The sequence below is a fragment of the Uloborus diversus genome, chromosome 1, assembly GCF_026930045.1.
Source record: "Uloborus diversus isolate 005 chromosome 1, Udiv.v.3.1, whole genome shotgun sequence".
Lineage (NCBI taxonomy): Eukaryota > Metazoa > Arthropoda > Arachnida > Araneae > Uloboridae > Uloborus > Uloborus diversus.
In genome coordinates this window covers 38408516-38513666 of record NC_072731.1, presented here as the reverse complement: position 1 = coordinate 38513666, position 105151 = coordinate 38408516, and the positions used below count along the sequence as shown (strand labels likewise).

The 105151-nt window shown below is 31.9% G+C and overlaps 1 protein-coding gene across 1 annotated transcript; it reads right to left on the bottom strand.

The window, feature by feature from the left end:
* Positions 1–13405: 13405 nt before the first annotated feature.
* LOC129234372 (uncharacterized) lies at positions 13406–100962 on the bottom strand. The gene is made up of 3 exons (XM_054868366.1): positions 100842–100962; positions 18154–18258; positions 13406–14224 (listed from the first exon to the last, which is right to left on the bottom strand). The coding sequence occupies exons 1-3, from the start codon at positions 100878–100880 to the stop codon at positions 13406–13408; spliced, it is 963 nt and encodes a 320-aa protein (XP_054724341.1). The 5' UTR covers positions 100881–100962.
* Between the last annotated feature and the right edge of the window lie 4189 nt (positions 100963–105151).

Sequence of the window (105151 nt, the reverse complement as noted above, 5' to 3'; positions counted from 1 at the left end):
ATTTCAGGCATCTGATGAATAATTTTAATGACCTTTTTCTGAACTACTTTCTAATTGATGGAACGTTTATTTTGTGTCCAATATTTATTAATAGATAGCTTCACGAATTGTAGAATCGCATTTAGAACAATTAACTGAAGGGTTGGTTGAGCTGCATTATTGTTTCAAAAAAAAAAGACTTTAAAACCATTTCCTGTTAGTTGTTGTTTTAATCCAATTAAAATAAAATGATTCGAATTAGAGCTCTAAAAACTTTAATTGTATTCGGAAAATTTATCTTAAGTTTGTTGCAGAAAAGAATATATTGCATTGGAGTTGAATATCGGCAGCAACAAAAATCCATCTGGAATTTAGAACAATCTGATTTTCAGATTGCTCAGTTTTAAAAATCTGATAACCTAATAGCATTTTTGACAGATTTTGAGAATTATAACTTTTTGAAGAGACTTAAAAACCCAAAACATTGCCACTTTTTCAAGTTTATAATGAAGTTTCACGTCATTAGAGATCCAATAGAGGGAAATGCATTTCTGATTTAAGTTCAATTCTTGATATAAAAAATTTAAATTCTGTCTAGGGAGCTTCAAATATTGTGAAAAGTTTGTGACATAGAAAATTTCGTCAATCTTCAAAATTGTGACATAGAAAATTTCGTCATATCTACGACTCTTTTTGGTTCTAACAAAAGTAAACTTTCACCTGGAACATCCTTTTAACGTTGTCCATTTACAAACATATAATAGCTCAAAAACTAACAATTTTGAACCGAAATGAAACCCAATTTAACTGAAATTTGTTTTGGAGTTATTGAAATAATAAAGATTTAATGATTTTTACTTAAAGGGACTTTCCTGCTTGAAAAATCTAGATTTTCATCCTTCATTAGCAACTATATAATTAGTTAACTAACTGGAAGGAAGTAAAGCAGTATAAACGAAAATTATTTCAGTTGTTTAAAAACTAAAATTTGCTGAAACCTTCAATAAAAAAAATGTAATTTTCAAAAATGTCCCAAAAAACTATTTCAAATGGCTTGAAATACGATCAAATGATGTACAAAATGGTAGATAGTTTAATTTTTGTAGAAAAAATATTTGGAAGAATCGCAAACAGAACTAGATCTTTCAGTCTTGGTACACTCTAAGAGTGTACACAATTCGCCTGTAACAAATTTGTCTCATGGTTCTGCATAAGTGCCTACAAATAACTTTTTGTCACAAACGATGGAAAACTTTCCAACCGAGTCTGGATTACATACTCATCATGTCCAGGTTGATATCCTCTGCGATGTCCATAAAGAGAATGTCACAATAGTCTGTTGAGTCTGATATTGAATCGTAACGATTCGTGAATCAGACTATTTGCAAGGATATTTAAATGCTCGGAGAAAGTTACCCCGTGAAAATTCAGAGTACTTTTATCCAGCACTTGGTCAACTGATCCTTGTATTTAAGGCTGATGAGATTGAGACTTGCTGCTTTGGATAATGGAATTTTAAATTTCTCTTACTTCAAAGCATTTATCAGGCCAAAAAATACGTTAGGTCAGTGATCTTCAACCTTATTTTAATAAAGAGCAAAACTTTTGTTATGGAATGCTTTGAATGCCGCATAGATCATATTGTATATATAATTCGATTTTGATGAAGACACAATGTATAAGTTTTATAGTAAGTTTTCATTCAGTTTAAAAACTACTGTTAAAATGTGAAAATAGATATAGAAGACATTGGGAAACAAAAATAACATAATTTAGAAAAAAACCAAAAAAACCAAAAAAAAAAAACACATAAGAATATGAGAAGCTTAACGATGTTTGACGGCAAACATCTTCGAATCTCCGCAAAACATCAGCGAGAACATGGCGCAGAATTCGGCTGTGTTTCGATATGGATAGTTCTCTACCGATGTTTAGGACTCTTAAGACTTCAAGGTATTTGTGTATGACAAACGCTCACCCATGACTAACATTCGGTTGGAAATGAAAGGGGAGGATGCTCACTTTTGGATCAAACAGAGGGCAATCAAAAAATCTTTTCATGACATACATAAGAAAATAAATAAATTAGTTGAAAAAAATTTATAAATTAACTTTAATAAATAAAACAAAATAAAATAAATGTAACACACTAAAAACTGAGCTCTGCCTGTACATAAAGGAAAGTAAAATGAAGCCGTTCTCCTCAGTTTTGCTATACTCCCCCCTCCCCCCCCCAACAAATCGTGCTTTCCAGATCGTGACGGGATATTTCACACTGCTCAGTGGAAAGCGAAATCGTGAATCGACTTTCTTCATTTCAAATCCATTTTCACCGCATCCGTCTATCTATAAGCAGGTCTCCCTGATTAATGATAGATCTATTACAAAATTGGCTATTTGGAGTTTTGTTTGTTTGTTTTTTCGGAGTTTTTTTCCTCATTTTGGATAGCTTAGTGCTCGTAGATTTACTTAGGTGGTAATGTGATCTAAGTTTAATTGCCAGATTTTTCAATGATAGGCATTATCATACTTGTTAATCTTCTGGGGATAAAATAGCGTTAGGTGAGAAATTAAAGTATCGTTATCATTGGCCTTAAGTCAAGAGATTTTATGATCTTGTATATATTTGACGGACATTAGTAAACTGTTTTCATTTATAAACATTTCGTGCGCTTTGGCATTAAAGTTGAAAAACTAGATCAAAGAATAATTGTTTAATTAGACATTTTTCTTATGCGGTACAGTTTCTTTCTTCTTCAATTGTCGAGTTTATTTTCCTGTAAGTGTTTTAGAAGGAAATTATAGTTTGTGCTTTAACACCATTTTTTTTTTATATCTATTCCAATGTTCGTGTGTTCAGTTCAAATAGGATATTGTTCTGATCAATGATTATTTATATGCAGCAATATGAAAGTAGTAGGTGAATTTAGGGCAAAGTGAAATGGTGAAATATTTACTTTGTTTTTAGGGCTACTTATCTGGTAACATTTTAATCATAGAGTAACACATATAGTCTATTCCAGGCAGAAAAAAATTTGCTCTGATGATCAAAGAATTTTATAATGCAAGCAATTTTCAAAAATTGCTAATCATATTGTAATATTTTGTTGTAAATCAAAAGTACATTTTGCTATTATAAAGTGATAAAATTTTTCTTTTTAACAATTTAAATATTAAATGATACCAACCAATATTTGGTGCAGTGTTTATTTATTTAATGTTAAACATCTTTATATTTTAGCTTTTTTACCCAATTAGTCAAGTGCATGCGGGGTGAAGTGAAGTAATTAATTTCATTTACTTAGTGGATACTTTATTGCATCACTTACGCAGAAAACGTGTTTTTATTTTGTTTATAAAACATTAATCTAAATATGTACCGAAATGGGCTAAAATAAACGAACAGATTAGTTATATATTATAGCTGTTAAATTTGAGGGAAATAGGTGATGTGAGAAAAATTATCATGCTCGAGTTTCACGTTAGTTGATTTGACGCGAGTTCTGGAGGGTTAAGATCTGTTATTACCAACTTCTCGTCAGAGCAAACCCAGGTTTGTGATCAAACTTCCCTCGTAAGGAGAAAAATCTCTGCTCTAGTGCATGGAGCTAAAATGCTCATTGCTAATTTTTCGGATTGACATTTTATCTGCAATGTTGTAGATAAAAGTGCGTTTTCAGAGCTTTAAGTCTTCTACACACGAGACGGTTAGGGGAATCGAATTTTCGAAAAAATTGCCTGTCAACTATTTGACTGGCGTTTTTCGTTGTCTTCACACGAGGCAACTTTGTTATTATTGCTGTCGCTGTTGTCTTGTGCCAGCTAGGCTAGCGTATGGGGGGTTCGTTGCTTCACTTTTTCAGCTCTACCGCAATTTGATGTGAAGTTTGACTTCCACAGTACAAAGATCCGTTTTTAGGGTAAGCAACCATTCACAGCACAACACATTCACACAAAGAAGGGACAACGACAGAAGAGAGAAAGTACATCCATCCGGGAATCGAACCCGGGACCTCCGCATCGCAGGCGACTTAGTTGAATCAACTTTTCTTCTAACAAGCCGAACGTATCCGAGCAGCTGCTCCACAGCGCTGTTAAAAATGAACCGAGTTGACTCAACTAGTTTACTCGTATGTAGAGCGAGCGCTTGCAATGTCCCGATGAGTGTAATCATCTAAAAAGTTGATTACACTCATCGGGATGAGAATGGCAGTGGCCAGTGTCGCACACAGAAATTTTGCAAGGGGAGGGTTCATAGTTAAAAGTCCCATTTTCATATCATACCCCAATGTGCCGTCAAACATATTGACTTGATTTTATTGATTCTTGAGAACAAAAACAGTAAAAAATAAATTATTGAATAAATAATTAGCACTAATTAATAACAGATACTTAAATTACGAGAAAGCTAACGAATTTATGCAATGTATTTACTTTTATCATTGTTCATAAATGAAAACAGATGCCCAAATTCAAGTATAAGAAGCATCAAGTCTGAAGAACAAGAAAAATCTCATTTTAACCTGTAATTACAAAACTAAAAACATTATTATTATTATGTTTTCATTTACAGTCACCCATAGTCCGCCTCTATAGGTTTACAAAACATTGTAGCATAAAATTTAGTTTTCTAGTTCATTTTTTCGATTTTATTTATAACTTCCTCAGTGTGTGATGGTGACATTGCTTGAATTCAGCAGTACAAGAACACATTAAACGTTCATTATACATAGTACTATTTAAGTATGTTTTTAGCCTTCTAAAAGTCGACAAAGATCTCTCGCTTGTGCAATTCGTTACAAGAAATGTACACATTTTCTAAAAAATCTTTTAACAAGAGGATTTTTTTCCCTATTATTAGAACTGAAATTCTTGTTTTCTTTGTTTGGAAATATTTTGTGTATAAAGTACATAGAATCATAATCGGTTGAAATAAGAAAAATGCAAGAGCTATGGGAGGGGTCCGGACCCCCTGGACCCCTGCCTTGTGTGCGCCACTGGCAGTGGCACATGTAATGTCCACTGCCATGGCTGTCCTGTGAAGGATGACGGGCGATTCCTTCACTTTTTTACCTAGTTACAAATGCTAATAATTGCTCATTCTAAAGTTGATTCAACTAAGTTGCCTCGAGTGAAGGAGGCCTATGTCTGCAATATTTCAAGTTTATAAGCACTGATTAATAAGCACAGAAATTATTTTCCTTTGACTCTGGCTACAAAAGCTTTCATTCCTACATTCACTGCATTTTAAAGTATAGAGCGGAGGCTGGTGTACACCCCCCCTCCCCCCCGTGGGAATTTTCGACACATACATTTTTGTGTTTGTATTGACATATACTTTAAGGTTTTAGGTGTTTGCCACTTGAAAATTACAGCATATTCCTGAAAAACACAAAAAAGTCATGAAAACTACTAAATATGATTTAAAAAAAAAAAAAAAAATCTGTTCGAAAACGGTTCGATTTTAAAAAGGGGTGAGAGCTTGATCAAGAAAAAGAACCACAGCAGTATTTTTGTTTAGTCCGATATTATTTTTTTTCTAGATCCGATAAGGAAAGGGAGTAAAAAAAAACATAAACACAAACCAACACGAACAATAAACGAATCCAACGAAAAACGAAACAAAGCTAAATAAATATCCCCTCACATTCGTTATCGTGGCGTCACAGTCAAAGGATCACGTGCCTTTCTGACGTCATATGAATTTATCCAATCGCATTTAGGGGTTTTATGAGTTGAGTTTAGGGGGAAATATTTTTAGGAATTGGCAACACTGGGTTTGAAAGCACGTGGCACGAAAATTTTCTTCTCACCGTTTGACATGGAGACAATAATAAACAAGGTTTATCGCTTCTGCTTCTACCGAAGTAAAATTATTTTGTAATTTAATTTTTGATTTTTAACAAAAAATTAGAAAAATGGAATAAGAAATCTTAAGTCTCTAGATTTTCTCCAACATAGGCTTAAGAATTGGGTCAAATATTTTAGGATTTTCTCAACTTTTTTGTTTGAGAAATTTTTGAAATCCTTTCTAGTCGGGAGCTCACGGGTTAAAATTTCGAACAGTATTTGTATCTTTTGCCCCTAATATTGTTTTGGATGAACCTCAACAATGTCTGACGAGAAGCCTTTAAGTTTAAACAGAGGTGGAGCATTGACCTTACAAGGTAAAAGATGTATTATTCATTTTAAAGAAAACAAATCAGACACTATACTAAGGCCATTTTCGGTCCAATCGTTTCAAAAAGTTCGTGACTGTGTTGAAGTAAGACTTAAGGAAAGCACTGATAGTAATAGATTTGAAACAGTATGTAAACAAGTTCCATTGGTTCTCAATGCAAATTATGACTTTTATCATCGCTGGAGTTATCAAAAATTTACAAACGTTTCAAAAATTACAAAACGAGTGCGGGAAGTTGACAGTGACACTTCCAAGCGTCCACATCCAAGCGTCCACACCGATCTGGTTCAACGGGAAATACATTTCCAAGCGATAGCTGTATTTTTTGCAACAAAAATCGAAAGTGGATTCCTTCACAAAAAAATACGAGCTACCTACAAAATGTGTAACTGAAATTGCAGGGACATCCATTATAGAAACCGCAGAAGCAAAGGCAGACGAACACTTGTTGTGTAAACTGAGAGATGTTGATTTCATAGCTCGGGAAGTGCACTATCATAATCAGTGTCGCAAGGAATATACAAGAAATCCTGATAGGCGTCCCCATGCTGATAAAGACAGTGTATCACTTGCACAGCAAAATGTCCACAAAAAAACACTTGAATATTTAAAAAAATATGTTGAAGAAAGTATAATTGTTGATGGTAACGTTGAACGCATGTCGATGCTTCATGAGCGGTATTTGTCATTCATGATTGAACATTCACCACAATTTTATAATAAGAGTTATAAAATTGACAAATTGAAAGGCAAATTAAAGAACCATTTTGGCAATAAGTTATCATTTTGGCAACCAAACTGCAGGAGCGAGCTTGTTTACTCATCATTTATACAACCCGGAGAAACTGTAGAAGCTGCATTAGAAACTGCTTCTTCTGATATGCGAAGAATACAAGAGGCTGCAATGATTTTAAGACGACATGTCCAGCAGACATATGACAGTTTACCTCCAATGCCTTGGCCTCCTTCAGCCGAATTCTTGTCATCAGATTAAACTAAAGCTCCTGATATACTAAGTGAATTTCTTTCTAATGTAACTTGCGGAAAACCACTGAAAACAGCAAATGACAAAATTAAACGTACAGTGAATTCCATCGCACAAGATTTGTGCTATAGCATTACTAATAGTAAATGGAAAATGTCCAAGCATTACAGTTTAGGAATGACGGTAAGGCACCTTACAGGATGTTCAGCTCTTGTAACTTTGCTAAATAGATTTGGTCATTGTGTGTCATACTCGCACTTATTAGAGTTAGAGACAGCTATGTGCAACAAAATTAAATGCAACAACGAAATTCTAACTTCAAATATATCTAAAACAGGTAACATTGCGTCACACTTGTGTTGGGATAACTTTGACTTGAACGAAGAAACACCATCAGGTAGTAGGACAACTCACTCAACACACGAGATTATCATTCAAGAGAGAAGTACTGACTTGCAGACATTTACTAGTGGCCCTGATGTACCAAGAACTAAACAGTGTTCTGTAAAATTTATTGAGGGACCCTTACGACCTTGTTTCATTTCAAGGCATCCTGAGCCCAACACTGATGCAACAATAACATCTTTTGTAAACAGAGTTGCTGTTAACAATGCAGCACAGTCAGATTTCTTCTGGTCCTTTTGTAGATTACATTTTAACCAAAACAACCAAATACCTGGCTGGGCGGGGTGGTTTTCAAAGACTTCAAATTCAGAATGTGAACATAAACCATCAACAGTGGGATACATGGCTCCAATAACTTCACCAATCACAGAATATTCTACTATTGAAGAAATTCTAACGCGATTTCAGGAAGTGACAGAAAAAGTTGGGCAAATCTATACATTTGTAACTTTTGATCTAGCGGCTGCCACAAAGCATATTCTGTACAATGGCACATCACCAAATTTCAAGATGTTGTAATAAACATTGGCGGTTTTCACACAATCTGTTCTTTTTTTGGGTGCTTAGGTAAATTGATGGCTGGTTCTGGCTTTGAAGAGGTTTTAATTGAATCTGGAATATGTGCAAGTGGCTCAATTGCGAAAGTTATGTCAGGAAAACATTACAACAGAGCTCTGAGAGTTCATAAACTTATGATGGAGGCTCTACAAAGACTACTACTTATGATATTCATGACATTGAATCCTGAAAACAATCCAGATGCAGAAGGAATGAAACTGTTTGAAAACTTGGCAGAAAATCCGTCATATTGTCAGTTGACATCTGTCAATGAAAATGTGACGTCAAACGTTCTACAGTAATTACCAAGCGTTCTTGATGGAAGTTAGAGACGGAAAACTAGGTAAGACAGCCCAATTTTGAATTGGTTACGTGGACAAAGTGGCATTGGTTGTAAGGTTCCAGCGAGCAACCAAAGAAAATAACTTCGACTTACATTTGGCATGTTTAGAAGATATGATTCCCCTTTACTTTGCGTGTGACCATCACAATTATGCCCGATGTCTAGTTGTTCACCTTATCAATCTTTTGAACTTGAAAAGTACACACCCTGGAGCTGAAGAACTACTTCGCAATAACGGGTTTAGTGTCAGCAGATCACAAGTTCCAAGTTCAAGGAATTATGTGGACATTACAATAGAACAGACAATTAATAGACATGCCAAATGTACTGGCGGAATAATAGGATTTAGCCGAAATCTCTGGGCATATGCACGATGGTACATTACAAGACATGAACGTGCTAAGTATGTAGAGTTAGCACTTGAAAATGCAAGTATGACTCAGTCATCAGATTACTCTCACCGTGACATGCAATTAAATGAAATCAAACGAGGTGACAAAAGTATTTCGAAAATACTTGACGCTTTTGAACAATACGTTAATCCATTTGAAGTTGAAAACCACGATAAGCTGTCCTGTTTATCATCTGGAAGACCTGTACCCGATTCGGCAGAAGAAAATTTGCTCAACGTAGATATTCTAGGGAAAGCTTCCTACAAAAGTTTTATACATGACAGATTTATTGAAAAGAATAAAAAATTTCATGTACCACTTAAGAGACAAAAGCTTCAAACTTTTAAAAGTATTCAAGAAACGATCACTGTTACTACTGCACAAAACAGATTAGAATTATTGCATCTTTTTATAGTTTAAAATAGTTAAAGGAACAAAAAATTAAACTTTTTTAACTTTCCTTTTTTTTTCTTTTTTTTCTTCAATTTTCTTTATTTTCCGGAATATGCTGTAATTTAAAAAGGGCAAACAACTGAATTCTTAATCTGGTAGGTAATACCAACAAAAAAAAGTATAAGTCATAAATCCCCACGGGGGGGGGGGGGAGGGTTTCATATTGGTGGCTCATGGTCTAGTAAAACTGTCCCCAAAAATGGTATGGAGTGCACATTTTGCAAAGGCCCTTCAAACACAATTTTTGAATGAACAGTAAATTTAAACGAACTTTTGTTGGTGAGTTTTAATAAAATAAGCCAAAAGAAAAATTTGTTCAATTTTTTTTGTTGCGATTTAACGATTTCCTCAATTTAATAATACAATTTACTGGTCCGGATTTAACTGCATTGAATAAAATGCTCCTCGATTTAACGATATTCTTGATTTAACGATAACTTTTTCCAGTCCATTGACAACCGTTAAATCGGGGTAATACTATATTAATATTCAATATTGAAGCCAACTAATATTATTATGGATGTGATAGTTAATGATAAACTAAGCTGTACTAAGAAGCTGCTTATAAAATTTCCCTTGCAGCAATATTAAACCATTAAAATGCCGGTTCAAGTTGGTTTCAGTAAAATAAGAGTAATTTCATGAGTAATTGCCACAAAGAAACTGTTTCTAAAAATCTGTTCAATATTCACACAAAAGTTTTGTTTTAGTTTGCTTTTGTAAAGGCAGAGAATTCAATGATTGGAATTCTGCATTCATTGATTCTCTTCAATCTCCTTTTATTCCACTAATTTTATATAAAATATTTTCTTAATAAAGGCAAATTTGGAATTACGAGCCAAACCGTGGAATTTCAAAGATTGGCTTCATTACAGATTTAATAAGACGATTTACTTTATTTAAAACAGTAGTGGGAGCTGTTACAGCGGGTGTAGAGACCGGATGACCCACAAACTTCTCAAAGCTCTTATTCGCCGGTGGCAAGGTTAGGCCAGAGTTCCTCCAGAGGATGGGCCCAAGTGATGGGTGCTGACCTATCAGCACATAGCTCCAGGCCATCTATATGTGATGCATGATGAGACCCTAATTGGCTGCGTCAGCGCTCAGAACATATTTCATAAAATAGACGTTGTTATGTGTTTCTGAACATGTGGGTTAGGATAACAAAGCATAACGATTGAAGATAATGATGAATGGCAGATTTTGCGTTCGCTTTCATTGAATGTCAAGTTTTGATTATAATTTTCTTTAAGTCACACTGTAAAAGCGATCTATTTGCAAGGTACCTGGAGCCCATACTTGGAATATGGATGCGTTTTTGACTCACGTGAGCACTTTTCTAAAGATGATTAAAAAAATAAATTAAAAATTACTTACTTTTGAAGTAACCCACAATCAAAACAAATACATACAACACTGTAACGTGTAAATGTAGTTGTGCAACAGAGTTATACTACCGTGGGATGTTAAAGGGTAGTATCTTTAGTCTTCAGAAATGATTTTTCGATTTATTTGAAGAAACACGTTTTGGATTTCATACTAATAAAAGGAAAAGGTTGGAATTTGACGTTTTTTTCGTGCTTTATTTTCAGTGGAAACCAAATAAGTAAGCAGTGTACAGTAAAACTAAAGTACAATAGGCAACGAAAATTAAAAAGAAAAAAGAAGAAAACAAGTAGTTACTGCTTTTTACCTTCCCGCGGCAGTGAAGGAAACATTTCTTCAGAGCTGGGTCAAGTAGAGCTTGTTCAAAAAAAAAAAAAAAAAAAAAAAAAAAAAAAAAAAAAAAAAAGTGCTTTACTTACGTTCTCCCGGGGCAGAAGTCGTTGGTTTAGTATGTTGAAAAATTACATTTCTTTTCAATATTAAATGGTTCAAGAGGTTATGTTATAACAAAGGATTTAATTCCATTATTTGCAAATAATAATTTACAAATTTCAATAAAATAATTTTATTTTAGACATTTTGGCATATTTACAAATAGTGCAATTTATACAACGAATATACTTATATTATAAAACATTCACTCCATGTTTCAGTTCAAATGATTTTCCAATGAATAACTAAAAGTTCGTGCATTTTTTTTAAATGTTCTTTTTATTTTAAATTATTAGTATTGAGTAGAAGAAAATGGCTTTAACTTTATTGAAGTAAGTAAGATTGGTTTTTTTCCGGTTTTGTAGAAGTGAACTCATTTTATTATCTATTTATCTAGAACATTGCTAATGTATTCAAGTTTTTTTTCATCCACAGAACATTTCAGTGAATTTAATATTTTTATCAATCAAATGTAGCATTATTTCTGTAGCGTATAAACAATTTCCTTCTGTTAATGGTGACCATCCGTTGATATGCGGTAGAAACACTCTACCAGTAGACAAATCTCTGTGTAATCCTTTTCTTTTCTTAGATGTCTTAATGATTTGTTCAATGATAAAGTCGTTTCTACCATACCATCACGTGGCACTTGAATATCATGATTTTGTGAGGGACAAAACGAAATCGGTAGATTTGAAGTCAAGGTTCCTGTGTAGTGAATACTCTAATTAGAACTAGTTAATTGAAAAGAAATGTTTTATTGATAAATTTTAAAACGTATCGTTGAAATAGTTTTCGCATGCAGACAGCACTGTGAAAAATATAATTGATTGCAGTCCTAAACTAGGATTTATTCTGTCATTCATAAAGCTTTGATATATTTAGAGACAAAATTTGTATCGTTAAATTTTAAGACTTGCATTATTGCTAATTTAAAAGTGAATTTTCGTAATTTTTCATGAAAATTAATGACCGTGCATAGTCATAATCATTATCTCGAAAGACGTGATCGTCAATTCTAAATACAAGAAACCGTATTAACCGCAGTAGTCCAAATAATCGCTTTCATAACTTTCTTAAATAAGACAAAACTTCACACAGTAAATAAATCACACAGTGAATTTGCACAGATAATAAGATCCACTATCATGCCACTTAGAAGACAACCAAGATCGGATTCATTGATCATAATTGCTACAATCTTGAAAGTAGTTTTGATGATAAATCTCGGAAGTGACTATAATCGAGTGACTACTGCCCGTACATATAATTTTCCAAGCAACAATCCGGAGTGTTGCTTGGTTAGTGGTTAATAAGCACTAACTAAAAGGGATCCAAGAATTGACTGTTTGCGGCCATTGGAGCAATCTTAAGTGTTCATGTTTATTGTAGTTTTTTCTTAAATCTTTTCTAAATGCTATCATGTATAGGAATTATTACTTTGAAGTGAGCAACCAATATCAGTTTCAACAGAAGTATTCTTAAACGTAGTATCATGTCTTCTCTTATTCTTTCCTTAAGTTATATACTTTAATTCATTACTTGTAGAATTTCAGAGTGTGATGTTACAAATCATATTTTGAGGTATTCGAAGATTCTACATAAAGCGTGATAACGTGTGCACGAAAAGATTTTAACGTTTTATGACCCGATGGGACTCAAAAGTCCATAAAAGAAGCCTAAATTTCCATTAATTAGGACTTTTTCATTTCTTAATAATCTCATCTTAAATTTATTTCTCAACTCCCACTTTTATATTAGAAAATAATGAAGCGTTTCAAATGCATAAAGGTATGTAGAAAAAAAGTTTCAAAATCTTTTTTCAAAATATAAAGGAATTTGAGCCATAAGGGGTTAAGACATCAAATGAAAAAAAGTTCACAGCAACAACAGAATGATAAAATGCTTTTACAAGATTAGTCAACACATCTACTCGTCAAATAGTATCTTAAAACGATTGTAATTTTTTTAAAACTAAATTGTAGTGGGTAGCTTTTAAAAATTCCAGTAAATGATATTTTTTTTGGTAGCCAGTTCCAAGTAATTTTTTAGTAAGCTAGAATTTACATTAGTTTAACGTAGCTTAGAAAACTTCTTAGGTTAAAGGAAGGACCAATAGAACTTGGCCTTCACTTCAAGCTCTGAAAACACAAAGAAATGTAGTAGGAATACTTCAATTCTTTCTCTTCAGATTGACATTTGGCTTACCGAAAAGAAGACTTTCATGCTCATACATGGCGTCAGTTTCCTGTTAAAAGTAGTTACCCTTTTTCAAAACAATAACAATCAATTTATTTGTCTCTATATAGAGGCAAATCTGGAAAACTTTCGTATCCATGAGGAATATGTACTTTTAAAATTGGCCTCTTTCGTTTTAACCTTGCGCGTGAGTCGCGATGTATTCTGGGGTATCTCGTAGGGGGTGATACTTGAAATTCAACTTTAGGCAAATTATCATCAAAAATATATTTTGGGTTTAACACAGGTTCATCGAAATATTTGTCCGTATTTTGTCCCTGTGATTTCGAATATGTGGATGGATTAGGTACGTCGAGTTGCTGAAGAAGTATAGGTGTTGTTGCTGGAACAGAAGGAAAAGGGCTGCCTTTGTATGTATTGGTGTGATGTTGAAATTTTACATCTGGATCTGTAACAATCCTTTCAGATTCGAAGATAGGACTCGTACCAAAAATAGAGTTTTGTCTGCTAAAATCCAAACTTGGTAACGAAGTCATTGAATTGCTGTTGATGCGTGGAAAACCATTGCTCAAATTTTGCCTGGAGTAGATATTGCTACTGTAGTCTTGCTGAGGCGAATTTCCCAATGATTGCCTGTAAGATACTTTATTCTCATTGTCATTCCTAATTCGAACGTGGGCTGGATCAGCTGACATAGTTCCAGGTTCGTTGGTCATCACTGTTGCCCGGAATCCGTGGTGGTCAGCGATGTATTCAACCCTCCTGTAGATCCCCTTTGGATCGACGAAACTGTACGATCCTGTTTTCGATCCATTTGGATCTGTCTTTTCTTCTCGGGTCTGAAAGGTTCCATAGTCGTCTGTGAAACGGTATCCGAATGTGTAAGGTAACTTTGCTGCTACACCATGCACCTGCCAAGAAATGAAAATATAATTATTTACGAGTGCAATATGACTGATTTGATATAATTTTTGCTCTTCTGTAGTTAATGGATTTTGTGAATTCAATTTTTAAAGTCAGAAAACAAAATCGAATAGCTCAGTTCCAGCTTTCAAAGGCTGTAGTTTCATCCGTATTTTGGAGTCATCAACCTTAAGTAGCCATAACTGAGCTGTAAATAATATGAGTCAAATAACCTCATATAAGTGCTGATGTTGTATTTTAGCGCTCATATATATGGTTAGCTGCTTTCAATTCTGTTATGGCTATCAGACTGATAAGCCCAAAATATAGACGAAACTGCAGTCACTGGATACTGTAACTGAGCTGATAAGTATCGCATACAATTTGTATGATTATTTTGGTGCATCTTTATTTGAGAATACAATAGCAATTTAGTAACTGTGCGAAAATTTACTTATTTTGGTCAAAATCAAATTAATTGCTCCATAGACGAAATAGAATGTGGTGAAAATAAACTTGTCAACTAAGACTGACTAGATCAACAACTAATAAGAGACGAGGTCATTAAATTTTTCGAATGAAAGTTTCACTTGTTCTGCAACCAATACGCTCTTCCACCTACTCCGCTCTCCATTAGAAGAACCCATTTTTTTAAAGCTATTTACAAGTATTGATTATTTAATAGGTGTATACAAGGAACTCATGTGATATCGATTTACATCAGATTTTTTTTCTGAGATTATCTGTGGGGAAGAAGTACATAAGATAAAGTTGGAGACAAATGGAGACCAATGATTATATCTCACTCTTCTAAATCGCTGTATATCCTAAGGACATTCTTTTCATAAAATGATTTTAAGATGTATGTCATAATGGGAGACTAAATAATCATCTTCTAAATTTCTTTCTTTTCTGAGTTGTAGAGTAATGATCTAAATTATATATAAGAATTCAAACAACAAAATTATTTTACACAATGCATAATGCTAACAACGAAGAGGGCCGAAAGCAACATCATGCGAAACATGTTATTTAGTGAAAAACAGATAGGCATGTAAGTTTATATCCCTATTTGCCTACATCTAGAAAACTAAAATGGAAGGAAAATAAAAGAAAGTTCTACAATGGTGAAGGAGGCAAGTGATTTGATTGGTTGCGCCTCACTGCAGAAGTTGCTTCTGGAGTATCTACACTGTAACAAAGAGGATAAAAAAATGCAATACTAGTAGAAGATCTCGAGGAAACTGGATTCCATAAAATTTTCTTGTAACCGATACAGCTTCTTAACTAACGTTTCTGCATTACTTAAGACGAAACTATAACGGTCAAAAGAAAATTATATGGGATCACAGTATGTCCTGTTATGTTCAATGTTACGAATTGAAAACCTCTTTCTAGAGTCTTACAAAACAAACGCGAGACAGTCCAACATTGTAAAAAATGAAGACCTAGAGTGCAACATGAAAATATTTAAGAAACTGTGATCCCATAAAATTTTCTACTGACCGATACATCTTCTTCTTAAGTAATGCGGTAACGTTAATTTAAATTACTGTAATTTACAATTAAGTAACGTTACTGTATTATTTAAGAAGAAGATGTATCGGTTACTAAAAAAATTTATGGGATCAAAGTTTCTTAAATATTTTCATGCTGCACTCTAGGTCTTCATTTTTTACAATGTTGGACTGTCCCGCGTTTGTTTTGTAAGATTCTAGAAAGAGGTTTTCAATTCGTGACGTTGAACATAACGGACCATACCAGTCAGCTCCGAAGGCCGCACGTGGTTTGAGGGCCGTAGATTGAGCACCGCTCTACCTAAACGCTCTTACGCTGTTTCTTGAAAACATAACTCTCTTGTAACATCGATTCTATACAATATTACTTCTTAAAAAACGACGCATTTAAAAAGAATCAGGACCCAACCCTCACCCCTTCGTTATTGTTTTATGTGAAAAACGCCTCTATAATTTGCTAATCAGTTAAATGAGATGCCCAATATTGTAGGTTGGTTTACACCTAATTCTTTTTTAGTTCGAAGTTTGCGTTTTGAAGAAAAACTGAACGGTTGACAAAATGAGAAAATAATTCGAGTAAGATACGCGTGGTTTTAATTATGATAGATTTATGAAGGTTAAAGGTTAAGTTAAAGCGAGCCAATCTTTAAAATGAAGTCTTTAAGAAGAGAAGGGTGCGGCATTTAGCACGTGGGTGGTGTAAGTGGGAGCAATTGTTCTACGTGGGTTTGTTTGGTATGAATGGAGAGGTTCATAATTTATTCATGTAATAAACCTAATTTTATTTCCAAAGTAAAAGTAAAAAAGCGCATAAGCTAATGTAAGATTATTGCTTGTTGTAGAAGTATTAGATTTTTAAACTTTATAAATTTAATAGCTCACAGAAATTTATGTATTTAAGCAATTTTCAGTTTGTGATTTCTGAAGTATGTAAATACGGGGCGCATACGAGAATTCTTCATCAAAACTTCTTTCATTAAGTGTTAAGACATTGTTAGGGCCATGTGTTACTCTGCAAATGCGATTTACAAGAGATTTGTCCGATTTTTTTCCCACAAACAGCATTTTAATGAGTTGAAAAAAGAAAGAAAGTAAAAAGAAAAGAAATGAAACGAATTTTTTTCGCGGCAAAGAGTTTAATTTTTAAAAAAAAAATATTGGTTGACTCCCTATCATGAACAGTAAAATTTCCGTAATGTTTTCTTGAACCACGTTCAAAAATCGGAACATTATCCAGATTTTCATTCAAGCATATAAATAAACACTAAATAATTACTGAAGCATTCCGAGTACAAGGGAAAACAAAGTTGTCTAAGGTAGAATCATTTTCGTGATAAAAATTGTTATTTTGTTTTAATTAAAAAATAATTAATAATACTAGTGCTAAAAATTCGGAACCTGCAGAGTTTTGAAGGATCGAAGTAAGGGTCTTACTACACTATTAGTAACTTTCTCTTAGAATTTGATGTCAGAAAACTGAATAAGTGTTTTTCCAAAATTAAATTAGTTTTCCGCAAAAATAAATAAAAGTTACTTTTGCAAAAAAAAAAAAAAAAACCTTTAATAACTTGTAAAACTTCATTACAATATGACGAAAATTCCGAGATTTTCTAAAATAAGCTAGTAATGACGTCATACCGCTATGAATAACTGCTCGGACAAAAATGATGCTGTGATAATTGGTTAGAAGTATAAAAGGAATTTGCTTCATTAAATTTGAATCCAGTAACATTGAAATTGCGCGCACATTAAATGTTAATTGAAATAATATTCTCAACTTTCGTAATCAGTTCGTAGAAAAATCGTAAATTATGGGATTTTATGTTTGTTTAATTAATATGAAGCTTAGTTTTATTTTAAATATTTTGTGCAATCAGTCAAGTGCATGCGGGGCAAAGTGAAATAGTTCATTTCGCTTACTTAATCGATTATTTATTAAATCACACTAATTCATTTGCATTCGTTCATTTAAAAATTCGCTTATTCATTCATTCATTGACCTTTTTTCATGTTCATTCGCAATTTCGTTAATTCATTCTCATACATTGATCAATTAATTTACTTATTTATTCGTTGACTGTTTTACTTTTTATTCATTCATTATTTTAGCTACTCATTTATCTCATCAAAAATACTTTTAATAATCAGAGAAAAAAAGGTCAATACAAAAATATTTTATTTCTTACTGTGCCTCATGAAAAAAAAGGGGAAAAAATCCACCCTTTTTTTACTGCACACATTTACTGTCAAAATTAAAAAAAAATATTTTGATGCTATTTTTATTATAAAATACATTGTTCTTTTGTGCTGTAATTTTCTCAACAAATTTCCAATTTGTTAATTTCTAAAAAAGTAAGTTATGTTAACTATTTCACTTTACCTCACATTCCTCTATATGAAAGTAGAAATGGTAACCTTACGTTCGTTGGCAAGGCATATCTGCTGACTAAAGATTCAACTTTTTTCAAGTCCGTACTGTATTGGTTTGAGCGATGAATACCTTCGCAGAAGATAATATTCAAACTCTAGAAAAAAGGAAAAAAAATATTAAAATACAAACCAAGATTAGCACTACAGAACCCAGAACTATAAAAATACAAAAGAAATAACAGCTTCAATCATTTCTCTAAGAACACATGAAAGCATAGTTGATCCTTCTGTAAAACGACAATCGCAATCAAAGTCCGTCGCCATGTTGCGACGGAATTTGATTGCGGTAGTCGGATTTATTTGATTTGCATTAACGGTAACCAAGTCTCGACGATTGTCGTGAATCCCAGACTGAAAACGCGATTGGTTTGGGTCTTTGCTGTTTGACGAGGAACAAATCGCAGTTTTCGTTGCCCAAACTACGAGTCTCACGTATAAGAAAATTGTGGACGATCATATTTAATAATCGTCAGAAAGTTATATAGAGGCAGTATTTTTCAAGAAAATAATTGATGATTTTTGCATTACATTAAATTATGCCTTTTTTGATTATTTCCACACAATATTTAATTATCTCGATCTTTCGAGTTAAAGACACATTTGAGCATCGCCTTAACTTTTGATTTAACTATCTACGTGAAACCATCTAATGCACAGACTACGCGTTTTGTATGATTTTACTACAGGGCGGCGACAGGAACAGGAAAAAAAAGTTCCCTGACTTTTCCCTGATTTCCCTGATTAAGTTCACCAAATTTCCCTGATTTACGATACCAATGATAATGGTTTCCTTTCTTTGCCCTACTGTAAGGCATTGCATATTAAATAAAATGCAGCGTTTAAAACGGTTTAAGCTGTTAATTAAAATAATTTTTTGAAAAGATGCTCCTTTTTTTTGGTAAAAATAGTTATTAAATTATCGACCGAGTAATATTATAGGAAATCTAAAACAAATACTTCACTTCCAGGAACCAGTTAACATAAGAATTCTAAGAGAACTTATTAAAACCACTCTTAAAGACATATCTAATCATGATAAAACTAAAAAATTTAAATGGAAATAATCTTGAACTGAACTTTCAAGTAGTATAATTGTTACTGCAAGAGTAGCAAGTGATAGTTAAAGTATAGAAGTAATGTAGTTTTACTAACGTAAAAAATACTGCACCGTGGTAAACGGCAGTATCTGCAGAAATTAGTTTTCGAGATATTTGATAATCTGAAGTAACAGGAAATAATAACATGGCAAAACAAAAAAAAAAAAAAAAAAAAGTCAAAATTAATTTTAGCAATTAAATTAAAAATGCCAAGTGATAACTTTAAAGATTTTTTCAGCATTAATTTAAAAAATAAAAATCCTTTCTTGAAATCGTGATATAATAGTATGCTAATTACTTCAAGACAATAATAAGCAAAAGCAAGGGAGCAAAGTCATTAATGACGGCTTTCTCTTTGCCTGTTGGGTTGTTTATTTTACATAGCATGGAATGCGTGAAGGAAAATTCAAGCTAAGTAAAATAAACAACTTTACAGACACAGAATCAATCTTAAAAAGCTCATCCTAAGATTGAATACTTTGAACTTGAGGAAAAAAGATGCACAAATATTCAGCACTGTATAATCGTACCTCATTAATTTTACTTTCTTAAAACAAATAATTGGCGAAAAATTCGTAGGGAACCAAAGTACTTCATTTTGCAAGGGAAAAAAAATTTTTTTTCTTCATTTGATCAATTTTCCCTGATTTTTTGTTATTTTTTCAAAATTCCCTGATATTTCCCTGATTTTTCCCTGAGTGATAAAGTTCCCTGACTTTTCCCTGATTTCCCTGATCTGTCGCCACCCTGTACTATCTACGTGAAACCATCTAATGCACAGACTACGCGTTGTGTATGAAATGCGTTTTATATGAAATGTGTTGTACTATTTCAAAGGAGCATTCATGCAGTAATTTTGATTACAGAAGAATAATCAACAAAGATAACGCTTGATCTGAAGCTCAGTTAACTATAGCTACAGCATATGAAAGAAAAGTTGATTAAAGCATATTAAAATATCGCATAAAATATAATAGACGTAAAAAAGTCAATTGCGGATCCAAAATAATAGAAATCTTGTCGTTTTAAGAAAAATGTTTTTACAAACTATTGATTTAAAGTTAACATTTTGATGGAGACTATTTATTAGGGATGTGTCCTTTACGTACTAATGGGTCCAAAAGACCGCCTCCTTAAAATGGCGACGATTTCCTAAAAAGTGAACGATCGTTGAGAGATAATACTTTTTTAAGTGTTCTCTCTCACTTATTATTTTTTTTAATTGCAGTGTTAAATGTCTTTTGATATGTAACTTCCATTTTTTACTCATTCAAAATATTTTTTTTTCCTTTTCATTCGTGGCAAATACTTGGAGATAAGATATTTCTATTTAGTAATAATGCATTATTTCATGCAAGTTCATTTTTTTTTTCTTGAACACTGAAAATGTTTTATAGTATAGTATTCAGAGATTTTTTTTAAAGAAATTTTCTGACGTTACGCCAACTTAACTATTTTTTAAAATGAAATAAAGTTTCATTATCTAATTTTATACATTGTTGGAATCAAACGTGGGACCTTTGGAGTGGAAAACAGATGTAAAGTTTTCCCTAGCCGTCCTCGTTCACCGAAAAATATCTTACAAAATGAACTATAATTGATTTCTATATTTTAACGTAAATAAACTATTTTTCGATTTAGTTTTTGTTGGCACATTTTTTTTTTTACTTTTCAAGAATTTTACTTGCTTTTCCTTAAAAGAATGTTACTAATACACTGGAAATATTTTTAATGTACGTAAGTAACTAGCGCAAAAAGATCACCTGCGCCTTTTTTTAAATGAACGAAGTCGTTCGAATGAACGAGTTCAATGAACGGGTTAAAAAATTGAACTCGCCTCTGATGAACGTATCATTAAAAAGAACGACATTGCTCATCTTTACTGTTTATTGATGATTCTCCGAGATCAAAATATTAACTGCTGAGCATACGAGCCTTTCTTACATTTATAAAAATAAGACAAGATCAACTTTTATAATTCTGTATAAGCTTTAATCTTATTTAACATAACAACCGATTTATTGCATAGCTAGTAAATAGCTTCTTTGACAAGTAAATATTAGTATAGCTTTATGTATAAGAGGAGTAAAATATTCTAAGTGGAGTATAAACTCAATATTTTAGAAGCATCACTGAATACCAGCTTATCCCCCGTTATTTTACTATCTTTTCTTTACTTAGAGCTTACTAAGTCAGAAATCAGAAATTCATAGTTTTTTTTTCAAGTTCAATCTGTAATACGATTTTGTACAAGTATGTAGTGTCTTATACATATGACGTACTGTTTATGTATACCTTATTACATCAAAATTTTGGATCGTCAAAAAGATATATTATTTTATCTTAGTTTCCTTAGGTTTTTGACTGAAGAAGTTAAATGAGATGCTGTGTGAAACATCTGTATAAGAGGACAGAAATCGAGTGAGACAGAATATGTTTGATTAATAGATAAATGGATAAAATACTAAATTTTACAGAGCCTAGATGTGCCATGTCTGTATTGCAAAATGTCAGATGTTTATCTGAAAAACTCTTATAAAAGCATTTGGGTCGGTTGTAGCAACGGAGAACATCTGTTAAATGTAAACTAATTACTTACCACACTTGTAGAGATTTTAGAAACTAAACTATTGATGAGTAAAGTTTAGGCAGCATAAGTATGACATTCTGAGGGTTCCCTTTTTTCACACCCAGCTATTCTCCAAATGGGTGGGAAGGGGGGGGGGGGGCATTTTATACAATGTACAGAAATTTATCTTTAAATTTATCCAAAAGAAAGGTGAAACATTGAAATTTTATTTTCATCTACAGCAACTGATGCTGCTCTTTTTCGCAAACATTAGGGATACCAATAGCAAACGGCAAGTTTTCAAATAACTAAATTGAAAAATCATTGAATTATGAATTAGGGAAAAGACTTGAATGTCATCCACAAAATAATTAACATTTTAACAATGCATTACTCACTTTAAAGTTTATAATACAAAAACGATAAAAAACATCAAGAATCACGTAGAGTAAAAGATGTTTCAGAAAACAATTATTCTAAAAATATTAAATTGAAGTATTGTAATTGTTTTGGACATTTATTAAATAAAACCAAATAAAAATAACAAAGGAACCTAGCATTATCTCAAATGCTGAGGTACTTCGGAACATTGTTAACGTGTTTCATCTTGGAAACAATAGAATAAGGCATGTTTTTCGCACGAATAAAGTGTCGCGTAATGGCGCCGTTTTTCACTTACTGCAATTTCTTCTGGAATCGTGACTCCAAAAAAGTCGTTTGCTGTTTTCTTTCTCATCGTTCAAGTTAGGCGGCAAGAATCACGCGATGGATATGAAAAGAGAGTTTTCCACCTGCATTTATATCACTAGCTGTTGACCACTTCATATTACATCATTGCGAAAGTTTTCATTCTTGTATAAAATTTTTTCTCTCTCGTGCATTTCTCCTCTCTTTTGTTTTCATAAAATGCTTAGGAAAATATATCTCTGTTTGTGACAGCTAATAACAGCATATTTCATAAAAGTCATTTTTAGTAAAGGAGAATGAGCTTAATCTGGCCAAAATAACGTAACGCATTATGTAAATGTTTCGGCGACAAATTTATTGTTTGCGGATTTATCTGGTGATTTTGAAAATTATATATATTTACGAGAGATTTGGTGTCAGAACTCACCGGAACGCCGCTACATGACTGATTTTCTGGAAAAATAAATTTCCCTTTCACATTAAATTTACCACTACTCAGTATTTAATCACCGTTTCGGAAGTTATTGAATACTGAGTAATTAATAACTGAACGTTATTCATACATTTTCCAACGAATGGAAAATTTACGAATACATGCTATGAAAACTTGAACCTTTACTTTAAACAACAAGGAATCAAACTATGAAAATATGACAAAATAGCAATATTTTCAGCTAATTCCTAATTTTAACGCATTATTTCTGTTCAATAAAACTGATTTTTTTTTGTATATCGTCGCAGTCGACTTGGCCCAATGAAAATATTCAAAAGTACAAAGTTTTGGTAACAGGTGGTTTGTGCCAGGTACTGATGCAGCATGAAATAAATGTATAACGAATTATAAGCATTTTTAGGGAACCGAAACTTAATTTTAAAAATAAATTAGAGCATTTTTTTCATTGTCTGCATGAATCATAAACATTGAAAAAGTAACGAACGGAAAAATTAATTATTCGAGGGACAGGGCTAGAAAATAATGTTGATTTTTTTAAACAAATAAATTTTTGTTTCGTTTTTATTTTTTATTAATGATATAATTTTCCACCCTTAAGATTACTTTTTCTTGTGTAATATACTAAGTTTCAGTTTTGGTTTCAGAATCGCTATCATTTTACTCGAAACCTAACTTTTAAAACCACTTAATATGCTTTCCACCCAAAAAGATATTCTCATTCAAAACCAGTTTTTTGGGCGTTGAAAAAAAAAAGGGTTTTGGTTTCGAAGAGCATGTCGTTATTGAAGCATTCATGTAATATTCATTACAATTTTTTAAATATGATTTAATTTCAGAATCGTTCGTAGTTTTTTTGTGTGATAACTGGTAGATCAGAACTGCTTTTTACTGAAATTATTCTTGCAGTAACTTTTCAGCACCGATTGCAATCATGATCAGGAGCGTCCTGATAGGTCGCTTGAGATGCTTTGGAGGTCACTGTGACCTTCCAAAATATTTGCTTTTTTAGCAAACTTGGAGACGGCACATCCTTCTCATAGGATTCAGGTATACGATGTTGGCATGTTCATATTTTATCACTCGAAAACATTCGGAGTCTTATTTGATAAATGGAGAACTACTCCCTCCCAAACGTTCAAACTCGGGATGCCGTTGATCATAATGATATTAGAAGCAGAAACGCATTTTAAGCCCTTCAGTTGGAACTACGAAATACTTGACGAAAAATGCTTTTATTTGGTAGACAGTGTACTATGATAAAGAGTACCTTATAGCCAAAATTTCAAGTTTGTAGGCGAAAAAATGAAAGTTATGATACGTCCAATATTCCGGATGTATATTTTTGAAAAAAAAAAAAATTCAGATTTAAAAGAGATGAAACATCAAACAAACTTTATTGTAAAATAGTTCTCCAAACAATAATATAAGCATTTGAAATGATAAGTGAAAGCATATATATATTTTTAAGAGTCAGAAACAAACCTCGCCTATGCGGCGAGAATCCATGGTTGGAAAAATGAGCCAGTCTCAATTTCGCCAATCCCAATTTGTTAGTGTTATCAATGCATAATAAGCAGAATGTCAAGAGTCAACTTCAAAAAAAAAAGTTATTTAATGATTATTAGCAGTTTAAATTTCATATGAGGTGTACCGGACGCCAATTCCGAAGGGGTTAGTGTCAGCAAGCGCTGATAACAGCAAATAAATTCTACGCTGAGGATACTATACTGTTGACCATATTAATCCTGAAATCGCTCACTTAATGCATGCAACAAAACTGACGCAACGACGCAACGTGAAAGAAAATAAATAGAAATAAAGCGAAAGCGCAATTTGAGCATATCAAGAACAACCTTCACGTCACGTGACTTAAAGCCAGCCATTATAAAATGATTGTTTCAAATGGAAATGACACGTGATGCATCCAGAAAAAAAGCAGACAAGCCATTCTATTGCATATCTTCATCGGTTTTTGGAGAGTTCGAATGGATGATCATGCGACCTCATTTCAACTTTTACCGCTCGGAATCGATAAATAACGAAAAAAATATAAATGGAACAACTGCGGTTTGAAATCCGAAAGGATCTCTCTACCATTCTCCAAGGAGGCTTCTTTAAACACACACCCAGGTCTGGGGTCACCACACCTTCTTCGGTCTTTTACCGCGGCGTTCAAAAATCATTTGAGTTGATTGATCAAGTGCTTAAAAGTTGCGCCGCTGCTTTGTAATTGATTTAAAGAGAATATATATCTTACTAAATGGGCTCTGTTTGCATACTTTGTTATTAAATACAGAAAATTAGAGGAGATTTAATGTCTGCTTTGATCTTTGTGAAATACCTATGTGTTACTGCGACGATTGTTGCATAAAAATGGCGAAATTATATTTTGAACTGCGATCACGTTCTTCGAAAAAATATTTTAAAAACCTTCAATTACTAGGCGCAATTACTGTACTTAAAATGACGCAGAATCCTCCGTAACTTTTATAGAATATATCTGCGACCATTTACCCTATAGTTTAAGATGAAATTTTGTAAGTAGTAATAAGCCAATGCTAGAAACAATTTACGCATTAAAACTGACTGGTATCACTTGTAGTCAAATTCGATTAAAATTGGTTTACTGTCCCTCTCTATTTGCTTTTCAATCCAGTCCGATAGCATTCTTCTTGGAGATGCACAGTGTAATTAATAAAGTAGCAAAATAAATAAAAACAGATGCCTCTATTTTGTTAAAATATTTTTATGTTATACTACAATTTACCATGTTAAAACTTATGTTTCGATTCCTGGTTTCAAGAATATTACTGTAGCTCAGAACTCTGCACTCAATTTAGATTATACAGTTATGGAATTTGAGATCAGAACTCTGCTGGAAGAAATTACATCATTAAAATAACAATTTCTTCTCCATGATGATCCATATACAGTGCCTCCCAAAAGTGTTCGTACACCTACGACTTTCAATGAAATAGGCCCCTATGCATTTGTTAGAATTAATATTTCGGAATAGGTATTTAATTATAAGATCTATGATCTATTTTTAACAAAACTACATGAAAATTTTTAATAAAACATTAAAACTTATTTTTTTAAAAATCAAAAACCAAAAAATGCCGGAAATTTTATCTCACAAAAGTCTTTGTACACTTTGAAAAAATGTCAAAAAATTAGTAAATAATCTAACTTTTTACAAAACTATTATTTAGTAGAATATCATGTAGTATCAACAACAGCTTTTAAACGTCTGGGAATAGATTTCATTGTTTTTTCTTTCTTTTTTTATGCGATTTCTGAATAAGTGTTCAGCCGCACTTCCAGTCTTACTGTTTCTTGTTCGCTTTTTGTTTCAATAGTGTATTTTCGTAATCTAGCAATTAGATATCTCCAAATATGTTCCATTAAGTTTAAATCTGGCGATTAAAGAGATATTTCTAAGTTTAAGGACAATTTTTGAGGCACCAAACGCAAACGTGTACTTCTTATCGTATCTTGATAAAAACAATGTTGTTTCCGATTGCCAAATATTGGGCTAATACTTTAAAATTGTTTTTTGAAATATTTAAATGAACAGCATAATTCATTATTTTATCAAAAAATTCCAAATTTCCAAGTCCGGATGCTGTTATGCACCCTCACACAAAAACACCTTCACCGTCCTGATTAACTGATCCAGTTTAGTTCTTAAGATTAAATTCCTCATTTTTTCTTCGACTGACAATTATTCAACAATTTAACCCAAAATATTAAATTTGTTTTCATTTATAAGTAAGACGTTGTTCCAAAACGTTTTGAGCTTATTTATCATTGATTTTACGACGGAAAGCGTAAGTTTACTGTTTTTCGCTCGAACAAGAAAATTTCTGCTGGAAGAGGTCCCCTTTAATCCGGATAATTAGAGAACTTGGCGAACAATTTTAGGTGAAAATTAAACATAAAATGTTTCATTCAATTCTGCAGAAACTTTTTCAGCTCTCAAATGTGTATTTTTCATAATTTTTTTAACTGTAAACCTCCGACCATGCTTTGTTAACTTTGCCAGTTGATCTTTTCTTACCTTGTTTTCGATCCAATTCTTGTCTTTAAAGCATTTTATCAAGCACTTCACTATAGAATGGTATAAATTAACTAATTTAGAGACATTTCAAACCAATTTGTGGCTACTGTGAGAGAAAAAAATCAAATTTCGAATCGTGTTTGTTGTTTTTTACGCATACCTGCCATTTTAAAATAATAAGCAGAATATTAGATAATAAATAAACAAAAAATTAAAGGCAAATTACTTTACTGTGTCATTACAATGAAAAAATAATAATAAAACCACATATGATAATTTTAATCATGAATTTATTTGAAAATGTTTTAGTGTACGATGACTTTTGTGGCGTATTTTTTCTCTGTCTTATCGTTTTTTGACAAATTTCAAAAATAAAATTTGGCAATATTTTGAAAAAAACTACTAGGTTTTATTCAGAATGGCATAAGAATGGTGTGGAAAAAATTGGACTTCATATTCGAATTCAGTTTTGCGTTATTTTGGTTTTACTACAAAATTTCAAGGTGTACGAACACTTTTGGGAGCCACTGTACGTATTTCCCATAAAATCCCTAGTTCATTACGTTTTTCTCTAGAAAAATTTTAGACTCACATCCCCTCCGCAGCGTCTCTTTTACTAACTATCCAAAATTCTAACGTGTTTTGTAAAGGTATTTTTGTTGTTCTCATTTACTATTGTATTCTTGTTATCTAAACATTTTAAATGTATATTTATTCAATAATTTTTATTTCTTAAAATTTTGTCAAAATATTGTAAACAAAAGAATATTTTTACTGTAACTTTTTCTCTTGTAACAAATGCTTGAATGACTTAAACTGAGGCTGAACTGTCTCCAGGGCCCTACTCAATCGATAAACCGCATCTGTGGTAGGTACGGAGGACCCTCACGACCTTCGCATTATTAGCACGACGCTTTTTCCAACTGAAATAAAGGACTTATAATTCGCTTATGCTATACATTAAAGCAATGCTTTATTAAAAAAAAAACACAACAATTTTTTTTACAAAAAAAAGTGAATTGTCTGCTTATATTTTTCCGAAAGCAATGAATGAACATTTATAAAACTTCCTATGCAAGGAATCATTTCAAAGTATTAAAGAACTTATGGCTAGGGATACGCCGATTAATCGGCCAGTCTGCCGATTACTTATGATCGGCAAAATTTTGCAGATAATCGACCGAAAAAATATTTTCCAAAATGTTTTTTTTCCATACCTTCAATATGAAGCTATGATGAAAACATTTGAAATTTTCTGCAAACATAACTGTAACAAGTAGTATGAAAGAGTACAGAGTTAAAAAAAACAAAACAAATTGTTTAGAAAGTGCGTAAAACTGAATGAAATTATTGAGGTTCATTTTCTAAGTTTATGTTATGATACCCTTTTAATGATACAACTTATTTTTTCTTCAGTTATTTTGTTCCTTCTAACTATACACATGATTATATCATGCATTTTAAACTTACTCTTTAAATTATTGGTGTTTGATTCAACAAAAAAGTAATCATTATTGCATATAATTAGATAAAAATAATATGTAAATACTTTATTATGATTATTTTTTTTACTGATGGTCGAAGTAATGTTATTTTTATTTTTTTTCTGTTTTGAATTAATGTTCAGATATGTACAACGTTGCAACTTTTTTCATGTGTCATAACTTTTCTCCTTTAGTGTATAGTGCTTTTAGACAAATTTATAATTTTTATAAAGAATAAGTCTTGGATTAAATGCCAACTAATATTTAAAAAATAAATTTTATTTAAAGTGTTACTAAATTAGACTGCTGACCACAGACTAACCCTTAATATTTTAAAATTTTCATATAGAGTAAACATAATGTAATTTTATTAACAACTAGTGGCACCCGCACGGCTTCGCCCGTAATAGAAAAATTAAAGGTCTTTTGGTTCGCTTGTATATTTACAAATAATGTATGGTGAATTTTATCGCCAATTGGATTGTGCCCATGTTACGGTTCCACGTTATGGTAATTTCGTAATTTACTCGTCCATCTTATGATAATTTTGTTCTTAAAATCGGAATAGAAAAAGAACCACATCGAATTTTTTTTCAATCGCTTCGAGGTACACACCCCCGTGCTACAAACTAACTTTGTGCCAAATTTCATGAAAATCGGCCGAACAGTCTAGGCGCTATGCGCGTCACAGAGATCCAGACATCCTACAGACATCCAGACATCCTCCGGACAGATAGACTTTCAACTTTATTATTAGTAAATATTATGTGAAAAGGGCTTAAAGTTTTAATAGAAAATTAATAAAATCAAATTTTTGAAAAATCGCTTCGAGGTGCACACCCCCATGCTTCAAACTAATTGCGTGTCAAATTTCATGAAAATCGGCTGAACGGTCTAGGCGCTATGCGCGTCACAGACATCCAAACATCTATATAGAGAGAATTTCAGGTTTGTTATTTAAAAAGAAAAGAAAAGAAGATAAAGAAGTAAAGAAAAGAAAGATAACGAAAGATAATTTTCAGAACAAATTCTTTCCCATTTTATTAAATTTCTGTGAAAAATGGGCTTAAAATTGGAATAGAAATAGAACCACATCGAATTTTTTTTAAATCGCTTCGAGGTACACACCCCCATGCTACATACTAACTTTGTGCCAAATTTCATGAAAATCGGCCGAACGGTTTAGGCGCTATGCGCGTCACAGACATCCTACAGATATCCTACAGACATCCTACAGACATCCTACAGACATCCAGACATCTAGACATCCTCCGGACAGAGAGACTTTCTGCTTTATTATTAACAAGTTTTTGGCTAATCACACGTGATGGAAAGAGCACTCACATTCAAAAAAAAAAAAAAAAAAAGAACGTTCTCCCAGAACTTGTGCAATTAAAAAAAAAACACTCACATCTTAACTACTCCGACTAGCAAACCACCGCTCCACGACAGTGAAAGATAAAGATAATAGGAAAATTGATTTAAAGAAATTGGATGAAATTTCGAAATTATTTTGTTAAGATCTGGAAAATGGTGAAAAATAAATCAGAGATAAAGAAACAAACTATTAACTATCAGAAATAAACTATTAACTATTTCTAAAGTCGAAATTAAAAGAGAAAATATATGATGGATGAATTGGTAGAATTAAAAATTATTATTATGATCATTAATGGGCCTTGCCCATCGACAGATTATCAGTAGCCGATTAAGGCCAATTTGCTTATCGACGCTTCCCTAGCTATGTCATTCCCACAAAAAACAGCTTTGAGAAACAATATGTATGATTATGCGCTAAATACTTTTATTTATGCACTAGTGGTACCCGCACGGCTTTACCTGTTGTAGAAAATTAAAAGGTCATTTGGTTCGCCTGTATATTTACAAATAAAGGATGATTAATTTTTCGCCAATTTGCTATGTTCATTTTCTCGACCATGGTCGCATATCGTAGTGTGTTCGTCCATGTTATGGTAATTTGTTCGTCCACATTACGATTATTTGCTCGGTAAAATGTTCTTAAAACTGGAATAGAAAAAGAACAAAATCGAATTTTCGAAGAATCGCTTCGAGGTGCTCACCCCTATGCTACGAACACATTTTGTGCCAAATTTCATGAAAATCGGCAGAACGGTCTATGCGCGTAACAGAAAGAGATCCAGACATACAGACTTTTAGCTTTATTATACGAAAAGATTATTGTCAGATTCGACATTTCAGAGTTTTAACAGAGAGGGCGCAAAGGGTATGTATTTAATATATGTTTTAGGAAAAATTACATATACTCAGGTATAAATACATTGTTTTCAAATCCGGGGAAAAAAGGCAACATCCAACGCTTAAATCCTTAAAATCTGTGAGACGAGTCGGCAACAAATTAGTTTATGCGGGGCCAGCCTTAATACCTTAGTTTTGATTTTGGCGCTCAAATTCCAAAGTTGACGATTGTTTTGGGTCACAAAATTCTTTTTAAAACTTGCTGCGTCCACCAGCTTCAAACTAAGGGGTTTATTTCTGGGTAAAAAGAAAATATGGTAATTTCGATTAAAACTCTTCAAACAGTTCGATTATCTTGATGATAATTCCCTTTTTAAAAGTAAATTAATTAAACAAAAAATCTTAAAATAAGCATCAAAACATTCTGTATCCTCAAACAAGTGATGAAATCAAGTATTTAATGAAAATAAAACTCGGGTCAAAAAGCCACATACCTGGACGGATGGGCGGTAGTTTAAACAGTTGTTTCAGACCGAATGTAAAGCGTTGCAGGTTTTTTCTCTCTTTATGTACACAAGGCGTAGATAAAATTCTCTCGACCTCCATAACTGTTCTTGATCTTTTAACCTTTCAGTTATTCAAATCAGTATCATAAGTTTTTAAATACCTTTTCTTCTAATAGAAGATTAATTACACATTTCTTCAACTTAAGAATTGCTAGTGAGTTTTTTTCACTTTCTCCATCCCCTCTCCCTCCTTCTAACAAAAATCTTACTTTTTAATGATATTTAAGCATTATGGAATATCAACGAAAAGTAAAAATGATTGTAAAGAGTTCACTTTATTTCAATGAAAGCAACGTTATAAAAAATTTGATTCACTGCTTCTAATTTCCAAAATTATTGCCAATTTGGGAGTCTTGACTCCGATTTCCGATGGACTACGAATTAAACGATTCCATTTGCAAAAGCAGGGGAGAGACTAATAACGGCCAGAAGCGTTGTACCTACATAAGAAGTTTCCCTTTTTAAACCCAAACATGAATGCGCTCGTTTTGGGTTTAAGTGCCTTTTTATCCCAGCCCCAGCCGTACAATAAGTTTTGCTCTTAAGTTTTAACTCTTTCCGGATTTTCGGCTGTGCATTTTTTAATACTTCTACCCCCAATTCTTTTTTCTTCTCCACTTATAATATACTGCAGACCACCTTGTCTGGTGATCAGAAAAATCTGACTGCGGATGTGGAGTTCCTGTGTTCGAATCCCGGTTCGAGCATGAATGTACTTTCTCTCTCCTGTTCTTCTTCTTTCTTTGCATGAATCAGTTGTTTTGCTGTGAATTTTTGCCTAACCTACAAACGAGTCCTTATGGCATGTGCGTACGGTAGAAGTCGGACTTCACACTAAATTATGGTACCTGAAAAAGTGAAGCAGTGCATCCCACATTGCTAGCCTAGCTGGCACAAAACAACAATTTATGATACAAATGGTGCATCATAAATAAATCTGGCTCATAAAAAATAAAACTTAAATCAACTACACTGTTAAAAAAAACCTGAAAGTTCAGGTAGTTTTCTGACTGATTTTAACAGAATATTTCCGTAATAGCTTCAAAACGTATTTTTTCCTTAGAAAAACGGAAATATCACGAAAGAAAATACGAAAACAGAATTTTTCCATTTTTAGGGTTGCCGCTGTGTTGTACTTTGTTAGTATTCTGATTAGCCTTCAAGTTATGATAAACGTCACTTTTTGATTATGCTTATTAAATCGCACTGTTACATGTTGTTAATTAAAAGCTTATTTAGAATAACATCTCACGTGCCGTAGACAAAATAGAAAGCTTGCTATTTCCTGTCTGGAGAGTAATATACTCGTATGTCGAAATTGTTTTTATGCCTTTGGATTTTGTAGGTTTGGAAAAAATGTTCGCGCCATTTTCAGACAGGCCAGATGTGTTTTGACGAGGCCTTCGAGATAAAAAGGCCATCCAACTAGCAAATGACGTCATCGTTTGTCGATCCACAATGATATTGGGAAGGGAGCACTTCGATTAATATTTTGGTTAAATAAAACTATTTGGTTTATTTATTATTGTCTTCTGTTATTCAAGTAGCATTACAAGTTCTACTTTTTCATTTGAAAACATAAAAAGGAACCGATAATCATACATTAAAAAATACACTGAGCTTAATTCATAGTCTTACAAAGTATTCAAATAACTAAACACGATTTTATTTTACAATCATGTTAAAACAAAGTGATAAATAAACACAGTTTTATTTTTCATTAGAAATTGTTTTTTAACTAATCGCATTTTAAGTACTCGTATATTGTATTGAAACATTAAGTCTTAAGAAGTATTCAAATAAATAAATGAACTTTCATTTTACAATTACATCAAAACAAAAAATAATATTACTATTGTATTTGAATAAGAATTAAATGAAATTTTAAAAAATAAATAAACATTTTTACTTAAGTAAACGGGAAACAGGACTGCAATATGTTTCAAAGACATAACATCAAATTAAAGTACATAATACCAGATTATTAATGTTAACTTAGCTGAGCAAATTTATGCTTTTAAAAAGACGTGAATGCTTGGGTGCCATCCCCAAAGTAGACGGTGCCCTACCCCCTTCAATTATGAAACCTTCAAAAAAAAAAAAAAAAAACCAAAACATCTCCATCTCCCTTAAAATTTCAAGGGCACAGTTATTTATAACTATAGCCGTTGAAAAGCTATCATTACTATGAGACTATGATTCCGACCCCCCCCCCTTCGGTGGGCACTCTCGAAAAATTACACAGGAATTCAACTTGAAAAACGTTAATTAAAGAATGAATGATACATCATGAATACTGTATGTTGTATATCAAAAAATGTATTCAATATCTAAACAGCCTTTTTTTTTGGAATTCGGCTACTTTCCCATTTTTAGCTTTTTCTGCTGCTAATGATTCTTGTGTGTGTGGGGGGGGGGGCTTTAATTGTTCATCATTTTAGGCTGAAAAATTATTTTAAAAAGCATTAATTGATGACAAAGCAGTGGCGCCGACTCCATGGGGCTTGAGGGGGCCCGAGCCCCCTCAATAGTTTGTTTTGGGGGGCAGAGCCCCCTCAACAATTTAAGAACATTATTTGTCATATTATGGTTTCTAAAACACAAAATTATGTTGGTATTTTTTACTTTCCTTGTTTGAAGATAGTTACATTGTAAAATACATTCAGTAATGAATTAAAACAAATAACTATTGCTGTAGTAAGCAGGTTAATTGAAAACGAGTGGTGTGAATAAGGATAGTGTTACGGTGATGAGAGCACTCATAGAATTTGTCCTAGTGCGCAAACCTTCGGATGAAGTCTCGCTGGCGGCGCTCTCATCTAAGTGTTGCTGATCTGGAAAAAATATATCAGGGTTTGATTTGTATATTTAATGGAAGGCGTGATAGTTTTCTTCAATTATTAGAGTTAATGAAGTAATCTGTTTATTAACTTTTTAAACTCTATTAAAGCATTAATTTTGAGACATTTTTATTTAATGAACTCTGGTCCTTATTCCAAGCAAGCTTAAATTAGTTATTTCACTTTTAGTAATCAAAGTGCAACATCAATCTTTTATGCTTTATTCTTTTAATGATAGTTTAGATTTATTTAAATATCATTTCAATCTTTTCAGAGCTATATATTCACTGCTAATAGACTAAAAGTATAATTATTACTGTAAATTAAATTAGTTTTTCACAAAAATACCATTTTTTCTTTTTTTTTTTCAAAGCCAAAAAATGTGTTGTCTTGTCGATTTTCTCAGAGTGTCGATTTACCAAGAGTCGAGTTTTTGGGGTTCTAATGTTGATCATATGACTCTAAAATACTTAAAACACTATTTTTTATCTCAAATTTAGAAAATTTCCCCTGGCAAGGCCCCCGTTATGGTACCCTCCCCCCAATAGTTGTTTTGAATCGGTGCCACTGGGAGTGCCTTTCCATGCAACTCAAGTGCACTACCTTGTATAGTGCCGTAGCCTAGCTATGGTACTGCACGTCTCCCCACAAAATGGAACTGTAAAATTATCCCTCACTTAAGGCAAGTGACATGATCTAATTGAAGCAGAAAATTTGTGTACCAATTTTTAGATTGTTTTGCTTTGAAAACGCCCTGTCACATATGTTTGTCTGTATAAATTATACACACCAGAAAATATGTAAGTTGGCATTTTCAAGGCACAAAAATCTGAATTTTTTTCGGGGGGGGGGGGGTCCGTGCTTTAACATACTCCCTAGACCCCGGTGACATCCGGCCCCCCCAATAATTTTTCCAAGTCGGCGCCCCTGTGACAAAGTAATATTTTTCAAAAAACTTTTCATAGAATGACCATTTTAACAACTTTCTTTAATACTTAAAACCTCATATATGTTAAATTTAGATCAACATTTTGCTAAGTATGCTCTTTTAGGAAATCAATGTGACAGTTTTGTGACAGGGGGAAGGGAGGGGATAACAAGAAGTGTGACATCACGCGTTGTTTATAACAATATGCTCATGTTGAACAGCGTTACATGTAACAAGGAGGAGGGGGGGGGATTTGTTCAAAAGTTTGTAACATACTTTATAGACAGCCCTTTAATTCAATTTATGTTACAGTTTCAGAGTTCCTGAAATCTTATTAACAGAAAACCCAAGGAGTTCAAAAAATATGTAGTTCAAGACATTTTGCCCTTTTTAAGCATAAACAAACAAGCATAGAGCATTTGGCAAAAACACGTTGTGTATCCACTGCTCAAAATTAATCTTTCGCAAGCCCAGAAATTATGAATACCGTTAACTTAACCACAATGTGTGCATAAATATCATAAAACCTAAAGACAACAGTGAAAAAAAAACCATATATATATTTTTTAATTTACGCACAGAACCAGCTTGTTTGAATAACATTGCAGGGGCGTAGTTGGGGGGGAATGTTTAAGTATCGAACCCACGACCTCCGGCGTTCAAATCTAATCTTTTATCTCAGAACTACGGAAACCCATCAAGGAATGTTTTTTGATCAAAATAACACATGCTAGCGTATAAAACAATTTAATCGAAACCGAAAATATAAGATTAGTTCAGTTAAAAGCCTGTTTCAATAAACTTGTTTACATTTTTACTCAATATCAACACCAAGTTACGCTTCTGATAGCAACAAGTATATTCGCAGAAAATTTTGACATATGTATATTGTTAGTTTGGAAAATCCATTTCGAATAAATGCGTGTTCAAAGTTGAAAAAATAAAGAAATAAAAAGTTGCAAGTTAACCGTTTCAAATATTAAAGCAGTATGCTGAAATTACAAATTACAGACAAAGATATCGGAAAGGAAACTGACAATTGTTTGTGTAATGGAGGAAAACTTAAGAAATCTTAACTGCATAAAATGTAAACTTGTTTATCTGAGAAAAGAGTACTTACCTCCGAACTTTAAAATTTATTCCATGAGGCGTCCAGCTTTTTGCTTTACATGCAGGTTGTTCGGCAGCGGAACTCGCTGACTCACTTTTCACTCAGCAGATACTTAAGACTTATTTATACATATATTTTTTAATTGCCTCTACATTCCGGTACGTGGGAAGGAAGAGATAAATCCAACAGAATTGTATTCAAAAATGTGCATCCGAAGTTACATATTTCCTATTTCATCTATATCAACCAGAGCAAGCAACACTACTGGTAAACTGCACTGTTTTTAAGTTTCGCGCCAAGTTCAAAGATCGACTACTGGTGGCGTAACGAAGCGGGGGGGAGGGGAGTTGTCTGGCCTGTTATCACGTGGGTCTCGGTTTTGATCCCCCTGGTGATTTGTTGTGGATTTTACTGAATTAGAATATTATTGCGGTGTATTATTTTGCTCAATACTTCGAACAATTCTATTCGTTAGTCATATTGTGTGTTCTAGCGGTGAGAAAAGTTTTAGGATCTCTTGTTATCCATTTAAAATAAAGGCTATTTATTGGATTACTTGTATCCAGATGCAATTTAGATACTTAAATTTAGCACCGCTGGTCACATGTAAGTATTGTTGAATATCTTTGTACATGTTAATATACAAATGTATTTTTCTTGTTACTATGCATTTGATAGAATTCCGATGGTAGCTGATTTAGAATTTATAGAACTATTATAAAGTTATTGTTTTTGCTCTAACGCATTGTATTCTTTTGAAAGTCATCAAAACATTAAATGCCAACATTTCGTATCAACCGGAGATTATCGTGGTGTGCGAGCAAGACAGAAAAAAATCACTCAGTTTTTTTTTTTTGACTGATTGAAAGTAAACATTTTAAATCTCTAAATAAAACTATTTCTTGCTGTTATATTTTTTGCGAAAAGGCATAGTATATTGTTAATCTTTGAAAATACGATTAAAATTTTGACAAGAATAAGTTTTCTTGACTACTTAGAAATCTGGAAACATTCATTACTCCTTTCGGGATTTCATTTATAATAATAAATATAAATTACTTAATTTATTTTATTAGGATCTCATCCAACAACCTATTTGAGATTATTGCAAGTTTCTTGTAAAAACATTTCGGGTAAAAGGAACTGATTGATATGTTTAGCCTAAGTATAATGATCATGCACTAAAAATTATGTTGCTATTCCAATGAGTGAAAAATGCGGAAATCACCGGGGGGGGGGGGGTATACATCATCTGAGCCAAAAATTCTTCACGTGTATTCTGCTTTTAAACACAGTAAATTGGTATACTCTCCAATCAGGTATATTCCATGATAAAGTCAACCGGTTTTTAGTGGTATTTTATTTGCCTCATTCTTCAAATAAAAATATTATATTTTTCATATATGCTTTTCCATGCCACCCCAGACAATGTACGACGAAGAGAATATCGAACAGTATCAGCAGGGACAATTGGTGTCATATTCAAATCCATCAATTTTTCTGCTAGTACTATTTGATTAATTTGATTCACCTGAAGGTGTATGGTAGGTAAGTTATCAAGCAAAATTTTCACTTAAAATATATTTTAGTAATAAATACAAATTAAAAAAATAATAGTTTTTGAATGGTTATCTATTTTTCTATTATACATATATCATTTTAAAGATAGAATAAAAAAACAAGAATGAAATTTCAGTAAAATATGTGAAAATGAAAAACGAAAAAATAGCGCAACGAAAAATCAAGAACCGAAAGTTCTGTAAAGACACAGAAAATTTGAAAACGGAAAAAGAGATGAACGGAAAATTTAAAAACGGAAAAATAGATCAACGGAAAGAAGAGAAATGGAATTTTCGTTAAATCACGGAAAATTTATTAATGGATAAACAGAACTAAACGGAAAAATGAGAAATGGAACTTCTGTTAAGTCACGGAAAATAATTTAACGGAAACGTAATATTTACGGCAACTTTGCTGCCGGTACTTTATCCGTTATTTTCAGGAAATTTTTTTAACAGTGTAGTCACAACAGTACATGTTTTTCAAAATTGATGAATATGTTTCCATTGACATCACCGACAAATTAATGAACACCTATTGATACATTTTCTCTTTGAAGCTGTTGATTTAGAGAGCAAGGTTACATGAATGCAATGGATATTAAGGCATTTAGTTCCATTTCTTAGAGTAATTGCATGCAACCTTTTGGTACCCAGCATCTTAAGGGAAAAATTTATTCCCGAATTACTTTTACGGGGTAGTTGCCTCGCATTCGCATATTGAATAGGGAGAAAGGCAGAAAAATTCCCTTCAATCATTAAGTAAAGATGCGACAAGTTGTCACAATACCATCTCGTTTTTCAAGACAACTTAGGGAGTTGAGCCCGCAACCTTCTTTGTCCGAGCAAATACGTTATCATTGAGTTCCAGATGAGGTAAGAGTGTTTATTCAATGGACTCTTTCAAGTGAGGAGCTTGAGAGGTTTTTATATATTCTTTAATATAAAGAGTCTGATTTTCCGGTTTTTGAAAAAAAAAAAAAAAAAAGAAACCCCATGTTATCGTGTAATTTATTTCATACCTCTGATCGTGTATGATGGCACACTAAAATAAAAATAATTAAACCTTGTCTTATCATTCTGACAGATTAACGTTTCCTCGCCAACCTAATTTACGTCATTTTGGCCATTTTTAGGGTAATCAGTCACTTATTCATTGCAGAAGAGAGTATTGCCCTATTAGTTTACCCCATTATTCTGCCTAGTATCTGCAGTACGCTGATGAATTTGTAAAGAAATACGTACTGCAGTAGATCTATGAAAACTTAGATCTGCAGCGTGATGTCTACTTGGAATCGCTTAACTCAAAACTGCGAGACAGTATTTTACCGAATGCGTTGGAACATACAGTAAACTCCCGATTATCCGCGAAATTAGATGGCACAAGTGCCGCGGATAATAAAGTCGCGGATAAGCAACAATATGGTTAAAATAATGGGACAAATAAGATAAAAATTGTCCTTTCACAAAAACTTAGCTGTATTTTTTTAAAATTTTTATTTATTTATTAAAAGCATTGCACACTACAGAAATAATCTAGTTACAGTGGCAACAATAAAAAAGCGAGCTGATGTGTGCATCATATGACTTCCTTTTACTCCAATTAAATGTCATTTCCCCATTACTGGCAATTTTAATGTGATTCAATAGTTTACTCTCTAAATATCACCAACAGTGGCCAAATTGAAACCAGATAAAAAAAAAATCCCCAAATATGTTACCAAGCTGGCGACAAAACTTGGCGACCAAAGGACTGGCGATATATCGCCAAGTGTCCGCCAACTTGTAACACTACTTGAGTTTACATCGAAATTAACAATGATTTCCGCCCAAAAAGGGGCAAAAGACCCCGTTAGAAACACCCGAATGCAACCAAAAGGGGAGGTGCACAACTAGACCCCACTAGGAGTCTACGTACCAAATTTCAACTTTCTAGGAAATACCTTTCTTGAGTTATGCGACATACATCCGCATATCCGCAGATACATACGTACATACGGACGTCACGAGAAAAGTTGTAATTAACTCGGGAAATGTCAAAATGGATATTTCGGGTGTTTATACGTTCTTAGGCACTTATCCGTGTGGGGTCGGGTTAAAAAAAAAAAAAAAAAAAAAAAAAAAACTCAACATTAATTTGGGAGTGAGCAAAATGGAAATTAAGGCCGAATTTTAAGTGAATTTTTTTTGCGAATACAATACTTCCTTTTTTTGTAAAAGTAAGTAAAAAGCAATTAAAACAAACTAGACATTTAAAATATTAAAACATAAAGATTTAAAATTGTAAAATGACAAGTTAAAAATATCTAAATCATGACAATGAATGTAAAAAAGTTTTTAAAATTTAAAAAGACAAAAATTATCAACATAGTTCCGTCTGGTAAAAATATTTTTAAAAGAAAAATGACTCCTAAGAGTCCTACTTGAAACAGCAAGTTGTACCGAATTGATGATATCTGAGCAGTCAATTAAATTATGTAGAACCTTGTAGAAAAAAAGAAGACACAAAAGTTCACGGCGTGATTGAAGAGCGGGAAGATTATAAATATCGCATAAACGAGAGTAAGAATAAGTTAAAAAATTTTGATTATTAGTTCTGTAACATAAGTAATAAACAAATTTGGATTGAACCTGCTCAAGAGTTTTAGATTTATTATTGTAATAGGGATTTTTCAAATAAGACTGCAGTACTCGAGTTTGGAGCGCACAAGACAAAAATAAAGTGTTTTAAGTGCTTGCTCATTAGAAAAATCTTTAGTCTTGCGTTTAAAAAAACCCAGAACCTTATATGCCCTTGAAAAAATGTAGTTAATATGTTGCGTAAAATCAAGGTTAGTATTAAAAGTGATGCCCAAATCCGTAGCAAAGTCAGAAGGCGATAAACACTGTTGGTCATAATATTGATGCATAATACTTTTTCAAACAGTGAAAATATATACTGTACAGTAAGAATGTTTCGTATTTTTGCGCAACAGAACTTAATATCAATAAAGAACAGATGTATATACAATGAAGAAAGCACAAAAAAAAAAAAAAAAAAAAAAAAACACAATTGAGTTTAAAAATACTGTTTTACGACAGAACAGCAGCCGTTGGTATTTGCTTTTACTGCGAAAATACATGTTCCTGATTGTTAATTGACTCGCGGATAATCGAGAGTTTACTGTATTTGTTTGGTTTCTTCATCGAGTATGTTGGTTCTCATTTGGCGTAGAGACTCATCTGCAAGTTCGGACTGGTCTCTGGTGTAAGTTTGCCGTCTTTTCAAAAATGATTCCCGATCCTAGAGATTACACTTAGTGATACTTTCATGAATTCTCCAATTACGATTTGTGTTTGGTCATGCTAGTTTCTCTTGATATTGTTAATTTGAAAATCTGATATACAGTCAACTCTCGATAGCTCGAAGTCTCAAGGAACCAGCTAAAACCTTCGAGTGATCAGTAGTTCGAGTCATCGGAAGTTCCTTTCCCAGTGCATAATGAATATACTATATATAATTTATAGTTACAATAAGATTAATTAGTAGTACTGCTTAAAAGTAACTTTACAGATAACGAATTTTATCAAGAAAGTAATTTTGACCGCTTACATTTTTCATCGCATCTTAAAACGTCATTGAGTGTGCATGTCGTAGGCTCAATTTCTTTTCTTTTGACTTCAGTTCGTACTACGTTTAAACGTCTCTTTGTCTAAGAAGCAGACTACTTAAGTTGCCCAGAACATAAAGGATGCTTTTATCAATTTTTGTATGAATCTCTCAAAGATTGAACCGGGACGGCAGTGAAATTTTAGGACGTCAGTCCTGGCCAAAAATAGCCCCTTCTGTTACTTTTCACTCACTTTTGCTACACTATACGCATTAAAAAGCACTAATGTAAGTAAATTATTCCCTGATAAGCAAAACAATGTATTAAAGGGGAGAAAAACTTTTTTTTTCTTGTTTTGGCTGCATTTTTATGCACAAAATGAAAGCTAAACTTTCATAAATATTTTGACTTAAAAGGAGTACATTCGAGGTATGAGACAACTTTCTATTGAAAATATTAAATTAGTTTGGGACCGAATGAAAACTTTGAGATAAAGGAATATTCGAGTTTTTAGGCTTTGAGTTATTGAGAGTCGACTGTATATCATAATAGAAGTTATAATTACATCATACGAAGTAATAAGAAGAATTTTATGCTAAAGTAAGATGATTATTCTTTTTTTCATCTTCTCCACTGAATACTAACTGAGAGTAGTTTTCATTCGCCAACGCTTACTCCAAACTTTTGCGTATTTCTTAATTTTGCGTATTTCTTAATTTTCTGATCCATGAAATTTTGAACTTTTAACATTATTAATTTTTTATGTAGTATTTTCAACTATAACTTTTTTAACGTAAAACTTTGTGCATTCTTTAATTTATTTATAGTAGCAATATATTCATAAAAATAAAAAATAATTGATTTTACTAACTACTACTTCTCACATTTTTCTAAGCCTTGTTTCACGATGCGTGGTTTGGTGAAGGGTGAACATTTTTTTCTTCGTCAAGAATGAAAAAGGCCGAGATGCCATCTTTCAATCAAGATCTGCGCTCTAGGCCTCCATCTGGGCTTTTCGCATCAAAACAACCATTTTTTGCCATCTGGTACTTAGTTTTGATAGTTTGAACTCTCAGTGTACTGTAGCATATGCAGTAGCATAAAAGTTGTGCGGTTGCAACTCTACAGCAATTTCGTCGATTGTAATATTCAAAAGATTCCCTAGAGATGTGTCTGGCATACTGTTTTAAAAATTCTGAATTGGGCCCTGCTTCTAGTTGATGATAGGAACAGGGGATCTCGGGTGTTAAGTGATGCTTCTAGTTGCTCGAAACTAACAAATTGATTAAAAAATTTACTTTAAGAAAGTGATAAATAATCCAGAGCATTTTATACTACTGTAAAGTAAAAATTGAAGAGAGTATATGCTAATTTTGTACTCTATCCTGTTACAAATATACAGTTATTTACAAAAACCACATCTAGGCTTTAAATTTTGAAGGAAAGGTTTCTTCTCAAGAGTAATTTGGCTAATTATTGCATTCTTTCCCAAGGAAACACTTCCGCAACGAATAAAACCTGTAATAATATTATTTATTGCTCTGGTAATGGTCTTAATCATAGATAGGGTGCACGTTCGGAGAAAGTCTCGCGTGCATGCTCCAGATTGGTCCAATGATAACACCTGTTGGACAATAAAAATCAAACACGTAGCATTGAATTCTGCCATTACATCTTATTACGGAGCACGTGCCGAAGAAAGATTTTTCCAATTGTTCTTTTTTTTCTTGAAACAATGATGAAAAATAGCTTAAAGTGTTCTGCCTCGGAATTGGGTACATTTGGTGCAATCAAATTCAATTGTTTTACTTCCTTTTTTTGCTGGGACTTTCATTTTGCATTACATATGTACACTCGGATGGCCCAAATTTATTGGTTTAAAGAGTATTTTTGCCAATTATAGTGGAAAACATTGCAGTTTACATAGGAAATGCTTCAGGGACGCATTTAATAACTTCCCTTTTAAACTACATTTGAAGTATGCATCTTGTGATTTTTAGAAAAATGTAGAATGGACAAAACCGGCAGAAAAGCACACGAAAGTGGAATGATTTATTACTGGTTTCATCAGTTGTTTTACTCAGAGCAAAACCGTTTAAACTTCTAATAATGTATCATCAAAAGCTGAAAAATCAGGCGAACAACTTAAAGTTCACGCTAATCTGCTATCGTTTTGGTAGAAGAAGTGTTTTTGTTGAAAATTCATACCCATAAGTGTATTAAAATTCTGAATTAACATTAGCGAGTCACATTTGCGAAAATATTCACGAGAATAAAATTGGAGTTATCAATCTTAGCACATTAAGCATCAGTATTAAACGGTTTAATCCCAAACTATTTCCATTAACTGTAATTTTACATGATTTTCGTCATTATTGTAAAACATTGTTCACAATTAAGTTTAAGAGACTTTAAAATTTTTCTTTTTGAACGACCATTGTTGTAAATTCTTTTTCAAAATGTTCTTTTTTTTTGAAATATTTCGTTACTGTAAATAGTTTTTAAAAAGTACCTTTAAACATTTCTACGCCTTGGTAACAAAGAGAATTTTTGTTTCGGAAAAAATAATACCATTGACAAGAAATATCATATCAAAAATTGTAACATTTAAAAACATAAATTAAAAGGATTTATTTTCAGACCAAATTTATTTGCAAGCTCAAAACTTCCCTCGCTCAATGATGCTCTTTAGGTTTTAAACTCAAAAAAAAAAAAAAGTTGACTTTATCGTCGTAACTTTTAGGATATCTGTTTGAAACCACTGTCTAATGTTTTGAGAAGTATTCTATTTTCAAAATCTTACTGTTTCTAGTTATTGCTACAGAATAAATCCTAAAGCTTTTGATTTTAGTCTGTTAATGCTTTTTCAACTAGAATGAAAAAAGGTTTACACAGTAATGTTCTACACACGATTTTTCAATGGTCTGTTTGTGTTGTCTTCATTTTTCTGGCACAATGATTAAGAAATTTTATCATTAATAATCTTAAGCATCAAAAATTAATATAACTATTGTTTAGTATAATTTGATTAGTAAAAATCATTAACCTCTAGGTTTTCTCCCGGAATTTATTTGCTATACGTGTAAGTAAAATTTACCTAATCATAAACAGAAATCTACTACGGCGTTTCAATTGTTGTCAAACAATAAATTAAGTATTGAATTTTTGAAAAACGATTATATTATTTCTTCATAGAGAAATCATTGAAAAGCCTATTTTCAAGAATCATAAGTGTAACTAACTGAAAGATAACCAAAATATACTCTTGAGTTCCATTAATAGTCTAGGAGGATAGAGCTGTTCTATAAATGATGGAACAGAAATCAGGTTTTTTTTCCCTCAATTTAAGAAATCTTAGACATCAAAATGTGTGAAAAGAATACAAACAGCCTTTTAAGCTTTTGATCTTTTCAATACAGAATGTGGTAATGAATTAAAATTCAATTCGTGGACAGCGTGACGTACTCCTGACAATTATTTAAGACCTACATGAAACAAAAAAGCTCCCAAGCAGCACCCAACTCGTTGTGAGCCAAGCTTAAGGTAAGGTAGCCCAATGCATTATTCAGTTTTGAAGCGTCGAGGATACTGATTTTAGATGCCAGAATCAATTTTCGGCAAATTTGTGTTAACAAGGCAATTATACGTTTAGTAGGCTCCATGGTGAGCGTGCAAGTGCTGCGTGACTTAAATGCATAGTTACGATTTCCAAAATTCGTTATCTTTCACTACTCGTTGTACTTTTAGAATCAAGACGATGAATTTAAGGCAAACTTGTGTACATATTTTATGGTTGCATTTGGCAATGTTTTAATTATTGGATACAAATACAGATTATATCCATTATGGACAGTAAAGGAAAAGCTCCTCTTCACATAATTTTTCAAAACGTAAGTTTTCGCAAAATTCTTTTAAAATTTCTTGAAGGCTCCCTTATTGTTAACTAGAAAATCGCCCATTAAGGTATGACGGACGAAAATTGCTTCTACATTTGAACGAAGCAATTGCCTGTTTTGTTATATTTTGATAGTTGAGATTTTAACCCTAACTTCAGTGAATTAACCCAAAACTCCGGTAGATAGCGTACATTGTTGACCACTTTTTTGTTTCTTCATTCTCCTAAAGTTACAGTCTTACCAGTAAAACAGCTAAGTTACCATGTCCAGTTCAGCCTTGTCAAAATAAATCATTTCCCTGCATGTCAAACATTACCAAAAGATATAATCAAATTATCATGCTAGGGCGCGAGTCTCATTGCTGGTGACGTCAGAGTTTTACTCGATCAGTGAATTGGCTATTATATATATGAGGGTTACCGATTCCATCAAAGAAGAATTTTCGGGCAAAATGCGAGTTCACGTTGACCTTTGAATCCTAAACCAGTGAGTAAATCCAGTTAAGTACATTCTTTTACACTGACCTCTCCAATGTTACTACTCGGACTCGAAATAAAGTAAATTTTAATCAAATATTCTAGTTTTTTTTTGAAATAATAATTTAAAAAGAATTAATTTCTGCTATTAAGAAATTCATTAAAGAATATTTAATGGAGCAGTTAAATTAATTTATTCCTTCGGGAGGGGCAAGGGTCCTCTCCCGAGGGGCAGTGTCCCCCCCTCCATTAAAATCCGCTATAAGTCCAGTGTTTAAATCGGTGCGAAAAATTGTGATGTTATGCATATTGTGGTACTATGCAATTTTTTAAATTCTGTAATACGTTTAAGTTAATTAAAACTTATGTAAATGCTGTTCGACAAGTATATCAAACTACTATATAGAAAATAATTTTTTTCTTTCAAAATAAAACACATTAAACATTATTGTAACCGCAGAACCTCTTCCAATCAGTAATAAGTAAGACTGGGCGATATCAGAATTTTAGTACTGCAATATATCGCTCTCCAAATATCGATACTTTTGATATATCGATATATTCTTGGGTGGGGGGAAGGGTGCAAAGGATTGAAAAACAACAAAAAACATTTCCAAATATAATATTATTTCTCCAATTCAAAACTTTCCTGGAGGGGGGGGGGAGAAGGGAGTGCTCAATGGCATAGCTCAAAGCATGACAAAAATGCTTCGCAAGGAAAAAGGTTTAAATATTCAATTCAATATTTTGTTTAAATCTTTCAATTTGAGCAGTCACAATAATTTGAATGTACTTTGAACTATATTTCGTATTGATGTCTTAAATGGTTTGTTTTTAGTTACTTAATAGCTTTTGCTTTAAGACTTTTTACTTTTTAGTTTAGTAAGATTAAGTAAAATACTAATAATAAATCTTTAAAGAATGCAGCTATAAATGCACTGCAATTTGATATGTAACTTAAATATTTTCAGGGGAAAAATTGAAATAAAAAAATTTCTTTCTTTCTTTCTTTTTTTTTTTTTTGAAAAATTCTGAATATTATCAAAATTAATGCAGTAAACTTCTTTTTTGGCGTTTTTTAATAAATTTAAAACATTTTTTTCTTTCAATGAAATTTTTCATAATTTTTAAAATCCACGAATTATGTACATTAGTAAATAAAAAAAAATGCTTAAAAATTGTACTTACTTTTTATCTTCATCTGACGGTCTTAGAGAATCTTGTAAACCATCCAATAAATGTCATCAATCGACAAGCTCAGCTTTTTCAATCATGGTACTTGTTACTTTTCCGAAAATGCGTAGCAATTTTCGCAACGAATCCATGCCCGTGAATGGTAGAACTCAATTCCATCTTCGTTAATGCGTACAACTTTCACAAACAACACTATGTCATTGCATTAACGTTAATGCGTACAACTTTCACAAAATACACTATGTCCGCGCATTAACAGTAATGTCTGGCGAGAAGTTCAAATCAGAGTTGATAACGCTTTAAAATTGGATTACCGTGTTATGATCGGAATAAAATTTTTTCCCTCTTATTATGATGATATCAAAGATAAAGCTACTATTTTCATTCAGTTATGAGTTGTGCTCTTCTTGATACGACAGCTCGGATGGAAATGATTGAGCTGGCGGCGTATTTCATTTAACCTCATTAGGTTTTTTTCGTTTTTCATTTCTTTTTTAATACAAACATTTCTGTTCAGTATATTTCGCAAACCTTTTATTCAACGTAATATCAATGGTTCACGTTTAATTAGAATTATGAACCGTGTTGATACCTCCATTGGTTAATTTTTAATTGTTGCAATAAGATTCTTTTTTTAACCAACACGCATTCACATTTCAGGGCCCTCGAGAGGCCAAATCAGCCATGTCAGAAACTAGGGGCGCGGTCCTTAGAAGGGCCCCGCTCTTGAAAACTTAGGGGGATGGGATCCGGAGACCAATCTGACAATGGGTCCACCTTGACCTTCGGTGGCCCTGTAGTTAATTTTCCCTTGTATTATAATTAAAAATAAAATAACTGATTGAAGAATGCAGTTAATTTCTTGAAATTTCAAGCCCTGATCCATCGTACAGAACTATAAAAAGTTATGTATTTTTGAGTTAGTATTTCAATTTCTGCATAATTATGCCTATGTATTTCTGTTTCCAAACCGATATCGGAGGATAGAAATCAAAATATCGTTACCGTGGTAATAGTTATATATCGATATATGACGATTTATCGGTATATCGCCCAGCCCTAGTAATAAGTAATTTATTAATGTCACCAGGTTTAGTTATTTCTGATTTCCAATGCAGTTAAACCTCAACTGAAGAATTGCGTTTTCTCTTACGTAAATGGATTGTATGTAACGCTAACATTTTAGTTTTCAAAAAAATAATTTATTGAAGAAATACAAAATCTAACGTTTCATATAGTCTCATAATCCCAAACATTGCATTCAAATGAATCTAAAGCTTGAAAATACAGTTCTAACACAAAACGTTTGGCATTAGAGTATGACTAATATTCACCTAGATATGAGACGCAGCATTTTGTGACTTACGCCATTTTACACTAGCAGTCAATAAAATTTTTTGTAGGGGAATATAGTGACTAACAAAGGTTTAAAATAACCTGTGTGCAGAGTGCGTTTTTTCAAATTGTAAGATCTTTCGTAGTGTGTTTTTACGTAACATTTGCATTTATTTTTCTATAGCAATGAAAAATATATATATATTTTTAAATTCGTCAACCAATCATTTGTTTGAAAGGGCGTTGAGATCGAATTTCAATTTTCTTCTGCACGGTCCCTTAAAGTTTTAAACTCCAATATCTCGTTGGGTTTTGGTTGCAAATGTTTCACATTTTTTGCTTTTGAATTTTTTTCAATGGAAATTATTTCCCTAAATATAAACTCAAGGTACCTAAACTCCGTATAAAAAGTTAAGATTTCGTAGCTTTTCACTATTTTTTTCCCCGCTTTCAAACTTACAATCTTCAAACTCTGCACCTTATTTTGACCTTTTTTTGCAATAGAAAATTGCTAGGGCTAACTGTTCCAAAAATAAGGTTCTTGCAGGTTAAACGGGGTTGCGCTGTACACATGACAAAACGTTTGAATGCAAAAGTTGAACTCTTCTGAGGCGTAAGACACCCCACCATACCAGTTAAGGGTTAACCTTACAGTAAATACCACTGACATAGCAAGGTATATAAGACTTAGTGTTAATCAAGATTATTTACTCTAACTAATTAATGTAATTATACACATTTCCAAGTAAATTATTATTTTACAAAATATCATGGAAATAGAAATTATTCTAATCAATATTCCAAACCTCCCAGGCAGAGCCCTGCTTACTAAATGGACAATTACCTAACATTTGACCTACAGCAACGAATGGTCCATGGCGAAAAACTTCTATGAATGCATAAGTTTTCGAACCATTAAATACGAGATTCGGCAATGCCCTTTGTGAGGTTAGAATCACGCTTGTAGTCTTGAATGAGTGTATTCCCAATGACTGGATGAGGTCAGAACCGGTCCTCGAAACGCGTGAAAAATGGGAAAGATTAATTATTTGGATTTGCATGCTGACATTTGACGGAACAATGCTGCTTTGAAGACTTACTGAAAAATGGTTTTCAGATTACTCTATTCATTCCTGTTAACGATGGAAGGAATTAAGATTGATTTTGGTAAGATTGGTTTAATTGTTGAGCATTCAATATTTGAATTTTGCGCTCAAAAGTTATGCTGGTTTTTTAAAAATAATTACATGTGTCTTCTTCCAACTCGTACATGAAACGGGAAAGAAATTGTATGCGAGTTTTCTAAAAGTTAGACTGAAAGTTTTCTTTGTTTTTGCACGCCTTTAATTGGGTACAGACTGAACGTTCACACGTCTTTTATAATTTTCTGCTGTAATGTATTAATATGATAATGATCGGTTTTGCTACAATATCTTGAACAGAAAGTATTTCTTAAGACAAGAAGTAGTCAAAATATAGAACTATATGTTTTGGCTGTCGCGCGGGAAATTTTCTCTCTAAAAAAATTGTATACTCCTGATTTAGTGCCCTTACTCATTCTGGTTAAACGTTTTATTTCCAATCCAAGTATTTTACAAAACTCCCCCTAACAGCTATTTCTAAATCGACAAGATTCATAACGTGTTTGTAAAATCCTTAAGTAAAAGTTCCTTTTTTTGCCTTTTGTTTGTTGTTACAGTACAAACTGGGCTAGATGCTTCTAAGGCACGTGATCATCAACGGAAGTCAGAATGACTGCAGCAAGAAACGAAACGTTCCAATACGATACGATGTTATTTCAATATTAAGCTATTGTTGACCAGTACAGTTGTATCTGACTTTCAATTTCAATACTCTTCAACAAAGTTGATTTGAAAGGTTCCATCGCACAACATTTTAAATAAATAAGCAAATAATTTAATTAGTAAATTTGGAAAAAGTTCAACTTTTCTTCATTCTTTGAGCATTTTTAAAACTTGAATTAATGAATTTTATTTGTGACTTTATACAAAAGCTTTTTACTATGACGTTGCAAAATAGAATTTACCTTTACTGAATACTGCACATTTTAGTCTCCATTACGTTCAGCTTTGAAGAATACTTAAAATTTTACATTTTTAAAAACATGATTTAATTCTCGTACCCTGCATAGAGTTCTGAATCTTTCTTTCGATTTTAACATGTAATGTATAGCTAAAAATACATTTAATTAAATAATATCTTATAAAATACAAACATCAAGTATGACGAATTCGGTTAAAATTCGGTTCATACGGTTTTAATTTATTTCAATCTTAAAACATGACGCAAGCAGAGATCTCTTGAACATCTTTGCAAAATGTTCCAGTAAGTCTTTTAAGTTATTAGGAGAATAAATACTTGATTTCTTGAAAAAAAAAAGAAAAAAATTAGTTGAAATTATTATTATTTCAAAATAACAAAAAGAAAAAAAAAACAATGCTACGTTAAATTACTAAAGGGTTTTGATATTTAATTGAAACTCTTTCGTATACCTGAATGCAAGTAATTCTTGGGTCACAAACTTTGGTTAACTAAACTTTACGTTTATCAGGATCTTATGCGTCACTAATGGATATCAACATACCATTGTAGATCGCGTCATCATCATAAGCTTCAGTAAAACTTAATTAAAAAGTTTACTCGCATTTTGAAGTAACTTTTCTTTGAATATATTTTAGTAGGCTTATATTTGCCAGTCTATAATTACCTTTGAGGTAATTATAGGCTGGCTCCTAGGGGTGCCTTAGTGTACTGAGGTAAGTTATTAAAATAAACACTAATGCGAAACTGGACAATGTTTTATGTTATAGATGCGATGCAGTTCATTGGTTTTGAATCCTGCGCCCTTATCCCTATTCTTTAAAATTTTCTGAGAGTTTTATTAAAAACACCGCTTATCTGTGTCTAATCTAAGCTCTTAGACCTCATGATAAGATGCTGGGCCCTATTTTACAGTTCTGCTTATGCCTATAAAGATAACATTATGCTCGGACCTTTCATTCAAAATGAATCATCTACCAATCTTAATAAATAACGCAACTCAAAATTCAAAATGCGGATAAGTGGAATCTGAAAAGTGATAAGGTTATTTGTAATCAGTATAATTTTTAAAATCAGTACATTACTGATGCCCCAGAGAGTGAAAGTACCAAGGAGGCCAATTCAGTCCTTGAAAAGCACAAAAGCATCAATAACAATGCATGACAACTGGTAACAGAATCGATATCATCACGCATAATCGCAGCAGCCGCCGAATGAGTAAGAGTGTTTCATTTTGCCTATTCTGCTGTTCGAGGCATGGTTGGACAACTCTTCGGACACGCTTGGTTGACCTCATCGTAAACAGTAGACTAACAATCGTTTCTCTTTAAGTATCAAGTTATGATTTATGTGTGGTTTTACATGCACTGAAACAAAACATTATGACCATGCTGAAGTTTCTTAAGACGAGCGATCAATCATAGGATAAATGAGTGGGATTACTTGTTTCAGAAACTGCGTTACTGTTTATCGTGTTTGTAATCAAAGCAAGAGGGAAAACAGTTTGAGAATTTTTCTGTTTCTGGAACTGGTTCAACTATGTCTTGCTTTTACTGTAAATATCAATAAAATTTTTTTTTTGGCTTTTATCTTTAGTTGGGACAAACTTAAATTGTCAGCACTGTGATGGCTACGCAGATCCTAATCACAGCATCACGAAGCTGCCAGGTTAGGGTTGCCCCAACTGTACTACAGTATTCTACTTATGAACAATATTTTCTAGCGAAAACCGATTTCTATTAAGTTTTCCCGGAAATATAATTTCTATTCAAAGTCAACCAAATTTTTCTAATTTCCAAAATGCGTCACTCAACTTGTAAACGTTTAGGAAAATAAAGTTTTAAAATGGTAAAGAATTACATTTAATTACACTTTACACTGCTGTGTAGCAAAAATTTGATTTTGGTTTTGATGTTTATGCCTTGATTTTACTGTTGTAGTCACCTGTTTACCCAACTTCATAGTCTAATAAATGAATCGAATCATTAATATTTTCAACCACGTTTTGAAGTGATTCGTTCAATTTGAAAAACGTTTATGTAGTACTCTAACTTTCAACAATCTGCTTTATGTATATTAGTTAAAAAGGAAAAAAAAAGAAAACTAGGAATCGCTACTTCTAGACATTTATGAAAGTACTGCATAAACTTTACACATGAATAAACACTGCTACTTTTTTCATAAACGCATACATTCTAACGGAATTCCCTGCTAGTCCTCTAGTGCTATTTTCATAAATGTGCATGTGATAAAGTTGGAATACTTTATTAATTGAGGGAATGCTTAATTTAGTAGCAAAACCTGTCCTTACCTGAAATTCTCTACTTCGATATATTAGAGATATTTGCTACATTTATGTTCAAATATTGTATATAGGTGTTGTGGAGTATTGAGCATGTCTGCATAGAAGGCGGAAACTTACAAATTATTGTACAATGTTGTGTTTTTTATGTTTTGAATGTAACGGAAGTTTGAACTATTATTTTAAACAAAAACAAAATTTCCATCTGAGCGATAATTTTGCAGAGAAACTGTTAACATTTGATTTAATGGAAAATGGGTAATATTTATACTTTTGTTATTCTTGAGTATAAACACGTTTACATTTCACTCAGGAAAGTTGATGACCGATTTGTTCAGATAAATATAAAAGTAGTAATATTAAACTCTTTTTTTTGAGCAGCATTTTTACGAAACATGAATTTTATAGCATGAACAAATGCAGGACAATATTCATCGCAAGGGGAATACTTTTTAGGAATAATAATAAAAGTGCAGTGTTCTGCTCAATCAGGGAACTCAGGGTGAAGAGTTTACTTATAAGTTTTGGTTTGTATTACCTTTTCAGACACGAAGGGATATCGTAGTGTCTCATATGACTCTAACATTGCTGTATTCATTTCAAATAAAGGTATTAATAACTGGCATTTCCGTTCCGTCGAGCGAAGAAGGGTATCATGCTCCGGTTAAATATAAAACTTATATAAATCTTCGAAACAAGTTTTTGTCTGAATGGACAGTGTAGAATCATGCAAGATAATGCAGAAGGGAAAAGATGAACTGACATTCGGGATCAGTCAAGTATCTGGTTGATAGCCAAAGTATATTAGGGGACGTAAAATTTGTCAGACGCTGGTAGGGTGATGTAACCTATCTTTGTCTGAAAATATCCCGAATGCAGTCAGAAGAGTTAATGTATAAAATAATTTTAAATTGTATCTACTAACTGGAATTGCTCAATGACTGAACAGTATTGAGTGTTAAATATTGCGGGAAACTTAACTGAAAGAGACATTGAATTTAATTATACATGTATTTATTAAAATTGCTTTCGTTCTTCATGAGTATATAAAGCAACTTATTCGAAAAACAAGTTTCACTATTTGAAATACACCGAAAGTTTCACTATTCTCTTCTTTATAATTCTGATGAATAGCTCTTTCCTTTGTTTTGCCTCTCTAAGGATTTAAGATTTTTAAAAATTATATAACCTAAATTGCATTATGCTATTCCTGCAAATGGTTCAATAAAAGGTTCTTCCTACAGACACGTGGGTTTTAATATTGTAAGTTATCGACACCGCGTCTAATGAGACTTTCCTACTCAAAGCCATTTTAAACTCAGTTTATAGAGAGGATTATATAATTTATTTTTTATTTTAAATTTTTCACGGAACACTATGCGAAGAAGATCCATTAAGTTAAATTTTACTTTGTTGCAGATTAAAATTTTCTACCACATGATTTGAAAACAAGATAAATAATCTGCTATAAGATAATGGTAAAATTGAACTAAAAATTTTATTGATAGCATCAGGAAGCAAACGTTCCATTTTGACATCTACTAATGACGACACTGTTCTCTTACTTTGCAATGGAAAACAAATTCTAATTATAGAGATAGTTCATTTCATACCAGTACTTTAAGACGTGATCCAGCAAAACAGACTTTAGTCAACTAGCGTATGCACTGCGTTTTAGAAACAAATGATTCGTAACGTTTGAGGAAAATTCCCAACACGTGTATTTTACAGTTGAACATCACGCAAGCGATAACACAGCACGCGAGAAAAAGGAAAAGTACCCTTTAAAACAATGGAATAATGCTGAAATCGGAAATGGTAATTGGTGTTTGAAGAATGAAAAATCTAAAAGGTAAGGCTCATCACCTACATTTTAAAACAAGGCAGTAAAATAAATTTCATTTAGGTCATCGTTAGCACTAGTTTTGCAGCACGATTTAAGAATTGTTAACTTTGAAGTTGCCGAAGAAATAGTTTGTAAAATTGTGAGATAACATTTTTGGGCGGAAGTCGAATGTCATTAGAAATACAGATGCTTTACATTTGCAACTTTAGGAAAAGGGCAGTGCCACGACAGTAGCTCAGAACCTAGGTTAGTTATTGACTGCTGGGATGGGATACAAGGCCTATTGGAGAGGCATAAAAAAAGGAATTGTAACATTGTTTTTTTTTAAATTAAAAATGAGTTCGCTCTCTTTCTCTCTCTTCTTTTTGGCAACGGAAAAATATAAAACATTTCAAAAGTGAAAGAAGGATATATTATTGTGAAACAAAACGTTCTTTTGTGGCGTTATTTAAAATTTCTCAAATGTATTCTCTAAATGTGTAAAATTTTAAATTTATTTATTAATGCGCTTCGAGTTCTATTCGTAATTTTTGACTTGCTTTTTTACTGCACAGGAAAAGAGTTTTCTTCCTGCTTGAAATAGAGGCTGGAGAAAATGTAAACACCATCGCCAGAATTTTTTAAATTTATTTCTTCCGATTGAACGGTTCTTTAAGCAGTATATTTTGAAATGTTTAAAAAACTTCTCGTATTATTTAGACCTAGTGTTTTATCGCTTTGTTAAAAATGGGTTAGGGAAAGTATAATTTCTTGTCCTAGAGATCCTAGAGTCAAGTGCAGTATCGTACGCAACCAAGTATCGTATTCAACGAACACTTTATATAACTTAATTTATGAAACTCGGTTTTACTCACATTCTTGCATTAAATATGTATCTCAGTGGCGGGAATTGTGAGCTTCTTCTGATTTCAAGCGAACTTGCTAGTCATTTACAACCACACGAAAAAGTTCATAATGAATGTAAAAATAAGACTGTCATGTGCACAGCGTCAATAATGTAACTACTTTTCTTGTTTGTAGGCGTGGTCCATCCAGGATGCTTAACCTAAATGAACTATGTCCTATAGGCCTAGAAAATAGTTACTTTTTTCATAAAAGGAAAGTAAATAAGTTCAAAATCCATTATAATTGTAGTTGTGGACAGGTCTACGGAGTCGGACAGAATCAGTAGTCGAAGGTTTACGATTTCAAGAGTCGGAGTCGCTAATTTCCCCCCGAAGCCCGTAGTTCTGTCAGTGCTTGCGTAGTCAATAATTTTTCCGCCAACTCCGCAGCCCTAGTTGTTGAGCATTAGTGTCATTATTTTTAAATGATAAAAAGTATTTCTTAAAATAGTGTTTCAGCGTGTTTATTGAAAAATAGACTATAGTCGCTTAAGAATCTACTCATGTTCCCATTTGACCAATTGTCCAAACTTATATGGTCTTAGAGTGTAAAACGTTTCTCCAGGCCCGTTACATCTTATTAAAGATCGTTCAAAATTGATTTTAGAAGGCATTTTTTGAGGTTTCTGTACTGGCAAGGAATAAATTAACTACTATTTTATCTAAGTCTTTATCCTCTTATTCTCATCTATTGATAGGCGTCGATCTCAAATCAAACTTCCTGATCCTTGGGGAACAAGTGTTTCTTTGTGGACACATTTCGTAGTCTTTGTCTGATGATGAGCTCTTACCTTTTTAATCCGATCGCTTGACAAAATGACATCGTTGATCTTGCCGTGGACAGCGGTGTTTCCTGACAATTGTTTCCCCCTTTAAAGACACCGACACTTTGCTATCTAAGTATTCAAAGCTGGAAGATTGTGTATGAGTATCAAATGAGCAATCTTAGATTGTAGAGATTTAAGATAGTAGTGAATCATGTTGATAAAACATAAGTATATTGATAAAGGTGGCTCACATTTTTAACTCTTAAAGATAGGTTCTAAGAAACTGCTTCTAGAGGTTTGTTATTATTAAGTGAATGGGAATTACAGGATGACCTCGCTTTCCAACTAGTATTAGATGAAAAGCTTTTACTGCAATTTGGTACTTTAGAATTGATTTCATTTGTTTCGAGCTACTGAACTTAGTATCTCGTTCGATGTTGTTTTGCAGACCGCTTAAAGAATTCAGAAAGAGTTTTTTAAATGTTTCAAACGGAACTAAAAATTATGTTAGAATGGTATTTCACTCAGGACTGTTTTCATTCTTTCTTTTTCTTTTTTTTTTAAAGAAAAGATTTTGTCGCGGGAGAAGATGACAGAGATGCCAAGCTGGCTATCATAGCGGAAGGTTCGGGAACTCTTTTCTTTTTCGTATTAAACAAAATGCCACATGAATTCAACCTGATGCTATGTGCTTCATTAAGCTCAGGTATGTTAAATGAGTGTTGTTTGTTGGGGAAGAGGAAGGGGAGGGGAGAGAAGAATCATAAAGGAAAAGTTAAATTAATGAAAAATCATCTTAAGTTGCTTGGAATATGGCTAGGAATTTTAATGAAAATACATTTTAAATCGATTGAGATAAAAAAAAGGAGGGAGTGGAGTAAAAACCACAGAAAAATACTTGACAACTTATTGTAATAGTCAAACATTATAAACTATTAGTTTTTCTGTTTACATTTACCCAAGAAATGAGCAATCTTCTTCTAAGATTATTTCTGCCAGGATTTAGTTATTACACTTATATAAGAAATTTTAGATTTCATCTTGATAAGAATAAGTTTCCCAATAAAGACAATACTGCGTTTTTTATGTTACCGGTGGGAATATAATAACTGGATCTTTTCAAAGAATTATGCATTTTTGTTTTCCGTCCTGGGATTTAGAATCAAGATTAAACATCCATTAGTCGTTATCCATTAGTCGGTTTAAAGCTTTGTAATATACGACATAATACATATATTATCTTTTTGATGTTTTTAATAGTGTTATTATCATCGTATATTAAGCGTAGCTACAATAATATTGATTAGAACTCCTTTATCGTTTGCAAGAAATTCTTTCCATGTTAAATATTACACAGCGTGAGTCTGAACAACACAGTACTTTACTGGGTGATAGCCATTATCTAACTAACCAAGAATGTATAGGAACTTATGGTTGCATACATAATGATGACACGCTAAATACAAACAAATTCAGAAACTGAAGGATGCAAACGTATCTCAAATTTTTCACACTGAAGGGCCATTTCAAGGAAAATGGCAATTTTGTCCCGTACGTGACTCCTCATACATTTCATTAAAAATAATAATTTAAAAGAGAAATGATAAAAATTGAATTGCTTAACAAATTACAAAAAAATGTGTGATTCCTTAAGCAAAACATTTCGTCTTGACTTTTTAAATAATTAATTTTTAATGAAATATATTAACCGTCATGTGTGTGACAAAGTGACTACTTTATCGTGGATTGGCCCAATACCTATTTTTTTTAAATGGGTTAAACTATTTTTTCCCAACAAATGTTTCCTTTACATTGGAACCTTTTGTTTCACAATCTACAATTTGTTTTGTCAATGCTCTATTAATTGAGCAGAAATATTATCTAATTCATACATCAAGTTACAAGAGGTTGACTTTGGATGTCCCGCACGTGAAGCATGCAAAAAACAAAAACCTAACACAATTGTTTAATAAAAATATAACTGTGTCGGGAGTATCTTTGTATCAAATTCAGGGGAAACCCGGCTAAAGTGGATACCCCGGGCAAAGCGAATTTCGCCTATAACTCCCAAATAATTAGTTGGCAGACAGCTGCGTTGTCATAGCAACGGTCGCCTGTTACCACTACGTGTGCGGCAAACACGGCGAGACGAGTTCGTGTCACTTGACGCCAGTGACCGTACAAAGTATGTTTCGTGGAAAACAATATTAATTTACAGAGGTTAGTGTTTCATTTATAACTTTAATACTGTTTGTGACATGTTCTTTGTTATGAGTAGGATTTGATGCATGGTTATGTAGCTTTCAACTATCTGTAGACGACGAGTTTAGATGCTTTGGTTTTTTAGTAATTTTTAGTACCCTCAAAAATGTTCCTGAAGGGCAAAGCGGATTGGGCAAAGTGGATACCGTATTCACTATGCCCGGTCATGACAAGTCCCTTCATTCGAACCTGGAAGTCCTTCAATTTTAAGATCTCAAGCCAATGCTACCATTGAAGACCGTCCTTATACTTCCATGGGATCTGAAACAACAGAATAAGTCCAAGGCTATGATGTTCCCGCCGCTTCACCCAAACCTGGATGTTCTAAGAACTACTACAGTCTTTCCGTTTTATGACCTATTCCCCAGCCTGTTAAACCAATAACAACACGTATATGATAACTATAGAGATCTACACTGCTGACAAGTACTCCAGTAAAGGCCAATCAGAAATAAAAAGTTGAAAAAAAAAAAAAAAAGACTGTCATAAATAAATGGATGATGTTTCAACTAAAGCATCTTAAAAGACTGTTAAAAAGACCACTACCAAAACGACTAAATCAAAAATCTCTGCTACAAAACATAGGACTGCATAAGAGAACGATAAGAGGAAGGAAGTAAAGAAATTTGATTTTGTGAGGTGCATTTTCTGTGGTAAAATGCTCATTGAAGAAGATGATCAGTCAACGGTAAACACTGCCGTATTTGTACTCAGTGGTGTCATAAAGAGTGTTCAGCATTAGAAAATGGTAATGATTTTGTTTGTGATAACTGCAATAATTAGTATTGTAGTAGAAAAATTGTCTTTTTTTTAATTTTTAATATGCTCCTAAATTTTGGACGTTGACTTTTTTAGTTTAATTTCTTTGTTGTTATAATAATTACTGCAATAATTATTATTATAGAAAAATCTTTTTTAATATGAGTCTTTTATTTTCAATGCTTATTTTATTTTTAAGTTCAATTTCTTTGTTTGTAATAACTACAATAATTAGCACTGTAGCAAATAAATATTTTTTGGATATGTTCCTTTGATTTTCGATAGTTATTTTATTTTTAATGTTTAGTTTCATGACAAATAATGCTGTTGTTCGCTTTGCCCTAGTACCGAATCCACTTTACCCGGGTTGTAGGGCAAAGTGGATATTCATGCCATTGTTGAAAACTGGCCTTATATTTAATAGTGTAATTAATATTAAGGAAAACTGTTACTGCATTACGTAAGTTCATTAAATGAAGACTGATTATAAACATTTGTTTCACTTTCCAAAGTTAAAACTAAACGACAATAATGAAGAAAAGCTTAAGGTATTCATGTTGCCCGGGTTACCCCTAAAGATAAAAAATGTTGCTTAATAGGAGATATATATTAGGAGATATGACAAAATTTTAATGACATGTAAGCATCTTTTTGTAACTGTGGAATGGCCCTAAAACGATTTCACACAACATTTTGTTCTTAAAAAAGGTTCAAAGTAGTTGTCGACACTTGTGGCCTTCCGCTGTATTACATATTTCGCAATGATAACGCAGCGACTGTCGTAATGACGTGTTTTGAGATGTGTTTAATGTTTTGAGAAACTTTCACTGATCTCTACGTTGTCGTTGCAAAGCATTTAACAGAACTCAACGCCGCACCTTTAAACAACCGTTTTAAATCTTTCTTCAAAACTAAAACATTGCGAAAAATCTTCTTTATGCAATTAATATAAAATTTGTGTCGCATTAGTTAGTTTCTGGTCTTGTGTGCATGTAGCTCGTAAATATTGCATTTATTCTGGAATTCTTTAATGTGCACCCTGTATAATGCGTTCAGATCAATTTTTCATAATCTAATGTAGCAGTTAAAATTATGAAAAATATTAAAATTGCATTTTTTACGTGTATGACGTGCTAAAAATATCAGTCTCATATGAGAGAAAAATATGATGTAGTGAACTTTACTAGACCAATTTTGCTTTAGTAAATGGACTAGTAAAGTTCATTTACTAAAGCAAAAATTGGTAATTTTTTTGAATTAAAATATGTTTTGTTTACTGGCAACAAGAAAATCTCAGAGCTAGTGAATATTAAAATTGCTTTTTTTTTCTTGTATGATGTACTGAAAATATCAGTCTCGTATGAAAGAAAAATATGATGTAGCGACTAGTAAAATTTATTTACTGGAGTAAAATTTGTTATTTTTTTCTTTAAAATGCGTTTTGTTTATTGGTAACAGAAGAAATCTCAGAAACCTATTTACCGGATTTTGTGAAATTTTAATTGCAGTTTCACTTTTTGTTGCCCATCTCAAAATAAAGTATTGATAAGCCACTGATAGAACACTCCCAATGGCATGCAGCATCACTATTGAAATGCTCCAAATAGCTTAGAGTATGCTGAATTTTTCATTTTAAGACAAATTTAAGCTGCTGGATTTTTAAGAGCCATTGTCTGTAAGGATCAGGCAGGTTGTGATTGTTGACATTTTTAATTTTCTTAATTTTTGCAAATGTTGTTCCTTATCATGAATGTAATGTTTGTGGAAAATATGAGCTTTGTCTGCCTTACAGTTTTCGGAAAATTAATTTTTTTAATTTAGGGGGCGTGGCACATTTTTGCGTGTTTTTCAAATTTGCAGATTTTAAAGTTTTTGTTGCTTTAAGTGACCCTATAATGACATGGATTTTTAAATTCTATACTATTATATGGTCTTCTTAGATACTATTACAGCTGTCAAATCGGTGTCACTACGAGGGCGACGGCCACGAACTCCGTTTAAAAATGACCGAAAATGAATTTTTTTACTACATTCAATGCCAATTTTCTCAAAGCGCCTTCATGATGACACCAACGTTTTTACATCAATTCCTAGCTACACTTGCATACATCAAAAATATGTAATAAAATTGGTGTCACTATAAGGGCGCCAGAAGATATTGGAACTTTTATGTGATAAATTTCACAAAAATGCAAATGTTTATAATCTAACTACTACTCTTGCCCTCATAGCAGAGATCTGAAACTAATTAAGTTTGATAACCAACATATTCGTCTAACATATGAAATAAAAAAATCGGTGTCACTCCTATTACTTTCGGAAATATAATCATTCGAAATTAGTATGTTATGGAGGTATTTAAAAAAAGACTTTTCTAATTCCAATGTTTTTTGCACGGTTTGTTTTAAACTTTAATATTACATTACAGTAGTGACACCTAAAATAATATGTTTCTAATGTTTTTTTTATAAAAAAAGCTTTATAAAAAGCATTAGAAACACAGGAAATCGATATAGGTACAGATGGACGTATTGTGTAATGTACATTATGGCTAAAATAGTCGTACTATATTTTTTCAACCATACTAATTTTTTAATCTGTTATTTATATAAAAATGCAGCTATTTATAACATAATGTCTTAAATAGTGATGAACATAATGTATTATATAGCGAGCATTCAGAACCTGAAACATAATTTGAGGATGACGTAGACTAAAATAAAGAAAACATAAAAAATCGAATCACCCAGTTTCAGAAAGACGGTCATCTCTTATTGATATCTGGTAATTTTGTATCACTAAAGCTTGGGAAAACATGATATTCCGGAGAAATAGTACAAGTTGACCATTTGCTAATCTGAATACAACTAGCCCCCCCCAGAGATCTGAATCTAATTTGATAACCAACACGTTTGTCTAACATTTAAACTAATAAAATTAATGTCACTCCTACTACTTCTGGAAATATAATCATTCGAAGTTAGTATGCTGTGGTGCATTTTTTTCATTTATTATTATTATTTTTAAAATTATTTTATTTGTTTATATATGTATTTTGTTAATTTAATCTTATCACACCCAGATAGTGTTTTGACAATATTTATTTTTAATTTATTACAAAGAAACAACGTTTAACATAAACAGCTTTAGGCAGTAAGAGCGTCTTTATCTTGAAAAGAAAATGCTCGTTTTGATATAGGTACAGGTGGATCTATTGTGCATAATATGTTTAGATTATCATACCAATACTCGCCTTTTTTGCAGTCAAATAAATTTATTTATTCTAATCCTTCTTGCCACGCATTTGATGCAAATGGTAAACTTCTACTATTTCTCCAGGATACCATGTTTTCCCAAGCTTTAGTGCCACAAAATTACCAGATATCAATAAGAGATGACCGTCTTTCTGAAACTGGGTGATTTGATACTTTATGTTTTCTTTGTTTTAGTCTACGTCATGCTCAAATTATGTTTCAGATTCTGAATGCTCGCTGTATAATACATTATGCTCATCACTATTTAAGACATTATGTTATAAATAGTTGCATTTTTAGTATAGATAACAGATAAAAAATTAGTATGGCTGAAAAAATATAGTACGACTATTTTAGCCATAATGCACATTACACAATACGTCCATCTGTACCTATATCGATTTACTGTGTTTCTAATGCTTTTTATAAAGCTTTCTTTTATAAAAAGCATTAGAAACATATTATTTTAGGTGTCACTACTGTAATTTTATATCAAAATTTAAAACAAACCATGCAAAAAGCCATTGGAATTAGAAAAGTCTTTTTTTAAATAACTCCATAACACTAATTTCGAATGATTATATTTCCAAAAGTAATAAGAGTGACACCGATTTTTTTATTTCATATGTTAGGCGAACATGTTGGTTATCAAACTTAATTAGTTTCAGATCTCTGCTATGAGGGCGAGAGTACTGGTTAGATTTTAAACATTTGCCTTTTTGTGAAATTTATCACATAAAAGTTCCAATATTTTCTGGCGCCTTTGTAGTGACACCAATTTTATTACATATTTTTGATGTATGCAAGTGTAGCTAGGAATTGGTGTAAAAACGTTGGTGCCATCATGAAGGCGCTTTGAGAAAATTGGCATTGAATGTAATAAAAAAATTCATTTGCGGTCATTTTTAAACGGAGTTCGTGGCCGTCGCCCTCGTAGTGACACCGATTTGACAGCTGTAATAGTATCTAAGAAGACCATATAATAGTATAGAATTCAAAAATCCATGTCATTATAGGGGCGCTTAAAGCAACAGGAACTTTAAAATCTGCAAATTTGAAAAACACGTAAAAATGTGCCACGCCCCCTAAATTAAAAAAATTAATTTCCCCAAAACGGTAAACCAGACAAAGCTCATATTTTGCACAAACATTACATTCATGATAAGGAACAACATTTGCAAAAATAAAGAAAATTAAAAATATTAACAATCACAAATGCCCTAAACTGCCTGATTCTTACAGACAATGGCTCTTAAGCAATCAATTACATCAGAAAATTCACACTACTCAGTAGGCAATTTTGTGAAACATAAAACTCTATTTAAGAAGAAATATCAAGACCTTCAAATTAAATGGCCTGGAAAATATATTATTCATTCAATCAAATGTGCACTTCAAAATTTAGTTATTTTGCTAATGATTATAATTTTATTTTTAAAAATGATATTTTTTGATAAATAATCTCTTTTAAACACAGATTGACCTTTTTTGGGTCCTAAATATAATCATAATACTTCAAAAATGCGACGTTATACAAGTCATAGCTGCTGATGAGATCCATGCTAATGACATTTCAGACTTTTATTTTGTTTTAAAGTGTTTTTAATGGAAAAGTGAGTAATTTTTTGGTTCAGTACCCAGTCAAACACATCTAGAGTTAAAAAATTTCTAGAGAGTCTGCTAAAATATTTTAAATGTTGGTTATTATGAGTTATTTTGAATGAAGGAAAAAAGTTCAATCCCCTATTTTGAGAATCGCCCATTTATGTAAGAAAAGCATGTAGTAAATTACGGCTGATCAAATGATCATCCGTTACGCGTTGCTGCTGAATATCCTTTGGAAAAATGTATAGTTAGGAATTACTTCAATTTGTCATAAATTAAATCTAATCATTTGTTAAAAAGTTATATTGTTGTGGATGAGTTTTGAATTACAAATGGCCGTCCATAGGGGAAAAATTATTGCCTGTCACTAAAAAGTTAAACATGACCTGCCATTAGCGAAATGTATTCTTTGTTGTTAGTTGGTAAATCCACAAAGTTATTAATTAGAACATCCTTGTTTTGTGAATAGATTATACTAATATTAATCATCCATAAGAAAATTATATTGTTTACTAATGGTTAACTACTAATAATATTCCTAAAGTGAAATATCATGGTAACCAACAGTTATTATTCATGATTATTATTCTGTGTGACGCATATCTACACATTTGTAGCTGAAAATGTGGAAAAACCTGTTGAATAACATTTCCATTGTAGCGACAATAAAAAAACATAACATGAAAAAATTACTTCACACCTCTTTGATCATCATATGATCGTATTATTTTAAATTTGTTTTAGCGCTTTAAAAATATGCGAGACTTACTTTTTATTTGTAGAATCGATTTTATAAACTACGAATTTACGAGTGCATTGCTTGTTCTCTAAAGTTTCATAAATTAAACAGTTTTCGACATAGTCAGAATCATACATTAATAAAAACCATTTGTCAATCTGGCAATGTAAAAACATACGGTAACGGCACCAGTCACAGACATACTTAGTACATGGCTCTCAGGTTAACTTAATTATCTGAGTTCTTTAATGTATTTTGACTTTTTAAACTATTTTTCTCTCAAGCAGCAACATCTCATCTAAGATTTGGCTGCTTCTGGATCATCGGAATTAATTCATTCTATTTTTATTTGCTCAATTTCAAAAAAACTTTCATCCCTCAGTACCAGGCACTAAAAAATCTGATAAAACCCAGCAACAGACAGGATTAGCAAAGGATGAGTGATCGACAAAAATCTCTTTTTCTCTTCAAAATGTGCCAAAGTTCTTTATCTTTAGAACTAAAGCTTTATTAAATTCATATGAACAAGAAACACCAGCTGACCTCATGGTAGCTGTTCATAATCTTCCACCACTGCCTTGCAAATAACAATGGGCTCATAAAATTCACTCTGATAACACTAGACGTCTGTACCGTATTCATGGGCTGCACAACATCAGCTTTCCCGTCTAAAATGCTTATTATTTAAATCCAAACTTATGACTGTCTGCTACTGGACCCTTGTCTGTTACTAGTGACCTTGCCTTACAGCTAAAATGCTCGGATTCAAAATGATGCTGAATAAATGTGATTGAGCCGAGATTAAAGATGATTTTCGTATATCCCAACCCTTGTTTGACAGCCTTTCGCAGGTGGGAGAATTTTTGTTATGAAATATTAACCAATTTAAAAACAAGAGCGATGAAAATCAGGTACCAACTACGCAAAGAGAAAAAGGAGTTTCTGCCTGATTTACATACTTAAAATCAATTTAGGTTGATTGATTGATAGAGTGCAGCATGGAATTTTAAAATATTTTATTAGGGGTTGCGGAAAGATGTATTCAACTTATTCGGGAAGATGCAATGCCAATTCCTCGTGAACTAATTACATCTCATACGAGAAAGACAACCTTGGCTCAATCGTAATTTTTATATTCATAAAAATTACATTAAATTACTAGTTTATTTACTGGTATGACCGTTATGCTTTCTATTTGCACTTAAATAGAGCTGAAAACTGATTTAACAAATTTTTTCTAACTTACATATACTAAAAACACTACTAAACTACTAAAAACATATGAATGCATACGAACAGAGTTTGAAAAATACTTTTCATTAACTAATCCTCACCATAGAAAATTTTAGCCTATCTTTTTCAGTTACATCCATTTGCTTTCGTACACATTGGAAGTTAATATTTTACTTTTGAGGTTGAGGAATATGGCAAATTCTTCTCTTGATAGAACGCTGATTCGTCATATATTTCAGGATTTTTTTTTTACACAAGTATAAATCCAGTTTTCTATCAAGGTCATTTAAAAGTGTAACTTCTTTTTAAGAGCATGTACACAATTCTGATTATGCCATATCTTTTTATAACATTAAGTCTATTGAATAAAATACATTCTATTTAAAATATATTTAAGAGTTGAGGTTAGTTAATATAGTTTTTACTCTTCCTGTTTGATTGTATATTCATTTCAGAGCGTATTTACAACACTATAAAGGTATGCAGCACTAATGTTTTGAGGTAGCAGCTTTTTTTACGTAATATAGCTCAACGAATAATTTATTTTTTGGTCGTTATTTCTTCATTGCCTCAGTAAGTTTTTTAAAAATTTTTTAAATAGAAAGATGTCCTGACAATTCTTCCTCTGCCAGCTACAAAACTTTTAAAACCAGATGGGTTAGTCAGGTAGCACGTTCCCATTTTTTAAACAAATATTTTTAATTTGTCAGAACATTGTGTTATGAAGCTTTTCCTGTATAAAATCCTATTTTGTTTTGCAGAAATAGGGAAATTCATATCCGAATTAAATTATATTTTGTGAACAACCGATTTGGAAGTATCTGAAATAATTGAGATCTTACTCTGCAAGTAATCTGTAAACAATAGAATAGTTTTAATCGTAGATTTTTCTGTAAAGGAAGATTTGTATTTCGATCCATGATTGTTTATCAATTAATTTAAAATAGTCTAGAAAAGAAAAAGGATTGTTTGGCTACAGCCTATTATTGACCGCTGTATTGGCCGCCATATATTGGGCAGCCTCAGGCGTCGGAACCACTTGTGAGGCTACGATTTAGAACCAATAAAATGCTAGAGTTGGAATCTCGTAACTAAAAAATTTGTAAATTTTACGAATTTTTGTATTAAAAATCAAAATTATTATTGTTTCACAAAAATGCAACCTCAAAACTGAAAAAAAATAATTATTCACATAAAATAAAATCAGTTTCCGTAATAAAATAAAGTTTTGCATTATTTGAACCACCAGTTATTCTGTGAAATGTACGTAAAATGGAAAGGGTGGAATTTTCTTAGATTAGTAAAGGAAAAAAGTTTCTATTAAAATATACAAATTTATAAAAAGTATATCTCAACTATTTCAGGGCAGCAAAAAGAAAAAAAAAAAAACATTACTATCGAATAATAAAAAAAAGAACACGTTTTAATTCCGAACGAGAATATATAATTTAAATACTATCCTTATATTTGATGATTTCCAAAATCGTAAAACATTATTGGAGCAGTGTAAAGTGTTCTCCATTTTATTCAATCCCTAGTAAAATAATATTGCTTATTAATACGTTTCGTTGGCCAAAATGTTTAATTTTTACGAAAAAATTCTATCATAAGGTGAAATTCATTGTTTAAATATTTAATTATATTAATAATATAACAGTTTGAAAATAGTAGAATACCAGTTTCTTAAATTAAAAAGTTCAGCACAAAGCATCTAAAGCACGAATTCGCTAGTTAAGTTTAAATAACGAAGCAATATCTATGCGCAAATTTGTCCCAGGCATACGCTTACGAAAAAAAAAAAAAAAGCATCATCATAGGAACAAAACTAAATCTTAGGCACATCAACTACGCCATATATACAATTGCCTAACCAAAAACGGCTATACCAATTTTAACCAATTAGCTCCACTAACTCCCACAATCTCTCAGATAACTTACATTCTACATACTTGGTTACAAATACCTGATGTCAAAACTAGATTGGAATTCCACACATCGCTATGCTCAACAATGTAATTACAGAAAAAACTAACACAAGCTGTATTTCTCAAAGGGCACGCTGTGATATATTCCATGATTTGAATATTAAAACAGCCTTATATATCATTTGCATAAGGTTTTCGCAATTTCAAAGTGATCTGCTATCAGTTTCATCAATTAAAGACAGCATTTCTTGCGAGCGAGCAATTATTTCTGCTTGAAATAAATTAAAATCAAGAAGAGAGATTTGTTGTTGAATTCGTTCCAGATACTCTTAGTGTTCTTTTACTCTTTGGGGCACATCTAATGTTCTATTTGATGTTCTATACGGTATAATGGAAGATAACAGACGTGAAGGTTATGCCAGCAGTAATGCGATTTGAAGTGATTTGTCACAGCTTTCCGTCTGATAACCTGAATAGTTAAAGTGTTGAAATTTTGATACATTAAAGATTAAATTGATCTTTAACCGTCGATTTGAGGCCGCAACTCTTAGGAATGTATCAGGTAAATACTAATGGAGGACTTTTTCTTTTTTCACTAAATTTAATTTTTATTTTCGGTTTGATTTAATAGTCGCCTGTTTTTTCGTTGATTGCGAAACTGTCTTACATTTGTAATCCTTTTGATAGAACAAATAAAAAAATCCATTGAATATTAGTACTCGTTATGATTTCTAAATATGTTGAAATTTTCACAATTACTTGAATCTTCAACAAAGTAAAGTAATTATAATTGCTAATAAAATATATGTAAAAATGATTATTTTTAAAATCAAAAATATGATTTCAATTAACTAGCATTGTTTGCTATGGTAACATTTATATTTTGAAGTAGATTTCCGTATTCTTATAAACATTTTTTCTTCACGGACTGTTTTCAGGGTTATAACAAACAAGAGATTTTTTGTAGCACTGACATTCGTTATTGATCCAAGAACTATTAATTAAATACTGTTTCAAGGAGGGGGGGGGGGGGGTAAATCTTGAAAATTTAGTTTCATTTTATAGAAGCAGTCTTTGTTCTTCATAAAGTTCATGTCACAAAAAAGGGCCTTACGCATTTGGAATTGGCACTTACTGACTCGCATAAAAAAATAAAAAATAAAATATAAATAAAAACATTAATTTGTTTCTGACAAATTAAAGGTTTTGCAATCAAGATTTGTCTGAAAGTTATATTTTTGCGAGAATTTGTAATAAAAATCAAATAATAAAGCTATTTTTTTTTTGTTTTAAAAATAAATCCTCATATATATAATAGCCAACGATCAAGCAATGTTCCTGACGTCATCAACAATGAAACTCACGCCACGGCATATAATATGACAATATATTTAGGGAATGTTTAAAATGCAGGGAAAGCTTTATTGTGTTAATACTGAAGTGAATCCGGTAACTTAACTAATTTCAGGGAAATGAAGAAACGAAAAAGGGTCAACAATGAACTCTATCTACTGGAGGTTAATCCACTGGAGTTAGGGCTAGAATTTGAACTATCAAGACATCACCAAACAGGCAATTGTTTCGTTTAAATGTAGATGCAATTTTCACCCGTCATATCTTGACGGACCATTTTCTAGTTTAAAATAATGATAAAAAAAGAAAAAAAAGATCACTAAGCCTTTGATAGGAAGTTTCAAAACGCATCGCAAAATATTTTCAAAACGTATGATAAGTTATCCGTTTTGATAATTTCCCCAAACTTTTAGTGGTTGATGATGGCTGAATTATTTAAGTTTGCGAATATTTTTTTCAGTGTGATTGAACTTTTCGATTTCATTTGTCAAGAAACTTCTTTCAATCAACGCGCAAGATGAAGTGAAAAATCAACGGTAAGGAAAAATGGCGTAACTAAAATATTCAATTTCTTTAAAAATACAGAGCAAATCGAGATGTTTTTGTAAACTCTTGAAAGTATTGATAAATAGTAATTTCATAACTTTTCGAGTAATCACATATCCTTGGATAGTTTTATGAAGAAATTATATGACAGACGAAAGTTTACGTTTTCGCTTCAGTGGCGTCGAAGGTACACATAACATATTTTCTTGTGCGACAATCAATTGGTTAGTTTTTCAAAATAATTTTTGACAGATAAATAAAGTTTGTGTGATTATTTTTTAAGTAGATGTTCAAGGAAAAGGGCCATGTGGCTGGCCGGGCCAAGCAAATAGAAAATTGTTCGCCTCCTTTCGACATCCGAGGTCAAAGTGAGAGCAATAAGCAATCTTCTTGACTGTTCAAAAATATACTTCTATACTATCCAAGCTGGCAAAAAATTCACGTTGCTTCAAGTTTGACTTTTCCCAGTTGATATGGTGATTCGTTACCATACATTTTATGACTACGCTTGTATGCTTGGCTCTATATAGAGCACATAATTTCTGCTGGAAACAATATCTTTACCTCAGCGTCAGACTGGCATAAGTCCAAAAAATTGCGATTTTCTATTTATTAGTTCATTATATTTAGAAGCCTATTCTGCAGCGAGTCATGCAAACGTAGTTCTTAAAAAAAAAAAAAAAAAAAAAAAAAACCTTTTCAATTCACTCCTTACAATAGGCAGTTTTCTAAAAAAAACGTCACTTATTACTAGATTTTACAGAATACATCATGTGCTACCAACCACAGCTGAGTATGCTTTATCAACTTTTATATACCGATATATCGGCCTTATTTATAATTTATTCCCTACTCGAAAGGAGATATTATTTTTAAATTCATTATATGGAGATGAGAAAATATGCAAACTATAGGCTTGTCCAGGAAAGGATAAGTAGTTCAAACAATGTATATTGAAAGATTGTTATTTTTTTTCCTAAAGAAGAAATTTCGTACCGAGCAGCGAGAAAAGGAAAATAATTGTGTCTCGATACCCCAATCAGGTGTCACCAATTTCCTAGAGATATTTTCTGCTCTCATATTCTGGTGCCATTGTGCTGAAACCTTTACGAGCCATGTTTCCTCTTTTAAAGCCATTCATTGTTCTAAAACTACCACTCTTCATTTATGCATCTGAATTTCTTTCACGTTGAACATTTCCTTCCTTTGACCGATCTACCTCGTCGTGACTTGTTGAAGTTATTACTTTCTTAAAAGACGCATGACTTAGTTATTTGAGTCTTACCGGTTCTTATTTTGGGGGTTTCTTCATATTTTCATGTTTGCTGGGGAAATTTTGTATTTCCAAATACCTTCATGCAAAAGTGGCCATTGTTGATTCAAGAATTTTATGTAAGAATTATGACGTATGAATTATTGCGTTGCCTGCCATGTTTCTGAAGAATGTTTTAGTGTCAGAGTTTCGCAAATTCAGGAGAATCACCACCATTTTACGTAAGGTAACATAAAATGTTATTTGATATTCAAATTTTGCAATATCATGAATGGGTGACGGTAGTAAAATAGTATGAACTGTAATTTACCGAGAAAGAAGAAACTCCAGATGAATGAGCATATATTATAAAGCTGCTCAAAATACAGGGAACATGATACTGAAATGACCACGTTCTCTTTGTTATCATGGTTACTGGAGTTCGAAAGTTTTATTCCATGATTTTGAAAGTTCCTCAAGAAGTCCTTCGTAATCTAATAACCTTTTTGGCTAGTGCCTCTGTTTAAATTCACGCATTTCAGAACAGTTAAGAACAACAGTTTGAAAAAAACCAAAAAACGAATAAAAATGTGAAAAAAAAAATCGAAGAAGTATTGAGGCTTTTGGTTTTGTAATTTTATTAAATAGCTCATGCAACTCATATTCTTGCATAAAAATACCATCGTCATTTCCAAATTTGTTTTCTACACCTACTTAATTGTTGCCAATTCATGCCTTTTTCACGAAACACAGTTTGCGAATTTCTTTTAATGAAATCATCATCGGGTGTTAAACCAATATTATGTACAGATTTTCATTTTCATGGGCATTCAAATTGTTGGAGGATAGTTAGCTATTTGTCCTTATTTGCCACAGTACTAATTCATAGCAATGGATGAATTATTTTTGCGGAAGAAGATTTTGCAAAAATGTATAACAAAGCAATGTTTCAGCTAATTTGAATTTCAAGAATCATAAGAGAAAAATATCACGGCATGAAATATAATGATTTTTCTTAATTTTAACCGCAAATTAGTTATGCAATTTACTTTTAATGGACTAACTTCCTAATGCACATCTGCGACCTAATTATTCTAATTAGTACTCGGTGATTAATTCAAGTCAAAAAGAAATCCCTTCATTTACGTAAGTTTTATGATATGTTCATTGACAGCGTTAATTTGCTAAATTGTAACTAGCTAAATACATCAAAAAGTATCCAAAATGTCTGCAATTCTTGTATGGTGAGTATTTGAACGAAGTGGGTACGTCGAATTTCAAAAATATAGCAAAAAGTCAGCCTATCTCATAAATATTCTAAATCACAACAAACATCAAACAGGGAAGAAAATATGTCTGCTCCAGAGCCGCCTTTAGTAAATCTTTCCTTATCCGAATCCTTAAATGCTTAGTGTTGAAAGAGAATTAGTAAAATATTTCATCGAAGTTCGAGCCTTCAAATTCAAACGATCATTGTCATACTTTGTAAAATTATTGCAACGCTTTTTCCATTCACAAACTGTGTAACCTAAACCACTTACGAAGCTTTTGTCCAATTGGAAGAAGGTAATGGTCCTTTATGACAGTTATAACAATTGCCTTAACCCTCACGATTTACAATGCTTTCTGTAAGGTTTATTAAAAGAAAAAAAGAGTGAAAGTGAAATGACTTAGTGTGGAAGCGTAAGAAAGTAATGTATTTCTTCAGAATGATTATTCTACAAGAAGCTGTAGTTATCAGATCTTTGCGTAATCATTTGCAGTAATGATGATTGCATGTCGTATTCATCAATTTTAAATAAATGGCGATGCGGGCAATCAAATAATTTATGAATTTTGATTTGGTTTTATTGTTCTTTAATTTCCGCTACTGGAATTGAAGAAACAAGTGTGCCGCTCATGAAAAGGTTTTACTTTGTACTTAATAAGAGTTAGACTATCTCATCGGATTCTTACAATGAAAGGAGTGGAGGGAGAAGCAATAAGAAACAAAATTTACCTTACTATTTATGTTTTTCATTTTAATCAAGTATAACGGACAAAGAAGGTGTTAAAACGAAAATCGTTTGATATGCTTTTAATAGTATTTGGGCAATTCCACAGGACTGACTTTTTTGAAGCAAAGCAATACGTATTTTGTAACGTTCAACGCAAAATATATGATTTTTCACACTGGAACATTGTATTTTTAAGCTGAATATAATGGCATAAATTAATTTCCCGAAATGCATTTTGGATCATTTATAAATACTTATTAAAAACATGGTAACTGACTAACAATTTAAAAACAAGTATGTCAGTCAGTTACCATGCTTTTAACAATTTTTTTGTAAATCGTCGGCAATGTATCTTGGGAATTCATTTATACCTTTGAATTCAACCTAAAAATACAATATTCCACGGAAAAGATTGTTTTTACAATGTATATTTTGCCTTGAATGTTACGAAATACGTATTGTTTGGCTTCAAAAATGCCAATCAGTTACCCGTGGAATTGCCCATTTAAATTTGGCGTAAAATTATCATCGTTCTACTATTTCTTGGGCGAAGCGATTAGTTATTAACGTGTTTTACTCCGTATATGTTATTTTTAGCTTTGTCTACTGGAATAATTGATTAATGCGACAAAAATATTTTCTCCGCATTTGAAAAGAGCAAAAATATAACTTCACAATATTAACAACCCCGTGTTCAGCATTAAGAATGGTGGTTTAATAACTGAAATATCGCTGTCTTTTTCTCTGACTTGAAAATTTCCCGAAATTTCTTTTTTTTGTTAATACTTTGCAATATTTTTTAAAAACTAAAGTGACACAAGTTCGCAAGTACAAGTTGACGAGAACACAAAGTGATTTAGAACAGTGTTTCAAGCATGATCTGAAGAATCTTGGCGGTTAAAATAGTCTTGTAATAAGTGAAAATTGAAAGCGGCTGCTGTGCAAACCATTTGGCGTTAAAATACTACTTGATGGTAGCCAACGTGATGTCAATGAAGATTCACGCAAGCTTGTTATGAACCAAGTATCTTTATTTCCTTTTATTTATTTATTTTTTAAGGAGGCTTTAAAATATTTATCACATTAAAACAGTTTTTGCTTCTGGCTTTCGCCAATCATGTTTTAAATCTTATGGTGAAAAGAAAAAAAAAGTTTGATTTAAAATTCTTATTACAAAGAGTACTGTTTTCTTTGCCATGTGTAAAATATGTATTGTTAAATTTTACTGTTGCAGAGTAGATTTTAAGGTGGTGTCCCCTACTTTTCGCCGACACGAAATTTCCTTCCCCATTTGTTTCTCAGTTTCAACCTTCCCTTTTGATACATTAAAGGGGAGAGGAAATTTTAAATATCGGCGAAAAGTAGGGTAAACCGATTTTCCAAACATCAAATGAGAAAGTGAAAAAATATGCTTCAGACTAATTTCGCATAAATAACATTGTTTTGAGAATTATTATGTGTTATAGAGAAATTTTGAGTGTTGAAAGTGCATCGTTTTGAAAGTATAGCTGCAGAAATTAGATACCTGCATTGGAAATAATTTAATTTCAATCTGCCAGGTCAAACTGAAACAAAAGAACTAAATTGTGTCGTATATAACTATCTTTCGGCTTTTCAATTGAGACAAGTTAACAGGAATTGTAAATATTCATGGAATTACGCACGGATAAGTTATTACTTTAGCTAGTGCACATTATAAGTATACAATGAGTGCTCATGCAAACGAAATGTAAAAAAAGAACATTCGAAGAATCGTCAAGCATAATAAATGAAAAGAAGAAATCAATTTGAACGGATAAAGATGATCATCAAAAAGAACTTCAATAAAGATCACATTAATAATATTCAAATATAAAGCAAAATGCCGCCGTGGGAAAATAAAGCGCAAAATCTGCAAATTTCTTAACTTCAATTTTATTTATTTATTTATTTATTTTTTGCATTTTTGTCATCTATTGTACTTTAGTTTAATGTACAAGCTTGCTTATTTGGTTTCCGCTGAAAATAAAACACAAAAAACGTTAAATGCCAAAATTTCTCAATTGTTAGTCTGGATTCCAAAACGTGTTTCTTTAAATATCTCAAAACCTGATTTCTAATAAGTAATTATATCAGAAATATTAACGAGAGTAAATACTAAAAATTTTAAACACTGTATGAAAATTCTGAAGTGTCAAAAATTATTTTGGGCAATGCTCCGAGATTTTGCCAGTTTCTACCAGCTTCCTGTGAGGATCAAGTATATTACAAAAAAATTCCGGAATCGCTACAAGATTCATGAACTCAGACTTCTCACTGCTGTGAAAAACATTTTTATTTACCAGTACGAAGATATACTCAGATCTTTCAGTAGTTGTTTTGATTTCAGCTCAGTTACAGACCTTCCGGATTGACCGAGGGCGGAAGGCAGTATCTGGATATTGTTGCTTTTCAAGAATTTCAGTTAAATAAGCTGTTCATTATTTTCTTATCACTCTGCCTTAGCTTCAGATATATTTGCTTTAGAAGCTTTCTGGGAAAGCCAGAAAGTGCCAAGGTATTACTAAAAATATGTTAAAATAAGTTTTTTAGAAAGTTAATGATTTATTCCAGAAACTTTACGGGCTTTTATAGGGAAGGTTTCTGAATTCTTTCGAAAGACTGCATGCTAATTTCAGAAAGGTTACTGACTTTTTGCTGGAACTTTCCTGTTTTTTGCTACATATAGTACTGGCAGAAATTAGGCACATTAGCGGCCCGTTATTTTCTTGGAGCATTTCTGATTTTTTTACAGTGTAGTTGTTTGGAAATAAGAAAAATGCATTTGCAAAAAAAAAAAAAAAAAAAAAGGCCGTTCGAATCTTAAAAACGTTAAGAGATGTTGCATAAAAATTTCAAACTAATGACAGGCTTTTGTAACTTAACACTTAACGCGTTCTTCGATCTATTACACAAAATTAATCTATCTTGCTCCTTTCTTTCAATAATTTGGAAGATAATCATGTTATTAGAAAAAAAATGATAATTTTATTTTTAATATATTCCGCTGGATCTTAATGCCAAGAAAACTAACTAGTCTCCAAGCATGCAAAACTGTGAGTATGTATCAAAGTTTCGCAATCTGAATAGTAACTAGTAGCAACTATAAATACCGCTGCTTCCTGGTACTAACAAGGACAAGATAGCAATATGATCTGGCAATCAAAATTCTAACTAACATGCTGCCTGAACTAGTTTTTAACCTTCACGTACTTTCCTCTTCATATAATCGTGCAATTATAGTATGCGTTTCACATAAATAAATATGTAGTAGTTCATATTCAGTTGGCACAATAGCATCAAGTAAAAAATTTTAATGGTCCGTTAATTAAACTCAATTTCCTCTTTTAAAGTAAGAGAGATACAAAAGGCCTGCAGTCTGTCATTAAAATATTGTATTTTTAAACTACCGTTAGCAAGAAATACAAACAATTTTGCTAGTTCTTAATATTTTTTGAAATGACGCGCCACTTTTATTTTCTTTTTCCGTGCGCACTGACATTTTCAGTAGCTTATTGTTTGATATATGGTTAAGATGGTTCAGGATCAGGAGGGTTTGCCAAGTGCAAAAACTTTTGATGATAAACTTGTGAATTTTTGGTTGATCAAAATCGTGTCCTGACTATTGACATGACATGTGACATGAAACTCAGCTCCATCTGTAAAGAACACATGATCCAGTTTTTCAAAGCCCTTTCTGTCAATGAATGGACCATAGCTATCAACAATAATTTATTGTTATTGATAAGAAGCTTCCAGTTTTTGAATAACACGAACACAATGAAATTCCAATTTCTGAGTTTTTGAGGGCGTGTTCAACATTTCGGTCTTTACATAGTCCATTTCATACTAAACCAGTAATAACGGGTACCCATCTACTCTGCGGTTTCCAATTCCAATAAACTTCCGATTATCCACGAGCGGATTAACCAATCAAGGATCAATCAACGATCGGCAACATTTATTTTCGCATCAAAAGCAAAAACCAACGGTAGTGTTTTTTTTTCAAACAAAATGTAAAGTTAAACTTGTAGATTTTTTTTGTTTTATCTCTTCATTTTTTGCACTTTTTTTCATTGTGCATGCACTTGTTTTTTATTGATGTTAAGTTTTGTTGCGTGAAAAAAGTGCAAAACATTTTTACTGTACTGCATTTATATTCACGGCAGAAGGTACTATACTATCAATACAACCATATTTGTGAGGAAGAATACGTTTTTTACCTTTGTTGTCTTTCATTTTAGCCTTTTTGCGGCATATCTGCGATTTTCATTATTCATGGCACTTGTGCCACCCAATTCCGCGGATAACGGGAGTCTACAGTAATTCCATTTTCCCGTAAGTGGAATATTATTTGAAAGATACCTTATTGGGAGCAGAAATATTCGAAAAATTTCATTAGTTAAAGTCTCAAACAGACTTTCTCAGTCAGACTTTAAATGATTGAATTGAAAATCATTGCTTAGTAGCAGTATAACCTGCAGTTAATGTTTCAGTTAAAGGGTGGACCGAAAAGTCCCTGACTCCTCCCGAAAGAAATTTAAACTACTCGCTGTGAGTAAATTCAAACTTAAATTTGGAAAGATATACGCTTCTGCTCAGTTGTAAAAAAGCCTTTGATCTATGGTGAAAAAACACCTTGATCACACTAAAGCCTAAAAGGTACCCAAAGTATCAGAGAGCAAGGAAAATAAATTGAGAGCAAGGAAAAAATGATAATTTAATTTTTAATATATTCAGCTTGATCTTAATGCCAAGAAAACGAGCAGGTATCTAAGCATGCAGAAGTGTGAATATGCATCAAAGTTTCGCAATCTGAAAAGTAACTAGTAGCAACTATAAATACCATTGCTTCCTGGTACTAACAAGGACAAGAAAGCAACATGATCTGGCAATCAAAATTCTAATTAACATGCTACCTGAAGTAGTTTTATACTTCACGCACTTTCCTTTTCATATAATCGTGCAATTACAGTATGCATTTCAGATATATTTACAAATAGTAATAATAAAACTAAAATGGCATGTCTTTTTGAAAATTAGTGCGGCCAACTAGTCAAATAATTTATATTTGAAATTAATAGTGTTTAAGAAAAAAATAACAATGGATTGCATTCACTTTCGGGTAACACCTTATTAGTTACATTATTGGAGTAGAAGGAAATATATAAAACTATCTTCAATTGATTTTGAAAATTTTGCTTTTTTTTTCAAAAGGGGTCCCGATGTTTTGGTAATATTTAAATTGCGTGATTATCAAGAATATAAGTGCAATTCAGAGTTAATTTTCTGATAAATCTGAGTACGTCTATTAGGTGGAACTTGTTTAGGAGAACAAATTCTATTTTATACATTTCTTTTACTATTCTTGAAAACAAAATCTGAGTAAAGTTGTGCTCTCAATCTTTTTTCTTACTTGGGCTTCAGTTGAGTTTTCAGAATCAGGTAGGTTTGCAGTTTAAATTAAAATACAAAATTAGTTTAACCTAGTTAAATTAATTTTGTATGAAAGTTATTTAAAAAAAATTTCTTAAATTGCCAGTGCATTAAGTACCTGCACCCCATTTTTTTAAGCATTACTTTAAGATGTACTTTTCAAAAAGTGGAATAATGTTATTCATAAAAACCTTACGGTTCACCGTGAGTCTCCAAAGTCTGAAGAGCAAACTCAACTGTAAATCCTACGTCAGATAGCACTTACACTAATACCAGCCGTCTTCGGCGGCTGCCTCATTTTCCCTATCAGCATAGAACTTCATTTGTTCTTTCGTAGTGTCTGTTTGAGACACTTCTTACTCAGTATTGCAAAAGTTCCAAATTATTCAAAAAGTTGTTCCTTGAATAAGGTTGGAATCGTTTGGAATTGTGTTCTTGTTGCTCTTGGAATTGTTTGGTTAGAAACATATAACTATTACTTGTAAAACATTCAAATACAAAAAAAGTTGTTTGTTTCTGGTTTGTTACAAACTTCAGGAGAAAAGGGGAAATGGGACAAGAAAAAGATGAATAATGTAGTCCCTGATTATACTAATTGCTTCCTATGTTTCTTAAATTGTTAGTTTCAATATTTATCTGAGCATGAAATTGAAGAGGAAATGGAAAAAAAGCATTGCATGATTAGAACAGTTTCTTGTCAAAATTACCGTTTGTGCAATTCGCTGCTTTTAAACTATTGAAGGATTCATGTTTTTTAATCTGGTTTTAAAAAATGGGGAGAGAAAATTATAGTTAATTTCGCATGAAAGAGAGCTACCTCGCACAATTTTGTTCATTTCAGCCAATTATAGCGAAAGAAAATTCCCAGTGGGTTTCCGAAAGCGTTATTTTCCTTCAGATATTTAGGCAACTTTGTTTCATTTTGTAATTGCGTGTTTAGTCTCCGCCATCTTATTTGACCTTAGATGTTTTCTTCAAATATTATGCTAACTTTCAGAAACAGAGATGTTGTTTTGAATACCAAGGAAAATAACTACTAAATGAGTTATTTCTTGAAGTTAAAAACATTTTATTACGTTTTGAAATCTAAGACAAAATATTTACTTAACAGAAAGAAAGCCCTTACACTTTTCCTTTTACGGAAACAAAATATTAAATTTGCAAAAACAAATAAAAATATATTCCAACACAGTAGCAACAATGACACCGGGAAATTGATTTGTCTGACTTCGATCTGAAACTTGTTTTTGACTAACTTTTGGAACTCAATTCCTAAAATGATTTTGGTTTTAGTTCATCTTGTCAAATTTTTAAACTACATAGGAACCAAAGTGACTGCTAAAAAATGTATAGGAAATTTTTGAAAAAAATAAATAAAATAAAGAGAAAATCTGAAGGCAAGCAATAATCATTTTTGCACATACAGTGAAATTCCGTTACAACGAACGTCAAGGGACCGCAAATTTTATTCGTTGCAATGAAAACTTCGATGTAATGGAATTCAAGCAATATAATGGCAATTCAATCGGTACTGAAAGTTTAGTTCTCTGAAAGGGATATTTCGTTACATTGATGTTCGTTGTAATGGGATTTCAATGCACTATGTACAAAATAATATTTTTTGTTATACTGTACTGACGAGCACGGAATTATTATACATTCCTTATTGATCCTTTAGTTTTGTCCTGAAAATACAGACTAAAATTTGTCACAAATAGTAAGAATAATATTTCGGAAAAAGAAACACTTTATTTACATTCCGAAAGGTTTATTTCAACCAATGGGAGAACAAAAGGCTTCCTGTGATACGCTCTCTCCCGGGGAAAGTGGTTGCATTCTCACCTTCACCAATGGGGTAGAGAAGAACCTAACGCGGTAAAGGAAAACTAACAAAAGTTTTGAAATTAGCATTCCTAACAGCGTAACAACTTTCACTAAAAAAACGTAAAATCCAATTCACAGAAATTATGCAAAAAATTACTTTCCAGTGTTCCTTGTAAACTAGAATAGTTATCTGTTCCTTAAGTTCAGTCAAAAATGGAACTGTTGTATGTTGTGGTTCTGATAGGTTGAACTATGACCTTGGCAATGTTTATATTTTGAGGGTAATAGGAAAGGAAAATTAGCATTGAGTTAAAATTGAGTTATTTTTGTAGTAATTACCCAAAAGTATTCCAATACGAATCCTCGAAAACAACACGTCCCTATTTCACTGGACTCTAAATGAGGCAAACATTGTCAAAGTCTTATTCCAACTTAACAGAGCCACACTATAGCTATACGTTAGTTCGTAAAGTAAATTTACTGTAAAATAGAAAATCTGTAGGTAATTTTGCTCAAGACGGTATCTATTGATATTCAAAAGCGTCGAGACACGAAAGGTCTTTAAAATGTATGAGCGTGTATAAAGTATTATCTATCGATACATCATGAAATTGGCGTATAAAGTACGAAGTAACTTGAGCATGAGATGTCAATGTACTACAACTATTAAATACTAGAAAATCACCCGTCAAGGTATGACGGGTGAAATTTACTTCTACATTTGAACGAAGCCATTGCCTATTTGGTGATATTTTGATGGTTGAAATTGTAACCTCAACTCCAGTGTATTAACTCTAAACTCCAGTAGGTAGCGTCCATTTTTGACCATTTTTTCGTTTTTCATACCCCTGAAATGACGCAGTCTTACTAGTAAAAAAGTTAAGTTACCGGATCGAGTTCAGCCTTGTCACAATAAAGCCTTTCCCTGTATTTAAAACCTTACTAAAACATATTATCATATTATTATGCGAGTTTCATTGTTGAAACTAGCGCGTTACTCTATCATTGGCTATTATATATTATGTGAGGATTACTGTTTTGTCATCACAAAAGCAGCAGTAGAAAAAGAATGCAGCAAAATTTAATATTTCACATTGAATTCTTTTCAATTAAATAATGAAAATGAATTCGAAAGTGAAGCTGCCCGTTAGTTATTTTGTTACTAAAAATATTGTATCGTCAAAGACAGCTATGAAATTGTTTTAAAAAATGTAGAAGCCCAATTAAATAAAATTAAAATTTTAAGCAAGAGGTTTCCCTTTTTTTGTGCAAGAACAGTCAAAAGTACAGAAATGAATGAATTCAAGCACAATAGTTCCAAATAATGGTGTAATTTTCAGCTTTCCCAAAGTTAAACATTTGTAAAAGTACAGAAATTTACATGATTAAAATTCACACCCAAGCTCCAATCTGAGCACCATTAAAATTTCTCACTTTTCTCGGTTATTGTAACGCAAAAAAAAAAAAAAAAAAAAAAAAAAAAAAAAAAAAAAAAAAAAAAAAAAAAAATCAATCCCATAAATTTTATTTAAACCGGAACCTTGTAATTTTTGTTCGATTATGAGGTCTGAATCGCATCGAATATGCAGAAAGCTTTCGAGCGACATTCTTGCATAATTTTATTATTTTTCTGATGAAATAAATAAAAATAGAGGCTCGGGGGTGATATATTCTTGCTCCAGTTTTATGATTAAAATGTCAAGGGAAAAACTAGAAACTTCTGCGAGTCTCGAACAAAAACCAAAACACCAAAAGCTATAAGTATTGCGCTTGAAGTCGTAAAGCCATTATTGTTTTTTTTTCCTTCTAAATAATGTGTTGTCATAATGTTTAACAATCATAATGCTTATGTGTAGGAAAGCCACAGAAAAAGAACCTTTCCCAGAGAATAATTATTCAAATCTAGGTGAAATGTGGAAAATAATTTCAAATTCAAAACAAATCTTTGTTAATGATTTTTAGATACAGACCATAGTAGGTCAAGATGAGTTTATGGGTTGCATTTCGAACGCCGCTTCATTGATTATTATTCCAAGATATCCGAAAAACAATACACACAACTATATCGAAATTCTTAATGTGACTAGAGACGTATGTATTAACAAGTGAGGGCAAGCGGTGCCTTTGTAATGAGGCACGACCTGTGAACGACGCGTGCGCAGAGTCGATCTCATCCCTTCTCAGTAGGTGCTAATCATTTTACCGGTTTTCGTCACGCTCAGTGAGTTTTCATTTTGTAATTTTTTTCTCCTCTATTTGTATTTTGAGTGGTGGCAGCAGCCAACTTATCGGAGCGGAAGGTCTTCTTCCCTGATTATTTGTGACACCAACTGAAAACTGGATTTTCATTAAATTAATTGAGATGAAATATGGAGGTTGAGTTTTGTTTTTATCCGTGCGTAATCGCTTGTGAAATAAAATAATTCCAGTGAAAATAAAAGAAAACTCAAAAGCTTACGTTGTTTGTTAACTATAAGTGCATAAATAAATAAGTAAATAAGTTGAGCAGAAAGATATTTACATAATCTATGCACGTGTACATAATCTATTGTATTGCTCAATATTTACACAAAATTTTCAGAAAACTTCAGTGCTATTTATGGAAATTGAAAGAATAAGTTGAGTATTTTTAAGGTGGTATCCAAGATAGAGTTATGAGTAAAATTCTGCCCATTTTTTATGCATGCAGCAGTTCCATAAAATGAAAATATACCACTATATGGTATATTTCAACCGCCTATATATTAAAAACGGGAATATAGCGAAAAATTAGATGCCCACTTTCTTTTCCATCACCCTCGATATGTAACAGAACCATGCTTCAATTTTTTTTCTGGAAACACGAGCCCGTACCGCTTACTGGTTGGATGACTAATCTTTCATTTCCTTTTTTTTTTGAATACTATAAATTCATTATTTTTATCGTCTTCTACCACCTTACGTAATATTAATTCATGTTACATAAACAAATAACGCTGTAAAATTTATTCCATACCATTATCTGTTTCATATACGTTAATCTGTTTAATATCAAGACAATGGTCTTCAAAACAAAAAACTGCAACATTGACAACATTTTTAAGGCAGCATTTTGTGTTTTAGAAACACAATTCGTTGTTTCAGTTCAAACAGATATTTTATGCTTCAAAAGAAGAAATGGTAAAATATCCGCAGCTCTGAAGTAAAAGCTATACTATTGCGCTGGAGAGATAAAAAATTAAAACCTCCATCGTTGACAAAAGCAAAAAAAAAAAAAAAGCAAACATTTGCATTTATGCGCTTTTGAGTTGCAAGGAACATTCTTTTAATACAAAAGAAAGAGAAGTGAATGAGTGAAGAAACATCCAAGGAAAGCTTCTGCACGATATTGAGGGCTCACTTCCATTGCACATAAAATTGGTTCCATGTCACTGCATAATACGTGTCGTGTATGCAGTCACTTACAAATTAGCATTCTGCTGTGCTAAGCACAAAAGTCGTATCTGCGCTTTTCTTTAAAATTGAGTTACGGTCACTAGGTGGTTCTTTGTCACATATTTCACCTAAATACAAATTTTTATGGGCCTTTGTCAGTGGGAATTATTTTTAAAAAAATCTGAAAAAGCTGCTTCTGAATCAAACACATGGAGGTGCAAAACTTTAAACGACAATTTCTCCTTTTGAACTCAACTGCAGATACGACATTTGCGCTTAGAACAGCAGCTTTCTTTTTATTATTTACACATCCGTAGTTAGTTAGGATATTATTCCGCAGTGTTTGCTGGCTTTTCACTACTTTTCGGAAAAAACACGGAAATTGACGCATATGCTGCATTTTTATGAAATGGATGTTTAACGGTTTTAATATTTGTACTAGTAGCATTTTTACAATTAGCATTTTAATATGAAAAAAAAGTACTAACTTGATTCTGAGTATCATTCCGTAACTCTTAATTTTCTCACTTTCTTTCCATTCCAAATGCAAAAACTTAAGAGATATTTTGTACGTTGAAAGACTGAAATTGTACATTTATAAAAATGTTTATACAGATAATTATTATATCTAAATAGTGTCAAAACACGAACTACCACTTTAGCATTCTGGATTTCTTTTTGGTCTAGCGATTAGTATTACATTTTTAGTAGTTTTAACAGGAAGATCTATAGTTATGGATATCTTCGTTTTCTTAATAGAAGGATATTTTTCGTTCGAAAAATATCTTCAGTATCTGAATCTTTCCCGCCATTTTTAGCATTATTCGAACTAACTATGTAAAATCCATCTCGCTTGACAGTGAAATGTACGTTGAACTATTTTTCAGTTCAAAATAGAAAAAAGTGCGTCAGTTTATCTCCGAAAAATATATGAATAGCACTAATAAATAAAAATGACTAGAACCCTAAACTACAAATGAACTTAATGCATTTTATGTAGCTATTAACGAAATTAGTTACTGCGGAACGTAAACACTTTTAACCGAATAATCCCTCATTGCTTAAATATACATATATAATTTCCGCTGCTACCGCTGCCTGCGATTATTTCTGCCATGCGTGCTTATTACTATTAGCAGCCAAAAACTATTTCAATGAAAAAAAAAATTAAAACCTTGTGAATCATAGAAAGCCGTCTGGGTGAAAAATTCTGGATGCTACTATGAGTTTTGTAGTTCTTTAAGCTGATAGTCAACATTTTGTCACCTCTGTTATCGCCTTCAGAGCTGAACTTTTAATTTGTTTATGCATTTTGTTTTTTGCAAAGGGATCTGAGTGTAGAATAGATCTCCTTTTTTTTTCTTCAAAAAACAAAGTTTTTTTAAGCAGAAAAATCCTATTTTAAACTTCAAAAGTATAATATTGTAGTAATAGATAAGCACCTCGGATAGGCAAAACATAAAATAGAATAAAATAATTAAAATAAAGTAAATAAATAAACATTCAAAAAGAAAAAAAAATGTATATATGTATATATATTGTGGAAGGTTTTGTCTTTTGATCAAGGAAAAAAAAGTCATTTTAAATTTACCGAGCTATAGAAAACTAAGGAATTTTACCTATTTTTAACTGACTTCAAAAAGGAGGTGGTTATCAGTTCATACCGTATGTATGTTTTTTTTTATCCACTTAAAGTGCCTTTCCAAGTGAACCGATTTTGATGATTCTTTTTTTAATGCATAGAGGAGGGCTAAACTTAGGTCCCATTACTTTGTTTGACCATATATTTTCTTTAGAAAAAAAAGTTATAGTCAAAAAAACAGTAAATTTCATGCAATTTCCCTATTAAAACGCATTGTTACAAAAGTTTGTTGCCATAAAACAGTAATATTAACAGAAATTCTAGTGATAATTTTGAATGAAGGCTTCTCTGAAGCAAGCATCAAGTTTTTCTTCATTGTCATTGCTCTATAGTGAGGGTAAACCTAACCTGGAAGCGAGGTAATGCAGCGATTAGGATTTGCTTAGCCTTCACAATGTTACCAGGTTAGGTTTGTCTCAACTATAGTAGTATTTTTATCGTTATCATCTATGCCAATAACAGTTGATCTGGGATAAGTAAGGATACACAGGATTGCATCACAAGCAATTTATATGCTGTGAAATGTAAATTAGATCGGGAAAACGTAATATGGAAATGGTTATAATTTAATTACACAAAAATGAATTCCAGAACAGAACAAAGATACATTTTTAGTGCCAATCGCTTAAAGTTTAAAGCGTGTTTATAGTTTTTTTTTAGTATGGCGCATTTTTATTTAAAAAAAATAGTAAGGTGAAGTTTCGTGGTAGTTACTTCTTATTATTTCTGAAATACATTTATGTATACTAAAAAGAATGAAATAAAAAAATGTTGAAAAAAAATAGAACCGACTTCAAAATTGCTCTAAAAAGTGAAAAGGGTTATCGAAGTTAAACACCTTCGATAATGCATTTAAACATAATTTTTGAAGTTGACCCAAAAACAATAAATAAAATCATTTACAGCCATAACTAAACTACAACTATAAATTGAACCATGTCTAGTTTCTTCACTACCACATGCATTATGCATTGAGGACAACATATTTGAGTAACGATATAAATGTTTCGTTCCTAACTTTGGATGATTTTCCGAAAAAAATACGAACGAAGCATGGTTAGACTGGATTTTACTTTTTATTTTTGCGCCAACTTTAAAAATTATGTTTAAAAGTATTATTGGTGGTGTATAAAAAATAAAATTATTTTTCAGTTTTTAGAGTACTTTTGAAATTCATTCTATTTTTTTAATTTCAATTTTTTTTAACTCTTTCTATAACTTCTAAAACTTTTATGTAGAGATTAAAGCTTTCTTTCATTTCTTAAAATTGATTTATTTGTTAGTGGCAACAATGCTTAAATGCATTCTCTGAGGAACTATTTTTCAATAATGATAATTGTCAAATCTGTAAATGTTTCATAAATATTGACGACGTATTGCACGAAATTAGATTACCAACCGGCGTTTTATTAACCTCAAAAATTGAGCAGCAATTCCGTAATTTGTGAAACAAAACGATTCACTACTGTTAGCAAGCCTAGAGACGTAATCACAGTTAGTAAAAACATACTAAAACTGATATAGAATACAAAATTAAAAGTTATTATGAAAATGAAATTTGAAGTAAATTTTGATTGAATCAAAACGGCATTTTATTTAACTACTTGTAAGCACGGGAGTATTTTCAAGAAACAAACACTAGCATAATTACACCTTTTTTTGAGCATATGAGACAAAAAACTCAAAAAGTGATTCATTCAATCATTCACTCCAGACAAACAATAAAAATAAATGGCGCATAGACTTTCTTCCCAAATCTAAACTAATACAAGATCGAACGTGTTATCCATCTTGGCCATAACATATTACATTATGCAGATTAACAGTAGATGTAACCTGATTTCATCACGCACGATCTTTAGTAAATGATTTTGTCGTGGTAAATAAAATAAACGAATGAGTATCTGTTCCGTTTTTGGTAAAAAGAAAACTGTTAAATGCTTATAAGAGAATAGGTACCTCGATAGTTGTGAAATGAGAAGATTGAGAATCGTTAACAATAATTCCATTACTGGGGTATTTTTTTTTAATTTTGGAGCTTAATGGCATACCTCCATTCCTTATACAATGGAACAGAGATACATTTGCAGTAGTAGTAATGATTATGCTTTGCATTTTGGGTTTGTTTCGTTGTTGATGAAAAAATGTTAAGAACAATTAAAAAAGAAAAGGGGGAAAAACAAGCATTTTTGAACTTTTAGTTTTGAGCAGTTTGAAAATCTGGAATATTATTTTTCTACATGGTGATTCAAAAATAATGGCAGGGTTTAATAAGGTTGCCAATAGGAAATATTGGATTTATAGCCCTCTGCTGCAAGAATACTTCTGCAGATATGGACAGAACGACTCAAAACGTTTTTCAACTGCCTATTTTAGTCCTAGATTGTGCTACATGACACACATGGGCTGGTATATTGAACATTTCTGTACCGAAAAAAAATGTCACATTTATCATGCAACATTTGAAATTGGTATAAAGAAGTCTAAACATGCATTCTGGTCATCATGGATTTTGTCATATTCAGTTATTTAGATACCCTTTGAGTTAATTAGTTTTTTTTTTTTTGAGAAAATGTTTTAGATATTTGATCCATACATTCGGCTCTTGTACTACAGTTAGATGACCATATGAGAAAAGGATTAATTGGTATTTTAGTACGTAAATACTCGAATCAACATACAGAGGTGTCTTTTCGTAAATATCAATATCAAGAACGGAAGTATCTGAGATAATGGAACGGATTATCTGTTATCTCGCTTAATAAAGCTTGTCTAACGGTTTGTGAAAACTGGTAACTAACATGATTGACAAAGAGCCAGAACACTATTTTTTACGTATTCAGGTTTTAAAGACAATTATTTGCTGCGGAAGGTTTCGTTTGGAAACAAAACTTATTCTTCGAGCGCGCACGCACACACTTTTACCCCACTACGTACTCTTATATATATATTTCCTGTTTAAAGTCTTTAAAGTCCTAAATGCTGTTATAATAATTAGATTCTTTAACTGCGGAATGAGAGACGGGAGTTGGAAATGCTTTTCCGTCAGTCGAAATCCAGATACTGTTAAACACACAATTTTGTGACTATAATTGCAGAATAGCTGTCAATGTATTAGGATGCTTCTGATATGGTCTGGTGGTTTCAGCCCAAGTGGAACGATCAACTGCGTAACTTGTACTTAGTATTGTGGGAGAAAAAATACGTGTTCTTCACTTAACGTGTTCTCCATAGTGTGAAGTTTTATTGATTTTAAAGACCAAGAAAACTGCAGTAAAGTACTTACACAAATTATTACACTAGTGCTATTGCTGTTAACATTTTTGTATCGTTTGTAGTCTAAAACTCTAAAGAAATGCTGTCCATACTTGTTAAATATTATAGTTCAGCCATTACTTAAGTCGTCTGTAATAATATTAAAAACACGGCAAATCGCATTTTAGCACAGTTAATCCATGTATTTTTTGCAGCATTATGCTTTCTGATTATGTTTTTCAAATGTTTACTCATAGATAATGAAGATAAAACTGTAGGTGTTTGTGTTAAGTTCATTCGAATTTTTCGCCAGTAGCTGTTATTGAATATTCCGTCGGGGAGTAATATATATATATATATATATATATATATATATATATATATATATATATATATATATATATATATATATATATATATATATATATATATATATATATATATATATATATATATATATATTATGCTCATATATATTGCGGCAGATGACTGTTGGTTTCAAGGAAGTAATTAAAGTGGAATTAATCTGTTAACCTCGAATCATTATTACAATCATGTTCCTTAGCATACTACTGGATTAAAACACGGGATGACATTCAGATCGTAAAGGCATAAAGTGGTTGAATTTTGCTTTAGAAATAGGTTAGAATATTAGTTGGAATTTCAGCTAAAACAGTTTTTCAATTAAAATACTTTCAACAAGCCATTCTTTAAAACTATTAAGGGACTTACTAATTAATCTATTTTTTAAATACTGTTGTATCATAGGATGCTCATTAAAAAAAGCATTCTACTGTACAGGAGAGGAAGATAAATATTCAAAAAATTTTATGAATTTGATAATTTCCACCTTTTTGAAAACTGTGCAATATAATAGTTGTTGATCTAACTTTTTTTTTTGCCTGGTATAGCTTTTTGTTTTGGTCTTAAACAACACTATTCTCAAAAAGACAGCACGTAATTTTTAAAAGTAAACTGTATTTATCTTAATTGACTATTATTTGATTTTTAACAACAAACTAAAATTATAAAAGTACTGATAGCATTTTATTTGAATAAATCATTGAATTGAAAACAAATAATAAATGAACAACGACTGAGCATTCATGCAGAAACTATTAATTGTGGTCCTCATATTTAAAAAAAATATGAACATACAGAATCAGAAGTAAGCTCTACTTACTACGCGTTACTAAATAAAGTAGAATTCTTCCAGGGTATAATTTTCATAAGTTTGAAGACTGGGATCTGCATTTTGGAAGTGTTAAGCAAGCAGAATTTATTTTCTGACTTACACCCTTTTCAGTGTCAATGCCTCATTATAATAAACGAAATTTAAATCATGAAATCAGACGATTCAAAGAATTTACTACATTAGATCCGAAACTTATTTATGAAAAAAAAGAAAGAAAGAAAAAAAAAAAAAAAACACGCACACACAAATAAATAGATCAAACTGACAAAAAATGAAATTGATCAGGTTTTTTAAATGATTAAATTAGCCTCATGCAGAATGCGGAACGAACAAGTGTCCGAATTCCGTAGCAGTTGATCTGAGACAAATTGAAATGGAAAGTGTGAGATTTAATGCTATTTAAATGGAAATGGAATGCTGTTTTATACACGTTGATGAAAAACTATGCAGTCTGAATAGTTCCTCTCTATCGGTTGTATTTGCAGTTGGGAAAGGCAAAATAAGAAACTATTTCTAAAAACTGTGAGCAGAGGAAAAAATGAAGTGTTATACTGAATAAGATGCTAAAGCCTGTGATGTATTTTTAACGATATTTTTTTCGGATTTATATAAATATCGAAAAGTAATAAAGAACTACTTTTCAGAACATTAACAAATTGCTTCATGTTGATTTTGATATCTGAAGCCTAGTAATAACAAAATGAAATAATAAAAAATGTGACAATTTTTTAAAAACTTACATTTATTAATTGAAGAATTTAGTATCGAAATCGGCTCAATCGATTTTTTTTTTAAATTTTAGGGGTAGAAAACATTTTACCCTCTGCTCACTTAAATATTTCAAAAGTTTTGAATTTAAATAGACTTTTTGCAGTGGTTTTAGAGTTACTTGAGAGTCATTAGTTTCAAATCGCTTTGTGGTCTGATATAGACAAAACAGTATCAAATTTTCGAAAAAAAAGAAAAAACACTATTAAAAAATCATAGATTGAGCATGTTTTGATTTAAATTGCCTCATTTTTAAAACTAAATTTGAAGAAAGTGGCTGAACTTACAGAAAAATTTAAGTGGAACTGAAACTAGTTCAGTTACTAATTTAAACTGATTACTTAATTTTCTAACGTTTAATCTGTAAAAGCTAAACATTGTCATTTTTTATTTTTAAGAATTGAAAAAGTTTTTTCTTTTTAAACTTTAGGATTAAATTTTCGTCGTTCGTCTGCACAATATTCTGAACATGATCACTCTTATTATTGCAACAAACCTTTGCACTAATTATTTGTAATACGTTTGCATTCCTTACTTTTTGCCTGTGTATATTTCCAAAAGGTGATCAATAAGAGTTTTACCATTTGAAAAAAAAAAAAAAAAAAAAAAAAAAAAAAAAAAAAAAAAAGCTGAAACGGGCCAATAAAGCGAAAATCTACTGTACACTTCAAAATGTATTTTATTTAACTTATTATAGCAATAGGTAGCATTTAAGGGTAAAAATGAGGTCAAGGTCATTGGAATAACTGTTTACGCACAGAACTGCATTATATCGCATTCAGATATCAAAACAAGATATTATTCCAAATACAGATAGTTTTTGATGGCTCCTTCGCTCTTTAGTATTTAATCACTTTGTTTTACTTCGTGAGTTTCCTTTGAAAAAAAGTGAAATTAAATCTCTATTTTTTTCAGATTTTTCAAGCAATTATTCTCAGTGAAAAACTTTTACCAAATAAATTATTTACATCCCTACATTTCTTTCTTTTTTGTAAATACATACAAAAAACCTATAGGGGATTCAAAATTGTGTGTGCAAACGGAAAGGTGGAAAACTCAAAAACAAATTCAAAATAACACAAAAATATACGTCATGGAAATCCCTCTTTAAAGAGCCAAGAGTAAAGCCCATTATGTCTAGGTTTAACTTGTCTGGATGTTTTTTGGGAAATTTCTTCTTGTTCTCTCAAACACATGATTTACCATGATTTTCCAGATACCCGCTGACTTGCACGCAGACATCAACTAATTAACAATAGCTTAGTAATAGCAGCTAAAAATGGGCGGAATTGGTTCGTATTTTAAAACGAATTCGTTAAGCAGTTAAAGCCGTGTGCTTAGTTATCAGAATTTCAATTATCTCCAAGCTTGGTAAGAGATTGTAAATCTGCATGTTTACATGTGTTATCCAGATGTCGATTATTTCCTCAACAAAGATTAAACGAATTCTTACCTTCTTAAGGTGTTCAATTTTCATGCATATTTCTAGGTTGTAGTTTGAAATTATATATTCTTAATTTTATCTAATTTGTTTTAGTGTTTCCAATTTTCTTTGCAGGTTTGTATTCACAATTTTCAATGATTCTACACGCATACAATCGTTATTCCACTCAAGCTCTAGTTTCAAAATTTCTAAAATAAAACACCGTTTCCTAATATGTTTTATTTTTATTAGACGTTTTATTTTTATTCAATTAGGGCGATTATCGCAAGAACCCAGCTTCTTTCCCTGTCATTTTCAACCAGTCACGGGGACGAAATCTCAGCAGATTCACCAATCTGATGTTAAATTTGTCAAGTGACGGAGTCAAAAGCGACATCAAAGTTCATTTGAGACGTGCGAAGATCGAACTGAATGTTTTTTCCAGTAACGTTAGTCGTCTATGAGGTAGAAGTTGCAAATTTTAATAAGCGCGTTTAAAAAATGAAAAAGTTTCTCAGCAATAATCACAAAACATGTTTTTGATAAGCCATGTTCTTTCTGGAAGTAAATGGATATTGTCTTATGTATAACAAGTAGAATTTAAGCTACGATTCTATGCTTTTACTGTTGATAAAGCGAAAATTTGAGTTCTCGTATAGAGGGATGGAACAACTAGTTTTTCCTTAGACAAGTTTGATTAAACACTGCCCTTTTTAGGGCGAAAAACCCGTTGACCCAATGTAGTGAAAATCTAAGTAATTGAATATAAGACATGATGGATGTATAAATCGTGCTATTTTTGAATATAAAAGAAATAGTTTATGCCATTCACAGTTTAATTCGAGAGAATGATTACTAATGAATTCAAAGGTCGTGATCACTAGTTAAGTCAATCTCTTTCTGAAAGCTCATTAAGGTATAAAAATGTATAGTTAATGAAAATCAAAGGGCAGACAGTCATCAGTCTTTTCCACTAATCACTTGGTGAACATAAGAGTTAAGGAATAACTATTTTGGCGATTAATAAAATTATAATCAGCAGCATTCATCCAAATATCAATTTATTTATTTACTTGTGTCAAATCGAGTCAGTTTAATTCAATTGTGGGATGCAAAAAATTGCTTCTCGAGCGAATGAAATAAATTTCAAATTTATCAAACGCCAGTCATAACAGGGTGAGTCACGTAGTTAAAAGAAAAATATGCTTCTCATCTATTCGCAACTCCAGAGCTCGAATACGATAACTTGGGGTGATTAACAATACTAAAGAAAAATGTAAAAAATTCCATTCCACGTGTTTTCTTTGGGGTAAATTACAGGCTTCAGACAGTTTATAATGTAATGTAATTTCAGAAGAATAGAAAAGAAAGCTTTCTACAAACACGATAAAAAATTACTGTCATTCACTAAGCGTCAAAGCAAGTTATGAGTTACGGCATTTGTTTGTTTTACCTTTTTCATCCGCCATTAGACAGTGGCTGAAGCGCCCTCTATAGTTTATTGGAGTCGCAAATTCTGATGTGGGCAGGTAAATAGCAGTATCTGCAGACACGAGTTTTCGAGATAGTTGAAGAAATACGTTTTATATTCAATACTAACAATAGGGAAATGCTAGAATAAGACGTTTTTTTCACAATTTTTTTCAGCGGAAACCAAATGAGCCAGCTTGCACAATGAAGTTAACGTACAATAGATGTCAAAAGAAAAATTTACAGTTACTGTCCTTTACCTGTCCATGACAGTATCGAACACTAAGTTTTTGTATTCTAAACAAAAAATATTTTCTTATTGTGAAGCAATGCAAGTGTCGCAATGTGTGGACTGTTCCTACAGATATCACACTCAAAGAGATAATTTATTTGTTCTAAACGAAGTCATACAGCAATCAACAAATCATAGTTCTCTCGAAAAATAATTTTACAGGAATAATGAACAAGTGATTGGCAACAAGCAGTTATTTAAGAAATGTAGAGTGTGTTTCTGGCAAAAATAGATTTATTTGTTTTAAATGACTTCACTTCTCCAAATTTTGATACTTTTTCAGGTCTTACGTACTTCACTTCAAATAAACTATCTTTAGAAGCATCTTTTCAAATCATTTGAGCTACTTAAGGTTGATATGCAGTTAAATTAGTTGTTGAGGGCATGCAATTACTATTCTATCTTGTTTTTTTTCAAACCATTGTTTATAAAATGACGCTCTATGCAGCAGCACCTTAAGTCATTACCATCATTAGTCTTAATTAAAATATCTTCTGGATTATACGTGAAAGTACTTGACAAAAATTAGAACAATCTTCGTAAGTAAAAAAAAAAAAAAAAAGACGACAAAACGGAAACAAAACCAGATTGTTTATTATTTTAGTCAGCCATTTTGCCTAAATTATAGCTTTATCAAGTTAGGCATTTTTGTTTTTATTATTTTTTTAGGTGCTACCATTAGGCAAGTTCTAAAGAGAAAAATAAGTTCTAAATGGACAGAGAACCCATAATTCTTGACCGATTTTAATCAGATTATTTACAATATAGGAAAAGAGGAAAATGATAAAATCAGTTTAAACATCAAACAAAGCACGCAACTTTGTCGAGTTTACTATCACTTACAGACCAATGAAAATAAGCTATTTTTTCTCACAAGAGTTATGGCTACAGTTACCGCTTTAAATAGAAACAATGAAAGAATGTCAATCCCTTAATTGTTCATGTTAATGAAAACGGAATTGCTATTTTGTCAACAAGAACTTAAAGTTATTATATAATAAAAATGTATATAGTGTGCCCACTCAAGTGCCTATTTCCTCTTAACATCATAATGACTGCTGGTATATTCATAAATGTGGGGTATAGGGAGAGAAAAGTAACCATGCTGTGCTGAATAAAACCACCTGTGGTGCAACAATTTTTCTTCCTTATTCACACTTTTATTGTTCTCAACAGAAATTAGTATAAAATGGAATGAGCACTCTTTAACTATAGTATAGTTATGAAATTTAAGAAACAGCAAGTATTAAATCCCTTTAAAATTAGTTATTAACTTGGTTCAAAGCTGTTCTACAATTTGAGTAATTCGGAATCATGTTACAAATGGGATGTGAAATAACTTGTTTTAATAGAATTAATGCAAATTTAATACAGGAAAATAACATTTCTAAATGTTTAAAAACTCAATCCGAAACTGTGAAGTACTAATACTTCTCATCATCACATGTTGTCTCTCATTTATATAATATTGTACAGAGTATCAAAATTTTTAAAGAGCACTTTGAACAACTTCAAAAATAGCTTCCAAGCAGTAGTTTCAGAATTATTGAATGATACAATTAGCCGAGTGCAATAGTGATAACTTTCTCTGCCCCCCCCCCCACAAAATACGGAGTGAAAAAGATGTTTCGTTACCTTTCTGGGAGAGAACGGCTCTGATCTTTCAAGGTTTTATTTATTTATTTATTTTAATATCGAGCATACTGAAAAATTCGAATGAAGTTTACGCTAAGGTGACCACCGGTAATTTATGATAACATACAAAATTGCCTAATGTTAGGCCTTTTAAAGCCTGAAAAAAAAGCCCTCAAAGTTTGCATCTATAAGATTTTTTCTTTTGTTTTTCATTTTATCCATCATACTAAGTAGAGATGAATTTAAAACTGACAAGAAAAGCACTTTATAACTCTCGCTTTGCGTTTTTTTCAATTTTAATGTTATAAACATTCCTCGACGGAGCGAAATTACTATTTTATGGAAAAAAGGTTTAAAACATTTATTTTTTAATAGTTAGCAAAAATATATACATAAAGAGCTGAAGCAGAGACATGGTGTGGCAGTACGTGTAAGTTAGAAACATAGCTATGATATGGTATAGTTTGAGTTCAAGTGTAGATATTGAATGTTAGTGTATGAGTTAAAACAGAGACATGGTGCGGTAGCGTAGGAAGATTGTTGAGGTTACAAAATTCTTAAGATTCATGGAAATTTTTTTTTTTCGTTAGCATTTATTTATTGGTCGTATTACAAAGAAAAAAAATCCCCTGCATTTCATGTTTGAAAATATACATTTATTTAACTTTTCTATATCTATATTTTAGTTCATTTTTGCTAAGTTATTCTTTTAATCATGGGGTGTACGTTTTATCTTCATGTATTAACAATTCTCCGAAAAAATATTCAAAAATTTTAATTATTTACATTACTTTATTTTTATTTCCCAAACTAAGGGTGGTGCAACCATTTCCTCACTGCCACAGCGAGGCTCCTCCCCTCTTCCCACCACTAGCACCATAGGCCGAGCGCTGACCGTTCAGAACCGATTCATATCCTACCGATTATATGCCCCGTATATGGATAAAACCAAAAATTTTAACAATTGACTAACAGATAAACAGATATTTTACCTTAAACCCTATTTTCTTTGAACTCTAATAGTTAATAGATGTCTGATTGATTACTTTCTTTAAATTGCAATAAAAATTAAAAACTTTAAATTTGTGATTTATCAGCGTAACTTTCTATAACTTTCAGAATATTTTTTTTTTCATATCCTGAATTTTTTTTAATAAATATTAAAAAAATATTTAAATAAGCATTTTCTCTCTTTTTTATTGGTTAATCAGAACCCAATCCCTCTTGTTTATATGTATTCTAATTTTGGATTAAAAGAGCAAATGAATATAAATCCGATTCAGTCTCCTGCCGATTCAACTAAGATATCATAAACACATTTAAAAGTCGAAAGTGAAGTAAACAATATTACATATAAGAAGCAAAGGAATGTAAGTGGCAAAATTATAAATTTGGAGGTAAACAGTACACCAGTATGGTAGGTGATCTTCTCCTCTGTCTTGGGGCAGAAGATGGTACGGTACTAGTAGCCCTGATAGTTGCTGCTATTCTGCATGGTTTAGGGGGAAAAATGAATGAAAGCCTACCTAGGATGTTATCTTTAAACGCGTTTTACTCAAAACTTGAAAATGTTTACTTGCATCCCTTTGCTTCTCACTGCTTCATGTATATTTTATATAACATGCTATCTAATTTGGCCTAATTATTTTAGACAAAATTACTTTTTAAGTTGCATTTAGATATAAACCTGGTTGGTAAGTCCGAAAAATTCAAAAAAGATTCAAATTTTCTTCCTTATAAAGTATAGTATTACCGTAGTATTGCAAGGGTTCAAGAGCTTGTTTTCCATTGTAATGAAAAACTAAAACTTTATTATGTATTTAAAACCTGGGTTCTCCGTATGTTGTACTAAGTTAAGTATGCCGAACAAGGCCAATCTAAGTTTCAATGCCTACTATCTAACTCATTTATGATTCAACTACTCCTATTTTTAAAATTATCAAATGACCCATAAAAATATGAAAAAATCATTTCATGTGAAAATTTAAGTTTTAATTCTGTTTGGTAGTAGTTTGACAAAAAAATGACAAGTTGGCCTTATAGGATCAGGGGTCCCTAATAAGGCTACTTTGAGAAAAAAAGTCAGAAATTGATTATCCAACTATAAAGAAATGAAAAAAATTCAATATTGTCATTTTGAAAACATATCAAACCACATTTGATAAACTCCAGACTATCATTAAAAAAATCTATATTTGCTTCAATGGAAATTTCTGTTTTTTTGGTCATTCCTGCGCTCAATTCGTGAACATATGTGCAGCACATGCTCCTCACCCGACCCTTCAAAGTTTTAAAGAGGATACTGGATGCTTAATAATGCCAATCATGACCTTGTTGATCTGCAGTCTATACTTTCCCTGAGTTATCAAATCACTGGATAAAATGACACTATAGAGCAACATACAGTCGGATCCCGAAATACGCGAGGGATGCGTTCCAAGACTCCTCGCGTAAGTCGAACATTCGCGTTGTAGAAAAGTTGTGTGTATGATTTTTTTTATTAACATACCCAATCATTTTAGACATTTAAACACTTTTTAAACTGTTTTTGACCATTTGTTAACTAAATATTACCGTTCCTTACATAAAGAACTGAATTTTTACCGTGTTTTTAAAAAAGTAGTTGCATTATTTAACATAAAATACTGTTACGATGCACAAAATCAATGATCAATGGGAAAGATATATATAAAAATAAAACAGTACGGTACGTACAGTATGTAGTAATAATAAAGCACTGCATGTAATAGTACTATACAGTACATTTATAACTTTAAAAGTTGAAGATGATGATTTATCCTGCGCAATCTGATCGTCATTATAATATATTTTTAAATACAGTAGTTTCACATTCCCGGTTCCTTTCCAAATATTTTCGCGTTGAGAGTGAGAAATTCGCTTTAGCTCTAAAATTCGTTTCTCCTGAATAATTCGCGTTATAGCCATTTCACGTAAGTCGGATCGCGTTGTAGCGGGAGTCGACTGTATATATATTTTTTGAATTTGTCAACTAGGCAAAAAATGCTTTCTACAACAATTAACAATTTTTTCATAATAGTGAACTGCAGTAAACCATGAAGAAACAAAATTAACTGTAAATACGAACAGGCAATTTTGACGAGGGATTTTTGTAATTACGATTGCTACATTTTTGCATGTTAATAACAAGCTGTTTTGTGCTAACGCTTTATCATCAGTTAGGCTTTTTGATGGAGATAAAATTACGATCATGCAAATGTTTGTTATCCTACATAGAAAAGGGGAAGGTTGGTTTTATTCGTCTACACGGCACAAACACTTTAAATATTAAACACACAAATATTTTACTTTAGTTTAAGAAAATGACAATTATTCTTTCATATTCTTCCATTTCGATTTTATGAAGAGAAAATATAGTTTTTCATAATCTTTTTACTCATTGTGAATATATATATATATATATATCTATATATATATATATATATATATATATATATATATATATATATATATATATATATATATATATATATATATATATATATATATATATATATATATATATATATATATATATATATATATATATATATATATATATATATAGAGCCATTCCACAGAAAAACAGTCGTTTTCTCCCGCGCGTGACACATCCATATTTCAAAGCAAATTTTTTTTCTAGGAAATCACGCATCTGTGAGGGATTTCTTGATGATGATTACTTGAATTAAGAAATCATAAGTCGATTTGAAATTGTATGTCACATGTGACAGGTAAGCTTTATTAAAAAAATAACGATTTGAAAAGCAATGAGAAACTTTTTCTTCCTTAAAAATTGCACGAGTCAAGTACCTTTACTAGGTCAACAAATTTTTAACTTTTAGTCCTTATAATTTTGCATATGCACTAAGTTTTAACGAAAATCCAGTATAATTTGTCTCATACGTATCCGTGGAATCAACCTGTTGGAAGTAAAAAATTAAAAAATTACAATTTAGGGTGAGGGCAAAGCACTCTTTCTTTCTCTCTCTCTCTCTTGGCGTGCTGCCTCTTTTTTGCCCTCTTCGAAGAGTATTATTATTTTGACAAAAGAAAAAGAATTTGGTATGATTTCATTCTGCTTTCGCCGTCTAGAATGAATGGGATGGTGAGACATATTACAAGGTTGTGTTCAGAGTGAATTAGAACAATTTTATTCATTTGTTGTCTCTCGAAGAATTAACTGCATTTTAAGCGGTTAAATTATAGTAGGTGTAACCTTATGAGTTATATCGTAGGTAATATTTTAAGACACTTTCGGCTACCATTAGTGTGTATACGTACAAAACTCGTATTATTCATAGTATCGACATTTTTTTTCTGTTACATATTAGCATTTGAATTTCTAGTAGAACTGGGCATCTAATTAGGACATTATCAATATTACGTCAGGAATTACAATTACACCTTGTATTATTAATATCGTATGTAAACGGCACTAAGCAATATAATGTTTTTCTCGTCAAGTTCCAGCTAATTCGAAGAATTGTTTACAAGTTCATCAATGTATTCAGAAATTTGTATCAATTATAATCAAAATTAACATTACTTTCTGCGCTTATGCGATACATGTGGCGCCATACCAACAAATAAATCATCGACGTTTACGCAAAAGTCACTAAATTCAACATTCCAGTTTTGAGACGTTGTCAATATAAAATCCCAGTTTTGGGACGCTGTCAATTTAAACTACCATATCACTGAAAAACACCAAAAATCATTTTACACTTGCGTGTAACTCTTACTCTAAGCTTATTCATGTAACATTTAATTTCATAATTGTTTCAGATCATGAAATAACTAACAGTAAAGTAAAATTTGTTGAAATCAGTCCGCAATTTTTTTGCAGATGTGTCCGAAAATCTTCATATATGATGAAAGCGAAAACTCTAGTTCTTAAAAATGTTAAACATCTTTAAAATGGCAATATCAGTATAAAAAATGAAGATAGCTAAGTCCCCCCCCCCCAATAGCGATGGCAGCCCCTCATCAAGTCCTGCTGAGCACCCCCTTCTCCACGAAGAACCCCTAAAAAGAAACCAAGAATCTTTTAAAATTACCCTCTAAAAATTTCCATAGAGCTGTCTGCGCCATGACCCCCCCCCCCTGAGAATCCCTCTCTGAATCTCTTTCTGCATTGGTTCTTTCAATTTTTTGTTTTGCTTTCAATATCATTGTTCATGTAAAGAAAGTTTGCGACTTAGTCCTTCCATGTGCCAAAGATTTTATGTTATGACTTAGTGGTGTGGTAATGGTATGACAATAAGAAATGCCAAATAATAAAAAAAGGTGAAATCATTGAAAAATGTATGCATGAAAGGTAGAAAATAATTCTCATCTTAAAAAGCAACTTATTGATTAAAAATAAGGATCGATGAAAAATCATTTCTTTGAAAAAACATATTCGAAGGGAAAATTAGAATATTTATTATCTACTCACCATGAAGCTGACGATCACAGCAGCGCGTAAATTCCGCATAGTGGCTTGGACACTAGCGCAGGGAAAAGCAACTCTTTGCACCCAACATTCAGCCGACCGCAACCGTTCATAAAAACTGAGGAATAACTCCGAAAATCATCGATGGAGGGAATGCTAGTCCTTTATAACCGGACGCCTTAATTGGAGCTAGAATGAGGACACCGGGGATGATTTTGTAACCCTTTCTTCCGTCGAATCGTGCGCCGATGGTTGCTCCCCTTCCATTCCTACCCTGCGACTTGGAGAAGAGCTGGAATTATATGGAATTGTATCACACTTTTTCTTTCAGGACTGACCTTGGAATTTGATTTTGTTTATTCCATAAAAGAACAACAAAGTGTTCCATCTGTTATGAATAATTTGTTACGTAAGGTGAAGTGCTTCAAGATAACATGGATAACCTTTTTCTTTAAGGATAAAATTTGTTTCACGCGACCACACACATACATACATATATCCTATAAATATTATACTATGCATAAAGTGATTAAAATAATTTAATACATAAAATGATACATGAAATCTCCATAGCTAGGAGGAAAATAATTCCAAAGCTCATAGAACACTTTCCAAAAATTATGATGTCGAACTTCATTCGAGCTTACTAATCTTTTGACTTTTAAAGCTCGTTGCGGGATCGGGACCTATTGCAATAAAAAAAGTTTCGTGTTTTAAGTCTTCACCAATCGCAACTTTTCCATTATATAGCATTAAAAAAGGACACCGAAGCAAAAATGTTAAAAAGTCACACACATACAGGTGAAATTTTCTGTTTTTGCGAGGTTTCAGGCAAGTTCCGTTGATCAGACGATGATACCAATCTGACCGTTTCTGCACTAAGACGACTAGATAATAAAACTTTTGTTATTTTCATACGATCTTAATGTATATGGCAAATTTGATAGTTCCCAGATCGTCAACAGTCTGACATACGCAATATTTCATTATGGTAAATAATTAAGTTCTTACATTTATTTATTCAGTTTTCAATAATATTGTTCCCTCTTCCTAGGGGTTTTGTGTTTTTTTCCTGCAGTCCGGAAAACTACTATTACTTTATTCCAAAAGTATTTTACTACCACTACAGCTAATTCATTGCAAGCGCAGTTACCAACAACTGCTTTATTGCAAACGAAATTGATTACAATGACTTCTTTTTTAATGTAGCAATTACGTACTATTTTAGCTACTTAACTATTTTCAGGAGATGAATTTGGCTGGAATATTTAATTTACACTCATGCTTAAAGAAAAAAAAACAGTTAAGCGTAGGGGTTTATTTTCAATATTTATCTATTCATGTTTTTTAGAGCCAAGTTTTCATTTTTAACTAGATTTTACTATTTTTCTTTCAAACTTCTTTTAAATTTTTTTCTTTACATCGAATATCTAAAGCAAAGAATGCTTGGAAAATTTCTCAAACATTTGTAGTTTTGATGATTAAAATATCTTTAATTGCCTCTGTGAAATAATATGCATCGAGAGCCACAGAACAAAATATATTGCTCTCTATTGAAATAATATGTGCATATTTAATTGATTTAGGAATTTAGGTCATCATCTTAGCTTACATTCACATTTGAAAATATTGCTATATTAAAACCAAAAAAGTGTGACAAATAAGTTATTGGGCATAACAAATAGATTAAATATTATCGTTTGATTCTTATTTATTTTTACTAAACTAGCGTTAAAAGTAGTTGTCCAAAATCGCTACAAACTAGTAATTTAGTGTAGCAGGCCGTGGGCGAAGTGGGTGATTAGGAAGATAACTGCCGCTGAATTTATCTAATTATGTAGAGAAAAATGTACCTTGATCCATTGTGAATCCTCATGCCTGCTTTTACAGTTAGTTCTATGCATAAGATATTTCATTTATTCTTCCGTATTTTTACCAAACAGAATTCCACATGACATTTTTACTCATTTTTTTTTCAAAATGGAGAAAGGCTATTACAAACTCAATTAAAGCTCTTTCATAACAGAACGCAATATATTCTATTTGAATAGATTATTTCAGAAAGGGCATAAGTCCAACTAATGCAACTTTTCAGGAATCAATAAAAAATGATTATTTCATTCAGAAATGAACTAAATTCTACGAAAATTTTTTATGACTAATCTAGCCAAAAGTAGGATCATTACCTCACCTTAAATAATGCTTCATTTCGTTACTGAAATTAATTATTATTATTATTTTTTAAATTTGGACTTATGCCCTTTCTGCAATAAATATCCTGAAAGACTGTTCTGAGTGATGAAAATGTAAATAAAGTGAAACAGATTTGTTTCAAACTGGTTCATGATAATGAAAAAATAATATAACAAAGTGATAAAATAGTGAAGTCCATTTTCATAAATTTATTATCTTAAGAAAATACATCGTGTATTTTCCTTTTTCTCTCGTCTTGTTTTAGTTAAATAATAAAGTCTAGTGTAAAAAAAATAAAAAAAAGAACTGACAAATTGAGATAAAAAGCAAAAGTTTTACATGTGTATAAAATTATATTTATATTCATAATCATCAAATACATCCCACATGGAATTTTTTTTTCTATTCTTCTCTTGCCTAGTTTTGTGTACCAAGTTCGATGTACTCATTCGTATGACTATGTTCAAAATTGCACTGAATAATCATCTTGATATTTGTTATTTCTTCCAACAATATGAAAATTTTCCCTTTATACTCAGTATTGGCAAAGGTAGTTCAACCGGCAAGCGTTACTTTGCAATATTCTCTTAAAATCCGTCTATGAAATAGATAGCCTGAAATCGTTCCTTTCATGTTCTATCGAATATTTAAACATCATGAATGTATATAATTGAAAACATTTGTCGCCTAGCAGAATATTTTTCCAAAATCTCAATTTGGGAGATAAGTCCTCTTAAAAAATGAAGGATATCTGTTTTAGCAGTTACAGATTTCATTGTTTTCAACAGTTTTGACGACGAAACTTGATGTAATTTCAGGATTTCACTTATAAGATTTCACATGGTTATTATCTTTCATAGCTATTTAACATTTGCATTGCTGTCCCAAAATCGCGGTCGCAAAGAGCAGACGAATGTCCTCTCAGAGGAAAGCCATCAGCAATCTTGTTAAATTTATTCAGTGTTATTTCTAGAAAAAATCTTCTGCAGTGTTGTTTTTATTTTGACCAGCGTATACCTCACTGAACGCATACAGTTTTTTCGCAGTTCCTAGAGTAATGTTAATAAACCCCTCAGAAATTAGCGAATTTCATTTCGTTTCCGTGATTTTGAATCCCTCCTAATCCCCAAAACTGACGGACCTACCATTACCGAAATTATACAAGCTCAAAGGAGTTATTTGTTTTTACTTCATTTTGCCAAAAAATCTAGTTCTTCTATGATCTTGTCGTCGTCTTACCATTTCTTCCTTCTGCACTAAAAGAAAAATGTGACCCCTAAATCAAGTGCTTTGTTGTACAAGGATTGAATTCTCTGCTACACTAGTTCGATGTCTCTACAAACAAATATGGGAGAACCACAACTAACTCTATTTTGAAAAAAAAAAAAAAATACTTATACCCTTTCTACAATAATCGATTCATTTATTCTTCATGTCTGATAAAGAAAGGTAGACTTCTAGAAGAATAACACATAATAATTCATTTTCAGTTCTGATATGCTGATTGAGTATAAAATTTCACCGCAAATTCTGCTTTGCAACCGGAGTTCACTTAGTAAAGTACTTTTCAAAAAGCTTTTTGAAGCGCACAAGATGAAGATCTGTGTTTAAATGTAAGCAAAAACTGAAAATAATATCATAAAAAATGAAAATCTCAACTTGAATATCTCAGAATTTCATAAAACTTAAAGAAATCTTACTCTTTAACTCTTTAAATTTGTGTAAAATTTTCAAAAATATCGATCATTCATAACTGATGAGTAATTTATTTTTGAAGTTCGTTAAAAAGCACTTTTATTTACTTACCGGCAGTGCTTTAAAATGTTATAACTCAAGTTATATGGGCGAAATAGCATTAAGTAATACCGTATTTTAAAGATAATTGCATGCATTTAAATTTAATATGGGACTTAAATACTTTTAGAGGAAAAATAGTCCAAAAATTTTAAATTTAAAAGTCAAAAAGTTTTTTTATTGTGTCTTTTGAAATTAATAACAATATTTTATTATCGTTAAAACGGTGGCCACGCCGCCAAGTACAGACATAAGACAATGTACGGACATAAAAAACAACACGAAAAACAAAGTACAAAATAAAAAAAAATAACTTTGATAATCAT

What these genes read in the sequence shown, in the direction of transcription:
- LOC129234372 (XM_054868366.1), bottom strand. Translation starts at nt 100,880, where the DNA reads ATGCGGAATTTACGCGCTGCTGTGATCGTCAGCTTCATG. An exon ending in CTGTGATCGTCAGCTTCATG is followed by an intron (nt 18,259 to 100,841) that starts GTGAGTAGATAA and finishes CCTTTTTTCTAG; the next exon opens with AGTTTGAATATTATCTTCTG. An exon ending in GATATGCCTTGCCAACGAAC is followed by an intron (nt 14,225 to 18,153) that starts GTAAGGTTACCA and finishes ATTTCTTGGCAG; the next exon opens with GTGCATGGTGTAGCAGCAAA.